General features: G+C 42.8%; 2 protein-coding genes, 19 non-coding genes and 1 pseudogene across 21 annotated transcripts; 5 read left to right on the top strand and 17 right to left on the bottom strand.

Annotated features, from left to right (window-relative positions):
• Positions 1–3,981: 3,981 nt before the first annotated feature.
• Trnac-gca lies at positions 3,982–4,053 on the top strand. The gene has a single exon. It is a non-coding gene; the product is annotated as a tRNA-Cys (tRNA).
• A 72-nt stretch (positions 4,054–4,125) lies between these two features.
• Positions 4,126–4,791, bottom strand: LOC116903866 (nucleoside diphosphate kinase B-like). The gene has a single exon (XM_032906614.1). It carries the CDS (start codon positions 4,707–4,709, stop codon positions 4,251–4,253), a length of 459 nt encoding a protein of 152 aa, XP_032762505.1. The 5' UTR covers positions 4,710–4,791; the 3' UTR covers positions 4,126–4,250.
• Positions 4,792–6,710: 1,919 nt separating this feature from the next.
• Positions 6,711–6,782, top strand: Trnac-gca. The gene has a single exon. It is a non-coding gene; the product is annotated as a tRNA-Cys (tRNA).
• A 2,513-nt stretch (positions 6,783–9,295) lies between these two features.
• Positions 9,296–9,367, bottom strand: Trnac-gca. Its single transcript has one exon. It is a non-coding gene; the product is annotated as a tRNA-Cys (tRNA).
• Positions 9,368–16,709: 7,342 nt separating this feature from the next.
• Positions 16,710–16,781, bottom strand: Trnac-gca. The gene has a single exon. It is a non-coding gene; the product is annotated as a tRNA-Cys (tRNA).
• Positions 16,782–28,392: 11,611 nt separating this feature from the next.
• Trnac-gca lies at positions 28,393–28,464 on the bottom strand. Its single transcript has one exon. It is a non-coding gene; the product is annotated as a tRNA-Cys (tRNA).
• Positions 28,465–29,950: 1,486 nt separating this feature from the next.
• Trnac-gca lies at positions 29,951–30,022 on the bottom strand. Its single transcript has one exon. It is a non-coding gene; the product is annotated as a tRNA-Cys (tRNA).
• A 5,816-nt stretch (positions 30,023–35,838) lies between these two features.
• On the bottom strand, positions 35,839–35,910 carry Trnac-gca. The gene has a single exon. It is a non-coding gene; the product is annotated as a tRNA-Cys (tRNA).
• Positions 35,911–57,006: 21,096 nt separating this feature from the next.
• On the bottom strand, positions 57,007–57,078 carry Trnac-gca. Its single transcript has one exon. It is a non-coding gene; the product is annotated as a tRNA-Cys (tRNA).
• Positions 57,079–58,021: 943 nt separating this feature from the next.
• Positions 58,022–58,093, bottom strand: Trnac-gca. Its single transcript has one exon. It is a non-coding gene; the product is annotated as a tRNA-Cys (tRNA).
• Positions 58,094–64,146: 6,053 nt separating this feature from the next.
• Positions 64,147–64,833, top strand: LOC116902844 (39S ribosomal protein L17, mitochondrial-like). Its single transcript, XM_032905174.1, is given in 1 exon segment — positions 64,147–64,833. A coding segment is annotated over 1 exon segment (531 nt). The 3' UTR covers positions 64,678–64,833.
• Positions 64,834–70,174: 5,341 nt separating this feature from the next.
• Positions 70,175–70,246, bottom strand: Trnac-gca. The gene has a single exon. It is a non-coding gene; the product is annotated as a tRNA-Cys (tRNA).
• A 948-nt stretch (positions 70,247–71,194) lies between these two features.
• On the bottom strand, positions 71,195–71,266 carry Trnac-gca. The gene has a single exon. It is a non-coding gene; the product is annotated as a tRNA-Cys (tRNA).
• Positions 71,267–77,255: 5,989 nt separating this feature from the next.
• On the bottom strand, positions 77,256–77,327 carry Trnac-gca. The gene has a single exon. It is a non-coding gene; the product is annotated as a tRNA-Cys (tRNA).
• A 937-nt stretch (positions 77,328–78,264) lies between these two features.
• On the bottom strand, positions 78,265–78,336 carry Trnac-gca. The gene has a single exon. It is a non-coding gene; the product is annotated as a tRNA-Cys (tRNA).
• Positions 78,337–81,103: 2,767 nt separating this feature from the next.
• Trnac-gca lies at positions 81,104–81,175 on the bottom strand. Its single transcript has one exon. It is a non-coding gene; the product is annotated as a tRNA-Cys (tRNA).
• Positions 81,176–84,275: 3,100 nt separating this feature from the next.
• On the bottom strand, positions 84,276–86,623 carry LOC116904386 (annotated as a pseudogene).
• Positions 86,624–87,548: 925 nt separating this feature from the next.
• On the bottom strand, positions 87,549–87,620 carry Trnac-gca. The gene has a single exon. It is a non-coding gene; the product is annotated as a tRNA-Cys (tRNA).
• Positions 87,621–88,665: 1,045 nt separating this feature from the next.
• Trnac-gca lies at positions 88,666–88,737 on the bottom strand. The gene has a single exon. It is a non-coding gene; the product is annotated as a tRNA-Cys (tRNA).
• An 8,340-nt stretch (positions 88,738–97,077) lies between these two features.
• Positions 97,078–97,149, top strand: Trnac-gca. Its single transcript has one exon. It is a non-coding gene; the product is annotated as a tRNA-Cys (tRNA).
• A 906-nt stretch (positions 97,150–98,055) lies between these two features.
• Trnac-gca lies at positions 98,056–98,127 on the top strand. Its single transcript has one exon. It is a non-coding gene; the product is annotated as a tRNA-Cys (tRNA).
• A 12,740-nt stretch (positions 98,128–110,867) lies between these two features.
• Trnac-gca lies at positions 110,868–110,939 on the bottom strand. Its single transcript has one exon. It is a non-coding gene; the product is annotated as a tRNA-Cys (tRNA).
• Positions 110,940–144,179: the final 33,240 nt, after the last annotated feature.

Here is a 144,179-nt window from a genome sequence, read left to right as displayed (position 1 = left end):
TATAAGCCAAATTCCTTCCACCCAGAGACATGAGTCTTTCCTTCTGGGTTTAGAAATTGTATGGGAGGCCTACTCACATTACGGAGGGTAAGTAGTTTTGCTCAAAGTCTACTGATTGAAACATGGCTCACCAACAAAATGTGCACTCACAGCTAACATGAATGTGTTTGGCTAAGATATTTAGCACCATGATCTCATCATGAGAGTGTGACTGATTACCAGGGTTCTCTCGGGAACTGGTTCAGTCTCTTTATTTTTACCACAACATGGTCTCACAAACTTAGCCAGCACAGAAGCTATCATATTTTTTCATTTGTTTGCTTGTTTGTTTGTTTTTTTAAGACATGGTTTCTCTGCATAACCCTGGCTATTGGAGAACTCCCTCTATAGCCCAGGCTGGCCTCAAACTCAGAGCTCTGCCTACCTCTGCCTCCCAAGTGCTTGGATCGAAGGTATGTGCCACCATCACCCAGGAAAGGGTATCATCTTAACCTTGGTCAATGCCATGCTCTTGAGTAGGCCTGTGAATACTGGGTAAATCACACAGAGAGACAAGAATCATCCTGGAAGTGACACAGGTCCAGCAATACTAGAGAGCTAGAAGCTGAGGCCAATAATCACTGTGATGTTCTTGATTTGGCTGGTTGAAGTCCTGGCCTGTGGCTTCTCTTGGAGGCTTGTTGTTTCATGAACCTGGATGGGCTCTCATGCTTCTCTGCTGTGCCTTGACTTCCTCACATTCCTGCCAAATGCTGCCTCTGTATTTCCATTAGCCCAAGGTACCTGAATTAGTGATGGGATCACCAGGCTTCTACACCAGGAGAATCTTTGGTTTCTGTGATTTCCTTGCTTAAAACAGGTGAACGGCTAAGAAAGAATACAAATGCAGGAGTGGGTTGATGAGAGCACTGAGGCACTTAGGTCTTAACCACATTAATAGCTCTGTACGATCTCCCCTGTTCACCAAGTGTATCCATTATTTTTCTGTTTCTGTGATAAAATACTGTGACCAAAACCAAGTTATGGGAAAGAGTTTATTCAGCTTATGGTTTTAGAGGCAGAGTCCATCATGATAGGGAAAGATGGCAGTAAGTTTAATTCTGTGATCTGGTCTTGGGTCTGCTTTTTGTATATTTATTCCAGGATCCCTGGTTGGCATGGCAGCTGCAACAGGGAGCTGAGAGTTCACATCATCAACCACAAGCATGGAGCAGACAGAAATGGCGTGAGGCTATTGAAGCATCCTCCATGCTGCAGCATTATCTCACCTGCCCCAAACAGTGCCACCAAGTGGAGACCAAGTGTTCAAATGCTCAAGACTATGGGTGATAATTCTCATTCAATTCACTATCTCAAGCTACTCCTTTTTGTCCAAAGGGAACCTGAAATGAACACACAAGAAGCAAACTCAAGACCAGATCATTGAGTTAAGCCAAAGAGAGGAAGACTCAAGTCTTGAGGCAGAAATTTCTAATACTAGCCTACACCAGCTTCTGGGTGCTCCTAGTGCTGAGCTGTAAGCAGGAGAATAAATGTGTGCTGTTGATGCAGCTGAAGTTGGGGTGACTTTTGTGGAAGTGCTGGCTACTGCAACCATGATTCTTACACCTGGTACCCAATTGGGTGCATCAGGGACTGACTATGGGGAAGAGGAGATTTTAGTTGATCCAAAGAATTCAGAATATGTATACAGAGTATAAGTGAAATTCTCAGACATAGGAGGGACCACTGGGGCATAGGATAGCAAACTCTAAGTTGGAAATAGCATGTTCTATCAATCCCTGTTCTATTGCTGTGAAGAGACACCACACCCAAAGCAACTCCTATGAAAGCAAGTATTTAATTGGGGGCTGGCTTCCCATTTCAGAGGGTTGGTTGGTCCATTATCATAATGGCAGGGAACATAGCAGCTCACAGGCAGGCATGGCCCTAGAGAAGTAGTTGAGGGTTATAACTTGATTGATTGAGAGAGAGAGAGAGAGAGAGAGAGAGAGAGAGAGAGAGAGAGAGAGAGACAGAGAGGTCTGGGTTTTCAAAACCTCAAAGTTCACCTCCAGTGCCACACCTCCTCCAACAAGGTCACACCCCCTAGTCCTTCCAGTTCATTAGCTGTGGGCTAAACATGCAAATGTATGAGCCTGTGGGGGCCATTCTCGTTCAAACCACTGCACGTGTCTAAACGGCTGGAATTGGTTGATCGATTTTTATAGTGTAAGAATGAGAAAACATATAGTACATTAGAGAGTCAAGAATAGACATAGACAAAAAAATCCCTAAGGATGTGTGACACCAGAGTGAGTCAGAGAACAGTAGAACTTTTAAAGTAGACAAGACTCTAGGAAGAAAGGAGAGAGCAGGCTTTAGCTCTGAACAGTAGTTCTCCAAACCAAGGCTCCACAAAGTCCTGAGGAGGAGGCCAGGAAGCTGGCTAGGAACTACCTCTATAAATGTAACCGTCTTCCAGACCTTCTATGGTGATAGAACCCTTCAGGCCATAAAATTCAGCATGCAGACAGCACCCCCCTACCAAAACAAAACCAAAGGTCTAACCCATCAAAGCCCACAGTTATGGAAAAGAATGTGTGGTGGTTCCAATATGTTGGCCCAGAGAGTGGTACTATTAGGAGGCACAGCCTTGTTGGAGTAGGTGTGGCCTTGTTGGAGGAAGTGTGTCACTGTGGGGGTGAGCTTTGAGACCCTCCTCCAAGCCACACGGGAGACAGTCTGTTTCTGGCTTCTTTTCGATGATGCTATAGAACTCTCAGCTCCTCCCACACCCATACCTTCCATGCTCCTGCCTTGATGATAATGGACTGAACCTCTGAACATAAAAGACAGCCCCAATTAAATGTTTTCCTTATAAGAGTTGTCTTGGTGATGATGTCTGTTTACAGCAGTAAAACCCTAACTAAAACTCTAAATGTACTAAGCTTGCTTGTTGGCTTCTATAGTTCTGCTTCTGGCCAACTGTTCTTGTTAACTAAAGTATGTCAACCTAGGACATGTTTTTTGTGCTTAAAAGCTCACCTTGAGAGAGACTTGGGGCCATACTGAGATCCTGTACATCCAGTGGCTAATAAAGACTTCTATTGCCTTAAACCAATATTCAATATGTTTTGGATGTCCCAAAACATAAGAGCTGGGATGGGTCTATGGAAAGGACAGTGTAAGTTCAAGGTTAAATAAAGGCCTATCATAAAGAGGTCAGTCCACTGTGAGTATCTGACTAAAAGTGAGGAAGCTTCACAATGCATGTGAGTCCTTGTGTGTTCAAAGCACAGCACAGTGATGTGAATCCCAACAATTAAAACAGGTAGAGTGTGAGTCAGATGAGAGTGTCTGAAGCTTTCTGAAAATGGAAAATAAGAGAGGAAGAAGGAGAGAGGAAGGAAGCCAGGGATCCTCTGCCCTGGGCCGTTTGGGGGCAAAGGTTCTTTACCATAAATGTGGATTCTGTGTGTGTTCTGGTCACTAATCAGGTGTTTTGTTTGGGCATGATTATAACAATTGCCATTTTCCCTACATGTGCACAACAGAAGGAAACAGATTTAATTACTAGTTGCAAACTGTCAATGAGTCAGAGGCATCCACTGAGCTTGTCTAAGATACAGGTCATCCTCCTAGAGAGTCTTGTTTAGTTCTTAGGTAGGAGTTAAGACATGAGTTTTCTCTAACCCTGCCCCCATTTATCTCCAGATTTCAGTTGAGTATCCAAACCTCTACATCTGAGTCTTATAGGGGAGTCTGAAAGATAGGTCTAGCACAGACCTCAGGACTTAATGCCCCTGTCTGAACTGGGAACTAGGTCAGGATGATGATTGCCAGGAGGAAGTGGCAGTTAGATGGACAAAGACAGCCCAGGGTTGGGCATCCTAGGAGGAAGCAGATAATGGCAAAAGACTGGCAAGTATGAATGCCAGATGGTGAGTCAGGGAGTGGTTGTGAAGGTTTAGAATGTTTATTAGACCTATATAAGCAGGTGGGGGTATAGCTCAGGGGTAGAGCATTTGACTGCAGATCAAGAGGTCCCCGGTTCAAATCCGGGTGCCCCCTACTTTTTTCCCCATGAATACTGAGTGGGTTGTATGCTTTTCAGGAGAGTCCCAGTCTTTCGAAACTTAGTCATTTTTTTTTCCCAGTTCCAAAGTCTTTATTGTTTTAGAAAAGATGGTCCATCCAGTCAGTGGGATGAAGAGCTGTGTCCAGGAACCCCATCAGTAGTGCTGAAAAGGACTCTGGTTTCTCCGCGTCTACTCATACACCCAGTCATGGGCACAAGACTTATAGTCAATCAGTTCTTCGGGCTTAAACCATAGACCGATCTCTTTCTCGGAGCTCTCCACTGAATCACTGCCGTGGATGATGTTCCTGCCAACTTGAATGCAGAAATCCCCATGAATGGTGCCTGGCTTCGAATCAGCTGGATTGGTCTCCCCCAGCATCACTCGGCCTGTTTTCACCACATTGAGCCCCTCCCAGACCATGGCCACCACAGGCCCTGAGTTCATGTACTTCACCAGCCCTGGGAAGAAAGGACGGTCTTTCAGGTCAATATAGTGCTGCTTCAGGTGTTCCTCAGAAGCCCGAAGGAACTTCATGGCCACCAGGCGGAACCCCTTCTGCTCGAATCGCTTGATGATCTCGCCCACCAGGCCGCGCTGCACGCCATCTGGCTTGATGGCAATGAAGGTACGCTCGAGGTTGGCCATGGTCCGAAAGCTGGTGGGTCGGCTGGTGCCAGCGGAGAGCGGAGAGCAGAAACTAGAACGACCACCAGCCGGCGCGCGGAGAGGAGGGCAACTTAGTCATTTTTGTAGGGCTAAGGCTAGTTTTCATTGGCTCAATTCTGGTGGAGGCAGTCTTGCCTCTGGTTAAGGAAGACAACAGTGACAGATGTTTGAACTGGGCACATTGATCATGACTGAACAGAGAAAACAGAATTGACAGTGTGTGAATTGTGAACTTTGTATGCTTACACAGAGACATACTGAGAAATGCTTGTGCAGTTTTGGGGTAGAAAAGGGAAGAATACAGGCTAGAGACTTGGAAGAGGCAACATGGTAGGCAGAATCCGAGGAATGTGTGAAGTCAAATTTCCTCCTCCTTGCAGACATCACTCTTTCTTCCCAAGCCTTTCTTTACCGGATACAGGAGGTGCATCTGCTTTACAGTGGCAAATGGACCTTGCTTAAAGTCTTCCAATGGAAAGTCGGGTACCAACAAAAACCTGCCTTCACAACACTATCTGCATTGGCATATTATGGCCTCAATGACTGGCAGCATGATTTATTTAGCACAATGGATAGTACCCAAGCTTCTCAGTGATGTGCCTTGAAATAAGGCTGTGAGTGTTGAGTAAGCTACACAAAGAGGTGGAGTGATCTGGAGACATCCTGGAGTTGGCTGACCCAGGCACCAGGCTAGATGCTGAAGCCAGTGTTTATGGTATCATTCTGATGGGGAATAAGGCTGGCTGATGTTTCCTTAGGTCTTGTTTCTCTTCCTGCATCATCTTGAGGTCTCTGTCATCCTTCCAATGATGATCTTCCATGTTACCTATCCACAGATAGGCTTTTATTTAAACAAAGGGCTGCTGCTGGAATCGTTTGGTAACAAGAACGATTCTCAGAAAAGTACATGAAGTGAGGCTGGTCGACCTCATGGGACCCAAAGATCATAAAGATCCATATGTTACAAGGTACATTTACTCCAAAAAGGCCCTGCTTCCTAAAGCTTCCCAAACAGTTCCACTAACTGGGGACCAAGCATTCAAATGTATAAGGCTTATTCTTTTTCAAACCACCACAATTCAGTAGACTCCAGGGGTGGAATGAACACTCCCAGATCTTCCAGAACACAGTGAATGACACTAGCCCTCAGTTTCCATAGACCACTATGCAGTTTCCAGAGAGTACTGCCAGTGCCTGCAGATTCAGTACAGATATGCTCGAATGTCACATTGCATGCCCTGGGCCAAAATGTGAAGACTCGCTGGCCTCCAGTTACTACAGATGAGAAGCAGCCAAAAGATAGAGCAAAGGCTGATCTCAGCTAGCTGGCTTCTATGTCAGTGGTATCTATAATTTCCCTGGTTTTCTTGCTGAAAATAGGTTAGTAGTTAAGAAAGAATTGAACTTGAGGGATGGCAATGTGGATCTACGAGAGCACTGGGACAACATAGATATTAATCACATCAATAGCTCTACATAACCTATCAGCCAATCATGGTTAAGTCTTGTCCTCATCAGTCTGAAGACTGACTCCTTTAGTCATTTACCTGGAAAATCGATCCTGAGCAAAGGAAATGTCTTCCTTGTCCCTGTATTCACAGCATTGTCCAAGACTAACACGTGACAAGCTCCATGTTTGCCCAGTGAATGAATGACCAAGTGAAATAGGAACACCTTCTCAAAGCCTTGGAGTTTGGACACAGCTCTTCTGTGTTCAGTGTCAAGTTACCTTGAAGACCAGGATAAACTGCTCTTGTCCTGACCAGTGTGTGACTTTAAGGACTCTTACAGTGAGGTATCTTTTCCAGGTGCAAGGCTAGTGCCCCCACCAGACTCTGAAGTATGGGACACTGAGTGGGACAGGTTAAAGTTGAAAAAAAGGGAAGGCAAGCTGTAGTGGAGAATGAGGCCACAGTGGAATATAAACCCATGGTGCAGTGCCATGGTTAAAGAGATACTAACAAGAAGTTATATATAAGTGGGGGTATAGCTCAGGGGTAGAGCATTTGACTGCAGATCAAGAGGTCCCTGGTTCAAATCCAGGTGCCCCCTACCTTTTGTCACTGAATTGTTTTCCTTGTAGGTCAGGAGCCCTGGAAAAGAATGATGAAGCACATCAAACTCTAATCCACAGTAGAAGCACAGACCTGATGTCACTCAGGTGACTTAATGCACCTGTTAGAGGTTGTAAGACATGGATCCTTGCTTCTGCTAGCCCTCAGATTTTACTCTGGGGTTGTTGAAAAGCTCCTCCAAAATGCTGGTGATCCATAGATGAGGCTGGTCATCTCTTCTCCTGCCTCCTAAGCTGGAGCATCATGTCCCTTGCAATGGAGTGGCTCCCAGGTTTCTAATTCCACCATGCCAGGCTGTAGGTCAGAGGCCCTGGACCTTGGGTCTGTATCCTAAGTCTGGCGCTCCTTCCCTGGGCTGCTGCAGATTACTAGCCACATGCACTTATGCCTTGCCTTATCCAGATCTGGGAATAGGGGAAGAACAGGATTCTAGGAGGCTCTCTAGGACAAAAGCCCAGAGTGGGGTAGTGATGGAAGTCACTTAGGGGTTCTTAGAGGATTGACCTGAACTTCTTGGTCTCTTCTCTACACTCTATATGATAACAGGTTAAGAATCATGGGCAAAGGGGTTGGGGATTTAGCTCAGTGGTAGAGCACTTGCCTAGCAAGCGCAAGGCCCTGGGTTCGGTCCCCAGCTCCGGAAAAAGAAAAAAAAAAAAAGAATCATGGGCAAGAAAAGGAAACCTGAGTCATACCCTCAGATCAATAGCTAGAAACAAGAAGACCTGAATTAAAGTATGATCTGTCTTTAAATGCTCATCTCATTATCTAATGACAACCTAAGGACTCTGCTAATGCCTTGTGTTCTCGATATGCAGTAATCCACAGCCTCAGACATTATGGGAGCATCTGCAGACTTGCAGATGAATGTGAGGCATGGCTGTTCTACTGGGACATCATCATAGTTTCAAATTAGGGAGATTCTGATCACAGAGGGCATACCTGTGTGGGAATAAAGATTGACAGGCCCCATCTCATAGCTCCAGCATCTGAGATGGGGCAAGAACTTTTTGGTGGTGGTGGTTTTTCTGTTTTGTTTTTAAAAAGATCTTTCCATGATCCCAGTGAAACTGGGAGCCTCCAAGTTTGTTTGATGCCCCATTGTATAGACTTCAAAAAGGGTCGTGATTATGAGACATGTTGAAACATACACACCCTATTAAAAGCAGGGTTGGGAATGAATCCCAGTTTGGGCTCTCTCCACCAACCCAGCCTAGAACCTCAATACGACCTGCTGGCTACTACATCTGCTCTTCAGTCTCTAAAGCTTATTGAGCTGGGTCTTATGAAATGGTCCTAAAGACTGAGCTTATTTAATACTAGCCCCATTATACCTCAAAGGAGACAGACAGGCAGGCAGCAGGCAGGCAGACACACGCGCACGTGCGTGTGCACACACACACACACACACACACACACACACACACACACACACACACACACACACACACACGCAGAGCCCTGGACTTGTATTATGAACCTCCTGACCTGTAGTTAATGTTCCTTCATCAAGCTGAGGCCCACTTCAAGCAAGTTCTGTCATTGGTGCTGTTTAACCACTGTGGGCTTCTTCTGGGAACCTTTAGTTCAGTTTATTGTTGGTTAGAGCCCATGTTGTGACCTACCCTCTGCATGCAAACCGCTCCTCTTCCAGTCACCAGCTGCCTCCTGACCATTCAGTTGGACAGGGGAGGCCTCCTGTGCCCTGCCTAGCGTATACTCTTCCTGTATCCAGCAGGGAGCAGTACACTAGCTTTGGAGTCATCTCCTGTTAGCATGGCATGACTTCCCTGCTGTTCCCATCCTGGACTCTTTTCACTCCACTGTCACCTTTTAAACTAGTGGCTGGAATTTTACTCTTTTATCCATTTTCTAGTTTTTTTTTTTCTTTATACCAAGGCCAGATTCTTGGCACTGGTCTTCCTGGGCTGAACTTATGAGGAACCTGAGGCCAAGCCTGGTAACCAATCTCAGGAGGTCTCATTTTAGCAAGTCAGCACACTTGGAAGGATAGAGATTGGGTTGCCTTAGGATCCAAATGAAATTCCCAAGGGGTTTTCAACTGAGAAGAAGAACCCGCCTCTGCTGCTAAATGGTTGCCTAGACCCCTCAAACCACAGGTTTAATATGTATCTTACCCTCAAGGTGTACCTGGAGGTTACCACGGCCTCACTGTTGCAAAATTCCAAGGTCAAGTTCAAACTCATATAACAGAGGTCCTGATGTTTTAGAAAGTCACACATCAGTCTTGGCACTGGTAGGTGGAAGAGAGATGCTGGCCATTTTGTAAGAGGTTCGGCTTGCTGGATAGTCCTATAGAACATCAAGCCCTGGCCACAAGACAGGGAGGAACACAGGGACAAATATAAAACAAGGCCCTTCTGGGTCTGTTCCTTACTGAGCTATTCTTGCCTACCTCTTGTCTCTGAGAATTAGAATGTTGGGGGTAGCGGGGAGAGCTGACTCAGGGGCTAAAAAGACACAATTACTAGGGGGCACCTGGATTTGAACCAGGGACCTCTTGATCTGCAGTCAAATGCTCTACCCCTGAGCTATACCCCCTTCCTGCCATACCTTGGGATTAGCACTAATAACCAGGTAGCCCTCTAACTTAGACTATTAAGTACTGTAGTTCCTATTTGGTCTTAGGCTCCCTTTGGTCTCTGGTAGACTTCTTTATTTGGCTGCAAGTTCCTCCTTCTCTGATCTTTCAGGAGATTCTCCCCAAATCTCCTTTTATCTTATTTCATGTTTTTCTTCCTTAGTACTGTCTGATATTCCCATAGAGAACCAGTAAATGGAGTTTCAGATTTTTTTTAATCGGTCTTCTTACCCCATCCTATGGCTAATTTGTGGCCTTAGCTGAATTTCCACAGACCCACTCAACATCAGAACAGGTATTTGGCCAGAAAGGGGCCAGAAAGACTGGTCCCTTTCAAGAGGACATCACCATCCTTGGCTGTAAAGAACAAGCTGTATGGCCCCTGAGATACAGTACTCTTGTGAGTACTCTTCTGGCAAAACTCTGGCTCCATAGCAGGACAAAAATTGCTGGAAGATCTGTGCCTGCACCAAGCAGACATAGAATGACAATATGTCTGACCTCCTCTGTGTTGATGATAGTCCTTCGGTCCAGTGTTTCTGTGCTGTCCTCCTGTGTCTTCTTTTAGGAATGGGAATGTTTACTCTGTGCCATGGTATGGCAGAAGTACATAATGTATATTTGATTTACAGCTAAGAGTTTGTCTTGGTCTCAGAAGTGACTTTGGACTTGTTGGGCCTGTTAAGATTGCGAGGACTCTTGCTGTTGGACTGAATGTTCTTTATATTATTACCTGACCACAAGCCCAAGGGAGGCAGGGGAAGAAATTCAGGGTTCTGTGGGTACAGCATAGGTTTTAACACTTGGTCCTCAGATGGCGGACCTGTTCTGGAAGTTTGTGAGACTTGGATACGCATGCCCTAGATGGCAGTCACAGGCCACCAGATGGTGGCTTGAAGGTTAGAGTCTGTCCCCACCGTTAAGTCCACTCTTTATGCTTTCTGCTTCTGGATTTTTTTTCTGATGTTCCTGCTGCCATCAACTCTACCATGACTTCCTCAGTGTGATGGACCAAAACAATGGGCCCAAATAAATCTCTCCTTCCTAAGTTGTATTTTGTCACAGTACTAAGGAAAACATTGAACAAGCATTCATTATAATTACGCCCACCATTTGCTGGTTCTAGAAAAGTCTATAATGTTTATCATGGTAGCTACTAAAAAGGAGAACTTGAAATTCACATTTTTTTTAAAGAAGAGAAAACCTAGGGTTGGGGATTTAGCTCAGCGGTAGAGCGCTTGCCTAGCGAGCGCAAGGCCCTGGGTTCGGTCCCCAGCTCCGAAAAAAAGAAAAAAAGAAAAAAGAAAAAAAAAAAAGAAGAGAAAACCTAGATACAAATAGGGGACTTGTGGCTTTGAACCAGCTACATCTTGATGTGCAGACAAATGCTCTGCCCATGATCCACACACCCACCCGCTACTATAAAGTTTAATTAATATATTTCACTTCTAAAACCACTCTCAGTTCCTTTGTAAACAGTACTGCCACTTTAAGATAGTTGCTTTGCAAAGCTTCCAGGCCTGAGTCAGGAGAAACTCATTAGCCTGTTCCCAGAAGCCTTGCCATCTGTAGCCTTCAGTCATTAGGGACAGGGAGCAGCCTAGAGAACAGCTGCTAAAAGGCCCTGGGTCAGGACTGAACCATAGAAATTCAGACAGTGAAGCCTACCCAGGAATTCACACATGGGAACAAATGACTCCTCTCACCATTTGCATTACCCTCTAATGAGGAATTTATCTATTTTCTTTTACCATGTGCTGAAATTTTAAGTAAAATTTTAAATTAAAAAGTGACGAACTAATTCAGTTGGTGGAGGAAATCAAAAGACCAAGTAGCATTCAGTTAGTGGCCCAGTTAATGCCAACTGCTATTAACCAGATTTAGGCTAAACTGCAGAGTGTAAGATGAGATAGACAAAGCAACCATGCTCATTAAAGAGGTTAGCATCACTGAAAAGAAGGCAGACTGTCAAGGCAACCAACCACTTCCTGATTGGATGTACAGCCTGCTCCACAGGAGGGAATTCTGGTACTTAAAACTTGACCAAGAGTCCCTGGCTGAGGGTGTCATAGGTCCTAGGGGTGAACCTACCATGGGGTTGTGCTGTCAAGTTGCCTTCTAAATACTTATGTCTATACTTTGGTTGCAGAAGACCTTTGCCTTTTTCCACCCTGCAGTGGGCACCCATTATTGCAGATATCCATACTGGTTGAAGTGCTGAGAATAAGAATTTAGAGTTCTTGGCCCTAAGTGGTACATCTACCTCAGCATCACACTCCCCAGGGCTCAGGGAGCATTATGGAAGAGGGGACAGACAGGACGTAAGAGCTGGAGGATGGGAGGATGCTGAGATGTGCTGTCTTCTGGGTATGACATAGCCATTGCACTCAGGAACACACAGCAGCTGAGGGTAACTGCACAAGCTAGAATCCCAGCACGGACCAGGAAGGGGCTGGTAAAGCCCACCCCTAGCTGGAGGGCTGTTGGCAGTTGATGGAAATTATGGAAATGAGGGAGGGTCGCTTTTCCTTTTTGCTGTGGTCACGGGTAGGTTAGCCATTTCCTGGTAGGTGATCACACACCCATTTGCACCCAGAGAACACTAACTAGACTATGTGTTACTGTGAAAACAAAGAAGAGGACATGGGGTTGGGAAAGGGATGTGTGGGGTGGTCTTGGGGGAGTTAAAAATGGGTAGATATGATCAGAACACATTCTAAGCATGCATAAACTTCTCAAAGCATAAGTGAAATGGTCTTATGTAAAACGGAAAGCAGTATTGAAACTGCAGGAAAGGTGACTGCAAGGCAAGACCCTGCTGCTCACGGCTTCCAAGGTATAAAACCCTTTGGGAAGCCTTTTCCTTTGAACAGAGAAAGCCGACGTGGTCCTGCTGGTAAGAAACTGCCTACTGAAGAGCTTTCCTGACTCAGCTGAGTAGACTCAGAAGATTCTAGTCCTAGAGGGGCACAGCTGCTACTCCAGCTAGCAGCAGAACTTGACCTCATCCATGGTTCTAAGTTTTCAAGCATGCAGAAGAAGGTCAGGGCTATGGGGTTGTGGAAATTTGTGCCCATTAAAATATGGAAAGATGAATCCTGCTTTTGAGAATAGACAATATTTAGCCTGGTCAGATCTTTGAAGGGATCCTCTGAGAAGCCGACCTGTGAAGCTGTGAAGATAAAGTCTGAGCTGCAATGGAGACATTAGGATATTACAATCATTGGATATCTGCCAAGGAAGCCTGCAGACACAGAGTAGAGCTGGCCTGAGAGACAGAGGCCATGCATGCTATAAAAAAACAAGGTTGTGCTTGGGAAGAGAAACCTATTTGAACCTATGCTCTGATGTTGCTAACATGTGCCCTAGATGCTGGATAAGGAGCCATGGTATTTACCACTGGCCCTGTGCAATTTGGGGCTTCCTGCCCTTCTCCTGTTTGAAATGACAGTACTTTGTGCAATTGTGTATTAGAAACACACACACACACACACACACACACACACACACACGTTAGTTTTGCCAGATAAAAATAGTTACAATGATACAAAAGTAACTTACAGCATAGAGATGATACCAAATATCAACAATGCCCTAAAATAATATGTTAAAATAATAATAATAATAATAATAATAATAATAATAATAATACATATTATTCTATGGAGACTCACAGCTGTGATATTGCACCTGGACTTGGACTCTTGAGTGAAATTAGAGTCATTAAGACTTAAGGAGTCTTGAACTTGGAAAAGGCACTTTGCATTATACAATGACCCTGAAACTCTGGGGACCAGGGTTGAATGTTATGGTTGGAATCCTAATTGTCCTCCATGAGCTCATTATTTGAATACTTGGTCAACAGCTGGTGGCACTGTTTTTAGGACGCTGAAGCCAGTGTTTATTGTATCATTCTGATGGGCAATAAGGCTGGCTGAAGTCCTGGTCCCATGTTTCCTTAGGTCTTATTTCTTTTCCTGCATCATCTTGAGGTCTCTGTCATCCTTCCAATGATGATCTTCCATGTTACCTATCCACCGATAGGCTTTTATTTAGGACTTTTAAGAGATGGGGTCTTGTTGACAGAAGTAGGTCCCTAGAGATGAACCTTTGAAGTTTATACCTGTTCTGGATCTTCCTTGCTGTCTGCTTTCTGCTCCACCCTGCTGTGAAGGGTCTGTCATGTGTTCCTGTTTGCATGAACTCTGCAATGCCTTCCCCACCATGAAGAACTGAATCCATGAAACCAAATAAGTACTCCATCTCATAAATAGTTACAGTGACACAAAAGGAACTAATACAGCATAGAAATGATACTCAATATCAACAGACAATACCTTAAAATCTGCTTGCTAGGGCAATACCCACCATCCCAGTAGAACATGGACAGCTCCTGAGCTTGCACTACCACATATCAGAGGTAGGAAACAAGGATAAGCTGTAACATCAAGGTTACCAGACAAAGTAACTGTCTCAGGCTGTGTGTTGCTCAAGGAATGATATGCACTCACAGAAGAAGGAATTCACTACATTGGATCACTACCAAAGTGATGGTATCTCCATCTGTCAGAGACTCATTAACTCCACAGGAACAGAAAACTCAAAAGCAACATCCCAAAGTAGTCAACGTAGTCTCTCAACTCCTCTTTCAGAGGGGTGTTAAGACAGAAAATGCAGAATGCTGTGTTTTCTTACAGGATGTTCTAAGGTTCCTCAAAGCACCAGACCTCTAGAAGTTTCACCGAGGTACTAAGCTCTCTCTAATCATCCCAATACAATGTAGGCATCTCCAGGACAGAGTTGTCAGGTAAATGGCTGAAGAAGGCTTTGAGGGATTCTGATGGAAAAATCTAAAACTCTATAGCACATGGCTGGATATCACAATTGTTCTTTTTTTAATCCTTCAGTCATTGAGGAGCAGTCTTTAAAAACATTCAAGTATGGAGCTGAAGGGAATTACTACTGTTGATTAGATGAGCAAGGCACAATCACCAATCTATCCTGGCTTTCAGTCTAAGGATTCATTCTACACTATGCTAGGAAATCCCTCATATCTGAGCTACATTTGAATTGACCTCCTGTGAATGCAGGTCTGAACAACAGGTTTTTAAATTGTTCCAGATGTGACATTTTAAATATGAGGGCGATTGGGTATAACCATAAAATCTCATCACACATTTAAATGTATAGTCTTCTAACTTCATAAAATTTGTAAAAAATGCCCCATCTACACATGCTCGCTATAATTTGCTGCTGTCAATTAACTGGTTTAAATGGTTTTGGAATATCTGCAGCTCACAGAAGTTGGAGAAGACTGCATCTGGAATAGAGTCATCTGAGCTCTGGTTGTGGTCTCCAAGTGCGAGGGTAGTGGCAATCTCCCACTGCAGAGCAAGTCCCCAGTCCATCAGGCTGGCTTCCACACAGAAGAGGCTGGCTTGTCTGACAGAGATTACATAGAGCTGGTGATTTGGTTAAGACTTGTGCTGTCTTAACCAGTTAAGACACTGTTCTCATAAGTCCACACTGCCTTCCCTGAAGTTCCATGCTTCTTAACCATTGCTTTTTCAGCAAGGAAATGAAAACCATGGAAAGTACAGATGTCCTCACCATAGGGAACTGATGGCCTAGATTCACGAAGTTTGTAGGACTCAAGGGAAGCAGGGCGTCAACAAGCCACTGGAGCTGCTCAATAAATACCCGCCTCAGCCTCTGGCCTTTGTTATTGCTTGAGCTCTGCCTCCTTGGGTGACACCAAAACCACCCACCTCTGTATGACTTACTCAGTGCTCAGAGTCTGATTTAGGAGTGCATGGTGGGAAGAGTTTAAGTCAATTACTTATTGCACTAGATAATTTTATACGGTCCTCTAGGAGTGGACACAATGCATAGCTGTTTGGTCCAACACAACTGAGTTGTCTGTCAAAGTATGTTTTGTTGTGAGCCATATTTTAATCAGTAGACTTTGAGTCAACCCTACCACTGTCTGTAAGGTGGGTAGGTCACCTGCACCAGCTGATGTCTTAGGAGGAAAGACTCAAGTCTCTGGAGAAGGAGGAGATCAGCCGACTGGCTTTCATGTCCCCTTCCTAGTCTCCATACCATGGAACATGAGACTTGTCCTTTCTAGTGAGCTGCTTATTAAAATTCCTCTCTGTAAGACACAAAACCACTCTTATTTGTGCCCTTTCAGTTCTGTCTGCTCTGGACAGCCATGAGTAACACACCTATTCAGGACATCTGCCACTATTGTCTTTCTTAACCAGATGCAGGATCTTGTCTCCACCCATACTAAACCAATGAAGAAATAGTTCCTGGATCACTGGGCGTATCTCCAACTCAAGACATTTTGTACACTAAGGGAAAAAAAGGGCTACCTGAACTTGAACCAGGGACCTGTTGATCTGTGGACAACTGCTCTACTGCTGAGCTACACCCCCACTTTGGTGTGGTCTCTCATTATCACCTATCCATCCATGACACCACCCCAGACTACTGTGTACTTAAACTCTGCTGGCGTCTTTGCAGGTTCTGAGGACTGGAAAGTTCTCTGTACAGCAGTCTGTTCTCCCCTCCTCAACCTTACCTAGAGATCATGATCCCTCTACCTCAGGGTGTGCTGAGGGCATCACCTTTCATTTGGGAAGTTGCCCTACTATGATTTTTTTCCTCCAAGTCCCCATGCAGCAGTCAGGACAAGAGCTGTTGGATTAGGTCTACAGTGAACCTCTTACACTGCCTAGATACTCCACAGCCTCAGGAGGTCCTCCTTAATTCATACCATCATTCATTCACTCACACCGAGGAGCCTCTCAGGCACTGGTTTCTACTATCTAGGACACAGAAATAGAAATAATAAAACATTGTTCTTGTTCTTCAGAGTTTTAGCACAAATAGGGGACAAAGTCATGGACATGCTTCCATAGAGTCCACTGAAAGCTGAGAGTAAGAAACACCCTGTAGTAAGCTGAGGATGAGCTTTTTGGGGGAATGATAAGAAAGAATTAACAAAAGCAGGTCAACTTCTAGGCTGGACTAGCCACAGTGAGTGAACCCCATGATTACTAACTTAAAGGGCAGTTGTGCCACGTGTGAGTGCATGTGACCCAGATGGCCTCACAATCCTTTGTTAGCTTCTACCAGAGGTAAGGACACAGGTGAGGCCTGAGAAGAATTTAGAACACAAGGGGAACACAGTTCAGTGAGGCACACTGGGAAGTTTAGGCAATGAAAGCCATATATTTGACTGTTATTGTCTACTTCAGGAGTTTTGCTCTCTGGCATCCAAAATAGAATCTGGCAAGGGGGCACCTGGATTTGAACCAGGGACCTCTTGATCTGCAGTCAAATGCTCTACCCCTGAGCTATACCCCCACCTTCTTGCTTATGCCTCATAGGTATTCTAAACCTGCATGACAACTTCCTGACTGACACAGCTGTGACACATGCACTTGCATCATCAGCTTCTTCCTATGATACCCAGCCCTGAGCCACCTTGGCACATCTGACTGCCACCTTCTCAGAACCAGTAGCCACTTCCCCTCTGTGGGGGTTTGAATGAGAATGGTCCACATGGGTTATATATCTGAATACTTGGTCCCCAGTTGGAGGAATTATTTGGGAAAGATTAGGAGGTTCCACCTTGCTGAAGGAGATGTGTCACTGGGGCCTAGCTTAAGGTTTCAAAAGACTCAGGCTATGACTCTCTGCCTCATGGTTGTAGATTAAGATGTGAGCTCTCAGCTGTTTTGTTACAGCACTAGAATGTAACTAAATAACCTTCATTTTCAGCTGAGGCAGGGTCTACAGCTAGAACACTTTCAGACCCACCTGGAAAAGCCAAACTCAGAGTGTTGGATACTAAGCAGACCATTTATACATAGCAGAGATAGGGCGGGACAAAGGCAATTTTCCTATCAGTACCTAACGGTTAAACTAGACTCTCTGAGAAGGGGACCAAGGGACACAATTTAAAACCTCTAAAGACAATTCTGACTCACAAACTATGTGGAGATACTGATTTAATCTATGTCCCCACCCCACCACCATGGTGTAGATGTGGAAAACGACAGTGGGTAAAATCATAAAATAAACACACCTGATTAGTGTGGGCAAACCATCCACAGAAGGTGATAGGGAAGCTCTGCCTCAAACACCCGGGACTGGGAATGGCCTCACCTTTGCGTCTCCTTCCTTTCTTATTTCCTATTTGCAGAACCTTTCATGTGTCAAACAGAAGTATTCTGAGGAAAAGATCTAGAAGTAAGAGCCTACAGATGGCAGTCTTGATCCGGGAACTGCTGGCTTGCAATCAAATGTTTTCCTCCCCCAACACCTGCTTCACTGTTCAGATTTTCACACTTGTCTGTGTGTGGTCACATGTGGGGACCCCTGGGTATTGTTGTTTCCTTGTTTCTAGTGAACTTGCAGCCATGGTTACTTCTTTCAAACAGACCTAGGTTTACCCTGAACTTGTCCTTCCCATAGACCTATCACAGGACTTCTACAGATCTTGGCTGCCCAGCATCTGCGACCTCCTACTTGTGGTGCCTCAGTGTTGAGAGCTGGAGTCTTGTCTTGTCTAAGAGCCTGGCTTTGTGAGTCTTTGTCTGCCTCACTCTCACCCTCTGCTGCTTCCATCTTCTTTGGGATTCATTTGTTACTCTCTGTTCTCCTTCACAGTTTCTTATTTTCTAGCTCTGGGCTTGAAAGCCAGGCACCTTTCCAGAGAGGTTTCCACCCCTCACTGGTCCCAAGCCATCAACTCAGCACAGCTGGAAGAGTGGAGGCCAGGTGGACAGAATGGCTTTCTGTGTACCCAGGGTGCACTGAAGTGGGTTCTGGGAACTCTTCTTGTTGGCTCTTCCCTTGAGAACTACCAGGTCAGTGGACAACAGCTATCTTGAAAATGCAAGAAAGGACCAATATCCTGAGGTCTGAGCCTGTCCCAAGAGAAGTCTGGGAGGTTAAAGCCTTAAATCCTTGTGATCTGTGAGAGATGGTCAGGTAAAAGTGTTTTCTTCCTGAGCAATAATTGATTTGATTGTATTGATTAGTTGGGAAAAATGGTTCTGGTATAATAGCGTGTCTCTACCCAGGTGCCTCTAACTGGCTGTGAGAGATGCAGATGCAGAGTTACAGCATTTTACACCCTGATTTTCACAACTGAGAGGTTCAGAACAGACAAAGAGATAAAGCTGTTCCTCTACTCTGGCCTCCAACCCTTCAGGGAAAGTCATTTCTCCTCACACCACTGTCATCCTCTAAATGTGGACAGAGGACACATACTGGGGATAAAAAAAGAAAAATTGAAAACTATAAGAGAACCACTCTGCCAAGAAAATGAAATAGGAGTGAACAGGTCTGAAGGGTTAGAGTGGGGGGCACATGGATGACAGAATAATGGGGAGGGGGTTCAGCCTGACCATTACTGAGCTACTGCTTACCTCAGATAGAGGACATGAGAACCAAAGCAATGATCCCCTCAGATGGGGTTACTTACAGGGTGACTCCCAGGCATCTACTTCACCAGTCACCCCAGCATGGCTGACTGCTCCTGAGATCTACATCACTGGAATCCCATGAGCACCTTGCAGGCAGTTGCACCACTGAAGACCTCCCCTCCCTCTTATAGGACCTGGGGGGTGGGGTTGGTATGTTGTGGGTCTTGTGACTTTCATGAGCCTTGGAAGTCTCCTCCCTTCTTCTTCCAGAGACTATTTCAATCCAGGGGACAACTACACACCCATTTACCCTCTCCCCAACCCTTGTAGGAAGATTCAGCATTCAGGCCCTCAGGAGGCAGAGAGAGATCCATTCCTAATACCAATAGATGTGCGGGATGCGGGAACCTAAATCCGGGGCCGTGATTTGCCAAGTGCTCACTCAGTACTGTGATGAGCCTGCTTCAACTCGGAGCTTAGTGCATATGGCCTGCCCCACGGATCAGTGCTGGAGCCCCTCCACTTGGTCACCCTTTCCCTGTGGCTTCAGTTCACTTTTCAGGCATTTCCCACAGTTACACACCTCCATGATACCTGCCATTGTCTATGACTAAGCCCCACATGACATCCTCAGTCATGGGTGGACTTGAGAACCTATGATGTTCACCACAATGCCATTTAGCATCATAGCATCACAAAGGTGCATAAATTCCAGCGAAATTCACCTGCCAGTTACTCGCCGGATATCAAGAGGGAATTTTGACCCCTGTATTAAAGTTCCACTTGCTCTTGCCTGCTATTAATCAGAAGTAAATGTGCTAGTCAGAAAACTTGAAGCAGAATAAAGTTGTCTGATATCTCTCTCTCTCTCTCTCTCTCTCTCTCTCTCTCTCTCTCTCTCTCTCTCTCTCTCTCTCTGTCTCCCTGTGGCTAGCTAGTTTCTGTCAACTTGATGCAAGCTCCTCAGAGAGGAGGGAAACCTCAGTTGAGAAGATGCCTCCATAAGGTCAGGCTCAAGCCTGTAAGGCATTTTCTTAATTACTGACTGATGTGGAAAGGCCCAGCCAATTGTGGGTGGGGTCACAGTTGGGCTGATGGTCTTACTTGCTGTAAGAAAACAGGCTGAGCAAGCCAGCTTGCAGCACCCTTCCATGGCCTCCACACCAGCTCTTGCTGTCATGTCCCTGGCCCCAACCCCAGTTGAGTTTCTGTCCTGACTTCCTTGATGGTGAGCGGTAATAGTAAGCATAGCCAACCCCTTTCTCCCAAGGTTGCTTTGGTAATGGTATTTCACCACAGCAATAATAACTCTAAGACAGAAATTGGTACCAGGTTAGCAGGGTATTGCTGTGACAGACCTGACCATGTTGATTTGGGGAAAGTTGTAGAAGGACTTTGGAAACTTGTGCAAGAAAAGACATTGAACGTTCAAAGCTTTGTGGCCTGTTCTGTGGGAGCTTGGGAAAAGAGTGTTGAAAGAATTCCTAATGCTGTGACCCTTTAATACAGTTCCTCATGTTGTGGCCTCAAACCATAAAATTATTTCCATTGCTATTTTATAACAGTAATTTTTCTACTGTTGTGAATTGTAATGTAAATATCTGATATGCAGGATATCTAATATGCTACCCCTGTGAAAGGGTTGTTTGACCCCCCCCCCCGCCAAAGGGTTGTGATTCATCTGGAGCTAAAGAATCAGCTGTGATTAGCACAAGACAAAAACCATCAAAGAAAAACCTTTCTTTCCTGGGACAGTTGATGATGGTTAACTAGAGCTGAGAAACTAGTGGTGACTAAGAAGGGACCAGCCTCAGTGGGGTGAAATCTTTTGGGAAGTGTTTCCTCCAAGTAAACACACGGTAACTATGTTCCAGAGGCACCCCAGGTTGTGCCTTGTGCTGACAGCCCAGACTTGATAATGTGTAAGAGTCTCCTAGGTGATACTGGCTTTGAATGCATGAAGGGGTCATGGAGAGCAGCTGAGGCAGCAGCTGAGGCTTGGCACTGTGAGAAGCCAGGAGAGGCCATTGGTAAAGGTGCAGCCTCAGTGGCAGTTGAAGGCCCAGGATTAAAGGGGTCATGCAGAGAAGTTGAGGCTTGGCATCATGAAGAGAGCCCATGGGAGACTCTTGGTGAAAATGCAGCCCACTGCATCAGAGATCCCATCATTTTGGAGATGCCATGGAATGACCGTCAAGAACAGCAGCTGTTGGGGGTGGTGTGGAGTCAGACGGAGCCTAAGACCGCTGAGTAGGCTGTGGAGGACGGAGACTGAGACGTGACCCAAGACTCTTGGAGGAACTCAGAAGACCCTGAGCGAACCCCAGACACCGGACAGCGAGTTGTTGCTATTGGAGTTTGGCTCTGTTTTGGCAACTGTGCCCTGGTTCTTCCTTCTTGAAGTAAGAAAGTATTTCATTTATTTTTGGTTTTATAGGAGTCAACACCTGGGAGAGTCTAAACTTTTGAAAAGGAGATTTTGGAGTTTTAGAGAGACTTTGGATTTTAAGAGACTGGATACTTTTAAAGAGAAAACTTTTAAAATATTTTAATTTATAAGGCTCTGGCGGACATTTTACACTTTTGAAATATTTTATATTGTGATGTTTTTATTAATATGTGACCTTGGGGATGAAGACAGGAAAGGTGGCTTAACAGTGATGGTTTGTGTGTCAAGTTGACAAGAAGTCACTTGTGTTGTCCAGTTTTATAACAATTTGACACAAGCTGAAGTCACCAGTGAGGAGATAACCTCAACTGAGAAAATCCCACTGAAAGATTGGGCTCTAGGCAAGCCCATAGGGCATATTCTAATTAGTGATTGGTGTGGGAGGGCCCAGACCATTGTGGGTAGGGCCACCCAGGTTGGTGATCTTAGGTTCTGTAAGAAAGCAGGTTGTACAGCCAGTTAGCAGCACCCTTCCATGGCCTTTGCACCAGCGTCTGCTTCCAGGTTACTGGCCTGTTTTAGTTCTTGTCCCAGCTTCCTTCAATAATGGGCTATGATGTGGAAGTATAAAGCAAATAAACTCTTCCAAACTTGCTTGGTCATCACGTTTCATCATAGCAATAGTAACTATAACTGAGACAAGGACCCTGTGTCAAACTAGTGATGTCACTAAGAACATTAGAGCAAGTTCTAGACAGAGTGGCGATCAGAGGGAGGCATTCATAGTACTACACCTTTAATCCCAGCAGACAGGAGGCAGAGGCAAGTGAATTTCTGTGAGTCTGAAGCCAGCCTAGTCTAGATAAAGAGTTCTAAGCCAGCCAGGGCTATATCATGAGATCTATCTAAAAAAAAGAGCACTGAAGAGATGGCTCAGCAGTTAAGAGCTCTTACAAAGGACCTTGGTTAGGTTTTCAACACACACATGGCAGCTAATGGCTGTCTGTACATCCAGTTCCAGGATCTGAACCCTCTTCTGGTCCCTGGCAGCACTACACACATGTGGTGCACAGACATCCATGCAAACAAAACACCCATACATATAAAATGAAGAGAATAAATCTTTACAAACTACAGATTTGTAAAATTGTGCTGGTCAGCGGGACTAGAAAGTAGAACACTTGATCAAAAAAGATCATTTTAGGGGTGGGGATGGAGCTCAGGGGAGTGTGCTTTGTCTAGCATGACCAGGCTCCAGGTACAATCTTCAGCACCACCATGGGGGATAATTGGAGAGCAAGTAGACCAGGAGGGTGGTCCTGGATTTGATCCAGTAGAGTTATAACCCTTTCCATGACTGGAGTTCCTCCTCCGCATATCTCACCACCTTCTCAGTCATCTGTGCGTTGCTGTGACAGACACCTGAAAGAAAAGATGTAAAATGAGGGTACATTTGTTGGTCCAAGTTCCGGCCGGATACAGGGCATGGCCTCCTGGGAGGAGAGACCCAGAGAGTTTGACTGTGCTTATCCCACATCTGCAGCCCGCACAGGGCAGATGCTGGGCCCCAGGGAAGTGCTAAGACACCACTGTGGGGATGGGAAAACACAGTCAGATGCAAGAAAGCCAAGGCTGGTATTTCCTGGCCTCTGAGCTACCAGTCACTGCTGGAGAACACACAGAGAAGTCAGGAATGAAGTGTCGTGGGTTCCCGGGCCTATGACAAGGCCAGAACCAGGCAGTCCCAAACTCCTGGACTTTCAGGCACTGCTGAGTCTCCAGGAGTTGAGAGCATAGTCAGGGACCAGGCATTTAGCTTGGGGTTGAGGGAAAGGCAAGCTCTGGCTTAGCTCAGTGGTGATTGTCCTTAACTTGGCTGCAGTTGTGGCTGGAAGCACAGAGAGGCCTTCTGCAGGAGGATTAGCCTGCAGCTCGATAGTCGAAAACCCCTTCCATGTTCCCCACAATGATTCTTGATGGAGGAGACAGCCCATGGTTCTAAACTGTTTATTGACTGTTCATCACGGAAAATGAATGCATAGTGTACCTACTTTTCAGGGTGGGTCGGAAATTGAATACCTTTGTCGGAGAAGGGAAGCTTATTGGCTAACCCTTAGGGCCTCTAGGTACCTCTTTGGCATGGAGAACTCTGTTCTGGGCCTACATGAGCACAGGTCATGTTTCCTTATGTGGGAAGTATGACGTGTGTTCCAGGCCAGGAATTTGGCAGGGAGCAGGGAGCAGGGAGGCACCTACCATCTTCAGTATGAGTTTCCAGGGTCTCAACCCACTCTACCCACCAACCTTCTTGGCATGGTTTGCCGTCCCATATACGTTTACTTGTTTTATAGTTTTCAGAGGTTTTAGTGCATGGTCACTTAACCCCATTGATGTGGTTCTGTGGTGAGATAATGCATAGGGGAGAAAGGACGTGATGGAGGAGAGTGGCCCACCCTACCAGCCAGGGAACAGGGAAAGAAGAGACTGGAAGAGGCAGGACACAGGATTATCTTTCTGTGCCACTTTCCAATGGTCTGCTTCCTCTGTGAAGCTCATCTCCTAATCCCCATCCTCCTCAATAATACATGAGAGTGCGACTCTGTATCGGTGGATCAGCCATGGGCGCAGTGTGACTCTTTATTGGTTGATCAGCCATGGGCGCAGTGAGGCTCCTCACAATGGAGTCACTATCCCAAAGATCCACCTCTGAGCCTCGCTGTGTTGGAATTGTTTTCTACACTTTTTATTTCCTCTTTAGGTGTCTGCAAGTGTATTTATGTGAATTTATGTGCACCACTTATGTGCAGTTCCCACAGAGGCCAAAATAGGGTTGGGTTCCCTGGAACTGGAGAGTTAGAGATCTTTGTTTCTACCTTGTGGGGGCTAGAATTTCTAGAACTAGAGCCAGCTCTCCAGCCTCCAACACATAAGCCTTTTAGGAAATACTCTTATCCAAACCATAGTACCAATGTTATCACAAAAAGAATCCCACAAGGGACAATAAACCTTACTCACTGATAGGCTAGGGAAACTGGCAACCCACCAGCAGCTGCCTAGATGCTCAACTTCCATGAGTTCACCACTACATTTCTGAGAGTTCTCTCACTTATCTAAACACCTTTGCTATTCCATCCACACATCCTGAATCCAACACATTTATGTTTTTCCTCTTCTCAGTCAACACTTGATGGGTGTTGGGAAGGGGCAGGTGTGGGAGCTATGACTGAGGTAGCCAGCCACTGCCACAGCAATGCTAGCCAACTCCCCATTCCACAGTTGAGACCCATGCAGTGGGAAACATCCCTTTATTCTCGTCGTTCAGTAGGTTGGACGCCCATCAGTGAGTGGGTCTAGGCTGGGCCTCAAGCTGTGGGCCCATCTGTATTCTTCTCTCTGTGCTTGGGGCTCAGCCAGCTTCATGTTCATGCTGGAGAAGTGGCAGCTGGCAAAGGGACACTTTCATAGCAGTGACAGAAACACAAATGAGGAAGTCTGACTAGGTGAACAGGTTTCCAGACTCGGCTGGGCACTCCCTACCATCTCATGCCAAGTACATTAGAAGATCAAGGACCAGGAAGTATGTCCCATCTCTCTCTGTTCAGGACTGAACTGGGGCTCAGAGCTTGATTGACCATGCTCTCCTCTTGGTGAGTCCTACATGTACAATACACTAACCTCCACCCACTGCTTCCAACCAATCTTCCAAACTCAGCCCAGGACCTTGTGTTCCACAATAAACCCTGCTGAGTTGGATGGTTAATCTCAATGGTCATCCTGAGGGGGTGCAGAACCACAGTGGAGACAATGCTGGGCAGGTCTGTGAGCAGTTTCCTAGATCAATTTAATAAGAGAGGAAAGCTACCCTTACTGTGGGTGATTCACTAGAAGGTCTGGGACTCTGCATGAACTATGATAAATAGTCCCTCAAAATTCCACCTACCTTCTAAGTCTCTGCAAACGGTACCATTACTTATCAATTGCTCAAGACAGAAGTTTATGGTTCACTTTTACTGAAGTAAAAGAGAAAGCTAGCTGTAGACAATGTCTATTTTCACTCTGACTGTAAATATGATCTGAACAGCTGCCTCCCATTCAGATTGCAAATGTCTTCTCACCATGCTGGGCTTCTAAACCGAAGGCCAAAACAAACCCTTTCTCTTAAGCTGCCTTTGTCAAGGTCTTTTGTCCTAGCAACAATTTGGAGGCTTCTTTTATTCATGAACTTAAATAGATAAGATTCTGACACAAACACCCACCCACCCCATTCCAAATTCAGAGGAGTAGACTTTTAGCATCACAATTATACTCAAATACTAAAAAAAACAAAACAAAACAAAAACCAATACAAGTACATGATATTAGAAACTGACTTTAACAAAAAAAGAAAAGAAATTCTCAAGTATGTGGTTGGGAATGTAGACCCATTGGTAGAGTGCCTGCCTAGATGCATGAGGACTTAAGTTGGTACCCCAGTAACACATAAGCCAGAAGATGTAGGGATTGCCTAAAATTTCAATTATTGGTAGGTGGAGATAAGGGTATCAGAAGTTCAAGGTCATCTTTGGTTACAAATCGAGTTCTGGGTCAAAGACAAAAAGAAAACTAAGATTCAGACACAGGTGAAATACTGTGCTTCTCTATCACAGTTACCTGTGTCCCTGTCTACAAGCCAATGTGAGCACCTCCAGACTGTTCCCTCTCACTCGACCAATTACCCCCAAAGTAACAAGCACACCCCATGATTAGAAGTTTTCTTTCATTAGATCTTGCTCTGCCACACAGGACTACTTCTCATCATTGTTCTATATGACTTTTGGATTTTCCAACTGAGAACTTACCTTTTCCACTATCCTATAAATCTGAAAAGATTACTGGAAATATGTCATTTCTGAGTAGTTACCATGCCTGACTCTCCAGTGTGCAATGACTGGTACAGTGGTCCTTCTTAATGCCTTTGTGTAATTTGTTCACACTACTTTGTGTAATTTGAACACAGCCTGTGATAGTGGATCTTAATAGTGACCTTGAAGGGATGGAGAAAACACCAAGAGATGTCAGGAGGCAGTTCCTAGGATTCATTAGATCATGGTAGCTCTGACCCAAGGTAGGATCAATCTTTCCATGGATTCACTATGCATAGGATGGAGTTATTGCTGAAACACCGGTGGCAGGACCTCACGGAAAGAAGTAGGTCACAGGACATGTCCTGGGCATTGTCATTTGCCCTGGCGCCTTCCTGTGTTCCTGTCCTCTGCCCACCACAGTATCTGCTCTGCCCATGCTTTCCACCCCTGCCACAGTAGCAGAAAATCACAAGCAAAATAAACATTTCCTCCTTTAAAATGCTTCCCTCAGATATTTGGACACAGCAACACAGAAGCCTGGCTAATACAAGCCCTCAAGAAAATCATGGGTTGCTTATGAAATTGGTTTCATTCTGAACAGCGATCTCCACACTCCTTTTTGATTTTGCTTTTCTCTGGCTTGGTTGTAAATTTTGGGCACATCAGGTTCCTGTGGGACCACACCCTTCATCTTCCAAGGAACACTTATTGCCAACAAGAGTTATTTAGCTGGCACCACCTTGGTGATATCAGTGGTTCTGGTAAAAGGACTTTTAAGCCACATGGTCGAGTTGGCTTTTCCCCTGAGGTTGTGTCTATAAAAGGCATTGAATTTCCTTCTTCTTAAACTGGTATCATAGTCTCAGACAGATCAATCTTACTTTCCCAACTCTGCAATTTCTGAGTAATCCACACCACCTTTAAATGCTGCTTATAAAGCTAGGCAGTTCTCATCTGAACTCAGGTCAGATGCAGCCTACAGCAAGGAGCTCACACACTGAACATTTACCCACCATCCCTCCCCTGCTCTGCGCCATCAAGGACACTTCCTGCTTCCCAGGCTTTCCCAGGCTGCTGTCTCCCTGCCCTCGGCAGTGGCTCCCACCATCCCTGCAGCTGACAGAACAGATTGCTTGCTACACACAGAGACCATGGATTTGGGATCCGTCCCAGCAAGAACCCCTCCAAATACCCATTTCAGCACTGGGAAGTCTTACTCACAGTGATGTTGCGTAACAAGCCACAGAAAGTCTAGTGTCACAAAATACAGCCATCTGTCACAGTGCCTGTGAGCCTGCAGTTGGAATGTGAATTGAATGGTGTAGACTAGGCTTTTTGTCAACCAAAAATGGTGACATGGAGAGAGGCTCTACAGAGAAATGAGTTTGTTCAGGAACACAAGAGAAATCAGAATCCAGGACACACAGGCTCTGAGAACCATAGGCACACCCAGATGAGCAGGAGAAAATGAGATTCCGTGTACTGTTTGAGACAATTACCCAAGGATCAGGGGTGGCAATGGGGTGGTGTCTGTCCACCGTTCAACAATAGACACTGGACAGGCATCCACCCAGAGGAATTTCCTGTGTAAGGTTTCAGTGGGCTTTATACAGATGTGAAGATTTAGAGGAGAACCTTTGTCACACTTCTAGTCACCGGCAGTGTGTGTGTGTGTGTGTGTGTGTGTGTGTGTGTGTGGTAAGTGGAGTCAAGGAACACATAAGATAAAAAGGACTTGGGAGTCATTTGGGAATGAAAGGGAACTGAGTGGGAAGAGGGATGGAGGTGGGGAAGGGAACAAGTGAGGACGATGTGTAATGATACATAGGTATGAAGACACCACACTGTGGTGACACAAAGTGCTTTCTACACTAACTCAAAGCATTAAACAAAAGTAAACAAAAACTTCTCCAGGAGGCTAAACCTTTACTTGGACCCCTGCTGTTCTCATTTGATCTTGCTTGGGTCTCTCACTACAAAGAACTACGTACACACAGTTGTCCTCATGTCTTTATACTGTCTTTGTAGTGTAACTCTTTTACTGGCCTTCTGTCTCCTGCTTGACTGTGACTGGTAGAACTCACTAGTTTAGAGGATGTGAAAGTTTCTGGCTATCAAAATCAGGTGCAAGTGTCTATAAGACTCAAGGTATGGACACAGAGAGATGAGGTATCAGGTGGAGGTGTAGATTGCTATTCCTCTGTGTGGCAGAGGGAGGAAGCTCGGGCTGACATAAGGGAGGCTAAAAATGTCTGAAAATATTTCTAGTGAGGATAGCACTAAATTAGGGAGGCAAAAGAGATACCTAAAGGGGGCACCTGGATTTGAACCAGGGACCTCTTGATCTGCAGTCAAATGCTCTACCCCTGAGCTATACCCCCTTGCCCTTGCCTGAGAGGTAATATAATTAATAGCCTTTACAAGGCAGTCCTGCAAGTTAGATGTTGCTGCAAGCCCTCTCTGAGTTCCACTTCCTTCTGTTCTGTAGTACTTCTCATACGTGACTGAGGATAGCCCTCTGACTTGTTGGGGCATATACCTGAGGATTCCCTTAAACCAGCCAGAGAATTATCTTTGACAATGGCAACCATGGAGTACTGACTTATTGTCAGCTGCCCTGGGTTGGGAGCTTGTCACTGGATTACAGTATCTTCCCTTGCATGGAACAGAATTTCAGAGCCCTTGGCTTGATGTTTATTTCATAAAAGACTAAGGTTCCTGATAATTTGTCAAGTGTGTAGGCAAAGTACAAAATGCATGTGGGTGGAATCATGGAGATTTGAGCTTTTAACAATGTAGTGTTGTCATGTGGCCCATACATATACAGCCACCAAACTGATAAGATGGATGAAGCAAAGAAGTGCAGGCTGACAGGAACCGGATGTAGATCTCTCCTGAGAGACACAGCCAGAATACAGCAAATACATAGGCGAATGCCAGCAGCAAACCACTGAACTGAGAACAGGACACCCGTTGAAGGAATCAGAGAAAGGTCTGGAAGAGCTTGAAGGGGCTTGAGACCCCATATGAACAACAATGCCAACCAACCAGAGCTTCCAGGACTAAGCCACTACCCAAAAACTATATATGGACTGACCCTGGGCTCCTACCTCATAGGTAGCAATGAATATCCTAGTAAGATCACCAGTGGAAGGGGAAGCCCTGGGTCCTGCCAAGACTGAACCCCCCAGTGAACGTGATTGTTGGGGGGAGGGGGAGCCTATATAGAAGGAGAGGAGGAGGGATTAAGGGTATGTTGGCCCGGAAACCGAGAAGGGGAATAACAATCGAAATGTAAATAAGAAATACTCAAGTTAATAAAGATTAAAAAAAAAAACAATGTAGTGTTGTTTATATTTTAACTGTTAATATCAACCATATTGCTTGTGTTAAAAAATAAAAGTTAGCTATGTGTGGTGGAGATCACAGCACTCCAAAGGCTGAGGCGGGGTTGAGGTTGAGGAGTTAGACATCTTGCTGAATCTCTGTTAGTTATTTTTCTTTTTTCTTTTAAGTTCCTAGAGAAAAAAAAATGATCCCATTTTCCTTCAGCAGTGCTCACATAGTTGTACTCAGATACAGAGATTTATTGGTTCCCGATTTTAGTCAATAAAGAACTGGAGCTGTGAGCATGTGCATCAGAGATTATGCACACATCCATGGGATGGAATATGATATACCCATAAAAGATAAAATGGTCCCAGGGCACTCTCCAAAAAATACATCTCAGTGAGAGCATCCCACAAGGAAAGGACATTGCTGCTATATGTAATGTGGTTTGTTCTTTGTCTTTTTTAAAAACTTGGTTTATTTTGGACTTTTGAGACAGGATCTCAGAAGCATTGTGTTCAATGAGTAAAAAAGGGAAGGGGGCACCCGGATTTGAACCAGGGACCTCTTGATCTGCAGTCAAATGCTCTACCCCTGAGCTATGCCCCCACCTGTTTATATATGTATAATACATAACGTATAATACATGATTCTAAACCCACATGGCCACTCCCTGGCTGTTAACATCTGACATGTGCACTTACCAGTGCTCTGCCATTATCTGCTTCCTCCTCTGAGGCCCAGGCCTGAGCTGTCTCTGCACATCTGACAACCACATTCTCATGAACAGCAGCCTCCTGCCCTAGTTCCCAGTTGAGGCAGGCACATTAAAAATTTTGGAGTCAAGGGCTGGAGAATTGGCTCAGTGGTTAAGAACATTTGTTGTTATTGCAGAGAACTCAGGTTCAAGTCATCCCAGCACCCAGCAGCTCACAACCATCTGTAACTCCAGTCCTGGGGGACCTAACCCCCTTTTCTGACCTTGGCAGATGTCACATGGTGCAAACATTTATTCAGGTAAAATAGCTATACATATAACATAATAAAAATTATGTCTCAAAACTCTACAGCTCCACATACAAGAGAACAACCCAGAAAATAGCTGTTAAACAGATCTTCTGGAGGTGTGAGAAAAAGCAAAACTTCTTGATATTAAAAAAATCATGTAGAAAAATCTGAAAAAGAATGTAGACTCGTAGGGAAGGGAACTAGGGATGATGTGTGTTGCTATCAAGCTTAATGAAGATTCACACTCACACTCAGATTGAAGATGTTGATTTAATCTGTGACTCCATATTGTAGATATGGAAAAAAAAACACTGTCATTAAATTCACTTCCAAATACAACATACCTGATTAGTGACCATGCCACAACCAGAGTCCACATTTACACTTAAGTAGCCTCTTTGCACAGTGTTCAGGGGCAATAGATGAACTTGCTTTGTTTCTCTCCATCCTTCTTCTTCCCCATTTGCAGACAGAAATTATCTGAGGAGAGGATCTGGTCCACAGAGGGGTTGTTGGCTCTCAGCTTGATGGGGTTGTGTTGCTGTAAAATTATGAAAAAGGCTGTCTTTTAACCCCTCCTAGATCTGGCATTGCAGTGCCCCAAGATATCTGGTAGCTACCTTGCCAGAAACACATATCCCAACTCCGTGGTGGCCCCGTGTCTCTCTGCCACCACACGGTCTCCCAAAGTCAAATCGCCACAAGAAAGAACACACAACACAATAACCTCTGATCCAATTGATAAGATATAATTGCCCACCTAAACATGCAAAGCCCTGTCCACATCCATCCCTTAAGAACATTCACAACAACCTGTGAACAGAATGGGGTCTTTACATCAGCCTCCGTGTTCTTTTGGCGGCGGCTTCTCTGCAGCCTCCCCCAGTCTCCCATCCTTTCCATCCCAGTCTTCTCCTCCTCCCTCAAACTTTTCTCCCGCTCATCCTTCCCTCTTGTCCAATGATGGCCTCATTCTATTTGTACCTGCCTCCCCTGTATGACATCATCCCACAGGGTTGCCAGGATGTCACCACACCAGGAAGGGCCACCAGGTAGCTGCCTCAAAACAGGAGAAGCTTCATGTGCAGACAAGGGCTTTCTCCCTGGTCGGTGCTGCTTTTCCTAGTGACTCCTGCATCGCCCATGTTGGCTCACCCAGTAGCCCATGATAGAGTGTGACTTCTCAAGTCTTGTGCACTCATGGGTTGTGACTGGGCACACAGGCCTTCACCTGCCCTTTCTCACAGACTCATCTCTAAACATGTAGAAACCTTCCCTACCCAGAGTCCTTTGGCCTCCTCCTCAGGTCCCATAGGGTACTTTTCTGGAGAATCGAGCCCACTCTCCCTTTCCCTCTAATATCTTCTTTTATATCCCCCTGCCATAGGCGTCTCTCTCCACCTCATTCTCACCACTGCACATTCAGGTACAACTTGTTTGCTGATTTCTATTGTCAGCTTTTCTCATGTTCTGGTCCTGGATTTCAAAGGGAGAAACTTTACTGTAGAGTTTATGACCTGTCACTTCAACCTTTCAGTGAGAACAGGAAGCAGCATAAAAACAGGCTTTACAACACCCAAGGCCTCAAGGTGCGCTGAAGTGGAGCCAGGACTCTCTTCCACGTGGGCCCTTCTGACCCAACAGATTGCATGACGCACAGTGAGAATTGTCTTCCAAAGGGGTCTCATTCATGGAGACAATTATTTTGGGAAAGGGGTGAACTCAACAATGAATCATGATCCACAAGAGACACTCAGGCAAGCAGCAGTGTTTTATTCTTTGGGTAATGAGTTATTTGATTATTTCAACTAGCTAGGAAATGTGCCTTCAGGTATAAATAATATATGTTCTTTGGGTCTCTCTAATGTGCCTCATAGGACTGAAGAATTCTAAGTGAAGCTGTTGACTTTGCATATTGGATATGCACATGTAATGTGAGTCAGGGGAACCTGGCTGGGTAGAGGGGGGAGAGGCTGTTGTCTACTCTATTGTGGGGCTGCAAGTAGTCATTTCTTCGCAGAGAGCCACCACTGGAGATTCTTAATTGTTGACAGGCTTCACAGGTTTGGAACAATATAAGAATGGAAAATCACATGAGGGATTTTTGTCTACCCAAGAAAAGTAAGATATGACTGGATAGGACTGAAGATAGGCTGTGGGTATGTCATTTGGAGTAGAAATATGGTGGATGGGGGGGGGTGAGACAAACTCACTCGGCCCTTCATCCCTCCTTACAAGAAGACCCAGCATTTAGAACCCAGAAAAAGAAAACTTTCCTAATGTTCCATGGACAAACATGTGTAGCTAGAGAACATACAAATTGGAATTAGAAATTTATGATCATCAGTACAGAAAAGTGATTCTCAAAAAGCAGGAAGGAGGGGTTGGGGATTTAGCTCAGTGGTAGAGTGCTTGCTTAGCAAGCGCAAGGCCCTGGGTTTGGTCCTCAGCTCCTAAAAAAAGAAAAGAGAAAAAAAAAAGCAGGAAGAAGGCCAACCAGTATCTTTTCAGCATCAGAAGGAGGGAATTTCAATTCTGAGTGTTAAAGCCCAGAGCCGTGTTCTCATAGCAAGCTACCACTCCAAGAATAATGTGCTTCTCCACTCGGTCACTTTTCAGCCACACCCACAGTTTCCAGGCCTTCTCCATAGTCAGCTCTGCACACCTGGTCTTTATCTGTCCCAAGCTGAACATCCTATACCCTTCAGGCATGGCTGAAGTTACTAGTTGGGGTGGCACATGATATTCAACACAGCCATGACATTTTGTATTGCATGTTGTTCTAAGTTCCAGTCCATGCTACCTGCTACTCGAAGTCACTGGATGCTGGGATGGACGTTGGCAGGAGATTATACTCCCTAAAGGTAAAAGAGTGATCTATTTTTTATTAAGGTTGGAGTCCCCATTGCACCCCAACTTCTCTGACAGGCCCCTTTCCAGCCTGTATTGAAAATCAGAAACCCTTCAACAAACTATCTCCTTCTTATAGACAAAGTCTCCAAGGGACTAAATATGACAAGGCCCTGTCATACATGGTCATTTATCTGCCATTCAATATAGAAACCAAGACATTCTTGCACCCCAAATGGCTTTACAAGAACTCATTTTGACCATACAAGATGCAAACTCCTGATTTTTATACAAATCCAGTGAATCATGGAATATGTTCTAGGTACTTATTTTTTATTAACAAAATATTTTTATTGATTATTTGGAAGTTTCACATAATGCACCCTTATCACATTTATTTCCCAGGTCCTCCTCCACCCTTGTGAGCTCCCCCAAAACAAAAGAAAAAAAGGAGAAAAATTACAAAGTCCAATTTGTGTTGCCCATATACTCACTGGAGCATAGTCAAACTCCCAGTGGCCAGTTTAAAGAGTTGTCTTCAATGGCTTCCTGTTTTTTTGGGGGGTGGGGGTGGGGGAAATATCAGAGGATGGGGAAGAGAGGTTTCCCAGAGGCCTTCTATGTCTCTCATTCTCAGCTGTGAGTTTGCAGTCATCAATACCACACCAAGAAAAGCTTTCCTGCCCTTTATAGTCAGTGTAGTATGGATCACAGACTTCCACACAACCTCCGGCCACAGCAGGAACCATGAACATTGCCATGGATTCAGGTGCAGCACAAACCATGGACATCCCTATGGCCTTCAGTGGCATCTAGGATTTCTATTGCTGTGAAGAGACACCATGACAACAGCAACTCTTATGAAGGAAAACATTTAATCAGGGCTGACTTACAGTCCAGAGATTTAGTCCATTATCACCATAGCAGGAACATGGTGGCATGTAGTCAGACATGGTGCTAGAGAAGGAGCTGAGAGTTCTACATCTTGATCCACAGTCAGGAGGAAGGACTAGACCAAGCTTGAGCTTCTGAGACCTCAAAGCCCACCCTCAGTGACACTCTTCCTTGGGCAAGGCCATACCTACTCCAATAAGGCCACACCTCTTAGTAGTGCCACTCCCTCTGGGCCAAACATTCAAACACATAAGTCTATAGAGCCCATTCCTATTCAAACTACCACTGGCAGTACACTTACTACAGATATCAACACGGCCTTCAGCTGCAGCATGGACCACAGACACCAGCATGGCTCCTGGCAGCACCATGGGCCATTGACATCAACATGGCCATAGCCAGATCACAGAGACCAACATGGCCTTTGGCAGCAACCCGGTCCATGGACATCAACATGGCTTCAGGTGGCAGCACAGACCACAGATATCTCCATGGCTTTTAGTGGTAACAAAGGCCATTGACATTGGCATGGCCTCTGTCTGCAGCAGGGTCACAGACACCAACATGGCCTTTGGTGGTCACAGGGACTACAGACATAGGCCACATATATTAACATGGCCTCCAGTGGCAACACAGACCATGGACACTGACGTGGCCTGCAGCAGCAGTAGCATCAGGAACCACAGGCATCAGCATGGTTTCAGGTGGCATCACAGACAGTGAAAATTCCCACGGCCTTCAGTGGTGATGCGGGCCATAGATATCATCATGCTGGGAACTTTTTTAAAGGCTATAAAAGATGTTTCATGTGAGGGATGGTAAAAGCCGTAAGTGGAACTTCTGAAGTATATTCTCCAATCTGTACCCACAATGGGTTCTGAGAGTTTCTACCAAAAAGCTGTTTGTTCTTCAAAATATGAAAAGTAATATGATTTTAGTTTTGAGACAGTTTATATTTTGTACAGCTTTTTTTCCAAAGTATGAATAACACAGTTACCCTTGTGTGTTGCACTAACTAAACACATCTTAAAACATCTTACCCACGAAGTTGCTATCTCACTCTCTGAAACCCCTGCCCCCAAACATCCCCCCTCTCTGTTCTGGACTTAGAGAGCTATCTTACTGAGCCACAGATCTTAGTAGCTGTGATCAGAAGACCAATTTCATCTCTTCCTGGGGAGAATTCTTGGACAGACAAGAGAAAAAGATTAAGAAATTAAGAAGCACAGAAAAGGGATGATCTGTCTCTGAAAGGTGCAGTCCAGTCCAGTTTTAGACATTTTACATATTAATATGTCACACACAAATGCTTGTGGATATGAGTGAAGGTCCAGACAGACAGAGCTGTGCAGACAGAGCTGAGTTGAGGCAGCCAGGGCTGAGGCAGCTTTCAGGAAACTCTATAAGGCTGGTTCCCATCTCAGAGGGTTCTAGAAACCACAGGGAAGCTTTTATGAGGCCTTAGCTCCACCCAGGGTATTCTAGCTGTTTGAGGTGAGGCCTGGGAAAGGGATCTTTTATAGACTCTTTGATTAATCATAATTTATTTTGGGTGGCAATACCATCATAAAAGCCTTAATAGTTGCTGTTTCTAAAAAATATTTTTAACTCTGTTGTCTAATAAGGAACTAGAACTTAAAATTCAAATATCTATGTAGAAAAAAATTATGAGTAGGGGGCACCTGGATTTGAACCAGGGACCTCTTGATCTGCAGTCAAATGCTCTACCCCTGAGCTATACCCCCTTTACTAATATAAGGCTTAATTAATATCCTTCACTTCCAGAGTTACACCCACATCACTTGTACCCTATGCATCATCATTTGAGAACTTCAGGCTGAGTCAGAGAAAGCACATCACTCTCCTGCATAAAAAGTCACAGGCCCCTTCTGAAATGAAAATGTAAGGATTCTTTGGAAAGTCAGTTGAATGGTGTTTTGCTGGGGTAAACACATGAAAGTGGACATAGATGTGAAAGGCTCAGGCAGACTTGAAAGGGAGCATTTCACTGAAGCAGACACAGGAGAGAGCCTTTCTGCTAAGGCAAGCACGTCTAAGGATACACAATGAAGGATTCTTTGCTAACAACATGCATGTATTGGTCTGCCTTACATTGTATAGTTGAGGTCCATTTTCTGGACTCTGCAGACTTGGGCTGATTGGATGCACATGCTGAGGCAAAACCCATGGAGGACATGTGAGGTTTGGAGGGTATAAATAGGACTCCACGGAGTGATGGAGAGCTTGGCTTGCTGGTATAGCTAGCTGTGCAATGCTTGTGCTTGTGGGTCTTCACTGTTCTTCACTTCCCTGAGAGAGGCACAATCAAGAACTCCTGGTATTCCTGTTGGTCCCCCCTGCTCACTAAAGCTGAGGCCTGGCTGTCTCTGTTGGGCATTGCCACTACTGCTGATTCGTGTTTGCTATCCCAACTCTACCAAACTGGACTGCTGGTGTATCCGTGATGTGTTTGTGAATTCAAGCTGCTGCCTTCTGACCTATGAACTAAGTACAGCCAGGTTGTTGCTCCAAAGAACCTTTCTAAACAGGTCTACTTCCCCCCATCCTTTCTTTTCCACTACCTCTGGTGGGTGATGGGCTACAAGGAAGGTTAAAGCTTTTAAGAACCATGAATAAAAATTGGATTTGAGCACTTCCAGTTTCTGACTGTGGCCAGAAATACTCTGATCCTGGCCCACAGCTCCCTGTTCTCAAATCCTGTGGGAGAGAGAGCTGAACACCCAGAAGTGCAGGCAATCCTGAGACTACAGGACAGACTGCCACTTCTGTCCACCTTTGCCTACATTCTTGGCCCAAAAAGAAACTGCATAGTGCCTTTGGATGCAGAAATATAGGAGCAGTCAGCTGCAGGAGCCCCGCAGTCCAGATCTGTGCCCAGATCAGAGCTGAACTGGTCAAACAGCTCCCTGTGCCCAAATCCCATGGTGGGTGGGGAGAGCTAGACCCTCAGAGGTGCAGACACTCCTGAGAACTCAGAGGAGATTACTCTCTGCTCACATTCCTGACTCAAGAGGAAAATGCCTAGTGCCATCTGTGCCCCCTGTACACAAGGACCTAGGAGCAGTAGGGGCAGGACCCTCCCAATTGCTGCCCTTACCAAGAGCTGAAAAGCCAGCCATTAGGAGCAACTACATGCCTGAGAGAAAAACACTCTGTTCCCATAACTGGCTGAAAGAAAAAAGGAAAACAGGAGTTTTCCAGGAGTGCTGACACACAGGCCCACAGGAGGGTCAAGCCACCATCAGAAACAGCAAGACAAGCTAACAAGCTAACACCAGAGACAACCTGATGGCAAGAAGAAAGCGCAGGAACCCAAGCATCATTAGAGCCCAGTTCTCCTACCAAAGCAAACACTGGATATCCAAACACACCAGAAAAGCAAGATTTAGATTTCAAATCACATTTTATCATGATGATGGAGGACTTTAAGAAGGTCATAAATAACTCCCTTAAGGAAATACAGGACAACACAAGTAAACAAGTAGAAGTCCTTAAAGAGGAAACACAAAAATCCCTTAAAGAACTATAAAAAAAACAAAAACAAAAACAAAAAAAAAACCCAAAAAACCCCACAACCAAACAGGAGAAGGAAATGAACAAAACCATACAGGAGTTAAAATGGAAATAGAAACAATAAAGAAAGCACAAAGGGAGACAAGCCTGGAGATAGAAAACCTAGGTAAGAGATCAGGAGTCATAGATGTGAGCATCACCAACAGAATACAAGGGATAGAAAAGAGAATCTCAGGAGCAGAAGATACCATAGAAAACATCGACACAACTGTCAAAGATAATGTAAAACGGAAAAAGCTCCTAGCCCAAAACAAGCAGGAAATCCAGGACAAAATGAGAAGATCAAACCTAAGGATAATAGGTATAGAAGAGAGTGAAGACTCCCAACTTAAAGGGCCAGTAAATATATTCAACAAAATCTTAGAAGAAAACTTCCCTAACCTAAAGAAAAAGATGCCCATAAACATAAAAGAAGCCTACAGAACTCCAAATAGATTGGACCAGAAAAGAAATTCCTCCCATCACAAAATAGCCAAAACATCAAATGCACAGAACAAAGAAAGAATATTAAAATCAGTAAGGGGAGAAGGTCAAGTAACATATAAAGGCAGACCTATCAGAATTACACCAGACTTCTCACCAGAGACTATCAAAGTCAGAAAATCCTGGACAGATGTCATACAGAGCCAAAGAGAACACAAATGCCAGCCCAGGCTAATATATCCAGCAAAACTATCAATTAACATTGAGGGAGAAACCAAGATATTCCATGACAAAACCAAATTTACACAATATCTTTCTAAAACTCCAGCCCTACAAAGAATAATAAATGGAAAAGCACAACACAAGGAGGGAAACTACACCCTAAAAAAAGCAAGAATATAATCTCCTTGCAACAAAACCAAAAGAGAAGCACACAAACATAATCCTCTAAATACAAAAATAACAGGAAGCAATAATCACTATTCCTTAATATTGCTCAACATCAATGGACTCAATTCCCCAATAAAAAGACACAGATTAACAGACTGGATATGTAAAGAGGACCCAGCATTTTGCTGCCTACAGGAAACACACCACAGAGACAAAGACAGACACTACCTCATAGTAAAAGACTGAAAAACAACTTTCCAATCAAATGGTCTGAAGAAACAAGCTGGAGTAGCCATTCTACTATCATATAAAATCGACTTTCAACCAAAAAGTCATCAAAAAAGATAAGGAAGGACACTTCATATTCATCAAAGGAAAAATCCACCAAGATGAACTCTCAATCTTAAATGTCTATGCCCCAAATACAGGGGCACCTACAATCATAAAAGAAACCTTACTAAAGCTCAAGCACACATTGCACCTCACACAATAATAGTAGGAGATTTCAACACTCCACTATCATTAATGGACAGATCATGGAAACAGAAATTAAACAGAGACATAGAGAGACTAACAGAAGTTATGAACCAAATGGGCTACACAAATACTTATAGAACATTCTACCAAAAAACAAAAGGATATACCTTCTTCTCAACACCTCATGGTATCTTTTCCAAAATTGACAATATAATTGGTCACAAAACAGGCCTCAACAGATACAGAAAGATAGAAATAATCCCATGCATCCTATAAGATCACCACGGACTAAGGCTTGTCTTCAATTACAACAATAAGGAAAGAATGCCCACATATACATGGAAATTGAACAATGCTCTACTCAACAATAACTTGGTCAAAAGAAATACAGAAAGAAATTAAAGACCTCTTAGAATTTAATAAAAATGAAGCTACAACATACCCCAACTTATGGGACACAATGAAAGCTGTGCTAAGAGGAAAACTCATAGCGCTGAGTGCCTGCAGAAAGAAACAGGAAACAGGAGAGAGCATACACTAGCAGCTTGACAGCACACCTAAAAGCTCTAGAACAAAAAGAGGCAAATACACCCAGGAGGAGTAGAAGGCAGGAAATAATCAAACTCAGAGCTGAAATCAACCAAGTAGAAGCAAAAAGGACTATACACAGAACTTTTGGTTCTTTGAGAAAATCAACAAGATAGATTAAACCCTTAGCCAGCATAACTAGAGGGCACAGTGTGTACAAATTAACAAAATCAGAAATGAAAAGGGAGACATAACAACAGAATCTGAGGAAATTAAAAAATCATTAGATCCTAATACAAAAGCATATAGTCAACAAAACTTCAAAATCTGGAGGAAATGGACAATTTCCTAGGAACCAAAGTTAAATCAGGAATAGATAAACCATCTAAACAACCCCATAACTCCTAAAGAAATAGAAGCAGTCAGTAAAAGTTTCCCAACCAAAAAGAGCCCAGGTCCAGACGGGTTTAGTGCAGAATTCTATCCGACCTTCATAGAAGAGCTCATACCAATACTATCCAAACTATTCCACAAAATAGAAGCAGATGGAGCACTACTGAATTCCTTCTATGAAGTCACAATTACTCTTATACCTAATCCACACAAAGACCCAACAAAGAAAGAGAACTTCAGACCAATTTCCCTTATGAATATCGATGCAAAAATATTCAATAAAATTCTTGCAAACCAAATCCAAGAACACATCAAAACAATCATCCATCATGATAAAGTAGGCTTCATCCCAGGTATGCAGGGATGGTTTAATATGCGAAAATCCATCAATGTAATCCACTATATAAACTAACTCAAAGATAAGAACCACATGATCATCTCATTAGATGATACAAAACATTCGACAAAATTCAACAACCCTTCATGATAAAAGTCCTGGAAAGAACAGGAATTCAAGGCCTAAACCTAAACATAGTAAAAGCCATATACAGCAAAGCAGTAGCTAACATTAAACTAAATGGAGAGAAACTTGAAGCAATCCCACTAAAATCAGGGACTAGACAAGACTGCCCACTATCCCCCTACTTATTCAATATAGTTCTCAAAGTCCTAGCCAGAGCAATCAGGCAGCAAAAGGAGGTCAAAGGGATACAAATTGGAAAGAAAGAAGTCAAAATATCACTATTTGCAGATGATATGATAATATACTTAAGTGACTCCAAAAGTTCCACCAGAGAATTACTTTATCTGATAAACAACTTCAGCAAAGTGGCTGGGTATAAAATTAACTCAAACAAATTAGTAGCCTTCCTCTAAACAAAAGATAAACAGGTTGAGAAAGAAATTAGGGAAACAACACCCTTCATAATAGTCCCAAATAATGTAAAATATCTCACTGTGATTTTAGCCAAGCAAGTGAAAGATGTGTATGATAAGAACTTCAAGTCTCTGAAGAAATAAATTGAAGAAGATCTCAGAAGATGGACAGATCTTCAATGCTCATGGATTGGCAGTTAATAGTTTATAATAAAATGTGCATTTTATCAAAAAACAATCTACAGATTCAATGCAATCCCCATCAAAATTCCAATTCAATTCTTCATAGAGTTAGAAAGAAAAATTTGCAAATTCATTTGGATAACGAAAAACCCAGGATAGCTAAAACTATCCTCAACAATAAAAGGACTTCTGGGGGAATCACCGTCCCTGACCTCAAGCAGTACTACAGAGGAATAGTGATAAAGACTGTATGGTATTGGTACAGAGACAGGCAAAGAGATCAGTGGAACAGAATTAAAGACACAGAAATGAACCCACATACCTATAGCCACTTGATCTTTGACAAAGGAGCCAAAACCATCCAATGGAAAAAAGATAGCATTTTCACCAAATGGTGCTGGTTCAACTGGAGGTCAGCATGTGGAAGAATGCAGATTGATCCATTCTTATCACCATGTACAATGTTTAAGACCAAATGGATCAAGGATCTTCACATCAAGCCAGATAAACTCAAACTAATAGAAGAAAAAGTGGGGAAGAGTCTTGAACACATGGGCACTGGGGAAAATTTCCTGAACAAAACACCAATGGCTTATGCCCTAAGAACAAGAATCGCCAAATGGTACCTCATAAAACTGCAAAGCTTCTGTAAGGCAAAGGACAAAACAGCAACCAACAGATTGGGAAAAGATCGTTACCAATCCTACATCCGATAGAGGGCCAATATCCAATATATACAAAGAACTCAAGAAGTTAGACTCCAGAGAGCCAAATAACCCTATTAAAAATGGGGTACAGAGCTAAACAAAGAATTCACAGCTGAGGAATATTGATTGACACAGAAGCACCTAAAGAAATGTTCAACTTCCTTAGTCATAAGGGAAATGCAAATCAAAACAACCCTGAGATTCCACCTCACACCAGTCAGAATGGCTAAGATCAAAAGCTCAGGCGACAGCAGATGCTGGTGAGGATGTGGAGAAAGAGGAACACACCTCCATTGTTGGTGGGATTGCAAACTGGGACAACCACTCTGGAAATCAGTCTGGAGGTTCCTCAGAAAATTGGACATTGAACTACCTGAGGACCCAGCTATACCTCTCTTGGGCATATACCCAAAAGATGCTCCAACATACAACAAAGACACATGCTCCACTATGTTCATAGCAGCCTTATTTATAATAACCAGAAGCTGGAAACAACCCACATGTCCTTCAACAGAGGAATGGATACAGAAAATGTGGTACATCTACACCATAGAGTACTTTACAACTATCAAAAACAATGACTTCATGAAATTCATAGGCAAATGGATGGAACTAGAAAATATCATCCTGAGTGGGGTAACCCAATCACAGAAAAATACACATGGTATGCACTCACTGATAAGCAGATATTAGCTCAAATGCTCTAATTACCCAAGATGCAATGCATGGACTACATGAAACTCAAGAAGGATGACCAAAATGTGGATGCTTCACTCTTTCTTTAAAGGGGGAACAAAAATATCTATAGAAGGTGATAGGGAGGCAAAGTTTAGAGCAGAGACCAAAGGAACGGCTATTCAGAGCCTGCCCCACATGTAGCCCATATATATATATATATATATATATATATATATATATAGCCACAAAAACTAGAGAAGATTAATGAAGCTAAGAAGTACATGCTGACAGGAACCTGACATAGATCTCTCCTGAGAGACACAGCCAGAACATGTCAAATACAGAGGCGAATGCTAGCAGCAAACCACTGAACAGAGAGTGCGACTCCCTTTGGAGGAATTAGAGAAAGGACTGAAGGAGCTGAAGGAACTTGAGACCCCATATGAACAATGCCAACCAACCAGAGCTTCCAGGGACTAAACCATTACCCAACGACTATACATGGACTGACCCTGGGCTCCAACTGCATAGGTAGCAGTGAATAGCCTTGTTGGGGCATGAGTGGGAGGGGAAGCCCTTGGTCCTGCCAAGGGTGGACCTCCAGTGTAGGGGATTGTTGTGGGGGCAGTAGTGGGGGGTAGATGGGGAGGGGAAAACCTGAATGGGTGAGGGGGAAGTGTTAAGGGGCTGATGGACAGGAAACTGGGAAAGGGAATAACATTTGAAATGTAAAGAAGAAATACCCAATTTAATAAAAATGGGAAAAAAGATTATTAGACAAGGGGGACTGTATATTTTGCATGATGTCAAAGCAGTACATATATAGTATCATACATTTTCTAAAACGCATGAAATCTTACAGCAGAAATCATGAAACATAAGACAGTAAAAAACAACAAAAATGTTTAGTTGTTAAAGGGAACCTGCAAAGAACACAAAATATGGCACGATAAGGAATTAATTGTTTTCCACAGTATGAAATTTTATATGACAGGGCCAAAGCACTGACATAATCAGAATAATTGTTGAAATGACTGCTATTATTAAGATGGCCAAAACTACACAAGATTATTGTGTTCTAGTTGAAACAATTGTTTGGAGTGGATATAAATGTTGACAATCCTATACATGTATACTGAAATTATACATTTAAAATGTATATGGTGTATTACAACCCATTTTCTCATATCTCTAATGGGACTTTATTGATAAGTAAGGGAAAGAAAGAAGTAATAAAATATGCTGTAGACTTTTAAAAAACCACTAAAAAATTGAATTTGAAAAAAATTAAAGTTACACCTTTCCCTAGAAATTCTGCAGCATGTTCTCCAGCCTTCAGACCCAAGGATTAGACAATCCTGGAGTGGCACTGATACTGGCTGCTAGAATGGTTGTCAGAGTCAAGCTTTGAATCTACCGTGGTGTGATTTACACACATAAATTCCACACAACTGGGGTGTTGATCTTGTCAAATGTGATGACAAATTCATGCCTGCCCCTCCTGGACTAATCTTACGTTCAGGGAACTTGCTGCAGAACTCCAGGCTAGGATGAAATATGGTCACTTCTCACTCAGTGAATATAGACAGAGAATGAGGAAGAATAAACTTCTCCAATAAATAGTTGAAAGTGGGCTTCTGAATCTCCTAAACCATTAATGGACCAACAGTCATAAAAATCTAGGAGCAAGAAATATTATCAGACTAACCTATATGGCCTGAAGTTGGTGGTGGACAAAGCCCCATTCTATCTGGAAACCAGTCTTGCTTGGTTAAAGTCACACCAAGATATTTTATGTAATTTGTGACTATTGTGAAAGGTGTCATTTCCTTAATTTCTTTCTCAGCCTGTTTATCCCTGAGTAGAGGAAGGCTACTGATTTATTTGAGTTAATTTTAATACCCTGACACTTTGCTGACATTATTTATCAGGTTAAGTAGTTCTCTGGTGGAACTTTTGGGGTTGCTTAAATACACTATCATATCATCTACAAATAGTGATATTTTGATTTCTTCCCTTCCAATTTGTATCCCTTTGACCTCCTTTTGCTGTCTGATTGCTCTGGCTAGGACTTCGAGTACTATATTGAATAAGTAGGGAGAGAGTGGGCAGTCTTGTCAAGTCCCTGATTTTAGTGAGATCATTTCAAGTTTCTTTCCATTTAGTTTGATGTTAGCTACTGGTTTGCTGTATATTGCTTTTACTATGTTTAGATATGGGCTTGAATTCCTGATCTTTACAGGACTTTTATCATGAAGGGGTTGAATTTTGTCAAATGCTCTCTCAGCATCGAATGAAATGACCATGTGGTTCTTATCTTTGAGTTTGTTTATATAGTGGATTATGTTGATGATTTTCCATATATTAAACCATCACTGCATACCTGAAATGAACCCTACTTGATCATGATTGATGATTGTTTTGATGTGTTCTTGGATTCGGTCTGCAAGAATTTTATTGAGTATTTTTGCGTCGATATTCATATCTGAAGTACTCTTTCTTTGTTGGTTCTTTTTGTGGTTTGGTATAAGAGTAATTGTGACTTCATAAAAAGAATTTGGTAGTGCTCGTCTGCTTCAATTTTGTGGAGTAGTTTGGACAGTATTGGTATGAGGTCTTCTAAGAAGGTCTGATAGAATTCTGCACTGAACCCATCTGGACCTGGGCTCTTTTTGGCTGGGAGACTTTTAATAACTGCTTCTATTTCTTTAGGAGTTATGGGGTTGTTTAGATGATTTATTTATTGCTGATTTAACCTTGGTACCAGGTATCTGTCTAGAAAATTGTCCATTTCCTCCAGATTTTCCAGTTTTGTTGAATATAGGCTTCTGTAGTAGGATCTGATGATTTTTTTTAGTTTTTTTTAGATTCTGTTGTTATGTCTCCCTTTTCATTTCTTATTTTCTTAATTTGGATATACTCTCTGTCACCTCTGGTTGGTCTGGCTAAGGGTTTATCTATCTTGTTAATTTTCTCAAAGAACCAGCTCCTGCTTTTGTTGTTTCTTTGTACTACAGTACTTCTCTTTTCTATTTGGTTGGTTTCAGCTCTGAGTTTGCTTATTTCCTGCCTTCTACTCCTCTTGGGTTTATTTATTTCTTTTTGTTCTAGAGCTTTAAGGTGTGCTCTCAAGCTGCTGACATATGCTCTCTCCTGTTTCCTTTTGCAGGTACTCAGAGCTATGAGTTTTCCTCTAGTACCACCTTCCTTGTGTCCCATAAGTTTGGGAATGTTGTATCTTCATTTTCATTAAATTTTAAGAAGTCTTTAATTTCTTTCTTTATTTCTTCTTTGACCAAGTTGGCATTGAGTAGAGCATTGTTCAACTTCCATGTACATGTGGGCTTTCTGTCATTATTAATGTTGTTATTGAAGACCAGTTTTAGTTCATGGTGATCTGATAGGATACATGGGAGTATTTCTATCTTCCTGTATCTGTTGAGGCCTATTTTGTGGCTGATTATATGGTCAATTTTGGAGAAGGTTCCATGAAGTGCTGAGAACAAAGTCTATCCTTTTGTTTTAGGATGGAATGTTCCGTAAATATATGTTAAATCCAATTGTTTCATAACTTCTGTTAGTTTCTCTATGTCTCTGTTTAATTTCTGTTTCCATGATCTGTCCAGTGATGAGAGTGGGGTGTTGAAATCTCCTACTATTATCGTGTTAGGTCCAATGTGTGCTTTGAGCTTTAGTAAGTTTTCTTTTATGAATGTAGGTGCACTTGTATTTGGAGCATAGATATTTAGAATTGAGAATTCATCTTGGTGGATTTTTCCTTTGATGAATATCAAGTGTCCTTCCTTATCTTTTTTAATGACTCTTGGTTGAAAGTCAATTTTATATGATATTAGAATGGCAACTCCAGCTTGTTTCTTCGAGCCATTTGCTTGGAAAATGGTTTTCTAGCCATTTACTCTGAGGTAGTGTCTATCTTTGTCACTGAGGTCTGTTTCCTGCATGCAGCAAAATGCTGGGTCCTCTTTATGTATCCAGTCTGTTAGTCTATGTCTTTTTATTGAGTAATTGAGTCCGTTGATGTTGAGAGGTATTAAGGAATAGTGCTTGTCACTTCCTGTTATTAGAGGTGGAATTATGTTTCTTTGTCTCTCTTTTGGTTTCATTGCAAGGAAATTATGTTCTTGCTTTCTGTACGGTTAGTTTCTCTCCTTTTGTTGGAGTTTTCCATTTATTATCCTTTGTAGGACTGGATTTGTAGAAAGATATTGCATAAATTTGGTTTTGTCATGGAATATCTTGGTTTATCCATCTATGTTAATTGAAAATTTTGCTGGATACAGTAACCTGGGCTGGCATTTGTGTTCTCTTGGGGTCTGTATGACATCTGTCCAGGATCTTCTGGCTTTCATATCTCTGGTGAGAAGGTGAGAAGTCTGGTGTATTTCTTTTAGGTCTACCTTTATATGTCACTTTACCTTTTTCCCTTACTGCTTTTAATATTCTTTTTTTGTTTTGTGCATTTGCTCTTTTAACTATTATGTGACAGGAGGAATTTCTCTTCTAGTCCAATCTATTTGGAGTTCTGTAGGCTTCTTGTATGTTTATGGGCATCTCTTTCTTTAGGTTAGGGAAGTTTTCTTCTATAATTTTGTTGAATATATTTACTAGCCCCTTAAGTTGGGAGTCTTTACTTTCTTCTATACCTATTATTCTTAGGTTTCATTTTCTCATTGTTCCCTGGATTTCCTGTATGTTTTGGGCTAGGTGCTTTTTCTGTTTTATCTTTGACAGTTGTGTCGATGTTTTCTATGGTATCTTCTGCCCCTGAGATTCTCTCTTCTATCTCTTGTATTCTGTTGGTGATGTTTTTGTCTATGGCTCCTTGTCTCTTCCTTTGGTTTTCTATATCTAGGGTTGTCTCCCTTTGTGCTTTCTTTATTGTTTCTATTTCCATTTTCAATTCTTTCACCTGTTTGTTTGTCTCTTCCTGTAATTCTTTCAGTGATTTTTGTGTTTCCTCTCTAAGGGCTTCTACTTGTTTATTTGTGCTTTCCTGCATTTCTCTAAGGGAGTTCTTTATGTCTTTCTTAAAGTCCTCCATCATTATCAAAAAATGTGATTTCAAATCTAAATCTTGCTTTTCTGGTGTGTTTGGATACCCAGTATTTTCTTTGGTGGGAGAACTACGCTCTGATGATGCCAAGTAGTCTTGGTTCCTTTTGATTAGGTTCCTGTGCTTGCCTCTAGCCATTGGGTTGCCTCTGGTGTTTGCTTGTCTTGCTGTTTCTGGGAGTGACTTGGCCCTGCCTTAGGCCTCTGTGTCAGCACTCCTGTAGAACTGTTTTCCTGTTTTCTTTCAGTCTTTCCTGAGTACAGGTGCTCTGCTCTCAGCTGTGGCAGTGCTCCTGGAGACTGTCTTCCAGCTCTAGGCATGAGCAGGAATCAAAGGTTCCTGGCCCTGATTGCTCGTGTAGGTCCTTACACCCAGTGGGCACAGTTTGTACTATGCAATTCCCTCTTGGATCTGGACTGTGGGCAGAGGGTATTCTCCTCTGACTTCTCAGGGGTATTCACACTTCTGAGGTTGCAGCTCTCTCCCCCACGGAATTTGGGTGCAGGGAAGCTGTTGGGCAGGATCAGTTCAGTCTTGGGCGAAGACCAGGACTGAGGGTACCAGCGGCTGCCTGTTCCTATATCCCTCTGTCCAGAGGCACTGTGCAGTTTCCCCTTGGACCAGCAAGGTGTGCAGAGGTGGCACTCTGTCCTGTGGCCTCAGGATGTCTACACTCCTGGGTGGTCTGCTCTCTTCCCCATGGGATTTGGGTGCGGGGAACTCAAAACCAGAATTTCAAAGCAAGTAGTTTGTTTTGTAGAAAAAATATCTAGGAAAAACTGGTAGAGCATGGATAAGTAGGGTGGAGACGGGAAGAAAGGCAAGTGTAGATGGGAGATGAAGCACTCATTGATCACATGCAACTAGGGCTTTACACCAAGGCTGAACACATATAGGTCACCTCAAGTCACCCTCCCTCGAAGGACAAGGGAGCTGAGATGTTTAACTGACACCTCTAGGCAGTATTTTCCAAGGCTCTTCTTGGCCAGAGCTCTGTTTCTCTAATGTTTTTAGCATGTTGCATGTTTACAACATGAATATACTTCAGTCATAAAGTACAATGCTGAAGTTGACATTGGCATGCATGCCCAGAAATGTGCTGAGGGCCTGACTGTGTGCATCACAGCAGAGCTGTCTAAAGTGAAGCCAATCTTGCACTCCTCAAATGATGTCAATTTGGTTATTCCTTGTTACTCATTTATTTTGCTACAATACTGACTTTGATTTATTAAGGCCTTTGTTTAACAATCTATGTTGAATAAATTAGATTGGCCTGTTGTCTTGTTTTCTCTTATAATCTTTGAAAATTTTCACAGCATCTTTAAATTAGACTTACAAAGTGAATGGGGGTAACCCTCTTTTAAAAAATGTCCAAGAATTGTTTGTATGAAATTTTTCCTTCCAGCACCAGTGGAAGGGGAAGCCCTGGGTCCTGCTAAGACTGAACCCCCAGTGAACTAGATTGTTGGGGGGAGGGCGGCAAGGGGGTGAGGATGGGGAGGGGAATACCCATAAAGAAGGGGAGGGGGGAGGGGGATGTTTGCCCGGAAACCGGGAAAGGGAATAACACTCGAAATGTATATAAGAAATACTCAAGTTAATAAAAAATTTTTTTTTCTTTCCTGAAACTTTTGATATATATAACAACAACTTATTTTATTATATTTTAATGTCCTCAATAATTATACATGATTTTTATTTATTTTTATTTGAAAACTAATGTCAGTATCATAGTCTTGGTTTTTTGGGGGTTTTTTTGGGTTTTTGTTTTTTTGTTTTTTTTTTTTTTATAATTCCAAACCCTTGTCTGTAATGTATCCTGAGAAATCACAGAAGAATGGCCTCCCTGATTCTCCTGTGCAGCTTTCAGGACTGCATGAGACCCCCAAAGAAAGTCTGTGCCCCAGGCCACCTCTTGGGAAGACACCTGATCATCTAACTTATCGTCTACCTCTGACCCTCAGGGGCATTCCACTTATTTCATACACACACGGAATGAGGCACAGAGAGACAGACAGACAGATGACAGACAGACAGACTCTCTCTCTCTCTCTCTCTCTCTCTCTCTCTCTCTCTCTCAAACACATGTAGAGACACAGGCACACCTTTGAAGTCTAGGAAGCACAAACTATTTTTTTTCCACTGTCTGTCAGGTGGAACCTTCCTGCATGCCACCTACACACTCACTTTAAAAAAAGAATCATTTATTTGTTCATATATGTAAGCAATATGCCTTAATCAACGCACCCCAAAAGCTCCCACACACCCTTCTCCTAACTTCTGCGTCCTCTCCTTTCTTTTGTTAATAACCTGCCGAGTCCGGTTAGTGCTGCTGCGGACAGATCTTGAAGACTTCATTTTATGCGGGTTAACCAAGGCTGCAGTGAGTTCATGGGCACAACTGCCCTGTGTGTGCAGAAGACAGAGTCTCTCAGCACTCCTCCCATCCTCCAGCTCTGCCTTCTTTTCCCTGCGCATCCTCTAAGGTCTTCCTTGAGCCTTGGAGAGAGGAGTTTTGAGGAGCCACACAAACCTAAGGCTTTGTCAGAGGTCCTGATGAAAGGGCAAAGAGGATACCAGTTCTGTGTCCTTGCCCAGGGGCAGACTTGGCAAGGCCTGCCCTGGGGCTGGGGCTGGGGCTGGGGCTGGGGCTGGGGCTGGGGCTGGGGCTGGGGCTGGGGCTGGGGCTGGGGATGGGGATGGGGATGGGGATGGGGATGGGGATGGGGATGGGGCCAGAGCCTTGAAGGAGTTAGGGTTTCATCTCCTGGGAACCCAGATTTCCCTTCTTGAGGGCTGTGGTTATCAGCCCTAACACAGCTGTGTCTGCCCTATTCCCTACTCTCTTTGGCAACATTGTTTGATTTAGCTTTCTGCTGACCTCAGTGCAGTTTCCTCCTGAAAACAGTGTGTACAATAAGGCACTTCTTAATAAACTTGCTTGGTGTAAAACAGGTTGTGCAAGACCTCCTGATCCCACCTTTTCTATCGTCTTCATCTCATCTCCTGGCCTTCCACGTAGGAGTCTGTCACTGAAGAGTGACCTGTTGACTTAGGTCAGGAGTTGATGTAGATGTCCAGTTTAAGTCAATAGTCCCACGTACTCACCACTTTGACCAGTTTCGAGATTACCCTTGTGGAGTGAAACTTCTTTGGCATGGTTGAGGGCAGCATCAATCTAGCAGTGTAAACAATTTAAAGGAAAGTTTGACAACATGCCATTTAGCAGTACAATGGTAGTAGGTTCTTCCCTAGGGCCCATGACCTCCCAAGTCACGGGCTTTTTTTTTTTTTTTTTTTTTTACCTTTTTTTTTTATTAACTTGAGTATTTCTTATTTACATTTCGAGTGTTATTCCCTTTCCCGGTTTCCGGGCAACATCCCCTCCCCTCCCCTTCCTTATGGGTGTTCCCCCCAACCCCCCCCCGTTGCCGCCCTCCCACCAACAGTCTAGTTCACTGGGGGTTCAGTCTTAGCAGGACCCAGGGCTTCCCCTTCCACTGGTGCTCTTACTAGGATATTCATTGCTACCTGTGAGTTCAGAGTCCAGGGTCAGTCCATGTATAGTCTTTAGGTAGTGGCTTAGTCCCTGGAAGCTCTGGTTGCTTGGCATTGTTGTTCATAAGGGGTCTCGAGCCCTTCCAGTTCTTTCTCTGATTCCTTCAACGGGGTCCTATTCTCAGTTCAGTGGTTTGCTGCTGGCATTCGCCTCTGTATTTGCTGTATTCTGGCTGTGTCTCTCAGGAGCGATCTACATCCGGCTCCTGTCGGTCTGCACTTCTTTTTGCTTCATCCATCTTGTCTAATTGGGTGGCTGTATATGTATGGGGCCACATGTGGGGCAGGCTCTGAATGGGTGTTCCTTCTGTGTCTGTTTTAATCTTTTGCCTCTCTCTTCCCTGCCAAGGGTATTCTTGTTCCCCTTTTAAAGAAGGAGTGAAGTATTCACATTTTGATCATCCGTCTTGAGTTTCATTTGTTCTAGGCATCTAGGGTAATTCAAGTATTTGGGCTAATAGCCACTTATCAATGAGTGCATACCATGTATGTCTTTCTGTGATTGGGTTAGCTCACTCAGGATGATATTTTCCAGTTCCAACCATTTGCCTACGAATTTCATAAAGTCATTGTTTTTGATAGCTGAGTAATATTCCATTGTGTAGATGTACCACATATTCTGTATCCATTCCTCTGTTGAAGGGCATCTGGGTTCTTTCCAGCTTCTGGCTATTATAAATAAGGCTGCTATGAACATAGTGGAGCACGTGTCTTTTTTATATGTTGGGGCATCTTTTGGGTATATGCCCAAGAGAGGTATAGCTGGGTCCTCAGGTAGTTCAATGTCCAATTTTCTGAGGAACCTCCAGACTGATTTCCAGAGTGGTTGTACCAGTTTGCAATCCCACCAACAATGGAGGAGTGTTCCTCTTTCTCCGCATCCTCGCCAGCATTTGCTGTCACCTGAGTTTTTGATCTTAGCCATTCTCACTGATGTGAGGTGAAATCTCAGGGTTGTTTTGATTTGCATTTCCCTTATGACTAAAGATGTTGAACATTTCTTTAGGTGTTTCTCAGCCATTCGGCATTCCTCAGCTGTGAATTCTTTGTTTAGCTCTGAACCCCATTTTTTAATAGGGTTATTTGTCTCCCTGTGGTCTAACTTCTTGAGTTCTTTGTATATTTTGGATATAAGGCCTCTATCTGTTGTAGGATTGGTAAAGATCTTTTCCCAATCTGTTGGTTGCCATTTTGTCCTAACCACAGTGTCCTTTGCCTTACAGAAGCTTTTCAGTTTTATGAGATCCCATTTGTCGATTCTCGATCTTAGAGCATAAGCCATTGGTGTTTTGTGCAGGAAATTTTTTCAAGTGCCCAGGTGTTGCTGATGCTTCCCTAGTTTTTTCTTCTATTAGTTTGAGTGTGTCTGGTTTGATGTGGAGGTCCTTGATCCACTTGGACTTAAGCTTTGTACAGGGTGATAAGCATGGATCGATCTGCATTCTTCTACATGTTGACCTCCAGTTGAACCAGCACCATTTGCTGAAAATGCTATCTTTTTTTCCATTGGATGGTTTTGGCTCCTTTGTCAAAAATCAAGTGACCCTAGGTGTGTGGGTTCATTTCTGGGTCTTCAATTCTATTCCATTGGTCTATCTGTCTGTCTCTGTACCAATACCATGCAGTTTTTATCACTATTGCTCTGTAATACTGCTTGAGTTCAGGGATAGTGATTCCTCCTGAAGTCCTTTTTATTGTTGAGGATAGTTTTAGCTATCCTGGGTTTTTTGTTATTCCAGATGAATTTGCAAATTGTTCTGTCTAACTCTTTGAAGAATTGGATTGGTATTTTGATGGGGATTGCATTGAATCTGTAGATCGCTTTTTTGGTAAAATGGCCATTTTTACTATATTAATCCTGCCAATCCATGAGCATGGGAGATCTTTCCATCTTCTGAGGTCTTCTTCAATTTCTTTCTTCAGTGTCTTGAAGTTCTTATTGTACAGATCTTTTACTTGCTTGGTTAAAGTCACACCGAGGTACTTTTATATTATTTGGATCTATTATGAAGGGTGTCGTTTCCCTAATTTCTTTCTCGGCTTGTTTCTCTTTTGTGTAGAGGAAGGCTACTGATTTATTTGAGTTAATTTTATACCCAGCCACTTTGCTGAAGTTGTTTATCAGCTTTAGTAGTTCTCTGGTGGAACTTTTGGGATCACTTAAATATACTATCATATCATCTGCAAATAGTGATATTTTGACTTCTTCTTTTCCGATCTGTATCCCCTTGACCTCCTTTTGTTGTCTGATTGCTCTGGCTAGAACTTCAAGAACTATATTGAATAAGTAGGGAGAGAGTGGGCAGCCTTGTCTAGTCCCTGATTTTAGTGGGATTGCTTCAAGTTTCTCTCCATTTAGTTTATTGTTAGCAACTGGTTTGCTGTATATGGCTTTTACTATGTTTAGGTATGGGCCTTGAATTCCTATTCTTTCCAGGACTTTTATTATGAAGGGGTGTTGAATTTTGTCAAATGCTTTCTCAGCATCTAATGAAATGATCATGTGGTTTTGTTCTTTCCGTTTGTTTATATAATGGATCGCGTTGATGGTTTTCCGTATATTAAACCATCCCTGCATGCCTGGGATGAAGCCTACTTGATCATGGTGGATGATTGTTTTGATGTGCTCTTGGATTCGGTTTGCCAGAATTTTATTGAGTATTTTGCGTCGATATTCATAAGGGAAATTGGTCTGAAGTTCTCTTTCTTTGTTGGGTCTTTGTGTGGTTTAGGTATAAGAGTAATTGTGGCTTCATAGAAGGAATTCGGTAGTGCTCCATCTGTTTCAATTTTGTGGAATAGTTTGGCTAATATTGGTATGAGGTCTTCTATGAAGGTCGGATAGAATTCTGCACTAAACCCGTCTGGACCTGGGCTCTTTTTGGTTGGGAGACCTTTAATGACTGCTTCTTTTTCCTTAGGAGTTATGGGGTTGTTTAACTGGTTTATCTGTTCCTGATTTAACTTCGGTACCTGGTATCTGTCTAGGAAATTGTCCATTTCCTGTAGATTTTCAAATTTTGTTGAATATAGGCTTTTATAGTAAGATCTGATGATTTTTTGAATTTCCTCTGAATTTGTAGTTATGGCTTTTGACCGGGTCTACAGCAGCACTCCTGAATTCCTTCCTCTGGACAGGCCTCAAATCTAACCCAAAGCAGTTGGACACACCCATAAACTTCATTCCAAGGAGCACAGCTGGCCTGGCAGGTCAGGACTGTAGCGTGCTGTGCTGGCTGCAGCGATACTGTTAAAGGCTTTTTGACTTCGGCAGCTTGAGTCACTTTCAGTCCTATAAAACTAGTCACCAAAGACGAAGTTGTCAGCTAAGTTCTATCTTGTTTGTCTATGTCACTCTACAAAAGTGTCAGCAATACTGTGTTCGCACTAATCCAGCACACTTGCATCGTGAAGACTCCACTAATCCTCACTGTCCCTGCCAGGTTGTGACTCGGCTGGTATCAGGGACCAGCCTGGCTCTGGGCCACTCTCCTTCCCATTACACCCAATGACCCTTTGTGATGCGCATCACTCCTTGGACCACAGGTCTCTAAGACGGGAGAAGGATGGAGTGTTGTGACCAGATTTCCTTAGTCCAGCTCCCTGTCTCAGACACCTGACATTAACTGAGGGGCCGAGTGCAGTGTTTATAATTCCACAGCTCTCCAGGGTTCATTTCCTGTTACACTCGGAGAGATGAAAGAGGGAGGTGGCAGGCTTCAGTATTTAAGGATACCAGGCAGAGGGTGGAGAGAAGTGTGCAACAGGAGCCGAGACTGGCGTCCTGTCCACGAGGGAGGCTGCACACAACACATCAGCTTACTTCCTTACTTGGGAAGGTGATGTTACAGTGTGGGTTTTTTTTTTTTTTGCATTGAAAATAAACTAATTAAAAAACCCCTATTTATTTATTGGCTGTCAGGTAGGTAAGAGCTGGAATCTAAGCATCAGATGCAGACTGAGAATTTTCTGGTTCAAATCTCCACACTCACCACCTAGTCTGAAATTGCTTCATTAAAGTGTAGCTCAATGCCCCCCAAAAAGTGGGAAGGGTGTTGGAGATCACAAACCTTCTGGAACAAATATAGGTTCCTGCCATGGCTCTTGACTGATGTGGTAGCCCATAGTGCCAAGTTGGCTTTGGGGTACCCTAGTCCTGGTCCTGTAGGTTGGCTTCAGTCTGGCTTGCCTGCCCTTCCACAGGCAGTCACACTAAGGATGTAGGAGAAGCCAGTCCAGAGCTCATTATTAACTTCATAGCCTCAGCCTTTCCCACCAAAGAGCCTCCCAGACAGAAATCGAGAATTCAGAATATACCTCATCTCTTGGTGGCCAATAAAAGCAGACCAACCATGATTCCTCTGTGATAATGAACACAGGGCAGAGGTGAGGAGTGGAGTGGGAAGTGAACTCACGTGTGGAAGACACTGTACACTGAGCACCTGATGTACTAACGTGAGGAATTGGAAGCCTTTGAGAGCTTGAGTGACAGTAGTGGGTTGTGGAGCTAAGGCACTGTGATAGTTTGAATATGCCTGGCCCAAGCACTAGCACTGTTAGGAGGTGTGGCCCTGCTGGAATAGGTGTATCACTGTGGGTATGGTCTTTAAGACCCTAGTCCTGGTTGCCTAGAAGCTAGTCTTCTAGCTGCTTTCAGAGCAAGATGTAGAACTCTTAGCTCCTCAAGCCCCATGTCTGCCAGGACACTGCCATGCTCCCACATTGATGATAATGGACTGAACCTCCGAACTGTAAGCTAGTCCCAATTAAATGATGTCCTTTATAAGACTTGCCTTGGTCATAGTGTCTGTTCATAGCAGCAAAACCCTAACTAAGACAGGTACAAACACCCTAAGCTATGTAGCCCAGAATGGAAGATTTGAGTTTATATGGCTAATTCTAACTAGTCCACCAAGGCCTCACCTAAGGGAAATATGGTAAGTTAACTACCAGAGTCATATTTAAGCAATGGGGCACCTGGATTTGAACCAGGGATTCTTGATCTGTAGTTAAATGCTCTGCCCCTGCCTATACCCCCACTTTAAAGGTAAGGTAGCCTCTGATCAACACTTCAACCTTGGAGCCACACTCAAGCTGTTATACGTCCATGATCTATGGCTTCTGCTACTGATCTTGAACCTGGCAGAATTTTTCCATTTGGTTTGTCCTCTACCCTTCTTCTTTCCAACCAACTATCCCATCAGCTATCCTCTCTCTCTCTCTCTCTCTCTCTCTCTCTCTCTCTCTCTCTCTCTCTCTCTCTGGAAGTAGAAAAGACACTTGTCCATGAATTTTCCTTAAGTTCACACTAAGTGAACAAGTCAAGAGCTGTGGGTTCTGGACCTTCATAGGCCCAACCTGCAGCACAGAGAGAAGTTTTTCCTCCAGGACATCAGGAGGGTATGCATTACTTCCCTCCATCATTAATTCACTCAATAACATGTACAGAGCTCATTAGCTTCTGGTCACTGATCAACCACATTGAGTACACAAAGAAAGATCAATCATTTCCCTTTTTGCTCACATCCTAGTATAAATAGGGAAACAAATTCGTGAATCAAACATGTTTCATAGTAGTGGCAGGAGCTGAAGTACAGGTTGGGAGTAGCTGGGAGTGAGGAGGACACTAGGAGCCCAGGAGAGGCTTCTTGAGAGATGAAAGACAAAGGCTTCCAGGAGGTAGTTCTGTTCCAAGCCTCTAAGCTTAATTTCCAGTGATGAGTAACCCACAGGGTCACAGACTTAGAGGACAATCAATGCACAAGTGACTGTGACCTGGATAGGCTTCAGAGAGCAGTGGGTAGAGGGGCTTGAGTAAATCTACTGCACAGGTGAACACAGATCAGTGCATAATGGGACACCATCCAGGACAAGGAACAATGAGGTAATAGAGGTCTTATTTGGGAGTTTTGGGCTACTGAAAGCATTTTACTATCTAACATCTAAAAGAAAACGTGGGAAGGGGGCACCTGGATTTGAACCAGGGACCTCTTGATCTGCAGTCAAATGCTCTACCCCTGAGCTATACCCCCACTGTACCAGTGTACACAGTTAATAATTGTCATCTAAGTGGTGATCTAGTAGGACTGACTATAAAGTTAAATTGCAGATGCTCACAGGCCTATATCCCAGAAGCTGCCAGACCTGACAGGTGAGATGCCTCCCTCAGCTCTGCAGCTTTCCAGACCCGTCCTTGAATAGCATCATCAGCCAAGGAAATGGAGAGGAGCAGCCTGCAGATGCTGAGATTGCTTCACACTGCCGTCCTGGGTTAGCTCCTGAGCTGGCCAACTGCCTGAGCCCCCGAACACCCAGATCTTCTTTATCTGAAGACAGATTGGTTCTCACAGTGTCCTAGCTGGCACTGTCAGCAGAAACACTGCAGGATCCCTCTTTGCCTGGGACAGGAGCTCAGCCAGTCTTTAGCCTCTGAGGGTGAAGCAAGAGAGCAGTGAGCTCTGGAAGGGGGAGAGAAGCTCACATGGGAAATGTCCACCCTACACAGACAGCACAATTCTATGACTTGCCTCCTTAGCTCTGACTACAGATTCACCAGATAGCCCCAGAGGCACATACTTTTATGGTTAGACTTCCTTATTGGTCCCTGAACACTGGCTGTCAATATAACTGCTGTGCCTAGAAAGTCCTTAATTGTCCCTTACAGTTCTTGTCTTCTATTAAACATCACATCTGCATATGCACAAGTCAACAGAACCAGAGCAACTAGGTATATGCAAGAACAGGGTAGACAGGTAATAAGAATGGGAGGGACAGTCAGCATGTAGGAAGAGATAGGAGACAGCCATCTATCCACATGACAGGCTGGACTGTAGCTCCTAGGTCTTGTGAGGTCCATGACTGGAATCATAAGACTCAGTGTGTGTGTGTGTGCGTGTGTGTGTGTGTGTGTGTGTGTGTGTGTGTGTGTGTGTGTGTGTATGTGATATCTCCATGAGTAAAAACCAAATGTGTGGTAGGGGGCACCTGGATTTGAACCAGGGACCTCTTGATCTGCAGTCAAATGCTCTACCCCTGAGCTATACCCCCACCTGTTTATTAATGTCTCACAGGCACTCAAAACCTGTATGGCCACTCCCTGGCTGTTAACATATGGCATGGGCACTTGCCAGTGCTCTATCATCACCTGCTTCCTCCTATGAGGCCCAGCCCTGAGCTTCCTGTGCACATCTGATGGCCATGTTGACTCATAAATTTATGGAGTGGGATTTTTTTTCAACAATGGGATACTCAATATTCCTGCAACCCCAGAGAGATAGCTCATGATGAAATTAGCAGGGGGGATGGTAGATGTTCTTGGGGAAGGCATTGATATATATCAACACAACCACAGGTTGCGCCCATTGTCCAAACACAGAAAATTACAGGGATTGAGTTTCCAAATTGGAAAGGGGCCACTGCTGACATACCTTAAAGCCTTACCTTAAAACGGTTAACTGAGAACCCTGTGTGGAAGGCAACAACCAAGGGAAGATTGCAGGCACTTGAACAGCTGGTATACAGAAGAAATTCACCAGCCCATGGAATTCCCCTGTGTTTGTTAAAAAGAAAACACGAAAATGGAGGATGTTAACAGATTTAAGACTGGTGAATAGAGTAATTCAAACAATGAGTCCTTTACAGTCAAGAATTCCTTTCCCTTCTTTATTACCTAAGGCTTTTTCATAATCCTCTTGCATGAGCATGATAGGGAAAGGTTTGCTTTCTCAGTGCCTACTAGGAGTAATAATGGTCCACTAAAGAGACATCATTGGAAAGATCTTCCACAGGAACGTTAAATAGTCCAACTGTATGTCAAGATTTTGTGTGACTATTGCCAGAAATAATTTGTAGGCAATTTCCTCAATTTATTATCATTACATGAATGATATTTTATTGCCTGATTCTGACACACATACTTAAGAGAAAATGTTTAAGGAGGCACAAAGAATTCTGCCATGTTGGGGGTTATAAATTGTTCCTGAAAAACTATAGAGAAGAGATTCTATTAACTATTTGGGCTATAAAATAAGTAAAAAATTAACCACAAAAGGTACAGATCCATAGATCAGTTGCAAACACTTATTGATTTTCAAAAATTAATGGTGACAGCCTACAATTGGATTAACTATTCATGAATTAAGTAATTTGTTTCAAAAGTTACAAGGAGATTGGGACTTAAACAGTCCAAGATGGTTGAAAGCTGAAGCAGAGAGAGAGAGAGAGAGAGAGAGAGAGAGAGAGAGAGAGAGAGAGAGAGAGAGAGAGAGAGAACTCTCTTAGAATAGAAACTGCAAGATGCATATTTGGATCGAATTGACCCTAAACTTAATTGTGTTTTTATTATTTTGTATTTCAACTCATTCTACTACTGGACTCTTGCAAAGGAATGACAATATTATGGCATGAATTTTCTTAGCACATAAACAAAATAAAAAAATGAAGGCATATAGAAAAGGTTTCTGGATTAATCATAAAAAAATAGAACAAGTTATTTGTCAGGAACAGACCTGACCAGAATTATAGTGCCTTTTACTAATGCTGAGATTATGTCATCACAGCTAATCAATGAAGATTATCAACTGGCTTGTAGCAACTATTTGGGAGAAATTAATGAATATCCAAAAAACAAAAAACAAAAAACAAAAACCAGGCATCTGCAAATTGTACAAAGAACGAATTGAACTCTCCAACATATTGTAAAGGAAATGCCAAATCCCAAAGCACCCACATTTTATACTGATACAAATATGTTGGGAAGGACAGGCTCTAAGTCAGACAAAATAAGCAAAATAATTCAAGCTCCTAACTTCAGTTAAAAAATCAGAGTTGTATGCAATCCTTATGATATCAGATTTTCTTGAGCCTCTTAATACAATTACTGACTCTCAATATGCAGAAAGAATTGTTCTATATATAGAAACTGTTTAATTTGTTCTTGATAATTCAGAATTAACTTTGTTGTTTATGTAACTGCAACAAGCAATCAGAAATAGAATCTGTGCATTATATATTACTCATATTGGTCTCATACAGGTTTTCCAGGTCACAAGGCGATGAGGAAATTAATCAATTATTAGTAGGAAATGTGTTAGAAGCCTCAAATTTTCATGTAAAAAAAAAAACCCTACCATGTTCATTGTTAGGGCATAGGTAAAATGTTAAGGCCTAGGTAATAGTTACTTGGCTGCCATTATGAAGAAACTTTCTCATACGTTCTGCTGTCACTAGGAAACTTTCTAATACCAGATTGATTATATATTTTTATGTTCTGTGCCCTTGGAAACCAAATATGATAAAAGTCAATAGAATTGTTTTGTATAGTTACCCACAATAAGCTTGGACCCAAACCAACTACCCAACAGCCCCTCCCCCCTGCACCTGTGTATAAGTGTTTATAGTATAAGCTGGCCCTGGGATAGACCCTAACACAAGAGAGACACACCTGTCCCAATGTAAGAAACTGTTTGGAATATTTCCATTTTGAGTAGGGCTTAAATAAAGTTTAAGTTCCCAAAACCTCCCTGGGAACTGATATCCTACTTGGCACAAAGAGCCATGAGTAACTGACATCCTGGTTGGCAGGTGAAGACATAAATGTTAGACAAGGCCCATCCTGATAGACAAGTTAGAGCATAAATATTAGACAGGGCAAGTCCCCTGTCACAGTTGAACACCCCAACAAATGGGATAAATGTACAACAAAGACATGTTCCTAGGGACATCCCCTATCCTTGAATCCTGATGGATGAAATAGCGTGGCACAGATGTCTGTGGATTTTGGGCTTAAAAACCCTGTAGGATCTTAACTTGGATTCGTGGTTCAGTTCCTGAATGTGGACCATGGCCTGGTTGACCAGTCCTGGGGTGTTTGCTCAATAAACAATCCCTGTCTGAATGAGATCAGTGTTTGTGTAGTTTGTGAGGCAATTCCTGACTCCAACATTAGCAGTAAAAGTTTAATGAGAAATTTTCTATCACTTGACAACATGCCATAGAAATTATAGGAAAATGTCCTATGTGTTGTCTGAATAACCAAACTCTATCACCTGCTGGAAGTAACCCCAAGGGGCAACAAAAGAAATGAAATGTGTCAAAGGGATGTGTTTCATTTTACAGAATTTGGAAAAGTAAAGTTTGCACACTATACCATTGATATATAGTCAGAGTTCCAATGGGCAACTGCTTTGAGCTCTGAAAAAGCTGATTCTGGATTTATTGGAAATAATGGCAGTTATGGGGCTGACACGGCCTCCATATGTCAACATTAAGGTGAAGCAACTCTCTGCATATTACAATAGAAAGCACATTGCAGGCACACCACACAATCGTACAGGACAAGCAAGTGTAGAACTATCATACCTTAAAGGAAATGCTTATAATACAAAAAGGAAGAATAAAGACAGCCCGACTCCAGGGACAAAATGCATAGTATTTTGTTAACCCTAAATATTCTTAATGTTAGTGAAAAAGGAACAACAGTAGCTGAGAGACAATGGATTATAGAAAAACTGGAATTAAATCAGCCCATATATTATAAGGATATGCTAACACCAGAATAGGAGCCTGCAATAGTTTTGTGTTGGAAATGTGGTTTTGTTTATGTTTTGACAAAATATAGAAATATATTGATACCAATCAAACTTATAATGATTAGATTTTTCCAGAGAGGACATCCTGTGAGATGAGACATGACTATTTCTGCAGACCCAATGAATCTTTTTGACTATCTGATCTTCATGATTTATTACATGCCAACCTTTCATATGGTATGGATGGGGTTTGGTTATGTGGTCCAAATGGACTTATAAAGTTGACAGATGTCTTTCACCTGCTCAAATAAAAAACAAAATCATTTTTAGCTGAGTTGTGCACATTGTACATTCCATACATAATGCTAATGCAGAAATGTACCTGTACTATTTATTACCTTCAGAAGTTTGTGTGTTTTCAGAGCAAAAAGGTCAGACATCAATGGAGACAATTCACGTAGCCCAGGGCACCCAGCCTCAGACTTCCTGAACTGCTGCTACCTCAAAACATGGATCCAGGACTACTTCAAAGCCGCTAGCTCAGATGGTCCAGACTTACAGACTGTTTCAGCCAGGACTTCAGTTAAGCTCTATACTTTTCTTTCACACAGAGAATAAATACAGGTAGCTCTCCCAGGACTTCGCCAATATCCCAATTTTCTTAGGATCCCCAAAAGATGTCTTCACCTCCAGACAAAAGGAAGCAATTTTAAAGACATGATGCCCCTATGAGAGGTGGAGTGAGTGGTTACCGGTCACTCCTTGGGTTATAGATGTTTGTTACAAGTTGTTATCGGTCTTGATCAGGGAGAAAACAAGGTAAAGGAGGTTGAAATCAGGGATCTCTTTCTGTCTTTTCTCATTCTTGACTATCCTTCTTTCTCTCCTATCTAGTATTAGAGGAAAGGACAGGAAAAGGGGATAAAAGGAGAAAGGAGAGGATATAGGAAAACAAGGAAAAGAAAAGTAGATTATTGTATCTACTTTTAAACTGAAAAGCAACAAGTCTCAAGTAGTTTATGTTGGTATGGATTTTTTATATGGACAGAAATGTAAGCCTATGTCTGTTATAATAAACTGAACATTTAACTCTTGCTTAGGGTATTGTGCAACTCATTTTAAAAGTAAAGTTCTATACTTATGAAGGTTACTAGTTTCAACTGTTCAGAATAATTGAGAAATGAAGTTAGTAGTCAGCCACCTATAAACAAACCTGTAGTCATGTTAGGTACTAGTTAATTACAGAAATAAGCTTGGGGTTGGAGATTTAGCTCAGTGGGAGAGCACTTGCCTAGGAAGGGCAAGGCCCTGGGTTCGGTCCCCAGCTCCAAAAAGAAGAACCAAAAAAAAAAAAAAAGAAAGAAAGAAAGAAAGAAAGAAAGAAGCTTTATTTAGCCCCCTGCATGTGTTTTCAAAGTTAAGCAGAAAGTAAATATATAGAAACAAGCAACGGTGTCTACTCAGATACACTTTAGAAAAATGCTCCTCAAATACTTCAGAGAGCTGCAGGAATAATTAAAGGTTTTTCAGACAGACAGATACATGAGCTTTGGACAGCAGCCCCATTCACCCTCAAATCAGAAAATACACCTGAAGAACTGCCAACAGCAGTTTGCTTAAATTGTGGCAAAAAGAGCAAAGTGAACTACTTGTAGGAAAGTGCGGTTGTATTATTAGAAATACAAACATGCAGTTGTCCAATAGCACAGTGGAGGAGGGTGGGGTCTGCATGTTTAGTCTGTGTCTACCCCAGAGGGACAGGCAGAGAAGCTGTCCATGGTATGAATCACAGACCCAGGATGTTCAGGCTCTGCTTGACCCTTCACACAGAACTGTAGCAACAGCTGTCAAGAAAGTCAGGAACTTTGTTGGGAAATTTATTCCAACAGGTATCACTTAATATAGGGACACATGCTCCAGTCTCCATCTGCACCAACAGCCAAGGCTGTCATCCATCATGCCTGGAGAGAGCTGGTCTCCCAGAAGTGCTCTCACCCGTAGGCCCACAGGTGAGACCCACTTTCACTCCAATAACTGTCCAAAGAGGGACCCTCCAGGAGCACACAGGGCACAGGAACTGTGGAGCAGCCTAGACAGGATCCTTCCCGTCTCCATCTGCACCCAGAGCTAAGACTGTCCACAACCCTCCAGACACAAACCTTTCCAGGAGAGAGCTAGTCTCCAAGGATACGCTCACTCCTAAGATCACAGGCCCAAAGGCCCACAAGAGGGACAAGCTTTACTCAGATACAGAAAGACCAAGTAACATTAGAGATAATCAGATGGCAAGAGGCAAGCACAAGAACCTAAGCAACAGAAACCAAGGATACTTGGCATCATCAGAACCCAGTTCTCCCACAACAGCAAGCTGGGATACCCCAGCACACTAGAAAAGCAAGATTTGGATTTAAAATCACACCTCATAATGATGACATAGGAGTTTAAGAAGGACATAAATAACTCTGTTAAAGAAATACAGGAGAACAAAAGTAAACAAGTAGAAACCCTAGAAGAGGAAACACAAAAATCCATTAAAGAATTACAGGAGAGAGGTGGGGTCAAGGTGGGAGCATGAGGTTGTCCCTAGCTGCCGCTATCTCCCATGGCCACGTCTACCGCCGCCTGGGCCTCGGTCCTGAGTCCCGGATCCACCTGCTACGGAACTTGCTCACAGGCCTAGTTCACCACGAACGCATCGAGGCGACATGGGCACGAGTGGACGAGATGAGGGGCTACGCGGAGAAGCTCATTGACTATGGAAAGCTGGGAGACACCAACGAATGAGCCATGCGTATGGCTGACTTCTGGCTCACTGAGAAGGACTTAATCCCAAAGCAGTTTAAAGTGCTAGCGCCTCGGTTCCAAGGTCAGAATGGCAACTACACAAGAATGCTACAGATCCCAAATCGAAAGGAACAAGATCGGGCCAAGATGGCAGTGATAGAATATAAAGGGAACTGCCTTCCTCCCCTGCCTCTGCCTCACAGAGATAGCAACCTTACTCTCCTAAACCAGCTACTCCTGGGACTGCAGCAGGACCTGCACCACAACCAGGAAGCAAGCCTCCACAGCTCCCATACGGTTCAAACACCAAAGACTTAACTGGAGCTGGAGAGTGCATAGGTGCGGTGCCTGTGTTGGTGGGTCTTAGAGCTCTTGTAGTGTGTGAGACTTGGAAGTAGCATTGTGGAGCCCCCTCATAGTGAGGCCCAGACCTCCCTGCTGACTAGAATTGATCCTCTATGCACAGTAGATAAAATCCTTGATATGAAAAAAAAAAAAAGAATTACAGGAAAACTCAACCAAATAAGTAAAGGAATTGAACAAAACCACCCAGGATCTAAAAAAAGAAATAGAAACAATAAAGAAATCACAAAGAGAGACAACCCTGGAGATAGAAAACCTAGGAAAGAGATCAGGAGTCATAGATGCAAGCAACAAGTGATAGAAGAGAGAATCTCAGGGGCAGAAGATACCATAGAAAACATTGACACAATGGTCAAATAAAATGCAAAGTACAAAAAGCTCCTAGCCCAAAACATACAGGAAATTCAGGACACAATGAGAAGATTAAACCTAATGATAATAGGTATAAAAGAGAATGAAGACTCCCAACTTAAAGGGCCAGTAAATAGCTTCAACAAAATTATAGAAGAAAACTTCCCTAACCTAAAGAAAGAGATGCCCATGAACATACAAGAAGCATACAGAACCCCAAATAGATTTGACCAGAAAAGAAATTACTCACGTCACATAATAGTGAAAACTCCAAACTCACTAAACAAAGAAAGAATATTAAAAGCAGTAAGAAAAAAAGGTCAAGTAACATATAAAGGCAGACCTATCAGAATTGCACCAGACTTCTTCTCACCAGAGACTATAAAAGCTATAAGAACATGGGCAGATGTCATACAGACCCTAAGAGAACACAAATGTCAGCCCAGGTTACTGTATCCAGCAAAACTCTCAATTAACATAGATGGAGAAACGAAGATATTCCATGACAAAAACAAATTTGCACAATATCTTTACACCAATTTAGTTCTACAAAGGATAATAGATGGAAAACTCCAACATGAGGAGAAAAACCACAACGTAGAAAAAGCAATGAAGCAATCTTCTTTCAAAAAACCCAAAAAAGATAGCCACACATATTCCACCTTTAACACCAAAAATAACAAGAAACAACAATCACTATCCCTTAGTATCTTTTAATGTCAATGGACTCAATTCCCCAATAAAAAGACATAGACTAACAGACTAGGTACATAAAAAAGACCTAGCATTTTGCCGCATACAGAAAATGCATCTCAGTGACAAAGACAGACACTACTACCTCAGAGTAAAAGGGTGGAAATTTTTTTCCAAGAAAATGGTCCAAAAAACCAAGCTGGAGTAGCCATTCTAATATCGAATAAAATCAACATTTAACCAAAAGTTATCAAAAAAGATAAGGACATTCATACTCATCAAAAAAGAACTACCAAGATAAACTCTCACTTCTGAGCATCAATGCTTCAAATGCAAGGGCACTCACATTCATAAAAGAAACCTTACGAAAGCTCAAAGCACACATTGCACCTCACACAGTAATAGTGGGAGATTTCAACACCCCAATCTCATCAATGGACAGATCATGGAAACAGAAACTAAACATAGACATAGAAAGACTAACAGAAGTTATGAACCAAATGGATTTAACAGATATCTCTAGAACATCTCATCCAAACCAAAAGAATATACCCTCCTCTCAGCACCTCATGGTACCTTATCCAAAATTGACCATATACTCAGTCACAAAACAGGCCTTAACAGATACAAGAAGATTGAAATAATCCCATGCATCCTATCAGACCACCACAGACTAAGGCTAGTCTTCAATAACAACAAAAACGACAGAAAGCCCATGTATACATGGAAGTTGACAGCCAGAGCATGTGGTATACAGAGGTGAATGCTAGCAGCAAACCAGTGAACTGAGAATTCGACTCCTGTTGGAAGAATTAGAGAAAGGATAGAAAGCCCACATATACATGGAAGCTGAACAATGCTCTACTCAACTTGGTCAAGGAAAAATAAGGAAAAAAAATAAAGACTTTTTAGAATTTAATGAAAATGAAGGCACCGCACACCCAAACTTATGGGACACAACAAAAGCAGCACTAAGAGGAAAACACATAGCTCCGACGGCCTCCAAAAGAAAGGAGAGCATACACTAACCTCTTGTCAGCACATCTGAAAGCTCTAGAACAAAAAGAAGCAAATACATCCAAAAGGAATAGAAGGCAGGAAACAATCAAACTCAGAGTTGAAATCAACTAAGTAGAAAAAAAAAGAACTATATAAAGAATCAGTAAAAATAAAAAAAATCTAGCCAGAGCAATCACACAATGAAAAGAGGTCAAAGGTATACATATTGGAAAGGAAGAAGTGAAAATATCACTATTTACAGATGATATGACAGTATAATTAAATGACTCCAAAATTCAGGTGTCACTCCTAAACATGATACACAACTTCAGCAAGATGGCTGGACATAAAACTAACTCTACTCAAGCCATCCTCTACTTAAAGGATAAACAGGCTGAGAAAGAAATTAAGGAAATGACACCCTCCATAATAGTCCCAAATAATATAAAGTACCTCGGTGTGACTTTAACCAAGCAAGTGAAAGATCTGATGACAAGAACTTCAAGATTCTGAAGAAAGAAATTGAAGAAGACCTCAGAAGATGGAAAGATCTCCCATGCTCATGGGTTGGCAGGATTAATATAGTACAAATGGCCATTTTGCCAAAAGCAATCTACAGATTCAATGCAGTCCCCATCAAAATTCCAACTCAATTCTTCATAGAGTTAGAAAGAGCAATTTACAAATTCATTTGGAATTTAAAAACCCAGGATATTGAAAACTATCCTCAACAATAAAAACAAAAGACAAAAACAAAAAAACAAAAAAAGTTCTAGGGGAATCACCATCCTGACCTCAAGCTGTATTACAGAGCAATCATGATAAAAACTGCATGGTATTGGTACAGAGACAGGCAGATAGACAACAGGCAGATAGACAGGGGAATAAAATTGAAGACCCAGGAATGAACCCACACACCTGTGGTCACTTGATCTTTGGCAAAGGAGCTAAAACCATCTGGTGGAAAAAAGACAGCATTTTCAACAAATAGTGCTGGTTCAACTTGTGGTCATCATGTAGAAGAATGCAAATCGATCAATTCTTATCTACCTGTACAAAGCTCAAGTCCAAGTGGATCATGTACCTCCACATAAAACCAGATAAGATGAAACTCATAGAAGAGAAAGTGGGGAAGAGCCTGGAACACATGGTCATAGGGCAAATTTTCCTGAACAGAACACCGGATCAAGAATTGATAAATGGAACCTCATAAAATTGCAAAGGCAAAATTGTAAGGCAAAGGACACTGTTGTTAGGACAAAATGGCAACCACCAGATTGGGAAAAGATCTTTACCAATCGTACATCTGATAGAGGGCGAATATCCAATATATACAAAGAACTCAAGAAGTTAGGCTCCAGAGATCCATATAACCCTATTAAAAAATGAGATACAGAGCGAAACAATGAGTTATCAACTGAGGATTATTGAATGGTTAGAAGAAGCTAAAGAAATGTTCAATATCCTTAGTCATCAGGAAAATACAAATCAAAACAACCCTGAAATTCCACCTTACACCAGTTAGAATGACTAAGATAAAAAACTCAGGTGACAGCAGATGCTGGCCAGGATGTGGAGAACGTAGAACACTCCTCCATTCTTGCTGGGATGGCAAACTGGTACAAACACTCTGGAAATCAATCTGGAGGTTCCTCAGAAAATTAGACATAGTATTACCTGAGGACCCAGCTATACCACTCCTATGCATATACCCAAAAGATGCTCCAACATATAACAAGGACACATGCTCCGCTATGTTCATAGCAGCCTTATTTATAATAGCCAGAAGCTGAAAACAACCCAGATGCCCTTCAACAGAGAAATGGATACAGAAATTGTGGTACATCTACACAATGGAGTACAACTCAGCTATCAAAAACAATGACTTCATGAAATTCATAGGCAAATGGATAGAACTAGAAAATATTATCCTGAGTGAGGTAACCCAATCTCTCTCTCTCTCTCTCTCTCTCTCTCTCTCTCTCTCTCTCACACACACACACACACACACACACACACACACACAAAAAGAACAAAACCACACATAGTATGTGCTCACTGATAAGTAGATATTAGCCCAAAGCTTGGAATACCCAAGATACAACCCACAGACCATATGAAACTCAAGAAGGAAGACCAAAATGGGGATTCTTCAGTCCTTTGTAGAAGGGGGAAGGAAATATTCATGGGAGGGATTAAAGGGATAAAGAGTAGAGCAGAGACTGAAGAAAAGGCCATCCAGAGACTGCCCCACCTGGGAATCCATCCATATGCAGCCACCAAACCCAGTCACTATTGCTGATGCCAAGAAGTGCTTGCTGACAAGAGCCAGATATGGGTGTCTCCTGAGAGTCTCTGCCAAAGCCTGATGAATACATATGAGAATGAGTGTAACTAACAATCAGACTGAGTACAAGGTCCCCAATGCAGGAGTTAGAGAAAGGACCAAAGGAGCTGAAGGGGATTACAACCCTATAAGAAGAACAACAATATCAACAAACCACACCCCACCAGAGCTCCCAGGAACTAAACCATCAACCAAAGAGTACACATGGAGGGACCCATGTCTCCAGCCACATATGTAGCAGAGGATAGCACTGTCAGCATCAACAGAAGAAGAAGTCCTTGTCCTGTGAAGGCTTGGTGAAGAATCATTTCCCCAGTGTAGAAGAATGCCTGGGTGTTGAGGTGGGAGTGGGTCTGTGGAAGGGGGAGCATCCTCATAGAAGAAGGCAGAGGAGTTACGGAAGAGTGGGGAACCAGGAAATTGGATAACATTTGAAATGTAAATATATAAAATATCCAATAAAAATAAAAATAATTATTTTCAATAATCCATATTATATTTATATTTTAAAAATAGGGACACATGGCTGCCACAGCACAGATGCTGAGCCACTAGGACAGATGTCAGCCATGAGTCAGCAATGGATATACACCAGGCCCATGAGCAGCTTAGGAACCCTGTGATCTATGAGATCCACATAATCTTATGCTCCCCTCCCCTCTGAGACCCAGGTTTCCCACATTCCCAGCTCTGATGAACCAACTGAACATCTCCCACTCTAGTGTGTTTCCAGTATCCCCTACTCCATTTTCTTGATGGTCCTATGCTGATGCCCAATGAATCCATGTGTTGAATCCCATATGCTGAGAAACACTGATGGTTTCTCTAGTAAAACCTAGCTTTTATAGGTTTAAAAAACTCACTATACATTCTACCATCTCTGAAGATTGGCTCACATGAAAGATTTGAGATTCAGTAAACACCCAGAGCCACCTGTCACGTGAAGGATCTGATGGGTAAGAACACAGCTGTAGCATCCATGGGTTGAATCTCCAGCCATGAGCAAAAGAGAGATAATGCATCTATACCATGAATGTGGACAGTTTCCAAAATCACAGGAAAAGGGGGCACCTGGATTTGAACCAGGGACCTCTTGATCTGCAGTCAAATGCTCTACCCCTGAGCTATACCCCCACTGGTACCAGTGTACACAGTTAATAATTTATATCTCTGTGGTGATACACTAGGACTGACTATAAAGTTAAATTACAGATGCTCACACAGACCTATATCCGAGAAGCTGCCCAACCTGACAAGTGAGATGGCTTCCTTAGCTCAGAGTTTCCAAATACCCATATAAACTAGGTATATATGCCTTCTCAGGCCCATTCTTGAACATCATCATCAGCCAAGGAAATGGGGAGGAGAAGCTTTCAGACCCTGAGCCCACTTCACACTGCTGTCCTGGGTCAGCTCCTGAGCTGGCCAACTGCCTTCACCTGGGCCCCCAAACTCCCAGCTCTTCTTTATCTGAAGACAGATGGGCTGTCACTCAGAGTTCTCACAGGGACCTAGATGGCACTGTCAGTAGCAACACTAAAGGATTCCTCTCTGCCTGGGACAGGAGCTCAGCCAGGCTTTAGTCTCAGGATGTGAAGTGAGGGAGCGGTGGGCTCTGGAAGGGGCAGACAAGCTCACAGGGGAGACGTCCACCCTACACAGACAGCCAGATTCTGGGACTGACCGCCTTAGCTCTGACTACAGATCCACCAGATAGCCCCGGAGGCACAGACTTTTATGGTTAGCTTCCTTCTTGGTCCCTAGACACTGGCTGTCACTGTAACTGCTGAGCCTAGAAAGTCCCTAATTCTCCATTATAGCTCTTGTCTTCTATTTAACATCCTATCTACATATCCGCAAGACAACAGAACCAGAGAACCTAGGTCTATGGAGGAACAGGGGAGACGGGTAATAAGAATGGGAGGGACAGTCAGCATGTAGGAAGAGATGGGAGGCAGCCATCTATCCACATGACAGGCTGGACGGTAGCTCCCAGGTCTGGTGAGGTCCATGACTGGAATGAATAGAATAAATAGGACTGAGTGTCTGTGATATCTCCATGAGTAAAAACAAACTTTTGTTAGGGGGCACCTGGATTTGAACCAGGGACCTCTTGATCTGCAGTCAAATGCTCTACCCCTGAGCTATACCCCCACCTGTTTATTAATGTCTCATATGTAACTCAGAACCTGCATGGCCACTCCCTGGCTGTTAACATCTGGCATGTGCACTTGCCAGTGCTCTGCCATTATCTGCTTCCTCCTATGAGGCCCAGCCCTGAGCTGCCTCTGCACATCTGACTGCCATGTGTTTATGAATGACTAGCACTCTCCTGCCTTAGAACCTAGGTGAGGCAGAGGCAGTAAATTCATGAGGCTTCGGCTGGTGCTACTTCAACTTTCAACCCAACTAAAATAGCCAAATGGAAACCCAAAGGCTGACCTTTGGAGTCGAGTGGGAGGCAGGGGTGGACAGAATGGGATGTTGTCTGCTGCAGAGAACTCCTTGGTCAGATTCTCTAGGAGTGACAAAGAAAACACTCCTGCTTAACAACCAAGGGAAAGCAGTCTACAAATAAGTTTACGGACTTCTGGGGAACATGGTCACTGAAATACAGCACAGGACATAGTTGTTAACAAATGATCAGCGGGTGACAGAGTCTTGGAGCAGGGTCAGATTGAGACAAAGTTCCTGTGTCTTGCTCTTGTAAACTGCCAAATTTTTCATTAGCACAGCTCACCTGCACTGCCTCACCTAAGGATGTAGTGTGCAAAGTGGTGGTTAATCTCAGTGTGCTAGAGGACCTGACCCACCTCCTACCGACTGGACTCTGCCAGGCTTGCATTCACCATGTCCTCCCTCATACCAAAGGACACCCAGAATCCCTCCATGCCCAGCACTCCAGCCTTTGCCGGTCAGCATCTGTGGGTTCTCAATTGGAGAATTAGTGTGCAGGGCTGGGGTCCTCCTCTGCTTCCCTCCTGTCTGTGGCTTTGCCTTCAAATTCCCCACCCACTATTTCACTTGCCACTCAACTCTAACCTTCAGCACATTTGTGTATTGGGATCTTCTCTGTGATTTTTCACCCTCTGGTCTCCTGCCTTACTATTTTCTGGTCCTAAATCTGAATGAAAATCTCCAAATTTGAGAGAGAGTTAACCACATGCTGACCCCAAACCATCAGCTCAGCATCAGCACTCACCAGGTACTTGGAACAGTCAGAGCATAGCCTACAGGAGGTTGGCTTAGGTTTTTCACAACCTACTTTAAATAGTATTCTTACACACTTCTCTGTGCTTTCCATCCCACCTACCAGAGGTGGGGAAAAATGAGAGTTAATAGAAAATAGAGGTTGTAGACCTGATTAGAAGTGGTTCTTTGATAGGAATTCAAGGCCCATACCTAAACATAGTAAAAGCCATATACAGCAAACCAGTCACTAACATTAAACTAAATGGAGAGAAACTTGAAGCAATCCCACTAAAATCAGGGACTAGACAAGGCTGCCCACTTTCTCCCTACTTATTCAATATAGTTCCTGAAGTTCTAGCCAGAGCAATCAGACAACAAAAGGAGATCAAGGGGATACAGATTGGAAAAGAAGAAGTCAAAACATCACTATTTGCAGATGATATGATAGTATATTTAAGTGATCCCAAAAGTTCCACTAGAGAACTACTAAAGCTGATAAACAACTTCAGCAAAGTGGCTGGGTATAAAATTAACTCAACTAAATCAGTAACTTTCCTCTATACAAAAGAGAAACAAGCTGAGAAAGAAATTAGGGAAACGACACCCTCCATAATAGTCCCAAATAATATAAAATACCTCGGTGTGATTTTAACCAAGCAAGTAAAAGATCTGTACAATAAGAACTTCAAGCCTCTGAAGAAAGAAATTGAAGAAGACCTCAGAAGATGGAAAGATCTCCCATGCTCATGGGTTGGCAGGATTAATATAGTAAAAATGGCCATTTTACCAAAAGCAATCTACAGATTCAATGCAATCCTCATGAAAATACCAATCCAATTCTTCAAAGAGTTAGACAGAACAATTTGCAAATTCATCTGGAATAACAAAAAACCCAGGATAGCTAAAACTATCCTCAACAATAAAAGGACTTCAGGGGGAATCACTACCCCTGAACTCAAGCAGTATTACAGAGCAATAGTGATAAAAACTGCATGGTAATGGTACAGAGACAGGCAGGTAGATCAGTGGGACAGAATTAAAGACCCAGAAATGAGCCCACACACCTATAGCCACTTGATCTTTGACAAAGGAGCTAAAACCATCCAATGGAAGAAAGACAGCATTTTCAACAAATGGTGCTGGTTCAACTGGAGGTCTGCATGTAGAAGAATGCAAATCGATCCATACTTGTCACCATGTACAAAGCTTCAGTCCAAGTGGATCAAGGACCTCCACATCTAACCAGATACACTCAAACTACTAGAAGAAAAACTAGGGCAGCATCTCGAACACATGGGCACTGGAAAAAATTTCCTAAACAAAACACCAATGGCTTATGCTCTAAGATCAAGAATCGACAAATGGGATCTCATAAAACTGAAAAGCTTCTGTAAGGCAAAGGACACTGTGGTTAGGACAAAACGGCAACCAACAGATTGGGAAAAGATCTTTACCAATCCTACAACAGATAGAGGGCTTATATCCAAAATATACAAAGAATTCAAGAAGTTAGACCGCAGGAAGACAAATAACCTTATTAAAAAATGGGGTTCAGAGCTAAACAAAGAATTCACAGCTGAGGAATGCCGAATGGCTGAGAAACACCTAAAGAAATGTTCAACATCTTTAGTCATAAGGGAAATGCAAATCAAAACAACCCTGAGATTTCACCTCACACCAGTCAGAATGGCTAAGATCAAAAACTCAGGTGACAGCAGATGCTGATGAGGATGTGGAGAAAGAGGAACACTCCTCCATTGTTGGTGGGATTGCAGACTGGTACAACCATTCTGGAAATCAGTCTGGAGGTTCCTCAGAAAATTGAACATTGAACTGCCTGAGGATCCAGCTATACCTCTCTTGGGCATATACCCAAAAGATGCCCCAACATACAAAAAAGACACGTGCTCCACTATGTTCATAGCAGCCTTATTTATAATGGCCAGAAGCTGGAAAGAACCCAGATGCCCTTCAACAGAGGAATGGATACAGAATATGTGGTACATCTACGCAATGGAATACTACTCAGCTATCAAAAACAATGACTTTATGAAATTCGTAGGCAAATGGATAGAACTGGAAACTATCGTCCTGAGTGAGGTAAACCAGTCACAGAAAAACACACATGGTATGCACTTATTGATAAGTGGCTATTAGCCCAAATGCTTGAATTACCCTAGATGCACAGAACACATGAAACTCAAGAAGGATGATCAAAATGTGAATGCTTCACTCCTTCTTTAAAAGGGGAACAAGAATACCCTTGGCAGGGAATAGGGAGGCAAAGTATAGAACAGGGGCAGAAGTAACACCCATCCAGAGCCTGTCCCACATGTGGCCCATACATATACAGCCACCCAATTAGATAAGATGGATGAAGCAAAGAAGTGCAGGCTGACAGGAACCAGATGTAGACCTCTCCTGAGAGACACAGCCAGAATACAGCAAATACATAGGCAAATGTCAGCAGCAAGCTACTGAACTGAGAACGGGGACCCCTGTTGAAGGAATCAGAGAAAGGACTGGAAGAGCTTGAAGGGGCTCGAGACCCCATATGAACAACAATGCCAAGCAACCAGAGCTTCCAGGGACTAAGCCACTACCCAAAGACTATACATGGACTAACCCTGGGCTCCAACCTCATAGGTACCAATGAATAGCCTAGTAAGAGCACCAGTGGAAGGGGAAGCCCTTGGTCCTGCCAAGACTGAACCCCCAGTGAACGTGATTGTTGGGGGGAGGGTGGTAATGGGGGGAGGATGGGGAGGGGAGCACCCATATAGAAGGGGAAGGGGAGAGGTTAGGGGGATGTTGGCCTGGAAACCGGGAAAGGGAATAACAATCAAAATGTAAATAAGACATACTCAAGTTAATAAAGATAAAAAAAATAAAAAAAAAGAAGTGGTTCTTGGGGACAATTTTCACCTTCATTGTCAGCAGTCCAGTGCACTCAGAAAATCCAAACTACACACCAGCACTGGCAGTTTGGTCCAAAAAGAAAAAAAAACAAAACAAAAACAAAAAAAACACACAAAAAACCTGAAGGACGTTGCCAAATCGAGATGTGTCTGTGGAAGCATCAAGAAGCAGCTGAAATATCACGAGAAGTTACTCTGTGTGAAGTCCCGACAAGCGAAGATCAGAAACACGGTGCATGGTGAACCAAAGCAAAATCCTCGTCACACTGTCTGTGGGTCATATTGCTATTCCTTCTAACTGGCATGCATTCTTCAGCAGAGCATCTGCACAGCTGTCTGTCTCAGCAAGGCATCATGTGACCTAACTCAGTCCCCAGGAAATTTCAGTTTCACAGGAACTTCTGTCATGGTTTCTCCTGGAAACCGTCACAAAGCCACACAAATAACAAAGATGTAAGAGAAGATCATAGATGAGGATGTGGTCTGTGGAGACAGAGAACAAGGGGAGGATTCAGGGATGCCCCAGCACAACTTTTGTGATTTGCATGAGCTGCTGAGGGAAATCACACAATTCTTCTTCTTGAGAACTTTTCATTCCAACTTTATCTAGTAAATATACTTCCACTGAATACTTTACTTATAGAACAAGGACTTTGCAAAGTAGTTAAACCATCACACACTAAAAGAACAAGTAGAGAAGCCTCACCGGTACGTTCTTACATATACACAAGCCAATAACACAAGGCTCACACAGGCCTGGCAGAGACAGAGCAGCAGTCATTATCGCTCAACTCACCACAAAATTAAGCACGAACTTAATATCCAGTTTGAGAGAAAACTGGAGTGTGTATGTGTGTGTGTGTGTGTGTGTGTGTGTGTGTGTGTGTGTGTGTGTGTGTGTGTGTGCCTGGAGGGGGGATGTTCAAATGACCTACTTTTAGAAGAATGTGGTTGTAGTATTAGAAATATAAAATCGGTATTCATGACTACTAGCCACCAATCCACTACAGGGTTTCTGATGAATATTTGAGAAGATCCTTGGATTCAACATTGGCTCTTCCTAACTTCTGTTACTTGTAACAGGGAAACATGTCAATAAAGACTCCTGTGACTCACGGAACTTTTTTCTCAAGTTTGGGGAAGGGCCAGTATCCTCCAAAACATCACTGATGTGACAATACACACCAGAGAGAGAGACACTGTGACCCCAGCACTGTGCTGCTTTCAGTCTGTGTTTGGTTTTTCTCTGTCACTGTAGAAGGAGTTGAGGACCTCAGAACAATGTAGGATGGTGGGGGTCTGCATGCTCCCTGTGTCTTCAGTAACAAGGACAGGCAGAGGAGCTGTCCATGGTATGAGGCAGAGCTCCAGCATGGTCAGGCTCTCCTTGGCCCTTCACACTGAACCATAGCGACAGATGCCAGGACAGTCACGATGGCCATGGGAAACACATTCTCAGGAGGAACACTTAACACATGAGACATGATTACCACAGCTTGGATGCTGAGCCTGTAGAGCAGACGTCAGCGATGAGCCACACTAGATACAAACCAGGCCCGTGAGCCTTTGGGAGTGCTGGGATCTGTGCAATGTGGGGCTCTTATTCTCCCCTCCCCTGAGAGCCTGGAATCCCACATTTCCAGCTCTGATACACTTATCCCATGTCTCCAATTATGATGAAATACCATCCCAGCATCCTCTACATCATTTACTTTACAATACTTTGATGCGGCCCAATGTAGTTGTGTGTTGAAATCTATGTTCTACGAACCACTGGTGGTTCTTTCTAAAAAAAAAAACAAAACCCTAGCTTTTCTAGGTTTCAGTAACTCCATATATATTCTAAAAATATTAGAGATTTGCTCACCAGAAAGACTTGAGAACATGTGAAGATACAAAGCCACCTGTCACAAAGGTATCTGATGTGTGACAACAGCACTGTGCTCTCACTGAAGTGAATGTCAAGCATTCTTAGTCAAAAGAGAAACTAGTACCTATGAATGTTATCAGATAGTTTCCAAAATCACATGAGAAGGGGGCACCTGGATTTGAACCAGGGACCTCTTGATCTGCAGTCAAATGCTCTACCCCTGAGCTATACCCCCACAGGTACCAGTGTACAGAGTTAATAATGTGCATTTCACTGGCAATATATTAGGACTGACTAACGTTAAATTATAGATACTCATAAACCCACTTTGCAGAAGCTGTCTGACCTGACTGGTGAGATGCCTTCCTCAGCTAAAGTTTCCCTACACCCATATAAACTAGGTATATACACCTTCTCAGCCCATTCTTGAATAGCATCATCAGCCAAGGATATGGAGAAGAGCAGCCTGCATGCAGACCCTGAGCACACATAAAACTGCTGTCCTGGGTCAGCTCCTGAGCTGGCCAACTGCCTTCACCTGGGCCCCCAAACTCCCAGCTCTTCTTTATCTGAAGACAGATGGGCTGTCACTCAGAGTTCTCACAGGGACCTAGATGGCACTGTCAGTAGCAAAACTAAAGGATTCCTCTCTGCCTGGGACAGGAGCTCAGCCAGGCTTTAGTCTCAGGATGTGAAGTGAGGGAGCGGTGGGCTCTGGAAGGGGCAGACAAGCTCACAGGGGAGACGTCCACCCTACACAGACAGCCAGATTCTGGGACTGACCGCCTTAGCTCTGACTGCAGATCCACCAGATAGCCCCGGAGGCACAGACTTTTATGGTTAGGCTTCCTTCTTGGTCCCTAGAAGCTAGCTGTCACTGTAACTGTTGTGCCTAGAAAGTCCCTAATTCTCCCTTATAGTTCTTGTCTTTTACTTAACATCATATCTACATATCCACAAGTCACAAGAACCACAGAAACTAGATACAGGAGACAAGTAATAAGAATGGGAGGGACAGTCAGCATGTAGGAAGAGATGGGAGGCAGCCATCTATCCACATGACAGCCTGGACTGTAGCTCCCAGGTCTGGTGAGGTCCATGACTGGAATGAATGGAATAAATATAAGACTGAGTGTCTGTGATATCTCCATGAGTAAAAACAAACTTTTGTTAGGGGGCACCTGGATTTGAACCAGGGACCTCTTGATCTGCAGTCAAATGCTCTACCCCTGAGCTATACCCCCACCTGTTTATTAATGTCTCATATGTAACTCAGAACCTGCATGGCCACTCCCTGGCTATTAACATCTGGCATGTGCACTTGCCAGTGCTCTGCCATCATCTGCTTCCTCCTATGAGGCCCAGCCCTGAGCCGCCTCTGCACATCTGACAGCCATGTCCTCATGAGTGACTAGCACTCTCCTGCTCAGGACCTAGCTGGTGGGTATTCAAACCTCAACTCAACTCAAACCCAAATGCTACACAGTAGCTTCTTGGCTTACTTACTTTGGAGGAGCTGCATCAGCAGAGCAGGGACAGAGAATGCTGACACTATGGCCTCTACCTGAACATTCAAACATATCAGGATTACACCAACTTGGTAACACATACTTTTTATTGAATATTTTCTTTACTTATATTTCAAATGTTATCCCCTTTCCCCATTTCCCCTCTGGAATCCTCCTATCACTTCCCCACTTCCCCTGCCTCTATGAGAGTGTTCATCCACCCACTCGCTCCCTCCCATGTCTCTGCCCTGAATTTCTCCTTCACAGGGGCAGTGAGCCTTGACAGGGCCAAGGGCCTGTCCTCTCACTGATGCCTGATAAGACCATCCTCTGCTACATGTGTGGCTCCATTCCTGTATAATCCTTGGTTGATGGTTTCGTCTCCGGGAGCTGTGTGTGTGTGTGTGTGTGTGTGTGTGTGTGTGTGTGTGTGTGTGTGTGTTTCTGGTTTTTTGATATTGTTTTTCTTCCTATTGGGTTGAAAACCCCTTCACCTGCTTTTTTTTTTGTGGATTATTTTTTATTTACATTTCAAATGGTATCGCCTTTCTCGGTTCCCCTTACATAAAGCCCCGATCTCATCCCCACTCACCCTTCTTCTATGAGGGTATACCCCTCTCCAACCACTCCCCTTCCCACCTACCTGCCCTTACATCCCCTACAGTTGGGGGGTCCAACCTTGGCAGGATCAAAGACTTCTCCCCCCACTGGTGCCCAACAAGGGGACCCTGCTACCTATGAAGCTACAGCCATGGGTCTGTCCAAGTGTACTCTTTGGGTAGTAGTTTAGTCCCTGGGAGCTCTGGTTTGTTGGTACGGTTGGTCTTATGGGGTTGCAAGCCCTTTCAGCTCCTTCAATCCTTTTTCTAACTCCTCCAATTGGGATCCTGTTCTCAGTTTAATGGTTTGCTGCTAGCATTCCCTTCTGTATTTGTCAGGCTCTGTCAGAGCCTCTCAGGAGACAGTTACATCAGGCTCCTGTCAGATGCACTTCTTGGCATCAGCAATATTATCTGGTGGCTGTATGTATATGGGCTGGATCCTGAGGTGGGGCAGGCTCTGAATGGCCAATCCTTCAGTCCCTGCTCCAAACTTTGTCTCCATATCTCCTCCTATGAATATTTTTGTTCCCCCTTTTAAGAAGAATTGAAAGATCCATAGTTTGGTCATCCTTCTTCTTCAGCTTCATGTGTTCTGTGGATTGTATCTTGGCTATTTTGTGCTTTTGGGCTAATATCCACTTATCAGTGAGTACATATCAAGTGTGGTTTTTGTGATTGGGTTATTTCACTAAGGATATTTTCTAGTTCCATCCATTTGCCTATGCATTTATGTAGTCATTGTTTCTGATAGCTGAGTAGTACTCCATTGTGTAGATGTACTACATTTTCTGCATCCATTCCTCTGTTGAGGGACATCTGGGTTCTTTCCATCTTCTTGCTATTATAAATAAGGCTGCTATGAGCATAGTGGAACAAGTGTCCTTTTTATATGTTGGAGCATCTTCTGGGTATATGCCCAGAAGTAGTATAGTTTGGTCCTCAGGTAGTACTATATTCAATATTCTGAGGAATCTCCAGTTGATTTCCAGAGTGGTTGTACCAGTCTCCAATCCCAGCAACAATGGAGGAGTGTTCCTCTTTCTCCACATCCGCGCCAACAACTGTTGTCATTTGTTTTTGATCTCAGCCATTCTGACTGGTGTGAGGTAAAATCTCAGGGTTGTTTTGATTTGCATTTCCCTGAGGACTAAGGAGGCTGAACATTGCTTTAGGTGCTTCTCAGCCATTCGATATTCCTCAGCTGAGAATTCTTTGTCTAGCTCTGTATGCCATTTATGATTAGGATTATTTGATTCTCTGGAGTCTAACATCTTGAGTTCTTTGTATATATTGGATATTAGCCCTCTGTCAGATGCAGGCCTGTAAAGATCTGTCTGAATCTGTTGGTTGCTGTTTTGTCCTATTGAGGGTGTCCTTTGCCTTACAATAGCTTTGCAATTTTATGAGGGCCCATTGGTCGATTCTTGATTTTTAGAACATAAGCCACTGGAGTTCTGTTCAGAAAATTTTCCAGGGGTTGGGGATTTAGCTCAGTGGTAGAGCGCTTGCCTAGGAAGCGCAAGGCCCTGGGTTCGGTCCCCAGCTCCGGAAAAAAAAAAAAAAAAAAAAAAAAAAAAAAAAGAAAATTTTCCCCAGTTCCCATGTGTTAGAGGCTCTTCCCTACTTTTTCTTCTAGTAGTTTAATCTAAGCTTAACCTCGTACACTGAGTGACCCAAGAGGTCACTGCCTTAGAGGACAATCCATGCAATAGCATAAGTGACTTTGATCTGAATTAGTTTCAGAAAACATCACGGAGACTGAGCCTGAGTAAAATCCACTGCACAGGTGGGTACAGACCAGGACACCACACAGGGCAAGGGACAATGAGATAATAGGGATTTTATTTGGCTGTTTTTGACTACTTACAACATTTGATTAACATCTAAAAGAAACCTTAGGAAGGGGGCACCTGGATTTGAACCAGGGACCTCTTGATCTGCAGTCAAATGCTCTACCCCTGAGCTATACCCCCACCTGTTTATTAATGCCTCATATGTAACTCAGAACCTGCATGGCCACTCCCTGGCTGTAAACATGTGGCATGTGCACCTGCCAGTGCTCTGCCATCATCTGCTTCCTCCTATGAAGCTCAGTCCTGAACTGCCTGGGCACATCTGACAGCCATGTCCTCATGAGTGACTAGCATTCTCCTGCCTTAGCCCCTAGGTGAGGCAGGGACATTAAACTCAGGAGGCCTCAGCTGATGCTGTTTGACCTCCTTCAGTATAACTGAAGGAGCCATAAGCAAACACACTGGCTGCTGAGCTGACCTTTGCAGGTGAGTGGGAGGCAGGAGCAGACAGAGGGGAAAGTTCTCTATCCACTGAGAAATCCTTGGCCAGAGGGTATATGAGGGACAAATCAAACACTCCTGCTAAATAACCAAGTAATGGAGAGACTGCAGATATGATGAAGGACGTCTGGAGACCATAGTGAGTGAAGCATGATGCAGGACAGTGGCTGATAAGGTGATCAGCAGGTGACAGTCCTGGAGCAGGGTGCGATTGAGATTAATGTCCTGTGTTGCTCTTTCTCAGACTTTGTAGACCCCCTCATTAGCACAGGTCACCTGCACTGCCTCACCCGAGGATGTAGAACACATGGTGACATCTGCAGTGGCTAGAGGACCTGACCCACCTCCTTCAGACCGGACTCTATCAGGCTTGGATTCACCATGTCCTTCCCCATAGGCCAACCCCTTAGAGTCCCTCCATGCTCAGCACACTGCAGCCTAAGCTGCTCAGCATCTGTGGAGGCTCAATTGGAGAACCAGTGTGCAGGGTCGGAGTCCTGCTCTCTTCCCCCCTGAGATTTTGCCTGCAAATTCCTCCCATTTATTCTCTCCCCACCCAACTCTGACCCTCAGCACATGCTTACACTGGGAATCTTTTCTGTGACTTTTTTCAGCCTCTGCTCTCCTGAGCCTTATCATTTCCTGGCCCTAAATTTGAAATACAATCCCTAAATCTGAGAACAATTTAACCTCATGCTGGTCCCAAACCATTAGCTCAACATCAGCAGGGACCAGGTACAAAGACTGGCTATTTTATCAGTCAGAGCTCAGCCTACAGAATCAACCAAAGTGGGGCCAGAAATCTCTGCTGTGTGGACCCATCCCCAACAGAGATGCCAGGGATGTAGTCTGTGGAGACAGAGAACAAGGGGAGGATTCAGGGAGGCCCTGGCACAGTGTTTGTGATTTGCATAAGCTGCTGAGGGAAACCACAAAATGTTTCTTTTTTGGAAAATATTCATTCATAATTTACCTAGTAAATATACTTTTGTTGTATATTTTACTCATAGAACAAGACTTATGCAAAGTAGTTAAAACATTACACCAAAACCAGGTTTAGGAGCCACATTGGTGAATTCTTACAGAGTTAAGAGCAAATAACACAAGGTTCACACAAGCATTGCAGAGACAGAGCAGGAAGTTACCATGGAGCAACCCACTATAGAGTCAGCAGAGGCTTAGTATCCAGTTTTGAGAGAAATCGTGTGTGTGTGTGTGTGTGTGTGTGTGTGTGTGTATATGTGTGCAGGTGTGTGATATGTGTGTGTGTATATGTGTGCACGTGTGTGTGTGTGGGTGTGCATGTGTGTGTTTGTGTACATGTGTGTATGTGTGTGTGTATGTGTATGTGTATAAATGAACTTTTTAAGGAAAATGTGGTTGTGTTGTTTGAAATATAAACATACAGGCTTGCAGTTGGTATACGGTGACTACTACCCATCAACCCAACCCAGGGTTTCTGATGAATATTCAAGAAGATCCTGGATCCTACATTGGATTTTCCTAGGCTCTGCCACTTGTGACAGAAAAATATCCCAACGAAGGCTCAAGGGAGACATGGACCTTCTCTTTCATGTTGGAGCCAATATCCTCCAAAACTCTAGTGGATTTTGTCCACTCGTGGCAACACACATGGGAGAAGGGGGCATTGTGACCCAGTGCTGTGCTAATTTGATTCTGTGTTTGGTTGTATGGAATCTCTGTCACTCTGTAGAAAGAGCTGAAGCCATCAGCACATCAGTGGGGAGGTTGCATGTTCCCTCTGTGTCTTCAGTGAAAAGACAGGAAGAGGCGCTATCTGGGGTCCAATAGGGAGCTCCAGCGTGGTCAGGATCTGCTTGTTCCTTCACACTGAGCTGTAGCAACAGCTGCCAAAATGTCAGGATCATTGTTGGGATTTTTTTTTTAAATGAAGCAGCAGCAATTTTTATTGAGGGACCTAAACTGAAAATAGGTTTAAAACATAATTTAAAAAAAAATAAAACAGCAAAAGTGCCAAAAAATATATGACCTTTTAAAAAATACTTTCCTTTTTTTTTGTTTGTTTGTTTTTAATATGTAGCAAGTGATGCCTCGGGTCCAGCCACCAGGAGCGTCTCACTTGATGGGTGAATCTCTAGTAACGACCCTTTTAGAAAGACATGTAAATATATACTCAGATTTATACACTTTGTGTTTTCTCCATAGCTATGTACAGAGCACCCAAGTCTAGGGCTCAGCCCCAGGGCACATCCCTGCTCCCAATCTCTGACTCCCTGTCTTCTGGTACCAGGTATTTGGTCAGCAAAGCAAATTATATTGGAATTAAGAAGCTACTGGTACCGTCCATCTGGAGCAGAGGTTGTCGCCTTTGGTTAAGGCCTAAACAGAAACCTCGCTGCTTCAGGAGCCCCAAGGCCCCTGCCACCAGAACACAAGGGACTGATGGATCAACAAGAACATCCAGGAAGCTCTTGCCTGCACACGTATGCCACTTGCTTCCACTCCAGAGACCTCCCAGCAGTGCCAGGCAGCAGGGTGGGTCTTGGTCCAACACTTGGGAAGGAGGAAGTGGCCACCAGCAAGTACCTGCCTCTTGGCTCCTCTCTCACACAGCAGGCTAAGAAGAGGAAGAGAGGGGTCTTGTGGGTGATGGAGGGGTAGGCTACACAGGAAGGCCTCAGTCAGGCACTGGTTCTTGCCAGCCACAAAGGAGAAGGAGACAGTGTTTACAACGGGGAGTTGCAGGTGATGGGCATGGGTGATGACAGAATGGGGGAAGGCTAGGGACGGTTGGTCATCAGTGCCATTTGAGTCCACCATTCACAAGCTGGGTGGGGTGTCAGGGCAGACAGGGCTCCTCAGGTAATGGCTCATGAGAGAAGAGAGAGTCCTCCCCTGAAGAGTAGGTAGAGCTCTGTGTGTCGGGGAAGCTGGGTGAGTACTGATCCAGCAGCATGAGCAGGTCCAGATACTCCTGGTTGGAGGTCAAGGCCACAATGCGGTCCAGGTCTTCCACCAGCTGCTTGAAAGTAGGTCTCTGAGAGGGTACTGCATGCCAGCAGTCCCGCACCGTCATGTACAGCTCATTGGTACAGTTACTGGGCTTGTCCATTCGATGGCCCTCCTTCAGCAGTTTGAAAAGTTCTTCCACAGGTACACTGGGGTATGGGAAGATCTCCCACAAGAGCACCCCAAAAGACCACCCATCCTTCTGGGGTGTAGATCCGGTCAAACAATACCTCAGGTGCCATCCACTTCACAGGCAGCCACATTGGTGGTTTCCTTATAGTAGTCGATATGGTGAATGTCTCGAGCTAGGCCAAAGTCTGCGATCATCAAGACCTTATCCTCTGTCACCAGGACATTCCTAGCAGCCAGGTCTCAGTGTATAAACTTCTTTGAGGCAAGATACTCCATGCCCCGGGCCACTTGATAGGCACAGGACACCAGATCTTTGGAAGACAGCTGTTCCTCGGGGTTGTGGCTGGGGTTGTAGCAATACTCCAGCCCAGGAGGCCTCCGGGTCTGCAGATACTCCCAAAGATTGCCTTTGGGGGCATACTCCACGATGACATAGAGGGGATCATCCTGGGTGCACACCCCCAGCAGATTGATGATATTCTTGTGCTTCCTGACCATTTTCATCATCTCCATCTCTGAGATCAGTTCCGACAGGTCCTTCTCTGTTTCATCAGACTTCAACATCTTCACAGCCACTTTGGTCACGCGGTTGGGTTTGTCCTTATCCAGACCGATGGCTTCGGCCAATACCACCTGCCCGGAGCCCTTGCCAAGTGGTTTTCCTAAGACCAGTCTGTCTCAGGGCAGCTCCCAGCGGGGATCTTCAGGGAGGTCATATTTAGAGACACCAGCTAGCATGGGGGTCCCGCTGGAGGAGAGTTATGAAGGCTAAACCAGGTGAACCCCAGAGTTCATGGATACACTAGAGTCAGCTAACATTGTTACCTGTCTGCACAGAAGGGTGCTCTTAGCCAGTTTATGCACAGCCATCTGGCTATGGAAGTCGCTCTTCTTGGTGCCACTCTTCATCTTGTAGATGACGACGGAGCCCACCATACAGGAGATCAGGAAGGCCCCGGTGCAATAGATAATGATTTCCAGGTACAGAGGTGAGGTCATCACGACTGGTCTCTCTTCCAGGGCTTCCCAACGGTCAACCATGTAGAGTGATGGGAGAGTCCAATAGAGTTACCTGCCAAGCAGTATACCCTCCTGCATCCTCAAAGGAGACATTCCGTAGATGAAGCACCTCATTTCCTTGTCGGTGGTATTAACTCCAGCAGTCTTCAGGATCTGGACATATGGCAAGCTGTCTGGACCAATCTTACTCCCGTCACCTTGATGTGCTTCAGCCACTGGATGTGAGGCTGTGGGTCGCTGTACACCTTACACATGAACTCCACGGTGCTGCCCGGGGCCACGGTCTTGTTGGCAGGTAGCCCTGCCTGAAGGATGGGCCGGTGAGGGGATCGCTCCACAACATCTAGCTGGTAGGTGTGGTTAATGCTCCCATACTCATTCTCCATGATGCAGGTGTAGTTGCCCTTGTTGAAAGGCACCACAGAGTCCACTACGATGCTCCAAGTGGCATAACGAACCTTGTAGCCTGCAATTCGGTGGTCAGGTTTGAATTCTTTGCCATTCTTCAAGCAGCGCAAAGTGGGGCTGGGTGTCCCGCTCGATGGGCATTTGAACTTCACCGTCTTGGCAGCTGGCACTGCATGCAGTTTCCTCTCCATTTTTTCTGGGGATGTCCAGTATGGCGCTACAGGCCTATGGTTTGGTTTGGTGGTGTCTGTCTCTTTCTCCTCTGAGGAGGAATCATCATCATCGTCATCCTCCAAGGATGGCCGTGCATCTGAGACATTGGCAGAGAAGTAGGTGGTATCGCTACCAGAGGGGCTGCTGGTCACATAAGCGTAGAGGGCAGAGTCAGCGGGGATGGAATCCCACACTCCCACCTCCTCCCCTGTGATGTGGGTGCGATTGCTCTCCACCAGCTGCACCCACAGCGAGTTGATGCTCTGCACATCATTGCGCAGCTGACAGTGAAGCTGTAGCAGGCCATGGGTGGACCAGGAGAGACTCCACTTCCACAGGGACTCCCCAGGGTTGAGCTTTCATCCCAGGCAGATCTCTTCTGAGGTCGAGGCTAGCCTGGTCTACAGAGTGAACTCCAGAACAGCCAGGGCTACACAGAGAAACTGTGTGTCAAACAAACAAACAAACAAACAAACAACAACAACAGCAACAAAACAGGTAAAAAGGTCATAGGTCCTCTAGCTTCAGTCTCCATTACTGCCTCAGCCAGAATTTTTTAATTAATTACATTTCAAATTTACATTTATTTATATTTCAAATGTTGTCTCCTACCCATTCCCTAACACCCCACTCATCCCCTCTCTCCTTTGCCTCTAAGAGGTGCTCCCCCACCCACCCACCTACTCCCACTTCACCCCCTAGCATCCCCAGGGACTTTATTCCAAGGAGTAACAGTTAGAATACAGACACATGGCTCCTACAGTACGAATGCTGAACCTGTAGAAGAGATGCCAGTCATGAGCCACCACTGAATAACAATCAGGCCCTTGAGCATCTTGGGAAACTTGTGATCTATGGAATCCTCATGGTCTTATGCTCCCCCTTCTGAGAGCCAGAACTCCCATATTCCCAGCTCTGATGAATCACTTGGATGTCCTCAACTGTGGTGAATTACCAGCTCAGTATGCATAACTCCATCTTCTTTAGGATCCACAGCTACTGCCCAATTCGTCTGTGTTAATTCCATAATCTGAGGACCATTGATGGTTCTTTCGAATAAAACCCAGCTTTTTGGGTTTATGAAATTTACTCTACATTCAATAACTGTAGAAGATTTTCTCACCTAAAAGACTTGAGAGCCAATGAACACATGGTCAGCTATGTGTGAGGGATCTGATGAACAATAACACAGCTGTGCCCTCTACTGGGGTGAATCTCGTCATGAGTCAAGAGAGAGAGTAGGTCTATACTATGAATATGGACAGTTAGTTTCCAAAATCAGACAAAAAGGGGGCACCTGGATTTGAACCAGGGACCTCTTGATCTGCAGTCAAATGCTCTACCCCTGAGCTATACCCCCATTGGTACCAGTGTACACACATAATTGTCACATCTGAGTGGTGATCCATTAGTACTGACTATAAAGTTAAATTACAGGGGGTTGGGGATTTAGCTCAGTGGTAGAGCACTTGCCTAGGAAGCGCAAGGCCCTGGGTTCGGTCCCCAGCTCCGAAAAAAAAAAAGAACCAAAAAAAAAAAAAAAAAAGTTAAATTACAGATGCTCACAAACCTATATCTCAGAAGCTGTCCGACCTGACAGACAAGATGCCTTCCTCAGCTAAAGTTTCCCTGTACCCATATAAACTAGGTATATATGCCTTCTCAGGCCATCCTTGAATAGCATCATCAGCAAAGGAAATGGAGAAGAGCAGCCTGCAGACCCTGAGCCCACTTCAAACTGCTGTCCTGGGTTAGCTCCTTAGCTGGCCAACTGCCTTCCACCTTGACCCCCAGACACCTTTCTCTTCCTTCCCTGAAGACAGATGAGCTGTAACTCAAAGTTTTCACAGGGCCATAGCTGGCACTGTCAGTAGCAACACTGTAGCATCCTTCTCTGCCTGGTACAGCAGCTCAACAGTCTTTAGCCTCTGAGGGTGAAGTAAGTGAAGAGTGGGCTCTGGAAAGTGGAGAGGAGCACACAGGGGAAGTATTCACCCTATATACACAGCCTGGTTTTGTGATTTGTCTCCTTAGTTCTAACCACAGATTCACCTGATAGGCCAAGAGGATTATAGGTTTATGGGTAGGCTTTCCTTTCTGGTCCCTGGGCATTGGCTGTCACTATAACTGCTGGGCCTAGAAAATCCTTAAGTTCTCCTTCATAATCCTTGCCTTCTATTTATAAAGTAATAGAACCAAAGAAACTAGGTCTATGGAGAAACAGGGGAGACAGATATTAAGAATGGGAGGGACAGTCAGCATGTAGGAAGAGATGGAAGGCAGCCATTTATCCACATGACAGGCTGGTCTGTAACTCTGGTCAGGTCCATGACTGGAATGAATGGAAGAAACATAGGACTGAGTGTGTGTGTGATATCTCCATGAGTAAAAATTAAATGTGTGGTAGGGGGCACCTGGATTTGAACCAGGGACCTCTTGATCTGCAGTCAAATGCTCTACCCCTGAGCTATACCCCCACCTGTTTATTAATGTCTCACAGGCACTCAAAACCTGCATGGTCACTCCCTGGCTGTTAACATCCGGCATATGCACCTGCCAATGCTCTGCCATCATCAGCTTCCTCCTATGAGGCCCAGCCCTGAGCTGCCTCTGCACATCTGATGGCCATGTCCTCAGGAGTGACTAGCATTCTCCTGCTCAAGACCTAGCTGAGGCAGGAGGCTTCAGCTGGAGCTGTTTCAACCCTCAACTCAACTAAAACCCACATGCAGCACAATGATTCCTTGGTGGCCTTTGGAGGAGCTGCATCAGCAGAGCAGGGACAGAGAATGCTGACACTATGGCCTCTACCTGAGCCTTCAAACCTATCACCTCTAAACAAACTTGTTTGTATATATCTTTTATTGAATATTTTCTTTACTTACATTTCAAATGTTATCCCTTTCCTGATTTCATCCTTTCCTCCCTCCCCCTGCCTCTATGAGAGTCTTCCCCAACCTACCTACTCCCTCAGATCTCCTTGCCCTGCTATTCCTCTACAGCAGACATTGAACCTTCACAGGGTCAAAGGGCTCTCCTCTCATTGATGCCTAATCAGTCCACCTCTACGGCATATGTGGCTGGAGCCATTGGTCCATCCATGTGTACTCTTTGGTTGGTGGTTTAGTCTCTGGGACCTCTGGAGGATCTGGTTTGTTGCTATTGTTGTTCTTCCTATGGGTTGGAAACCCCTTCAGCTGTTCAGTCCTTTTTTTATTGCATATGTTTTACTTACATTTAAAATGGTGTCCCCTTTCCTGGTTTTCCTTTCATAAAGTCCCAATCCCCTTCCCACCTCCCAGCCCTGACATTCCCCTGCACCGGGGGGGGGGGGTCCAGCCTTGGCAGGATCAAGGATTTCTCCTCCCATTGGTGCCCAACAAGGCCATCCTCTGCTACATATGCAGCTGGAGCCATGGGTCTATCCGTGTGTTCTCCTTGGATGGTGGTTTAGTCCCTGGGAGCTCTGGTTGGTTGGTATTGTTGTTCTTATGGGGTGGCAAGCCCCTTCAACTCCTTCAACCTTTTCTCTAACTTCTCCAATGGAGACCTCATTCTCAGTTCAATAGTTGGCTGCTAGCATTTGCCTCTGTATTTGTCATGCTCTGGCAGAGCCCCTCAGGACAGCTATAACAGGCTCCTGTCAGCATGCATTTTTTAGCAACAGCAATATTGTCTGGGTTTGGTGGCTGTATGTATATGGGCTAAATTCCCAGGTAAGGCAGGCTCTGAACAATAATTTCTTCTGTCTCTACTCCAAACTTTGTCTCCATATCCCTATGAATATTTTTGCCCCCCTTTTAAGAATAACTGAAGCATCTGTACTTTGGTTTTCCTTCTTCTTGAGCTTCATGTGGTCTGTGGATTGTATCTTGGGTAATCTGAGCTTTTGGGCTAATATCTACTCATCAGTGAGTGCATACCATGTGTGTTCTTTTGTGACTGTGTTATTTCACTCAGGATATTTTCTAGTTCCATCCATTTGCCTATGAATTTCAAGAATTCATTTTTTTGATAGCTGATTAGTCTACATTGTGTAGATGTACCACATTTTCTGTATCCATTCCTCTGTTGAAGGGCATCTGGGTTCTTTCCAGCTTCTGGCTATTATAAATAAGGCTGTTATGAACATAGTAGAGCATGTGTCTTTGTTATATGTTGGAGCATCTTTTGGGTATATGCCCAGGAGTGGTACAGCTGGGTCCTCAGGTAGTAGTAAGTCCAATTTTCTGAGGAACCTCCAGACTGATTTCCAGAGTGGTTGTACCAGCTCCCACCAACAATGGAGGAGTGTTCCTCTTTCTCCACATCCTCACCAGCATCTGTTGTCACCTGAAATTTTGATCTTAGCCATTCTGACTGGTATGAGGTAGAATCTCAGGGTTGTTTTGATTTGCATTTCCTAAATGACTAAGGATGTTGAACATTTCTTTAGGTACTTCTCAGCCATTTGATATTCCTCAGCTGAGAATTCTATGTTTAGCTCTGTACTCCATTTTTAATAGGGTTTTTTAACTCTCTGAAATCTAACTTCATTAGTTTTTTGTATATATTGGATATTAGCCCTCTATGGGATATAGGATTGGTAAATATCTTTTCCCAATCTGTTGGTTGCCATTTTGTCCTAACGACAGTGTCTTTTGCCTTACAGGAGCTTTGCAATTTATGAAGTCCCATTTGTGCATTCTACATCTTAGAACATAAGCCATTGGTGTTCTCTTCAGGAAAATTTCCCTAGTGCCCATGTGATTGAGGTTCTTCCCCACTTTTTCTTCTATTAGTTTCAGTGTATCTGGTTTTATGTAGAGGTTCTTGATCCACTTTTGACTTAAACTTTGCACAGCATGGTAAGAATGGATTAATTTGTATTCTTCTACATGCTGACCTCCAGTTGAACCAACACCATTTGTTAAAAATGCTGTCTTTTTTTCCATTGGATGGTTTTAGCACCTTTGTTAAAGATTACGTGACCACAGGTGTGTTGGTTCATTTCTGAGTCTTCAATTCTATTCCATTGATCTACCTGCCTGTCTCTGTACCAATACCATGCAGTTTTTATGATGATTGCTCTGTAATATAGCTTGAGGTCAGAGATGGTGATCCCCTGCAGAAGTTCTTTTATTGTTGAGAATAGTTTTCGCTATCCTGGGTTTTTTGTTATTCCAAATAAATTTGAAAATTGCTTTTTCTAACTCTATGAAGAATTGAGTTGGAATTTTGGTGGGGATTGCATTGAATCTATAGATTGCTTTTGGCAAAATGGAGCATGGGGCATCTTTTCATCTTCTGAGATCTTCAATTTCCGTAAGAATTTTTACGTTCTTGTCATACAGATCTTTCACATGCTTGGTTAGAGTCACACTGAGGTATTTCATATTATTTTTGACTATTGTGAAGGGTGCCATTTCCCTAATTTCTTTCTCAGCCTGTTTATCCTTTGAGTAGAGGAAGGCTACTGATTTGTTTGAGATAATTTTATATCCAGCCAAATAACTTTGTTGAAGTTGTTTATCAGGCTTAGTAGTTCTCTGATGAACCTTTTAGGTTCACTTAAGTATACTATCATATCATCTGCAAATAGTGATATTTTGACTTCTTCCTTTTCAATCTGTATCCCTTTGACCTCCTTATCTCATTGTTCTGGCTAGGAATTCAAGTACTTTATTGTATAAGTGGGGAAAGAGTGGGCCGCTTTGTCTAATCCCTGATTTTTGTGGAATTACTTCAAATTTCTCTCTCTTTCAAATTTCTTTCATTTTGGCTACTGGTTTGCTGTATTTTGCTTTTACTATGTTTAGGTATGGGCCTTGAATTCCTGATCTTTCCAAGATTTTTAAAATGAAGGGGTGTTGAATTTTGTCAAATGCTTTCTCAGCATCTAATGAGATGATCATGTCTTTTTTCATTTCTTGGAGTTTGTTTATATAGTGTATTATGTTGATGGATTTCCGGATACTGAACCATCCCTGCATACCTGGGATGAAGCCCACTTGATAATGATGGATAATGGTTTTGATGTGTTCTTGAATTTGGTTTGCAAATTTGGTTTGTTGAGTATTTTTGCATTGATATTCATAAGGGAAATTGGTCTGAATTTCTTTTTCTTTGTTGCATCTTTGTGTGGTTTAGGTATAAGTGTAATTGTGGCTTCATAGAAGCAATTGGGTAGTGTTCCTTCTGTTTGTATTCTGTGGAATAGTTTGTACAGTATTGGTGTGAGCTCTCTATGAAGGTCTGATAGAATTCTCCACTGGGCTTTTTTTTTTTTTTTTTTTGGTTGGAACACTTAATAACTGCTTCTATTTCTTTAGGAGTTATTGGACTGTTTAGATGGTTTATCTGATTCTGATTTAACTTTGGTATCTGATATCTGTGTAGAAAATTGCCCATTTCATCCAGATTTTCTGGTTTTGTTGAACATAGGCTTTAGCAGTAGGATCTAGTGATTTTTTTTTAATTTTCTCAGATTCTGTTTTTATGTCTCCCTTTTCATTTCTGATTTTGTTAATTTGGATACTCTTTCTGTGCCTTCTAGTTAGTCTGGCTAAGTGCTTATCTATTTTGTTGATTTTATCAAAGACCCAGCTCCTGGTTTTGTTGATTCTTTATATAATTCCTTTTGTTTCTACTTGGCTGATTTCAGTCCTGAGTTTGATTATTTCCTGCTGTCTACTCCTCTTGGTGTGTTTGGACTTTTATTGTTCTAGAGCTTTTAGGTGCGCTGTCAAACTGCTGACATATGCTCTCTCTAGTTTCTTTTTGTAGGCTCTCAGAGCTATGAGTTTTCCTCTTAGCACTGCTTTCATTGTGTCCTATAAGTTTGGGTATGTTGTGCCTTCATTTACATTAAATTCTAAAAAGTCTTTAATTTCTTTATTTCTTTGTTCACCAAGTTATCATTGAGTAGAGTGTTGTTCAACTTCCAGAATATGTAGACTTTCTGTCATTTTTGTTGTTATTGAAAACTAGCCTTAGTCTGTTGTGATTGGATAAGATGCATAGAAAAATTTCAATCTTCTTTTATTGGTTGAGGCCTGTTTTGTGACTGATTATATGGTCAATTTTGGAGAAGGTACCATGAGGTGCTGATAGAAAGGTATATTCTTTTGTTCTAGGATGGAATGTTCTATAACTATCTGTTAAATCTATTTGGTTCATAACTTCTGTTAGTTTCTTTATGTTTCTGTTTAGTTTCTGTTTTCATGATCTATTGATGAGAGTGGGGTGTTGAAGTCTCCCACTAGTATGTGTGCTTTGAGCTTTAGTAAGGTTTCTTTTATGAATGTAGCTGCCCTTACATTTGGAGCATATTCAGGATTGAGAATTCATCTTGGTGGGTTTTTCCTTTGACGAATATGAAGTGTCCTTCCTTACCTTTTTTGATAACTTTTGGTTGAAAATTGATTTTATGCGATTTGAGAAAGGCTACTCCAGCTTGTTTGAACCATTTGTTTGGAAAATTGTTTTCCAGCCATTTACTCTGAGGTAGTGTCTGTCTTTGTCACTGAGGTGTGTTTCCTATATGCACCAAAATGCTGTGTCCTCTTTATGTATCCAGTCTCTTAGTCTATGTCTTTGTATTGGGGAATTGAGTGCACTGATGTTAAGAGATATTAAGAAATAGTGATTTTTGTTACCTGTTATTTTGGTGGTTAGAGGTGGGATTATGTTGGTATGTTTCTCTTCTTTGGGGCTTGTTGCAAGAAGATTATTTTCTTGCTTTTTCTATGGTGTACTTTCCCTCCTTGTGTTGGAGTCTTCCATCTATTATCCTTCGTTGGGCTGGATTGCTGTAAAGATATTATGTAACTTTGGTTTTGTCATGGAATATCTTGGTTTCTCATCTATGTTAATTGAGAGTTTTGCTGGATATAGTAGCCTGAGATGGCATTTGTGTTCTCTTAGGGTCTGTATGACATCTGTCCAGGATTTTCTGGCTTTCATAGTCTCTGGTAAGAAGTCTTGTATAATTCTGATAGGTCTGCCTTTATATGTTACTTGACATTTTTTTTCAGAGCTGGGAACCGAACCCAGGGCCTTGGGCTTGCTAGGCAAGTGCTTTACCATTGAGTTAAATCCCCAACCCCTGACATTTTTTTCTTAGTGCTTTTAATATTCTTTGTTTTGTGCATTTGATGTTTTAACTATTAAGTGACAGGAGGAATTTATTTTCTGGTCCAACCTATTTGGGGTTCTGTAGGCTTCTTGTATGTTTATGGACATCTCTTTCTTTAGGTTAGGGACGTTTTCTTCTATAATTTTGTTGAAGACATTTACTGGCCCTTTAAGTTGTGAGTCTTAGCTCTGTTCTTTACCTATTATCTGCAGGTTTGACCCTCTTGCTGTGTTCTGGATTTCCTGGATGCTTTGGGTTAGGAGCTTTTTGCATTTTACATTTTCTTTGACTATTGTGTCAATGTTTTTATGGTTATCTTCTGCTCCTAAGATTCTCTATCTCTTCTATTCTGTTGGTGAGGCTTGTGTCTATAGCTCCTGATCTCTTTCCTAGGTTTTCTATCTCCAGGGTTGTCTCCCTTTGTTATTTCTTTATTGTTTCTATTTCCATTTTTAGATCCTGGATGGTTTTGTCCAATTCCTTTACCTGTTTGGTTGTGTTTTCCTGTAAGTCTTGAAGGGATTTTTGTGTTTCCTCTTTAAGGATCTCTACATGTTTACCTATGTTGTCTTGTATTTCTTTAAGGAAATTATTTATGTCCCTCTTAAAGTCCTCTATCATCATGAAATGAGACTTTAAATCCAAATCTTGCTTTTCTGGTGTGTTGGGATATCCAGAATTTGCTTTGGTGGGAGAACTGGGCTCTGATGATGGTAAGTAGTCTTGGTTTCTGTTGCTTAGGCTCTTGTGCTTGTGTCTTGTCATCTGGTTGTCTCTGTTGTTAGCTGGTCTTGCTGTCTCTGACAGTGGCCTGACCCTCCTGTAATCCTGTGAGTAGCACTCTTGGAGACTGGTTTTCTCCCAGTGGGATCTGTGTACAAAGAACTGTGGGACCAGGTCAGCTCTGGACGAAGGCAGAAACTGGAAGGGTCCTGTCCCAGACTGCTCCTGGGTTTGTGTGTTCTGAGGGCTCCAGGCAGGTCCCTCGGAGTAGAAGTGTTGGTCTTACCTCTGCTCTCAGGTGTGTCAGTACTCCTGGTGACTGGCTTTCTGCTCTGGGCACAGGCAGAGAAGGGAAGTATCCTCTCCCTGACTACTCCTAGGCTCCTGTGTCCAGAGGACTCTAGACAAGTTCTTCTTGGGGCCAGGAATGTGAGCAGAAGTAGTGGTCTTCCCAGAGCTCTCAGGATTGTCCACATTTCTGAGAGTCCAGCTCTATCTTCCACAGGATTTGGGTACAGAGAAGTATGGGACCAGGTCAGCTTCTGGTGCAGAGTAAGGAGGAAGCAGCCCTGTCCATCTCAGGATGAGACTTGTAGGGTCTGGACACATCTCAACCTGACTATTGCTGTAGACTACCTCCCATAGTTGCACAGCTTTCTGGCCCCACATCTACCCTTTTTTGTTGAATAAGGGAGGAGGTGTCATCATAGTCATCAGCTTCTATGTTGGTAAGGGTTTGGTATTGAACCAGGAAGTGATTGGGAGTGATTTTTGCAATGCTACTTATCTGCCATTTTAGAAATTGGATGAAGCAGGATGCCAGGAGGAATACAGCCCTAATTGCTAATACAGAAACAAGGAGGGGAAAAGCTATCAGAGTGTTTAAGTACCATGGAGTCGGGGTGTTGGGCACATAGCATGCTCTGAAGATCTTGCAGGAGATCTTTGGGCATTCGTATGTTTTCTTCTACCAGCACAGATTCATTAACAAAGAAACAGTGTTCCTCCCACAACACCAGGCAAGTCACTCCCTGTTCGGCAGTCATTAAGGCCAGAATTCTCTGGTTTTATAAAACAACTTCTGCCAGAGAGATGATCTGTCTCAGGAGGGACACAGACTGTCCATGGTGGAATCCATACCCTGGTCAAGCTTATCCTGGAAGTCAAAGGTCACATGGTGTGTTTAGACTGCCTCTAGCAGCTCCCATCACATCCAGAGAGATGGTGAGACCCAGTTAGATGAGCAGAGGGATGAAGATCTCCCTTTTCTTTGGTCCCTTCCCAGCTGTAAAGTGAGTTCTTCAGGCTAGACCCAAGTTCATGACCATGTTAGTAGAATTAGAAATGAGTACCATCTAATGGAGTGGACCTTGCTGCCAATGTTTTTAAAAGTTATGCCCATGACATTGTATATTGGTTTTTCTCCACAACCTGGCGGTAAGAACCTATTGCTGAAGAAAAATATATTTTAAAATACTTTCATTAATTTCATTAATTACTTACATTAATTAATTCGTATTTGGATCCTATTCACCTTCACCTAGGTCCTTTAACTCCTCCTCACAGAGCCATCGACCTCTATACCCCAGGATTTGTTCCTCCAATTTGTGAAGTCCACATGCTTCTGGGTCCCAAGTGTTCCACTGCACTAGGATTGACTTACCAAGAGCCACTCCTTTAAATAAAACAGTCCTCTCTCCCTCAAAAGCTATCAACTGCTTAAACCAGCCCTTTGAGTATGGCTTGTATAAGTGGGTCTGCAGGATGAGATGAATGCAGATTTCCAGCTGATTGTGTTCTGTCTCGGCTGTGAAATAGGATAGGAGGGTGCTGGTCATGAGTTGACAGACAGGTGTACAGAGTTGGATTAAGGCTGGGCCTCACAGGAGAAAGGAGATATTTTAGAGTACTGGGAAGCACACATTAGGAAGTGGCCATATGACTTCAGATATTTTTATGATATATACATAAAGCAGAAGGGGGTATAGCTCAGGGGTAGAGCATTTGACTGCAGATCAAGAGGTCCCTGGTTCAAATCCAGGTGCCCCCTTCTTATTGTCACCTTTATTTACAAGGGATCAGATATGAAGTATTGGTTAACACAGAGTGCATAACATACTGTACTTCCCTGTGCTCTGTATTCTGCTCAAGCCTGATCTCTGTTCTCTTCTCTGACAGGAAATAGTAAGAAACCCATTGTGAGACCCATGCAAGTTACATGTTGTGGCACAGGGCTGCATTCCAAGGCGCTGTAAGGCTCACTCAGTGCAGAAGGTCATAGCAGAGTCCTGTGAAGCTTAGGAGTAGATTCTTCCTCTGGAAACTTTCCATAGATGTCCTTTCAGGAAGTCCCTTCAGAGCTCCCTATAGGGTGCTCCTCAGTTCCACTTCCCCCTAGCTTGTACTTTGGCTCCTGCTCCTTCTGAGGAAAGATTTTGATCCATGAATTTGATACCTATTTATACTAAGACGCTGAGGAAAAAGGGGAAATGATTTATCTTTCTTTGTGTCTTCACCATGGCTGATAAGTGACCAGAGCTAATGAACTCCATGAATATTATTGAGTGAATAAATGATGGAGTGAAGTAATGAGCACTGTCCTGATGTCCTAGAGGATAAAGTTCCCTCTGGACTGAAGGTTGGCTAATGAAGACCCAGAACCCACAGCTCTTGATTTGGCCATTTTAGAAGTTAATCATGAACTGAAGGAAAACACCACAGTTATGTGTCTTTCTAGACCTGAGAGAGATCGACCTGCAGCACACTCAGAGAGAGGGGTGCATTTAGGTGGGCTAATCAAACTTGAGAGGAGAAGGGAGAAGGGCAAACTCAAATAGAAAATTACTGGCAGGTTCAAGATCAGTAGAGGAAGCAGTAGATCATAAAAACATAGCAAGCCTGGGTGTGGTGCCATGCTTGAAGAGGTGCTAATGAGAGGCTACCTTACCTACAAAGTGGGGGTATAGCTCAGGGGTAGAGCATTTGACTGCAGATCAAGAGGTCCCTGGTTCAAATCCAGGTGCCCCCTTGCTTTAATATGATTTTGGTACTGAACTTATGAAATCCACCTTAATTGGGTCTTCAATGAATCCATGATATATTCATTAGTTGAAGTTTCTTGAATGAACTGTATAGCCTCCCTCTCTGGGCTGCATAATACAAGGTAAATTGATGTCTTCAATGAGTATGACTTAGCCTTAAGAGAACTTAACAGAACTCCCAAACAAAGGGACAAACTTTTAAGACTGAATCTCCGCACCCTGACCCCACATTTGCACAATGATCAGAAACAGAAAATGATGGAAGGACAAAATACAAGAAAATTTCTCACAAAGAAAGATGTGGGCTTCCATCCTAACTTTCTGCAAGTACTCATCAAAATGAATGAACTCCACAGGGAGTATCAAAGAATTTTAACACCAAAGGGAAGATCTTAAAACCCTAGGCTACAAAGTACAGATGATATATACATCATCATGGTAGTTAACTTTTCAACAGACATACTTGAAACTAGGAGATAAGAAGAAATGTTTGTGGCTCCAGGACACCGCTGACTAACAACTGAAAGAGATGCATCCCTTACCTGGCACTGGGATGTCTTATTTGACAATTTATGGCTTCTTGAAGAGCCTAATCCCTGAGTAGGGCAATTCCAATTGCCCTGGTGATTCTGAGATCCCCAGGACATTATAGGGTACTGCCATTGCTCTCAGATGCCTACCAGCACACACTCACTAAATGCTACTGGTGAAGACACCAGACATATCAGGCACGGGACATGGGGAACCAAGAAGGTACTGACCAGGAAGCTTCCTCCTTGTCAGCTGGCTTGGGTGGAACTAGAGAGTCCTTTGTGAAGTCATCAACAGCTGTGGACTCTGTGAATTGCAATAATGACCTGCATGGCCAGTTATGAAGCTGAAACCCCCTTTTATTGGGTTCAAAACATATGGCAAGTGGGATAAGGTAGGTGAGAAGCAAATGTCCTTAGTCCCTACTCAATAAAACCTAAACCAGATCCTCTGTGAACAATACCTTAGGATGACATACCTGTATCTCTTAAAAAGCTCTAGGGATGTTTCAGATACACTTCCTTATACCTATTAATTTTATATAAGCAACTCCATGCTACAGATGTGAAAAAACATTGGTTAAATCAGAGCCAAGAAAGACACAACTCATAATGACCAAGCCATAGCACAGTTTACATTAATGATTCATGAACTCTTGTGCCAGCCTTCCTGAGCAAGGATTGAGTAGCTTTAATTGTCTCCCATCTTCCTCCCTCTTGGTCTCCATTTGCCAATCCATCGATGTATCAGAAGAAATAACATGAAGAATGGCTTCCACTCTCGGAATTGTGGAGAAGTAAGAACCAGAGAGTGGATGGTCTCAGGAGCATGACATGGCCAGCAGTGTGGCCAACAGGGTACAGTCTTGAGTCAGAAATTGCATGAACTGTAAGCAATTGTTCTACTAGTGACTTATGCCCTTGTACCTGTGTAGACTCTCCTCATTAGCACCTGATCCATGTACTGCCTCACCAGGGATACACTGTGACTTCTGATCCCCAGTGCCCGAGGGAACCTGACTCACCACTAATGAAAATTAGTATTCAAGAGAGATAGGGGCGGTGGGGAAGAGAGTGGAAAACCCAGGAGTACAGACATCCTGAGGCTGCAGGACATACTGCCACCTCTGCACACCTTGACCAACAATCCTGATCCAAGGGGAAACTGCATAGTGCCTCTGGACAGAGGGATATAGGAACAGAGAGCTGCTGGTAACCACAGTTCTGGTCTGTGCCTAGGACTGAACTGATTCCGCCAAACATCTCCCTTAGAGAGGAAACCCTTAGAGAGGAAACAAAAATCACTGAAAGAATTACAGGAAAAGACAACCAAACAGGTGAAAGAATTGAAAATGGAAATAGAAACAATAAAGAAAGCACAAAGGGAGACAACCCTGGATATAGAAAACCAAAGGAAGAGACAAGGAGCCGTAGACACAAGCATCACCAACAGAATACAAGAGATAGAAGAGAGAATCTCAGGGGCAGAAGATACCATAGAAAACATTGACATAACTGTCAAAGATAATGTAAAATGCAAAAAGCTCCTAGCCCAAAACATACAGGAAATCTAGGACACAATGAGAAGATCAAAGCTAAGGATAATAGGTATAGAAGAAAGTGAAGACTCTCAACTTAAGGGGCCAGTAAATATATTCAACAAAATTATAGAAGAAAACTTCCCTAACCTAAAGAAAGAGATGCCCAAAAACATACAAGAAGCCTACAGAATTCCAAATAGATTGGACCAGAAGAGAAAATCCTCCCATCACATAATAGTTAAAACGCCAAATGCACAAAACAAAGAATATTAAAAGCAGTAAGGAAAAGTAAGCATATAAGGGCAGGTCAAAAAGAATTAACCAGACTTCTCACTGGAGACTATGAAAGCCAGAAGATCCTGGACAAATGTCATACGGACCCTAAGAGAACACAAATGACAGCCCAAGTTACTGTATCCAGCAAAACTTTCAATTAACATAGAAGGAGAAACCAAAATATTCCATGACAAACCAAATTTATGCAATATCTTTCTACAAGTCCAGCCCTACAAAGGATAATAAATGGAAAACTCCAACACAAGGAGAGAAACTATACCATACAGAAAGCAAGAACATAATTTCTTTGCAATGAAGCCAAAAAGAGACAAACAAACATAATTCCACCTCTAAAAATGAAAATAACAGGAAGCGACAATCGCTATTACTTAATATCTCTCAACATCAACAGACTCAATTCCCCAATAAAAAGACATAGACTAACAGACTGGATACATAAAAAGGACCCAGCATTTTGCTGCATGCAGGAAACACACCTCAGTGACAAAGACAGATACTACCTCAGAGTAAACAGCTAGAAAACAATTTTCCAAGCAAATGGCCTGAAGAAACAAGCTGGAGTTGCCATTCTAATATCAAATAAAATTGACTTTCAACCAAGAGTCATTAAAAAAGATAAGAAAGGACATTTCATATTCATCAAAGGAAAAATCCACCAAGATGAACTCTCAATCCTAAATATCTATGCTCCAAATACAAGTGCACCTACATTCATAAAAGAAAACTTACTAAAGCTCAAAGCACACATTGCACCTCACATGATAATAGTAGGAGATTTCAACACCCTACTCTCATCACTTGACCAATCATGGAAACAAAAATTAAACAGAGACATAGAAAAACTAACAAGTTAAGAATCAATTGGATTGAACAGATATTTACAGGACATTCCATCCTAAAAGAAAAGGCTATACCTTCTTCTCAGCACCTCATGGAACCTTTTCCAAAATTGACCATATAATCAGCCACAAAACAGCCCCCAACAGATACAGGAATATAGAAATAATCTCATGCATCCTATCAGATCACCATGCACTAAGACTGGTCTTCAATAACAACAATAATAATGACAGAAAGCCCACAAATACATGGAAGTTGAACAATGCTCTACTCAATGACAACTTGTGTTGTAATAATATAAAAATAAAATAGGTATTGTTGTCTATTACCCCGCTAGGTCCGCATCTCGGTGTTACAAGATATCTACTAGATATCTTGGCGGAAACACATCCCAGCTGCGCACTTTCCTACATTCAAACCCTCACATAAAAGAACACACAACACAATAATCTTTGACCCAATTGATAAGATATAATTGCCCACTGAAACATACAAAGCCCGGTACCATCCATCCCTTGAGAACATTAATAACAACCTGTAAATACACAGAGCAGAATCTTAACATCACCTGCCATCTTGTCCTGCCATGGTTTCTCTGCCCCTCGCTCCCTCCTGTCTCTTCCTTTCTCCCTCATCTCCTCCTCTTCCTTCAAACTTCTCTCCTACCCATCCTTCCTTCTCCTCCAATGACAGGCCTCCTTCTATCCTGTACCTGCCCCTCACCTGTACTTTACAAATTCAATGGGGAGGTGGTTCTGGTGAAGTCACCTGAGTTCTGAGTCCCTGACTAGGCAGCTGTCCTAGGGGCAATCTAATTAGCATCAAAATACAGATTACTTCAGGGCAAACCACAACAAAATTGGTCAAGGAAGAAATAAGGAAATTAAAGACTTCTTAGAATTTAATGAAAATGAAGATACAACATTCCCAAAGTTATGGGACACAAGGAAAGTGGACCTAAGAGGAAAACTCATAGCTCTGAGTGCCTGCAAAAAGAAACAGAAGAGCGCATATGTCAGCAGCTTGACAGCACACCTTAAAGCTCTAGAACAAAAAAGAAATAAACCCAAGAGGAGTAGAAGGCAGGAAATAATCAAACTCAGAACTGAAATCAACCGAGTAGACACAAAAAGGACTATACAAAGAATCAACAAAAGGAGGACCTGGTTCTTTGAGAAAATCAACAAGATAGATAGCCCTTGGCCAGACTAACCAGAGGGCACAGAGAGTGTATCCAAATTAAGAAAATCAGAAATGAAAAGGGAGACATAAGAACAGAATCTGAAGAAATTAAAAAAATCATCAGATCCTACTACAAAAGCCTATATTCAACAAAACTGGAAAATCTAGAGGAAATGGACAATTTTCTAGACAGATACCAGGTAGCAAAGTTAAATCAAGAAGAGATAAACCATCTAAACAACCCCATAACTCCTAAAGAAATAGAAGCAGTTAGTAAAAGTCTCCCAACCAAAAAGAGCCCAGGTCCAGATGGTTTCAGTGCAGAATTTTATCAAACCTCCATAGAAGACCTCATACCAATACTGTCCAAACTATTCCACAAAATTGAAACAGACGCAGCACTACCGAATTCCTTCTATGAAGCCACAATTACTCTTATACCAAAACCACACAAAGACCCAACAAAGAAAGAGAACTTCAGACCAATTTCCCTTATGAATATGGATGCAAAAAATAGTCAATAATATTCTTGCAAACCGAATCCAAAAGCACATCAAAAAAGTCATTCACTATGATCAAGTAGGCTTCATCCCAGGCATGCTGGGATGGTTTAATATATGAAAATCCATCAATGTAATTCACTACATAAACAAACTCAAAGATAAGAACCACATGGTTCTTTATCTTATTTCATTAGATGCTGAGAAAGCATTTGACAAATTCAACACCCCTTCATGATAAAAGTCCTGGAAAGAACAGGAATTCAAGGCCCATACCTAAACATACTAAACGCCATATACAGCAAACCAGTAGCTAACATTAAACTTAATGTAGAGAAACTTGAAACAATCCAACTAAAATCAAGGACTAGACAAGGCTGCCCACTCTCTCCCTACTTATTCAATATAGTACTTGAAGTCCTAGTCAGAGCTATCATATAGCAAAAGGAGATCAAAGGGATACAAATTGGAAGGGAAGAAATCAAAATATCACTATTTGCAGATGATATGATAGTTCTTAAGCAACCCCAAAAGTTCCACCAGAGAACTACTTAACCTGATAAACAACTTCAGCAAAGTGTCGGGGTATAAAATTAACTCAAATGAATCAGTAGCCTTCCTCTACTTAAAGGGTAAACAGGCTGAGAAAGAAATTAGGGAAATGACACCCTTCACAATAGTCCCTAATAACATAAATTATCTTGGTGTGACTTTAATCAAGCAAGTGAAAGATCTGCATGACAAGAACTTCAAATCTCTGAAGAAAGAAATTGAGGAAGATCATCCATGCTCATGGCTTGGCAGGATTAATGTAGTAAAGATGGTCATTTTGCCAAAAGCAATCCTCAAATTCAATGCAATCCCCATCAAAATTCCTACTCAATTCTTTATAGAGATAGAAAGAGCAATTTGCAAATTCATTTGGAATAACAAAAAACCCAGGATAGCGAAAACTATAATCAACAATAAAAGAACTTCTGGGGGAATCACCATCCCTGACTTCAAGCAGTATTACAGAGCAATAGTGTTAAAAAAACTGTATGGTAATGGTACAGAGGCAGGCAGGTAGATCAGTGGGACAGAATTAAAGACCCAGAAATGAGCCCACACACCTATAGCCACTTGATCTTTGACAAAGGAGCTAAAACCATCCAATGGAAGAAAGACAGCATTTTCAACAAATGGTGCTGGTTCAACTGGAGGTCTGCATGTAGAAGAATGCAAATCGATCCATACTTGTCACCATGTACAAAGCTTCAGTCCAAGTGGATCAAGGACCTCCACATCTAACCAGATACACTCAAACTACTAGAAGAAAAAGTGGGGAAGAGTCTTGAACACATGGGCACTGGGGAAATTTTCCTGAACAAAATACCAATGGCTCATGCTCTAAGATCAAGACTTGACAAATGGGACCTCATAAAACTGCAAAGCTTTTGTAAAGCAAAAGACACTGTCATTAGGACAAAACGGCAACCAACAGATTGGGAAAAGATCTTTACCAATCCTACATCTGATAGAGAGCTAATTTCCAAAATACACAATGAATTCAAGAAGTTAGACTCTAGAGAGACAAATCAGCCTATTAAAAAATGGGGTAAAGAGCTAAACAAAACATTCTCAGCTGAGGATAATCGAATGGCCAAAGAGCACCTAAAGAAATGTTCAACATCCTTAGTCATCAGGGAAATGCAAATCAAAACAACCCTGAGATTCCACTTCACACCAGTCAGAATGGCTAAGATCAAATACTCAGATGACAGCAGATGCTGGTGAGGATGTGGAGAAAGAGGAACACACCTCCATTGTTGGTGGGATTTCAAACTAGTACAACCACTCTGGAAATCAGTCTGGAGGTTCCTCAGAAAATTGGACATTGCACTACCTGAGGACCCAGCTATACCACTCCTGGGCATATACCCAAAAGATGCTCCAACATACAACAAAGACACATGCTCCACTATGTTCATAGCAGTCTTATTTATAATAGCCAGAAGCTGAAAAGAACCCAGATGCCCTTCAACTGAGGAATGGATACAGAAAATGTGGTACATCTACACAATGGAGTACTACTCAGCTATCAAAAACAATGACTTAATGAAATTCATAGGCAAATGGAATGAACTAGAAAATATCATCCTGAGTGAAGTAACCCAATCTCAGAAAAACACACTTGGTATGCACTCATTAATAAGTGGATATTAGCCCAAAAGCTCAAATTACCCAAGATGCAATCTACAGACCACAGGAAGCTCAAGAAGAAGGATGACCAAAATGCAGATGTTCCCACTCCTTCTTAAAAGGGGGAAAATATTCATAGGAGGGGGTATGGAAGCAAAGTTTAGAGCAGTGACTCAAGGAATTCAGAGCCTGACACACATGTGGCCCATATCTATACAGACACCAAAACTAGATAAGATAAGAAGCTAAAATACACATGCGGAAAGAGACTGGATATAGATCTCTCCTGAGAGACATATCCAGAGCACGTCTAATCCAGAGGTCAATTCTAGTAGCAAATCATTGAACTGAGAACAGGACCCCCTTGGGGGGAATTAGAGGAAGTATTGAAAGAGTTGAAGGAGCTTGCAACCCCATAAAAACAACAATGCCAACCAACCAGAGCTTCCAGGGACTAAACCACTACCTAAAGACTATATATGGACTGACCCAGGGCTCCAACTGCTTATGTAGCAGAGAATAGCCTTGTTGGGGCACCAGTGGAAGGGAAAGCCCTTGGTGATGCCAAGGTTGGACCCCCAGTGCAAGGGAATATGGGGGGGGAGGGCAATAAGGGAATGTATAGGGGGAATACCGGTATGGGGGAGGAGGAGGGGAGGGAATGGAGGCTTATCTACAGGAAACCGGCAAGGGGAATAACCTTTGACATGTAAGTAAAGAAATATATAATAAAAATTTTTGAAAAAAAAGAGAGAGATAGGGGCATTGAAAATTCCCAACACTGGTGATGTGTGTGCGTGCTTACAATTGCATGTGTGTGTAGGGATGAGTGTGCATGTATATGTGTGTATGCGTGGATATCTCTGTGGGTGTGCAAGTATCATGTGTTTGTGAGGGCATGTGCTTACCATGGAGCACGTGGGGAGGTCAGAGGAAAGTCAGAGGTGTGAGCTCTCACCTTCCGCTTTATTTGAAGCAGAGTCTCTCTTATTGCTTGAGACACGGATACATACTCCAGGCTAACTCTTCATGATCTTCCAGAAGGATTCTCCTGTGAACGCCCATCTTCCTGTGTGACTGCTTGGATCACATCTATGTTCCTACATGTCTGTCCTTTTCATGTGGGAAAGAAAAATACACATACGACACATAGCCACCTTAGATTCTCAGGCTCGTGCAGCAAGTGCTGATGTCTGCTGAGCCAGCACACTAGACAGCATTATGATAATTTGATTATTGTTTTCAGTTTCAGTTTTATGCAACCTATCCACCCTGCAGAAATAGCTGAGGCCACTACACAGTGGAGGGGTCTGCATTCTCTCTGTGTGTCTTCAGCAAAGCCAGCTGACTGTGGAGCTGTCCATGGTGCTCGATGGAGCTCCAGCCCTGTCAGGCTCTTAGCTTTTCACAGCACTATAGCAAAGGCTGCCTGTGAAAAGTTCAGGTCTTTTGTGGGAATAAATATTGTTCTGTGCAGTGAAACTTCAAACACTAAAGCACAACTGCCACCACACAGATCCTGACCGTTTAGAGCAGGTGTCAGCCAACACCCACCATTGGATGCCAATGAGCAGCCTGGAATCCTGGTGGCTTGTGTGCTTCACCCCCACAGCTGGGATTCACAATCCCCAGCTCTGGATGATCCACTGGAGTCCTCCAGTTGATGCAGAAGTCAGCTCACTCTTTATCCCCTTGCCTTAGGGACTTTACCTGCTGCCCACTCCACAGGCTGTGCTGGCTTCTTTCCATACACGGTTCTAATGCAGAAACCCTTTCTTTCCACTGAAGTTGCCATGGCCTAGGATTAGGGACCTCATGTCCCCTTCTAAATATGATGAAGACTTGGTCCACTGAAAGATCAGAGATCTAAGGAACACACACACACGCACACACGCACGCACGCACGCACGCACGCATGCACGCACGCACACACACACACACACACCAGCTGGGATGCACCTTACACTGCTGACCAAGCAGATGGGTGATGACAGATCTCCTCCCTCTGCATGGTGAATCCCAAGCACTGGGGTGTCTTCTCATACACAAACTGTATGTGGTGTGAGGGGAACCTGGTAGGGCACAAGTGACCAGGACAAGGTAAACACGGCCCTTATCCTGATGTCTGAGGCTGTAAGCAGTCATTTTGTCAGAGAGTCACCTCACTGTGAACTTTAAACTCTGAACAGAGGAATCATAGGCTGAAGAACAAAGTAAGAAGAAAGGGAACCAATGTAAGAGAATTGTCCCCCAAGAAAACAGAGACTGGAGGGTGGAAACCTGAGACAGGGCTGTGGGGCTGGAGCCTGGGGCCATGCTTGATGCTTTAGACCTCATGTTGCTTTGTAGAAGGCACAGGTTTGATTCCTAGCACACACTTGGCATCTCTCAACAATCTGTAAGTCCAGTTCCAGAAGGTCTGAAATGCTTTTCTGGTTACCTTGGGCACCAGGAAACCACATGTTTTACAGACAAACATGCAGACAAAACAGCCAAACTCATAAAATGTAAAAAATAAAAAGACTGAAGGACAGGGTTTGCTGCCACACAATGGGGAGAGTGAGTCACTGACTTAGCCTCAGAATAGCTCAGCAGCCTCAGATTCAGGCTATCCCTCCACAATGGAAGGTTTATGGAACAACTAATTAAGACCTTCTGAAATAGACACAGATAATTAGACATTGATGGGACTCTCACTTATGATTGATAACTGATGTTTGCAAAGCACAGCTATAGGGTTCTAGGAGAGACAGTGTTGGAGGTGACTGGAAAGAAGAACACTGAAGAGAGGAGACAATCATAGGCTTGTAATGAAGAGACGCATCAGCAGGAGTCTGCTGGATTTGAACTGAGAACCCAAGTCTGTAGTCCAATAGTCTAACCTGAGCTACACCCTTGTGGCGTGAGGTTTCCCTGGTGCATCTCACCTGTGAGACCCTGATTGGATCCCATAATATATATGTCACTGAACCAGAACCATCACCAGCTGACCAGACTATTTCCTGTTCAGCTCCCAGAGGCCATTCATTCATTTCACAGTTTCTTTTCCACCACGAATCACAATCTGAATTCCTACAATAAGCCAGAGCCTCTGCCTTCTCCTCAGTCAGGACCTGTGGATGTTGGGAGCAGGTCAAGGAACCAAGGCTTGTCAGCAGAGCTCCCACATCATAAGGTTCCAGTGATGTGACTCCATTTGTCACAATGCAGCTCAGTGACACATATATGGACCCATTGGGCTTCTGTGGGACAGGCTTCATTCTTCCTGGATGCTCTTTTCCATAAAGAGAATTTACCAGGCATCACTTCAGTCAAATCAGTCTTCATAAGGGGCATCCAACTACATTGCCAAGATGTAGCTAACGGGAAGGCTCTGGGTTCTCTACTTCTGTGAACTGATTTAGTCAAGGCCTCCTGCCATGGAGAAAGATCTCTTTCCCTTTTTCCAACAGCAAAGTTCTATCTGCATTGTCTCTGAAATCTCCTTCTGAACCACTCAGTTCTCATGGGACGTCAAACCTTCTCATAGAATGCATGGCAAGAACAGCCTGTCACAAATAGTCACACCGTCATTGCTTTACTCTGAAGTTTAGCCTTTCAGCTCTGCAAGTTCATATATATGTCCTACTGGGTCATCATGACAGCCATGTTATATACTTTCATTACTATTCCCTACATTTCCAGCAGTGAGCATCCTATAGGTCCTGTACTTTGGAATCAAACCAGTCAACCCAATGGATGTTTCAGTCACATTCTAATGTACCAATCTTACAAAAGGAACAAACCATCTTCCTAAGCAGAAAGAGCCCTCCTCTGGCATCTCCTCAACAGCTGACATTAGCGAGTTAGTGGCTTTAAAAGTTCAGCAATCCTCTGCTGATGCCTTCTGCCTCCTACGAGTCTTTGACTTCAGGTAGTATTTCTCCATGCAGGCACGGCCTCAGACTCTGTCCACTCTCATCTTAGCCTGCCAGAGTCTTGAAATTCAGAATGCAGTTCATCGTTCAATGGGCACCTAGACCACACTGGACCATTGCTCACTGAGTGGGGAGGCAGGGGTTACTGGAAGAAGGTATGTCATACTTTCATTTCTGCTGCTGTGATAAAATGCCCTGAAAGGAGGCAAGTGAGGGTGAACAGGCTTAAAGTTAACTCACAATTTCGGGCCCTTATTTCAGGAAAGTCAAAGCAACAGGAATGATAAGCAGTTGGTCATATCACTTCTATGGCTAAGATCAAAGAAAAATGAATGCACGCATGCTTGTCATGGCTAAGCTCACTTTCTGCACTCACACAGTCCAGCATACCTGCCTAGGGAACAGTGCTGGGTCTTCATAATCCATTGCCTTAGTCATCAACACAATCCCCTCCAGACATGCCCATAGGCCAACCTAATCCAGACACTGTATCCTTCATTGACTGCATTTCCAAGGTGAGTCTACATTGTGTCAAATTGACAATTAAAACTAACTATCCAGTGAGGATGAGGGAAAGAATACAGATGGAGAGGTAAAAGGGGAAAAAAGGTAGACAGAACTCAGCAGAGGTTGCAGTATACTAACAATGTATCTTGGGGGTTCATCCTTTGAGCCAGTGGATGCTTATCAGTGTAACCAATCGCAGTGAATAAGCATCCACTGGCTCAAAGGCTGGTATTGGGTCGAGGAAAAGGACTGAAGTCCCGAGGGCCAGCAGAAAGAATGGAAACAGGTGACCTCAGGAGGAAAGAGGTAGGGAAGACCCTCTATAATGTACCACAGACCTGGGGAATGAGACCCTAAATGAACGGGGAGAGGGAACTTATTGAATCTACCTCCAGCAGAAAGACAGGGCATCAAGTGAGAAATGGGTTTGCTATCCCACAGCCAAGGTCTGACCCATAACTCTTCCTGTCTGAAAGAAATGCGGGGATGGAAATGGAGAAGAGTGTGAGGAAACGAAGGTCCAGCGACAGCCCAAAGTGGGTTCCAGCTCAAGGGAAGGTCCCAAGATCTGACACCATTACTGAAGCTATGGGGTATTCACAAAAAGGGCCTACCATGACTGTTCTCCAAAAGTCCCAACAAGCAGCTGAAAGAGACAGATGCAGATATGTACACCCAACCAACTAACAGAAGCTGCTGACCCCTCTGGTTGAATTAGGGAAAAGCTGGAGGAAGCTAAGGAGGAGGGCAACCCTGTAGGAAAACCAGCAGTCTCAATTACCCTGGACCCTTGAGATCTCTCACACTGAATCACAAACCAAGCAGCATACACCAGCTGAGATGAGGCCTCCAACACATATACAGCAGAGGACTCTAGGTCTGCATTCAGTCAGTGAGGATGCGCCTAACCCTCAAGAGACTGGAGGCCCTAGAAAGTTTAGAGGTTTGGTGGGGTGAGTGGGGTGGATACATCCTTGTGGAGATGGGGTGGGGAGTAGAGAAGAAAGGGAGTGCCAGGGGGTAGCGCAGGGAGGAGGTATAGGATGTGGAGACCCTTGCAGAGTGAACCAGGAGGAGAATAAAATCTGGAGTGTAAAAAACAAACAAATAATCAATGGCAGTAACTGGGAGCATAATAGCATTGATTCTAGAGGCCTCAGCTAATGAAGACTTTCTAACATCATGGGTGGCCTGCCTAAGAGGAATGGTAAGTCAGTAACCAGACATAAATAAGGGGGCACCTGGATTTGAACCAGGGACCTCTTGATCTGCAGTCAAATGCTCTACCCCTGAGCTATACCCCCACTGGTACCAGTGTACACAGTTAATAATTGTCATCTAAGTGGTGATCTAGTAGGACTGACTATAAAGTTAAATTACAGATGCTCACAGGCCTATATCCCAGAAGCTGCCAGACCTGACAGGTGAGATGCCTCCCTTAGCTCTGCAGCTTTCCAGACCTGTCCTTGAATAGCATCATCAGCCAAGGAAATGGAGAGGAGCAGCCTGCAGATGCTGAGATTGCTTCACACTGCTGTCCTGGGTTAGCTCCTGAGCTGGCCAACTGCCTTCACCTGGGTACCAGATGCCCCTGACAGATGGGCTGTCACTCAAGAGTTTGATCAGGGCCATAGTTGACACTGTCAGCAGCCACACTGCAGGATCCCTCTCTGCCTCATATAGCAGCTGAGTAGTCTTTAGCCTCTGAGCATGAAGGAAGTGAGCAGTGGGCTCTGGAAGGGGGAGACAAACACACAGAGGAAATGTCCACCTGACACAGACCTCCTGGTTTTCTGATTGTCTCCATAGTCTTGACCACAGGTTTACCAGATAGTCATGGAGAGAGATACTTTTATAGTTGGGTTTTCCTTTCTGGTCCTCGGACATTGTCTCCCTCTATAACTGCTTTGCCTGGAAAACTGCAGAAGAATTTTCTGTCGTAGTCTTTGTCTTGTTTTTATGAACTCACGAGAACCAAAGAAGCTAGATATATGCCAGAATAGGGGAGACAGATATTAATAACAAGAAGGACACCCAGCCTGCAGGAAGAGAACAGAAGAGACTATCCATCATATGACAGGTATTCAACGGCTGGCCTGGAGCTCCAAGCTCTGCTGAAGAATGAAAGAAAGAAACATAGAACTGAGTGTGTGTGATATAAATATATGGTAGGGGTCACCATGATTTGAACCAGGGACCTCTTGATTTGAAGTCAAATATTCTACCTCAGAGCTATATCCCTTCCCTCTCAGACATGTGTAGTAAGTATCTTTCACTTTCTACATTCCTAAAGCTTAAGTTTTTTGTTGTCTCACCAGACTTGGTAAGACCAGTACTCCTGCCACCACAAAAAACCCAGAGAGGTTCCTGTCCTGCCCACAGTGTCTCCAACTCTGCCCCTGTTGTCATGTGAGCACTCTCCCACATCTTGGCCTGTTCAAACAGCACAGTTGGAGGAGGCATGAGGACACAAGCTAATACAAAGGTCTTTAGAGTTATATGTCTGACTTCCTCAGTAAAGCAACAAGCACTTGGTATGAAGAGACCCTGGTATATTTTGGGCCACAAATGGGAGGTACCTGCATGTGAAAACATCTCTCTAGCCCATGTATGGTTTGTGTGTTAGACTCTGAGGTTGGTTTCTGGATAGTTCTTAAAAATGTCTCTTCAGGACTGAGTGGTTCACTGATGAGCTCTGAGGAGTATCAGGAAGATAGCAGATAAAGAGGGCCTCTGGTTTAAAACTAAGTAATGCTGAAGCTATGGGTCCCATCTTGACCTGCAGATCTACCCCAAAAGCATGGATGGTTTTAATCTGACACGTGAGTGCTGATTTGAGTAAGAATTGCCCCATAGGCTCAAATGCTTGCATTCTTGGTCCCCAGTTATTCGAATTGTTTGGGGAGAATTAGAAGGTATTGAATTTTTTTTATATTTTTTTTATTAACTTGAGTATTTCTTATATACATTTTGAGTGTTATTCCCTTTCCCGGTTTCCGGGCAAACATCCCCCTCTCCCCTCCCCTTCTTTATGGGTATTGAATTTTTGAGGTAAGAGTGTTACTGGGGTTAGGTTTTGAGGTTTCAAAGGCTGATGAAGGTGCAGGTTTGTGGATCCTGTAAGCTCTCAGCACCATGCCTGCCTGCCAGTCATCCCACTCCCTACAGTGATGATCATGAATTAACCCTCTGAAAATTTAAGTAAGCACCCAATTAAATGTTTCCTTTTATGTGATGCCTTCATTGTGGTGTCTTTTCACAGAAATAAAACAGTAACTAAGACAATGTTTTTTGTTTTTTTTTCAAAGAATCTTGTACAATTGTATTTAGAAGTGAAATGTTTTTAAAGTTTACCAAGAAAAATATCCTCCTCCTTTTGGTATATCTTTCCTGTTTCTAAGATGGATTCATTCTGGCTCTACCTTCTAGTGTGTCTGTGTGTCCTTAAATAAATTCACTATTCTACAGTGTGTCTAATTTAATCCAATCTTGAAATCAGTAACAGACCAGCTTTTGTAGATAAGGATTATAAGTCATGTGCCTCTTGCTATATTCATTTTTCACATATATTTCTATCTCAACTTTTGTTTAAATTATCTTCTATGTTTCTATCATGCTGATTAGGTAATTGTATTCAGGGATTATCTATACGGTGCTAATGGGGCTATGATTCTGGGTAGAAGCTTTGCTTTAATAGAAGCTAGTGACATTATACTTTAATCACTTTCATAAATACACCTAGATTTGTGTTTCAATGTTGGTTTTAAATCTAACCTAGCTGACAAGGAAGATTAAGTAACACCATTGCACCCTCTGTAGAACACGATGGCATCACTGGTGGTAAGCAGGATGAGGGCAAAGCTAAGGTCTTAAGGAAGGGGTAATTGGGAACCCAGAGAAAGAAAACCAGTCTAGGACCTACAGCCTCCCTGGCTGAAAGGTTTAGGCCCTGTGTTTGCATCTTTGCAACTCCAGGAGCTCAGAAGGGAGCTCACTCTGCTGTTCACTATTCAATCATTCAATTATATTGAAATGATATGTGAACACTCAAGGAGCTTGTCCCATCCTGGACATCCATTTAAACACAGAGAGAGAGCATGGACATTGTTCTAATTCTTCAAAGAGACTTCTTTCAAATAGACAACCAATCCAGGAGTCATATTACCATAGAAGCGGCAGGAGGCAGAGGACAGAGTACCCAAGCTGGGGATGTGATGCAGATCCCTAGAGAGATGAGAAGTGTTGCTTGAGGAAGAAGCCAGCTCCTCAACCCCTGCCTTAGTCTTTGTTCTATTGCTGTGAAGAAACACCATGATCTGAAGTAGAAATTTCTGGTTTCTTTGAAGACTCAGTTGTGTTATGTGATGTTTCTCTAGAAACTGTCTTCTGAGAGGATTTTTTACTAAAGCAGACACATGAAAAGATATTTTGCTAAGAACAGATATATAGTGTTTTTCTGGGAGCAGCCTGGAAAAAAAGGCATGTGACGTTTTCCTAGAGCTGATGCCTGAGAGAAGAAGTGATGATTGGAAAGGATATAAATATAGCACAACAAACACTGGATGCTGCTGGATGGTATTGGTGTGCCTTGCTTTGTTGGTCACTGTTGGGCTTTGCTGATGCTGGTCTTTGCTGATGATGCTGAGTGTGGTGTTGGTATGCCTTACCATTCTTTGTTGGTCATTGTTTGTCGTAACTTCATAGAAAGAAACACACCAAAAACTTCTAGTGGTGTTCTGGCAGCGTCTTGCTGCTTCCACTGACTTGGACCAATTGTCAGAGCCTTGCAGTTTCTTCTGGATCAACCTGTCATTGCTGATTCGTGAATGGTGTTTGTGAGTGGATCAAGCTGCAGATTCTGATTCCTGTGAACTGAACTGCTGATATCCTAACAAGCAGATTGGATTTGTTCCAAAGAAATATTTCTTAACAGGCCCACATCTTTCTTTGCTCTATTAACCTTTCCTTTCTACTACCTCTAGTGGGTGGTAGGCTAGAAGGGAGGTTAAGACATTTAAGAAACCTTATTAAGTTGGTTTTGAAAAATTCTAAGCCTACAGTGATCTACAATCAAGGCAACTTGTAGAAAGTTTAGTTGGGGCCTTATTTACAGTTTAGAGGCTTAGCCCATTGGTAGTTAGTATGGCAGCACACATGGTGCTAGAGCCATAGCTGACAGCCACATCTTGATCCTCAGGCAAACAGGCAGCGGGGTGGGAAGATTGGATTTAAAATCCCAAAGCCTACCCCCAATGACATGCTTCCTCCAACAAGGCCATACCCAGTCCATCAGGTCACAACTCCCAATCTTTCTCAAATAGTGCCATACCCTGGTGACTATGCTTCCAAATATATAAGCCTATGGGGGAGACATTCTTATTCAAACCACATCAACCATTCAGGCTTCTTCAGACTGGATTTCCTGCACTGAGTGAGCCTCAGGGTCACTTCCTGGATGACTACCTGGATCATAGTAGAGTGACTATGACCTGGATGGACTTCACAGTGAGCCCTCTGTTGGCTCTTTCCTAGAATGCAGGTTCTTTCTATAACTATCAGCTCAGCCTTCGAAAGGTCCAGAAGAATTGGATAAATGGAAGAAAAGCAGAAATGAGTATGAGCAACAGCTTCTCTGGGGAGAAAAACTCACTTATCAGGAAGCACCCAGACTTGAACCAGAACCTCACTGGTCAGAAGTCAAATGACCTGAAGCAGATGCTCTACCCCTTGAGCTATACCCTCTGCTCTATGAGAGTGGTCTAATAATTTCCTTTTATATTCACATATATAGCATTCCTACAATATACAGGAAGTTTATACTTATTTCTAGAGAGTTTATAAGACTAGCACTGATTCTTCAGCAAATTCAACCTAGAGAGCACCTTGTCCAGTCCTAGCTTTACCCTGCTCACATCCTTCCCCCTTTCTTCAGGCTGTGGAAGCAACAGACACACACACACTATAACATATATATATATATATACACATATATATTCATACATACATGCATGCATGCATACATACATACATACAAATAATACTACAGGGACTCTAGGATTTACACGCTATGCTTTATGTTATAAATCACAAAGCTTCAGGGAAAGGTACTGTGCCTAAGTTTTGAGACACCCAAGTGCTTATACCTGAATACATCTCTTCAGCCCAAGGACCTGTATTAGATCCTAAGGTTGTGGACAGGAGAAGGTTGTGAACTTCCCAGGTCTTGAGTGGACAATGAAGGAGTTCTGCGAACCATCATGAGGACAACATAGAATGAAGATCATAAAGGGCCTCTATGGAGACAGCTCTACAGTGACCTTTATCCCACTACATGAATGTGTCCACTGTTGCATATTTGTTCTTATATCAAAGTATCTTCCACAATTATTTTTCAGTCAAACATTGCTTTAAGGGTTATCATAAATCCTGCCAATTTTTTTGCAGTCTTCCTGTGCAGGCACCACTTTCCACAGTTTTGGTTGTTTATTCTGGTACCGTGGGATTAAGTGAGTATAGCTAAGTTGAACGTAATTAAGTTATTAGCATCCTTTTATAAAAAAAGTATGTCACTTTTAATCATTTGTGTTGTTTTGGAGAATGTGCAATAGTACGAATGTCATGCTTAAGTAGGTCTAAGAATTTGTGTTCGACTGTTCCATTTTCTGGGGATAATAACGATATTTCTTTCCTTCTTTTTGCTTTGTTTGGTTTTGGTTTTGGTTTTGGTCAAGACAGGGTTTCTCTGTGTAGCCCTGGCTGTCCTGGAACTTGTTCTGTAGACCAGGATGACCTCAAAAGTCACAAAAATCCACTTGCCTCTGCCTCCTGAGTGCTGAGATTAAAGGTGTAACCATAACTGCCCAACTGCTTTATTTCCTTTAAGTATACTTTATCTATACTTTTTTTTACAAACTTTGATTTTTCTCTAAAATGTCTTTCAAAATAAATTTCCACATGTGGGTCATCAAATATTGAACATTTCTCTTTTACTTTTCTTTTTTCTTTTTTCAATAGATCCCAGACTACCTGCTTCACCAGGACATTCTTTGTTTCTTTTTCTCTCCTGTGTGAAATTCTCTCTTTTCTGCATTTCTTGTCTTGAATCTCTCTCTCTCTCTCTCTCTCTCTCTCTCTCTCTCTCTCTCTGTGTGTGTGTGTGTGTGTGTGTGTGTGCGCGCGTGTGTAAAGAACACCTGATGTTTCCCTCTGTCCTCTGCACACACAAACACATACACCAAAGAAAGAAAGAAAAAGGCAGGAATGACAATGTGGAAATGACGAGTAAACCCAGGTGAGTGGTGTGGGACGTGTGCAGAGAACACTCACTAATCAGAAGGGGACTCCAAGAGCTCTGAGAGCAGAACGTTGTTACTATTTCTGAAACCACAGTAAGGTTACAGAAGCCCTGCACTAAAGTCTGAGTAGCTGAACTCCTAAGCAATGACATCAGTAGAGGCTGGCAGGCTTCAGTCATGGCTTTCACAGACTCAGCAATATCCCCGTTTTTAGGCCTCACATTTCCATACTCTTTGAATTCTCTCCCTGTGTTAGTTACTTTTTCTTCACTATGACAAACTACCTGACAGAAGCAAGTTAAAGAAGGAAGGGTTTGTTCTGGCTTGCAGCCTAGGAGGAGACTATCTTGATGCTGGGGAAGACAAGGCAGAGGAAACATGAGGAAGCTGGTCATATTATCTCCACAAACAGGAAGTAGAGAGAAATGCATGTTGATGTTCTCTTCACTATGGTGTGGCCCATACTCAAGACCAGTCTTCCCACCTCAGTTAAACCCCCTAACACACTGCTGTGAGAGGATGGGGAAAAGGGAGCGTGCCATTGTAAAGTTCAACTTTTCCAGCCCCAGCTCAGACCTAACAATTCAGAATGTCTGCAGATGAGATCAAGGATTAAGCATGTTGGGCCCTACCTTGGTGTTCCCCCCCCCCTCGCTGAGCCTCTTAGCCTGCTATAGCAAGAAAATGTTTACACCCTCGGCAGCTGCTCTTAGCCCCTGCTTTGGGGCTGGGATTTTCCATGGCACCCTTCCTCCCCACCGAACCTTCCTGCTTGTTGTTAAGAAGTTGTTTATACCCCTGATTGGGCCAGAACTTTCACCACACAGATTTTTCCTGTTTTCCTGGTTGGGGATTTTCACCTGCCTTGTTGTTTTTCCACGGCTTTTGCCTCAGGTATATAAGGAGATCTCAGTAAAGCCTTGGTGGCACTTGCTGAAAACGGGTGATCCGTGTACGTGTTTTCTTTCAATCCTGCAGATCTACGCCCGATATTTACACACTGGTGGCACAGGTGCGACATAAGCACATGTCATCACACCCCAAGACCATTCTGGAATTCACACACATTTAACAACTTTCATTTTTAGTCTGCACTTCCATGTTGTATACTTGAAGAAAAGACTAGAAGAGAAAGCCTTCCTTAGTCTACACTATGCTTAGCACATGATGTTGGCCAGACATGGTGGCACTTGTCTTTAACCCCAGCGTGTGGGAAGCAGAGGCAGCTGGATCTTTATGATTTCTCCAAAGTGTTCTACATAGTGGGCTTCAGGACAGCCATAGCTACATAGGGAAACACAAAACATGACCACGTCCTAAAACCATATTTCTTGTTCTGAAACATTCCACTGCCCCAGTTAAGAAGATAGGCTAGACTCCGTCCGGACTGTCTCTTCTGCCTTGGTTTCCCTCCCATGGCTCTCTGAAGGGCCCCTCTGTTGGGGGTTGGTCTTGCATACTGTATATTCAGATGATTTTTGTGCCCAGACATCTGGTTACAGTACAGATAATGGTCTGGTCAAGCATCTCCAGTCTCAATGTTATGTAAAAATTGTTTTCCCTCAGCTCTGATTGATTGGTAATAAAGAGCTGATCAGCCTATGATTGGGCAGGAGAGGACACTAGAGGTGGAACATCAGATCCCAGTGAGAGGGTCCTGGCTAGAGAGAGGAGCAGGAAGAGAAGAAAGGTGTGGAGAGACACGTGGAGCCACCAGGAGGATTCACTGTGAGGTCAGGAAGAGAGAGCACATAGAGCAGAGTGAGCCAAGGCGAGACTGAGATGGCAAGTGACAGGGCATGTGCCTGGTATTGATAGCCTTAGAGGGTTACAGTCGCTCAGAAGCTGCCCAGCAGAGTGCCAGGAGCATGTTAATAAAAGTACCAGGTCTCTGTGTCTTTTATTTGGGATCTACATGAGTTACGTGGATGTAGAAACTGCCTGCAGTTATTTGGGAGCAAAAGAGGGCACTGAGAAATACTTCTACACCCCTCAACCTGAAAGATACAATGAATCAAGCTGACGACACACTGGAATTTACCACAGGACACCAGTACTAAAGTTCCTCAGAGGGTGCCTGGGGCTGAACCAGGGACCTTTTCCCAGTAGTCAAATGTTTTGTCTGTGAGAGTGCCCCTTGTCACTCTGGAACCAATTGCTAAATGCCTTTTGAGTCATATTGCAAAACCACACTCGGAATCCATACCCACTGGATTGAAATTTGTTTCAGAAAGTGCTAATTTTATAAAAATTTTGTGACACAAAAAATAGCATCTTTGGTCTTTTTCCTCTGTATGGACCTGGCCCTTTCACTGGCCCTCAGGAGCCTTATTTACACAATCTCATCTGGGTTGGCTTTTATTTTGTTTCGGGTTTTGGTTTTTGTCTGTTTTTTTTTTTTTTTTGTCACAGTCGAGATTTATTTCAATAAAAACACTCAGATTAATCAAGATAGTCCTGTAATTTCTTATAATACATAAACATATAACGTAAAATCTTGAAAGCTAGAAACCTAACCTCTAAGAAACATTTCTCCAAAGTGATGGCCATTTAACAACACTCAAGGGAACATTATCTGTGAACTGCCTTAATCTTAATAAGAACTTAATTACCAGAAAGCTACTCAGACAAAACAAACTTGTATCTGTCTTTACTCACTTCTAGGTAGCAAGAGCTGTCAACTCTGCCCAGCACAAAGTTACCTTGAGGAGTCTCAAGTAGGAGAGTGCATCAATCACACTGGCATTTGGGAATGCCTGCCGGGTATTTTCTTGATTGCTAACTGATACAGGAAGGCATCTAATTGTCTTAGCATTCCATTAAAAGTCTTTACCAATGCTACTGGCAACCTCTAGAACCTGATGATAAAGCCCTATTGCTGTAGACACCACATACTTAGTTACAGAACATGAAAAAAATCAACCTGGTAGTCACTTGGTAGCTTATTCCTATTGGATATTAGAAGGTCTCTACAGGCTGCTGGAAGAGGAAGGTAATGTGAACTACAATAATAACAGCCTGAGGAGGCATGCCCACTGGTGCACTAGTGGCATGACATCATGGGAAATCAACCACTTTCTCCTCGAATGTAAGTCCCATTCCACAAGATGAACCCTGTAACTGGTGCCATTACTGGTCCAACCACCTTTAGCTAGACAGGTTGTAGGCCTAGAGGAGAACCTACTACTATTATACTGCTAAATAGATTCAGTATTAAACCAACTTCTAATGACTTCTAATACCTATAAATACATCAAGTTTTTAAAGTATTGGAATTTTTAAAGACTCTGGGACTCTTAAAGTTGTACTGTATTTTATATCATGATATTAATATGAAATAATGCAGATAAATAAAGGAAAGGTGATGTGTTTATGTATCAGGTCGCCAAGGTGTGAAGTCTCCTTAGCTTCAGCTGTCAACTTGACACAGCCTAGAGTTTTCTGAGGCAATTTTGACTGGGAAGTAACTCAACCAGATTAGCCTGTGGGGAATTGTCTTGACTGCTCATTGATGTAGGAAGGCCAGTTCCACTGTTGAGGGGGTACCCATCCCTAGGCAGAAAGTTCTGGGCTATATTAGAAAGCTAGTTGAGCAGGAGCAGGAGAGCGAGGCAGTATGCAGTCTTCCCCCATGGCTTCTATTTCAGTTCCTGCTTGATTTCCTTCATGAATGTAGGTGCAATACCTCTCCATCAATGGTTATTTTAGTCAGAGCGTTTTATCACAGCAACAGAGAGAAAACTAGGACACACGTTTTCCTTGTTTGTTTCTAACTTTGTATCATAAAGCCACTGATAATTAAGGCTTCTTTCAACTGTAGAGTTTCTAACATTAAAAATGTTTCCAACATAAAAAAATATTTAAGGTTTCTAACATTTAAAATGTTAGAAATGTATTTTCTTGGAAGTGGCTATAGCTTAGTGGGAGAGCACTTGGCCCACAATCAAAAGGCCCTGGGTTCCATTCCCAGCATCCTACATACTCTCATAAAATACACATATTAATGCATATTTATGCATATGTGAATGCATGTTTATGTGTTCCTGTGCACATGTCTTTAAATCTACCTTCTATGCATTAGAACATAGACCCTCTGGAAATCCATTGCTCTCAGGTGAACAATGATTCCATGTGCTGGTTGATGGGTCACAAAACAGTCCATGACTCAGTTTCCTAACTACTTCGTTTTAATTTTCTGAAACCTGTCACCAAGCTTCAAGGCCTCATCAGATTAGCATTACACTTACATCCACCTAGCTGTGCTCACTGGTCCACACTGCTTTAGATTAGCTCTAGAACATGTGACCATATTTGTTTTAAAGCTCTAGCTTTGTATTGCTGGCTTGCCTGGATCTCACTATGTAGATCAGGCTGGCCTCAAGCTCATACAGTTCTGTCTGTCTCTGCTTCCCAAGTGCTGAGATTTAAGGAATTCACCATGCCTGAGCAGGTTCACACTTTTAAAAACGTATTTCTGGGGCTGGAGAGATGACTCAGCTGTTTAATAGCACTTGCTGCTCTTACAGAGGACACAGGTAGCATTCCACATGGTGGCTCACATCTGCCTTTAACTCCAGTTCCAGGGGATCTGACACACTTTTCCGACCAATCTGGGCACCAGGCACAATACATATATAGACATGCAAGCAAATGCTCCTATACTTAAAATAAAATAAATACATATTTTTAAACCTTACTTCTTAATTTAGTTGGTTACTAAGTAGTTTCTCTATACATGTGTTGGTGTTCTGTAAGAAACAGGTATATGCAAATGAATGTATACATGTTTATTCGTTTGTGTGCCAAGGAAGACAATGGGTAAAGTGCATTGTGTTGTTTTCTAAAAGTGCAATGCAGATATGCTCTTACACACCATCCACTCAGCAGTGGAGTGGATGTCACATAAGCTCTGACATGGACAACTACAGGTATTCCCAATGGGAATAACCGAGGTAGTTGCTTAAAGAAAAAAGAACTAAAGACAAGAAAAATGTTAAAGACCAAAACAGTATACAGCACAAAATAAAACTTTTTACATTTTGGGAAAAAAACTAACAGGAAGAGAGAATCCAGGTCACTTCAAATTGAGTATCAGGAGACCAATTCCACTCCTCAGCGAGAATTACTAGGGAGACAAGAAGAATCAAGAAAACTTAAGAGTGTTGAGAAAGCAGTTGTCGGTGGAAGATGCTGGTGTAGTCTGGCTATACATGTTGTACACGTATGTACAGATGCTCCCAACGTAAGCAGAGGTTAAAAACACAGGTGCTGGGTGAAATGGGCTGACGGAGACCCTGGGAAACTCCACAGTGATGCTTCTCACCTTTGTGGTCCACAGATCACTGGGATGCTTTTATGGTGTGAGGACCCCACCCAAGACATTCTGATTTATTTGGTCTAGATGAGGCCTGGGAAAGGAAATTTTTATAGATTCTTGCTCCTAATGTACATTTGGGGTTCAAAACCATCACAACAAAGCCTCACCATGTGCTGGATCTGGAAAAAGAAAATGTATCCTAGTTTCTACTAAGAAAGAACTTGAAATTCCAGCATCTACTTCAGAGTGAGTGGTTAGAACTAACGGTAGGACTGTGAAGCACTTGCCCTTTGGGCACTAACATCTGAGCCCAAATCTACAAGCCCCCATGCAAAAACAGAAAAACAAAAAACAAAAAAGCAAAACAAAAAAACATGACGAGGTATAGCAGGCCTACAATCCCAGTGCAGGAGAACAGGCAAAGGAGGACAAGGATGAGAGACGAAGAAGCTAGGAGGGTTGGGAGCAGCTTGCTAGCCACCTAGTCTAGTGACGGTGCAAGAAAGGAGGATGAGGGGCCATTTACAGCCAACCGATAAACTCAGGTGCAGTGGGAGAACATGTCTCAAAACTCAAAGTGGATGCCCACCCTGACAGACACAAAAGCAAATATAAGAGTGAGTAGGGGAAACCTATTTGAACCAGAGACCTCTTGCTCTGCAGTCAAATGCCAAATGCTCTACTCCTGACCGATACACACACACACACACACTTATATGGAGTTTAGTTAACACCTTTTACTTCTAGAGCCATACCCATATCCCTTGTAACCTTATTTACTGACACTACAGGATGGAGATCTCAGGAGCACCAAGCCTGACTCAAAGAAAATCTATCTTCTGCTGTGTACCTAAAGACTGGGTCGCTTTCCTGGAAGTCCTACAGCTGTGTCCTCTCCACAACCGCCCCCCCAGGCCAACTAGTGCCTAAAGTAGCTTTGAGTTGTTTGCTAAACTGGTCTTTAGAGCCAAAGCCAGGGCCCATCATGATGGAGACTTACAAATAGAAAGCGCATAGGAATGAGGTTTCTGTTATGACTCACATGATGACAAAGCCAAGCCTGACCCACCTGGGCCAATTCAGAGAGTTCATAGCCCTTCCTCCATAACTACAGACTAGGACATAGGAGGGCAGCTCCAATTTTCTCTTCAGTTAATGTAGGTAAGTATGATGGACAATGAGCTCCTCAAAGAAACAGTCAAAGGCAGATTTGGAATTTCCCAGAGTATAAAAGGACAGATACCAACATAGATCACAGCCAGGAAACACTACCAGCAATGAATCCTATTTAATTCAGATCTGCCAGGCAGTGGGCAAAGCCCTACCCCATCTAAAAAACGTTGCCTTAGTACTATGCTATCCCCTCAGTCTACCAAGGCCTGTCAGAGTTGTCGAAGAGACTCTCAAAACAATGTAGACAATTGTTGTAGCCCTTGATTTCTCCTCAAGAAGTAGAAAGTGTGTCCTTCAAAATTCAACACCCCTTCATGATAAACATCCTGGAAAGAATAGGAATTCAAGGCCCATACCTAAACATAGTAAAAGCCATATACAGCAAACCAGTAGCTAACATTAAACTAAATGGAGAGAAACTTGAAGCAATCCCACTAAAATCAGGGACTAGACAGGCTGCCCACTCTTTCCCTACTTATTCAATACAGTTCTTGAAGTTCTAGCCAGAGCAATCAGACAACAAAAGGAGATCAATGGGATACAGATTGGAAAAGAAGTCAGAATATCACTATTTGCAGATGATATGATATTATATTTAAGTGATCCCAAAAGTTCCACCAGAGAACTACTAAACCTGATAAACACCTTCAGCAAAGTGGCTGGGTATAAAATTAACTCAAATAAATCAGTAGCCTTCCTCTATACAAAAGAGAAACAAGCTGAGAAAGAAATTGGGGAAATGACACCCTTCAGAATAGTTCCAAATAATATAAAATACCCTGGTGTGACTTTAACCAAGCAAGTGAAAGATCTGTATGATAAGAACTTCAAGCCTCTGAAGAAAGAAATTGAAGAAGATCTCAGAAGATGGAAAGATCTCCCATGCTCATGGATTGGCAGGATTAATATAGTAAAGATGGCCATTTTACCAAAAGCGATCTACAGATTTAATGCAATCCCCATCAAAATACCAATCCAATTCTTCAGAGAGTTAGACAGAACAATTTGAAAATTCATCTGGAGTAACAGAAAACCCAGGATAGTTAAAACTATCCTCAACAATAAAAGGACTTCCGGGGGAATCACTATCCCTGAACTCAAGCAGTATTACTGAGCAATAGTGATAAAAACTGCATGGTATTGGTACGGAGACAGACAGATAGACCAGTGAAATAGAATTGAAGACCCAGAAATGAACCCACACATATGGTCACTTGATTTTTGACAAAGGAACCAAAACCATCCAATGGAAAAAAGATAGCATTTTCAGCAAATGGTGCTGGTTCAACTGGAGGTCAGCATGTAGAAGAATGCAGATCGATCCATGCTTATCACCCTGTACAAAGCTTAAGTCCAAGTGGATCAAGGACCTCCACATCAAACCAGATACACTCAAACTAATAGAAGAAAAAGTGGGGAAGCATCTCGAACACATGGGCACTGGAGAAAATTTCCTGAACAAAACACCAATAGCTTATGCTCTAAGATCAAGAATCGACAAATGGGATCTCATAAAACTGAAAAGCTTCTGTAAGGCAAAGGACACTCTTGTTAGGACAAAACGGCAACCAGCAGATTGGGAAAAGATCTTTACCAATCCTACAACTGATAGAGGGCTTATATCCAAAATATACAAAGAATTCAAGAAGTTAGACTGCAGGGAGACAAATAACCCTATTAAAAAATGGAGTTCAGAGCTAAACAAAGAATTCACAGCTGAGGAATGCCAAATGGCTGAGAAACATCTAAAGAAATGTTCAACATCTTTAGTCATAAGGGAAATGCAAATCAAAACAACCCTGAGATTTCACCTCACACCAGTCAGAATGGCTAAGATCAAAAACTCTGGCGACAGCAGATGCTGGCGAGGATGTGGAGAAAGAGGAACACTCCTCCATAGTTGGTGGGATTGCAGACTGGTACAACCATTCTGGAAATCAGTCTGGAGGTTCCTCAGAAAATTGGACATTGAACTACCTGAGGACCCAGCTATACCTCTCTTGGGCATATACCCAAAAGATGTCCCAACATATAACAAAGACATGTGCTCCACTACGTTCATAGCAGCCTTATTTATAATAGCCAGAAGTTGGAAAGAACCCAGATGCCCTTCAACAGAGGAATGGATACAGAAAATGTGGTACATCTACACAATGGAATATTACTCAGCTATCAAAAACAATGACTTTATGAAATTCATAGGCAAATGGATGGAACTGGAAAATATCATCCTGAGTGAGGTAACCCAATCACAGAAAAACATACATGGTATGCACTCATTGATAAGTGGATATTAGCTCAAATGCTTGAATTACCCTAGATGTACAGAACACATGAAACTCAAGAAGGATGACTAAATGCAAATGTTTCACTCCTTCTTTAAAAGGGGAACAAGAATACCCTTGGAGGGAATAGGGAGGCAAAGTTTAGAACAGAGGCAGAAGGAACACCCATTCAGAGTCTGCCCCACATGTGGCCCATACATATACAGCCACCAAACTAGATAAGATGGATGAAGCAAAGAAGTGCAGGCTGACAGGAACCGGATGTAGATCTCTCCTGAGAGACACAGCCAGAATACAGCAAATACATAGGCAAATGCCAGCAGCAAGCCACTGAACTGAGAACGGGACCCCTGTTGAAGGAATCAAAGAAAGGACTGGAAGAGCTTGAAGGGGCTCGAGACCCCATATGAACAACAATGCCAAGCAACCAGAGCTTCCAGGGACTAAGCCACTACCCAAAGACTATACAGACCCTGGACTCCAACTGCATAGGTAGCAATGAATAGCCTAGTAAGAGCACCAGTGGAAGGGGAAGCCCTTGGTCCTGCCAAGACTGAACCCCCAGTGAACGTGATTGTTGGGGGGAGGGCAGTAATGGGGGGAGCATGGAGAGGGAAACACCCATATAGAAGGGGAGGGGGAGGGGTTAGCGGGATGTTGGCCCGGAAACTGGGAAAGGGAATAACAATCAAAATGTAAATAAGAAATACCCAAATTAATAAAGATGAAAAAAAAAAAAAAGAAAGTGTGTACTTATTGCCAAAGACACCATTCATTTCAGATACAGGAGCAAGAAGACCTGAGCTTCTTTCCTGAGAACTTACATGGTTGGTAACCAGAAGACATCATACAAGCTTCCAGTTGATGGAAGCAACCAATAGTCCTACCTACCAATAGCATCTATGGGCCACAACATTGACCAGCACAGCACAATAACTCTAGAAGTACAACAGCAGCAGTAACCAACAGCTCTAATTAGACTTGGGCCTGCTCAACAAAAGGGAAATCATGCATGTCATTGGAAACCTGGGGCTAGAGGAATCATGGATCTTGTAGGAAAAGCTATAAATGTTACTTTACCAAACTACCATAACACCTAGCTACAGTCTAAATATTTATCCGCATACCCACAAGTAAGTGTAGTTCTCATCCCTCATCAAGAAAACTTCTATTTGTAACAGATAGAGGCCATTACAGGAAACCACAACTGATCAAAATGCAAAGAACAAGAGCTCGTCAGCCCAGTCCCAGTTGATAGCTCTACAGCACAGCTCTTGCACCTAGGGCTCAGAAGAGCAAGATGTTTGATGTGAGACTGTGTCTCCTAGAAATGTCAGTGGAGCTACACCCATGAAGGCTCATCAAGCTCACCAAGGCTGCCTAAACACAACCAAGGACAACACCAATAGATCTGTAACATGGAGGAGAGAAAGCTCACATAACCTAAGTCATACACAAAGAACTATAAGCAACTAAGGAATGACACGAGCAGAAGAGATAGCCTTCCTTAGGGAGGAGCGCACTAATTGCTTATTCAATACCAAATGGTCAGCCCTGAAATCATATACATAAATAATATTATATGGGCTGAGTACCTTATATTTAGAATGTGTGTGTGTGTGTGTGTGTGTGTGTGTGTGTGTGTGTGTGTGTGTGAACAACTACAGAAAAAGAGGCCATAATTTGAGAGATAGCAAGGGGGTACATAGGAGGTGTTAAAAGGAGAAAAGGGAAAGGGAAAATGTTTTAATTACATTATAATTCCAAAATTAAAAAATATTTACAAAAACACTACTGTAACTTACTTCCTCCAGCTAGGCCCCACCTCTTAAAGTTTGTACTGCCTCCCAACATAGATCCACCAGTTAGAGGGGAGAAGGGACCAAGTCTCCAACACATTAATTAGCCCTTGGGGGCATTTCCCTTTCAAACCATACCAAGAGGATTCTTCCTACCAGGTCTAGCCTGGGCCTTTGAATTTCTGCCCATCTTTGGAGAGAACCATGTTCCCTTTCTTTCTCTTGAAAGAGCTTTGAGCTCTAGTTCAACACATCCTTCTATATGTCATGCAAGTCCTAACTGGTTTTGGCTAATGTACTTATATGTTTTTTAGGAACTATTTGTACAAATAAACACATACAAACAAACATAATTCCAGCTTCTACTTACTTATAATTTCTTACTAACTTGCATCTATGGTTTAGACAAAGGCAGGGAGAATTCACATATTTCTGATAACTAGGTTTCCAACCCACAAGTCATCTGTCTTCTCGGTATTTTGGTTCATTAGTTTTTTCCCAGCGACTTTTGTAGTTGCAGAAATTTTGTGTAATTTTTGCTCATCTGTGGTTAGGAGGAATGACAGTTAATCTTATCAATTTGACTAGATTTAAAATCACCATGGAAACAGATCACTGGATATTCATGCAAGTGATCCAGAAAGGTTTAAATGGGGAAGGAAGACCCAGCCTGAATAGGTCCTGGACTAAGTGAAAGTAGACAGGGAATGGAGAAGCAGCATCCATCTCCTTCTGCTTCCTGACAGTGGAAACAATGTGACCAGCCATTTATGCTTCTGCCACCAAGCCTTCCTGACCACAGCAGACCATATCCCTCTTAAAACTAGAGGAAAATATAAATCCTTCCTGAAGGTGTATTTGCCAGGTGTCTTTCACAACAATAAGAAAATTAACTCATACAGAAGGTTAAGATTTTATGTTATTCTAAATGGAATTTTTGTCTTTTTCCAGTTTCTGGCTGGTACACTGAAATATAATCATTGATATAATGATTTCAACTTTGAATCCAGAAACACTGCTGGAACAGTTAATAATCCTAATTAGTGTGCCTCTGATGTCTTTTTAAGTTTTACATGTACAATCACACTGAAGTGACTTGTCCTGACACCATTTTGTGTCCTGCTTAGACACTTTTCAGCTCTCTATGACCCCAACAACCATGTCTGCCTTGGAAGCACATTTGGCATTTCTAAGATTCTGATCATGGCCCAGATGTATTAGCCAAAAGAATGCTATACAAACCAAACATAGCTAAAGTAAATGAAAAGGTTGTAAAACACAAGCAATTGTCATGTTGTGTCTGAAATAACTGTTATGTTTTACTAAAAGAACTGTAACAGTAACTGTGACCTTTGCCTAAGATAGATGTAATTGTGGGTTTTAACTTTAAAAATGTTGTACCCCGGTTGGGGATTTAGCTCAGTGGTAGAGCGCTTGCCTAGGAAGCACAAGGCCCTGGGTTCGATCCCCAGCTCCGAAAAAAAAAACGAACCAAAAAAAAAAAATGTTGTACCCCTAGGCTTTAGCACCAAAAGTCTGAGGCACTATCCCACTGCTGGTTATTAACCAAGGGTAAAGGATGGACTCTAATTTGACCTTGTGTATATGGTGGTCTACAACATTCTCACCTATACTATTTTCCCCTTAAAAGCATACATCTTGTTTATTTTTTATCAACTCCTTTCTCCCTGGCTAAGACCTTCATTTATCAAAGATTATATGTAGTCACAATAAATATTTTTATCTTATTTTGAGTTTCAATGGAAAACCTTCAGTATCCTACAATTAATAGGATTTATTTGGTTTAGAGAAATTCATTGGAGCACGCTTGTCCTAATTGACTAAAAACAGCCAAAACCATGAATATGTGTTCACTCTTCTGTTTTAATGGTATGTGATTTTTCCTCCTTTAAACTGGTGTCCTACTTTAGGTTGTTCCAAAAATAGATCTTGTCACTTGAAGTAGTTAGTGAGATGAATACAGGAACCACTTTTCTGGAGTGGGTGAGTCACAGGTTCAGAGAAGGCATCATTTTGAAAATAGCATTATTCTCCAGAAGTTAAAGACATCATTTGTCTCTGAGATGTTTGACATTACAAGTGGTGAAACTATGTGCAATAGGGCTTTGATGCATGTGTCACTGAAGCCCCTTCATTTTCTGAGTCTGGATAACCCATTTTTCAAAGAGAGAGGGGTCCTGGTGTCACTCACTGTTGTTGTGTCACAACTTATCCAACTCATTATGCCTGGTAGTGTTAGTTATATGAAATCAGGAGCATCAGCATCTGGGGTACATATTCCTGTGATTATATCCATGTGACAGATTGTTTCTTAATATATAGTGCTTCTTTGTCTCTTTCTATTTGAGCTCAAATATATGTATTCCAGGTGCTTTCCATGTCTGCTTGCTTGTAACATTTTCTGTCCATTCACTTTCAATCTGTCTGGGCCTTTGCTGGTGTGTTTCCTGCAAACAAAAACTGGGTGGCTCTAGTTTTTAATCAATTTAGTTAGTCTGCATTTTTTTTTAAACCAAAGGAGATTTAAGATCATTTACAGTTAGGATTGCCATTGAGCATTATGATTCCTGAAATTTTGTTGGATTATTTCCTGGTTGAGACAAGCACTGTTTGTTGATTTGTTTGTTTGTTTGTTTGTTTGTTTGCTCCCTTGTTCAGTGAAGGAGTGTCATGCATTACTGAGTAGAACATATTTGGTTACTTCCTAATTTATTCTTGTTTCTAGCCAGTTTTCTTTCCTGACCTTAAATGCTTGCCACTGTCTTTCTTTCTCACTTCTGTGTAGAATTCTTTGAAGTATCTTTTACTGTACAGGTTACTGGTCATGAACTGTCTTAGTTTGTGCTTATCTTAAAAGTCTTTTCCCTCTGTCCTTTTATTTCTCGGTGTATTTGTATTCTTATGTTTAGATTTGTCTCTCAGAAACAAAAATACGTAGTTGGCTGACTTTATTTTTAATCCAGCAGCATATTTGTCTTTTAATTTGGCAATTTTGGTTAATAATTGGTTAATTTTCGTAACACTTAAATTTAATGTTGAAAATTAGCTATATTTTATACCTTCTTTATCCTGTAAGATCTCATTTATTTTTATTGCTTTATTGCATTATTTGTTTTGGAGACTATAGAAAGAGAATTTCAGAATTTTGAGGTATAATTTACATCCTGGAATAGAGTGAGTAAAAACTCACAGGTTGGTCCTAAAGAGATGGCTCTGGGATTAAGACCATTTGTTGCTGTGATAGAGAAGCAGGTTTCCCAGCACCCACATAAAAATTCAGGAAATACAACACTTTCTTCCAACAAAGCACGCATGTACTGCACATATATACGTACATGCAGGTAATGCATTCAAAGACATAAAATTAAGTAATTAAATCTATTTTTAAAAAACCTCAGTTGTCCATGGATCACATTAATTTCACTGCCCAGAAGGATCACCTGGCACACTCTGCACCTGTGATATATGGTGACAGAAACTAGAGATAGAGTTTACACAAGGAAACCACAACGCTACTATACTCTTGATAATAACCTGTACGTCCTAGACCAGCAAATGCATGGGATAGAAAAGAAAGAGCCAAATAACAAAGCAGTCTCCCTGGGCTGAGCTGAGACTGGTGCACAGTAGATACTGGATGATAGGGAGACAAATAAAGACAAACCCTTTGGGTTGGGGATTTAGCTCAGTGGTAGAGCGCTTGCCTAGGAAGCGCAAGGCTCTGGGTTCGGTCCCCAGCTCCGAAAAAAAGAACCAAAAAAAAAAAAAAAAGAAAAGAAAAATCCTTTATTGCTCTCCTATTTTCTGAAGTAGAAGACAAAGTCAGGTCCTGTTTCCCTGGAGGAAGAGTTTGGTGAAAGGTGAGGAGGAGAAAAGGGAAACAGACTGATGGGTGTCCTTTCCCTGCTAGGAAAGACCACAATGATTTCACTTTCTATAGGAAGATTGAAGTGAAACAGGTGGATAGAGGCTCCTACAAGGCAATACTGTGTGCCACGTATGCGACTAGCCCTTCAACTGTAATTTCCCACATAATTTCCATCACAGCCCAGCAAATCAGGCTCATTTGAAATGAGTTTCAAAAGTGCCAGCTCAGTGACACAAGCTGTTATTAGTAAGAGATCACTCAACTTTGACCAGAGTCTACATCTTTATTTCATAGCACGCTATGGCCCACCCCAAACCAGCAACTCCACCACTCCACAGCAACCTCCTGCCTTCATAAGTGTTTCCTCCTAGCTGTGTGGGGTTCATTTTATTGCCCTAGAGGTCAATTCCTCTTCTATTTCCTGGGGATAATATCTTATAATCTCCTTCTTCCTAAAATAAATAAGGAAGGAGTCTGGGGTGTCCACGCTGAGGGATAACGAATGGTGTGGCTCAGGGTGAGATGCTCCGTTTCTTTAAGTAAGACAAGACACTTAGCTGAGTGTTGCAGCCTCCATGACTGAGGTAAGCACTCTCCCTACTGGTAGTGCTTTACCCAAACCTGGGGAAATGAGGATCAAAGACAGGAGGTCTGACAGGACCAGAGGCCATGTCACACAACTGGAAGGTGAACTGGCATCTAAATAAAATTATTTCATGGCTCTAAAGCAAACAGTTTGGAATAAAGCCATTGATCAACAGGGCCTTCCACCTCCTGGTGGATGCTGGCAGTCTTCGGCCCACCTCATCTTGTGAACACACCACTCCTGTCTTTATTCCACAACCTTCTTTCCCGTGTGTGTCTTCTCTCCTCTTCCTATATAAACACCAACCATACTGGATCAGAGCCATCCTACCCAAGCATTACTCAACTGGATTATAACTGAGCAGCCCTAATTCTAGCTAGGTCACGTTCACCAGGAATATGGATGCATTTTACACAGATTCAAGATACAACTTCATCCACACTCAAGGCCTCCTTTGACATGCAGGAGTCACTATGAGTTACTGGAGTCTTCAACTGCTGCCAAGAGTTAAGAGTGCCAATCAGTGCATGTTTTAATACACTGGGATTAGAATTAGGGCAGCATTTAGCTGAAGTCAAGAGGTCTCTGGTTCAAAGACACATCCACCTTCCTTACTTTAGGGTTTTGTTTTGCTCTTGTTGTTCCACAAATGGAGTTTGTAAAAGTAATGTTCAATTCAGGGGTTAACAGTGAATTATCAGCAAAAATGAAATTAAAGTGTCAAGTTACCATTCAAAGTTATCTGTAGTGTGAGTTCTGGAATTTTAGTTTCTTAAAACCACAGAAATATTATAAGAGTATGGTTTGGCTTAATCTCAGGTGTGGGGATACAGGGTTGACCATGAACCAAGGGTGGGGCATGGAGAGGGTATAAAGAGTAGGAAAAAGAAGAACCCACAAAGAGGCAAAGACCAATTACAAGTGGAATCTCAACATGGGCATGAAAGTTAAGGATAAAAACAGGAAGACTGATTTCAAATGCTGCAGAAGAAACAGCAGAGATGAAGGAATGGTTATTCTTTTCAAGATGCAAAAAGAAATTTATTGCAGCTGTTACTGCTGGGATCTACTCCTCCTCCTCCTCCTCCTCCTCCTTCTCCTCCTCCTCTTCCTCCTCCTCCTCTTTCTCCTCCTCCTCCTTCACCACCACCACCACCACCAACACCACCACCACCACCACCACCACCACTACCACCACCAACACCACCACCAACACCACCACCACCAACACCCTGCTTTGCTCCCAGAGGGGATTTTCTGATTTTCCCTTTTCTTCTTTCTATATTCTGTTCCAAAAAAAGGTTGGAAGAATGGCCAGCAAAAATTGCAGGTGGAAATGGAGGGGCTTGAGGAACAAAAAATGACTAGAATGGGAAAACAAAAGGGTTTGCTCTGCTCTCTCATTTCTGAAATGGTTACAGAGTTGGCTGTGCAACTGGAAAAGTTGCGGGTGGAAGAGCACCAAAAAAGAGAGAAGAAAAAGTTCAGTCCCAATGACTGAGCAAGAGAGCAGGAGTTTCCCTGCAGAAAGAGGGGAAGAAACTATGCTGGAGAGTGGTAGAGTCAGAGAAAATCTGAAAAAATTGGATGGCAATCTGATGAAACAGCCCACAAGAAAGAAAGGATTAATCTCTAACCAACTGCACCAGGGTTTGAGAAAGGGTGGCTCAGGGTCACAAGACCACCATCAGCTTCCCCATACATTTGTACAGCATATGTCTGATAATGGTGTGGAAGAAGATTGTGATGAGATAGGATGGCATCCTAAAGAAATGATAGATCTAAGACATTTTAAAGAAGCCATGATTTCATATAGGATGCATTCACCTTGTGTGAAACAAATCGACATAAATGACTGGCTACTCAAAACAGAATTATTCCCCAAGACTGGAAAGGATTGGTGACAGCTATTCTGCAGTCTGGTCCACAGTTGCAATGGTTAACACGGTGAAGAGGCAAAGCCATGAATACTGAACAGCACAATAGAGTAAGGGGAATGAATACAGTAAAAGACCAGTTGCTGGGTGAAGGGCAGTACTCTGATATACAGGAACAGATTGAATTTGATGATGTTACTAGTGGCTAGTGATGATGTGACTAGTGATAATGTCACATAGTGGCTTTAAGAGCTTGGAACAAGGGGTTGGGGATTTAGCTCAATGGTAGAGCACTTGCCTAGCAAGTGCAAGGCCCTGGGTTCAGTCCTCAGCTCCCGGGGAAAAAAAAAAAAAAGAGCTTGGGACAAAGTTGAGGACCCTGGGAAGAAGTCCACCTCATTTACAAAGATTATACAAGGTTCTAGAGAGGCCTTCACTGATTTTTTTCTTTTAACAAAGATTAGTCTCAGCTAAAACTTCAACATAAAATTCTTGTTACTCAAAAATAAAAGTTTACAAGCCCAGTGGCTTTTTCTTCTTTCTGCTGCTAACAGACTCAGATATAGAACTCCCAGCTACTTCTCCAGCACCAGCCCTGCCTGTGTGCCGCCTCAATAGTAGTGGGCTAGACCTATGAGTTTGTAAGCAAGCCCCAATGAGATGCTTTCTTTTATTATGGTTGCCATGGTCAAGATGCCTCTTCGCAGTAATAGAATAATAACAAAGACAGAATGATGTCTATAAACTTCAGTATTTTAAGTTTAATGGTAACGTATATGTATAGATTTTAGAAATTTTAAGTAAATAATTTGGTATCTCAACCAATCACATTTATGCTTCTCTTAACAAAGGAAGGAGCATGTAGCTGTGGTGGTTTGAATGACATTGGCCCCATCGGCTCATACATTTGAATACTTGGTTCCCAGCTGGTGGAACTGTTTGAGAAGGATGAGGTGTGACCCCATTAGAAGACACCATGTCACTGAGGGCTTCAAGGTATCAAAGACTCCTGCCATCCCCAGTGTACTTTCTCTTCCTCCTGCCAGAGAACAAATTGTGAGCTCTCAACTATTCCTGCTTCCATGCCCTCACTCTAACATCATGGACTCTAACTCTCTGAAGCTATTAAGCGCTTTCTTCTAAGTTCCCTTGGTCATGATTTTGTCACAATGAATAGAAAAGTAACTAATACAGTAGGCAATCAAAAAGTTGGCTAGACAGCTAAATCAGGCTCCTGTCAGCATGCACTTCTTGACATCTGCAATATTGTCTGGGTTTGGTGTCTGAGGCTGTCTCTTGAGAGGCTCTACCAGAGCCTGGCAAATACAGAGGCAGATGCTTGCAGCAAACCTTTGAACTGAGAATGGGGTCCCCAGTGGAAGAGTTAGAGAAAGGACTGAAGGAGCTGAAGGATTTGCAACCCCATAAGAAGAACAACAATATCAACCAACCAGACCCCTGCAAAGCTCCCAGGAACTGAACCACCATCCCAAGAGTACAAAAGGATAGGCCTATGGTTCCAGCCACATATGTAGCGGAGAATGGTCTTGCCAGGCATCAGTGGGAGAAGAGGCCCCTGATCCTGTCAAGGATCAATATCCCAATGTAGGGGAATGTTAGGGTGGGAAAGTGGGGGTGGAGGGAGCACCCTCATAGAAGCAGGGAGAGGGGATGGGAGAGTGGGATTCCAGAGGGGAAATCGGGAAAGCGAATAACATTTGCAATGTAAATAAAAATATTCAATAAAAGGAAAGAAAGTTGGTCAAAGAAAAAAAATAAAAGTTTATTGATAACTATCCTTCAGTGGGGTGGGCCAAACACTGTGTTGTAAACGAAGACTTGAATTAAAACAAATGCTGTCTATTAAAATATTCAAAATGAGTCTGTAAAAGCAAAACTGATGATTGCTATAAAAGAATGTACTTTCCCTTTATAAGTTAAAAAAATTCACACGTAGGAACTAAATTTTAGAGCCCTTTTCTTTAATACTAGAAATCTAATAATTTAAATTGTTATATTTTTTAAATATTTGTGAACTTGGTTTTCCATATTCTTTTCCTTTCTTTTTATATTTTTAAGTTTATATCCTAAAAAATTCAAAGATTTTTTTTCCTAAATCAAAATGAGAAATGTAGTTTTAGTGACATTTAATGCATAAACATCAAGAATTCTACCAATAATATGGATTATACCAAAGTGAATCACACTGTAATTTATAGGGAAAATGTCTGAGGAAGAAATAAACTAGGCTTTTTTAAACTATCTACTTGCAAGAACAGGATAAGGAATGGTTTGCTTTCACAGTACCTACTTATAAAAATGCTCAACTTGTTTAAAGGTATCAGTGGAAAGATCTTCAACTGGCAATGTTAAACAGTCCAGATTTATGTCAATATTTTGTACAACCACTGCTAGAAATAATTCATAGGCAATTGTCATTACATGGATGATATTTATAACCGCAGGCTTTTCCACCTGTGCACAAGTTCCCCAAAATAATGACTCTAAGACTTAATATTTCTGAATAAATACATAGGCCAAAAGCTTTAGCTTGTTCCCTGACTAGCTCATAACTTAATTACTCATCTATTCTATTCTATGTCCCACCATGTGATTGATTTTGATTACCTCTCCTTGGTTTCATGCAGCCGCAGCCATCTCTTTCAGCATTGGGGTGAATCTCTCCTATACCTGAGTCTACCCCAGAAATATTCTCTGTACTGAATTTCCACTTCCCTATTTCCTGCCTAAGTTAATGGGACACAGCATTTTATTGACAGACGATGATTCTTTCTATGTACATTTTGTTAGTTGATTCTGACACACATATTTTAGAGAAAAAGTTTAAGGAAACACAAAGAATTCTATCATGCTGGGGGTTACAGATTGCTTCTGGAAAACTACAGAGAAGAGATTCTATTTGGGTTCTAAAATAAGTCAACACAAAATTCAATAACATAAGGTACAAGTCAGAGATCATTTGAAATCTCTTATTGATTTTCAAAAATTAATGGAACATATAAATTGGCTTTGGCCTACCATTGGACTATCTACTCATGGGCTTTTTTTCAAACAATACAAGGAGTTTCAGACCTAAGCAGTCCAAGATGGACTCTGGGAGAGTTAACTTTGGTAGAAGAGAGACTGCGAAATGCGTATGTGGATCACATAAATCCCAAACTTGATTGTACTTTGATTATTCTGCCTTCAACTCATTTTCCTGCTGGGCTTATTATGCAAAGAAAATATAGTATGGATGAGTTCTCCTAGCACATAAACAAATTTTAAAAATTAAAGACTTACATAGAAAAAGCTTCTGATTTAGTCTTCGAAAAGTAAAATAAGACCATGTCACTTTTAGGAATGGACCCAACAGAAGTTGTAGTATGTTATACTAATGCTGAGATTATGTCATTATGGGTGATCAATGAAGATTGGCAACAAGCTTGTAGCAAGTACTTTGGAGAAATTAACAGCTAATATCCTAAAAGCAAGCACTTTCAGTTTATAAAAGGAATGCCAATTCCTGAAGTACCTACATTCTATACTGATACAAATAAGTTGGAAATGGCAGGCTCTAAGTCAGGAAAAAAATGAGCAAAGTAATTCAAAGCTCACATGCTTTAACTAAAAAATCAGAGCTGTGTGCAATTCTTATGGTATTATTAGATTTTCCTGAATCTCTTAATGTAATTACTGCCTCTCAATCTGCACATTACAGGTATAGAACACAAACCTACAGTCAAGTAATTGCAGAAAGATCTAATCACAACATAAAGGATATGTTTATAAAACAAAAGGAAGAATAAAGACCTCCAGGGGCCAATTAAATAGTACTTTGTTAATTTGGAATTAAATCAGTCTATATACTACTATAAGGATGTAGAAACCAGTGAGGGTGTGATTTTATTTCTGTGTCCACAGGAAATGGGAAAGTTTTATAAAGATTAGAATTGAGCAGGAGAGGTCTTTTAAAGACTTTGGCCACTGACCCAATAGCACTCAAAATAAACTTGAAAATGTTTGTTTATAACTTCCCACTAAACACAGTGAAAGACCACCAGGATGAGGAAGACCCCACTCAAATCTCGAGATGATGTAACCCCCCAAGAACTCATGAGAAACCGTTCTTGATGTAATGAACAAGAGGTGTATTTGAGGAGCCAGAGCTCTGGGGACGACACGTATCTCACACAGGAGACAGAGGAGTCGACCCTGAGCCCAATTAGGGGAAGGTATTTATAGGGAAAATTACATAGGCAGTTGGCAACAGTTATACAAAGCAATTTTAGTGGTTTGTAACTTGGGCTCAGTTTAACTCTAGGCCATCCTGTTTTTGGGACAAGTTGACCCTAATTTTTGTTTTTTTTTAGGACTGTTGAGTCAGGCCTTATCGAGGCCAGATGTTTTGTGGTGGCTATAGTCAGCCTATATCTCTAAAACATGTTATGTTATTTTTTGTTGTGAGGTGTATTTGTCCTCACAGCAGGGTCAGTGAGGGATAGTTTAAAATCTTTATTTTTTCAACAGCATGATTAATGAATTAAAACAGAAAGGGGGAGATGTAGTGAGAATTCTGGAATTTTGGGTTCCTCCAAAAAGACAGAAATATTATAAGAACATGTTTTAATTTTAATCCCAGGTGTGAGGAGATGGGGCTGCTTCCCAGCAGCTATAACTTGCCTCCTGCTCCAGCAGAGGCATGTTTTATTCAGCTGCAGAGAGTTTCTGAAATTGTGTGTCATGTGGAATTCTGGGAACTTTTTAGAAAGTGTATGAATGCCAGGGCCCCAACAGGTGGGGCTAGTGGTTGTTGGTCATTCAGGGTTGTTGTTTGTAGTTTGCTATTAGTCATCTTCAAAGAAGAAAGAAACTAGATTTGGGGATCTCTCTCTCTCTCTCTCTCTCTCTCTCTCTCTCTCTCTCTCTGTGTGTGTGTGTGTCTGTCTGTCTGTCTGTCTGTCTGTCTATGTGTGTCTATCTGTGTCTGTCTCTCTGTCTCTCTCTATCCTTCTTTCTCTCCTATTTAGTGATAGGGGTTGAAACTGTCGGGGACAGGATAAAGGGTGGGAAAAAGAAGAACCCACAAAGTAGTAAAGACCAACTCTATGTATTTCTTCCAAAGATACCCCAAGGCTCCAGGGTATCAAAACAATCCCTTTGAGAAGCAATGTTATTTACTGAGAAACTTCATCTTCCAAAGGTAGACTACCAGCACTTCCAGTTTCCTCAGTAAGAGTGCCACAATCCATTTAAAATTAATAGCTAAAAGCATAGCAAATTTATCTTCTTATAGGCCTGGAGGACTGACATTCAGAATCTGCATCACTGTGTGTGAACCAGAGTGTGAACAGGTTGAAGCTCTCTTCTGAAGGCTCCAAGGGAAAACAGCATTCATTTGTCTGGAGGACCAAAGTCAATGTGGCACAGAGCTCGCCTGTTCCACCCACAAGCAAAGCTTCAGGCAAGGGGTCTCTGCCTGCAGCACTTCGTGCAGATTTTACATTTATAGTGACCAAGGGCCCAAAAGCCCAGATCCAGGTGTAGCACACATCTGAGGTGGATTTGTTTCTGTGCTGTGTGACACTTCCCAAGGACACCAGTCAGACCCCTGGAGTAAGTCGTTCCTCAGCTCTCACATCTCCATGGTCACAAGGTCCTGCCTGCAGACGCAGGGCTAGCAACCCTGCCAGCACCTCCCTTCTAGTACTGGCATCCCTTACTGGCATGCTCTCCTTCCCACTGGGCCTACTCTATAAGCCGTAGTTTCTGGTACCCTGATGCACCCTGAAATTAGTAGCTGCTAGTTTATAGAATATTTTAGAACATTTGGCAAGATCCTTATCTAAGTCCTGTGCCAGCATAGGATGATACTATAAAATGCCTAAGCTGGATTCTTCTTACATGCCCATGTCTTCTTGCAGATAGCAGACAGCAGATCTAGACCTAGGGCAGTCCTTCCAGCAGCTCCTGACATTGCATCCAAAAGCAAGGTCCCTAGATGATTCCTAGCACAAAAATCTGTGGACTGGCCCGGGTGCATATCAGCACCTGTTCAAATCCTCAAGGTTCCCATCAGCCAATCCTTGAGTTGTAAAGGATGCTCCTCCCCCCTCAAATCTGTGTTCCAATCCCCCAGCACCTTATGAGTGTATAAATCTAGTCACACATAGTTCCTGATATGGACTGAGGAAAGGGAAAGATGGTTTATTAAAGGATCCTAAACCCAAGCAGGAGGAATCAACTTAACTCCTAATGTTGTGTGTGCCTGAGAAGTATGTTAATTTTGACTCTGTTGGCAGATGCCTACAATGAAAGGCATACCAGATGACTGACTCTCTAAACCCTTTTGGCCATCAGTGGCAGTATCAGTCCTGTCCCTGAAAGTGCAAGAAAAGGTTTGGGAGAGGAAACTGTTTTTTTGTTTTATATCATAGAGATAAATTTGTAGTTATGCAAGCTTGGTGGTTTCTAGGACCTGTGGTTAAATAAATACCCATAGCAACATTTTATAGACATGTTAGGCATGGTTATACAGGTATAAGGCACTAATTAGAATCTAGTCATCATCAGGGGATATAGCTCAAGGGTAGAACATTTGACTGCAGATCAAGAGGTCCCTGGTTCAAATCTAGCTGCCCCCTACTGCTCTATTAGTATTTTTATCACTGCTATATTATTTTGATTATTATTATGACAAATCCAGGTGTCCCATACTGTTCTGCTATTATTGTTATTATTTTGATTACTAAGGCTGGATACTGAAAATCCATTCTATTCTCTAATCCTAAGTCTCAGGATACTGAGCTTCCTAAAAATCTCAGAGACAATTGGGAGTGATTTAGAACCATGCCATTGAATATACCAGGCCCCAAACTGCAAGTCCCTCCAATCCAAGCTTTTTATTTCACTTATCAAATTTTTTTTTTTTGGTTCTTTTTTCGGAGCTGGGGACCGAACCCAGGGCCTTGCGCTTCCTAGGCAAGCGCTCTACCACTGAGCTAAATCCCCAACCCCTTCACTTATCAAATTTAAATGGAAAGTTTTCTTTTACCTTTTAAAGTGTGTGCATCTATATTGGGCAAGGTTGTATCATACTACGTGTGTGAAGGTCATAGGACAACCTCAGGTATCTTTTTTCAGTGTCATTCACTTTGCTGTTGTTGGTGTAGGATTTCTTACTGGAACTCACCACGCATGCTAGGTGGGCTGATCGGTGATCCTAGGACCTGCTTGTCTCTGTGTCCCCAGTGCTGACATTGGGTATGTGCTACCATACCCAGCTTTGCCATGTGGGTTCTGGAGATCAAACTAGGCACTAAATCCTTCCATAGCCTCGGGGACTTTACCTCACTGGGCATCCACAGAATGAAGACAAGACAAACACAGTGTCTTAGTTAATTTTCTATTAGTGTAATGAAACAGCATGGCCAAAGTAATTTATAGCAGAAACCGTTTAATTTGGCTTACAGTTGCACATGCTGAGAGTCCACAATGGCAGAGTGAAGAAATAGCCAAGACCCCACTATTGATCCACAGCCTCGAAGGAGAGACATAGTAGGGTGGGAGTCTTTTAAAACCTCAAAGCCAACTCCCCCAGTGACAGACTTCCTCCAACAAAGTAACAGCCCCTGGTGCTTTCTAAACAAGTCCACCAACTAGGACCAAGTATTCAAATATTCGACTATTGGGGCCATTCTTATTCAAACCACGTCACCCAGCAATCTCGCTATCAGATAAAAGAGATCATAGACAAAATGTGTTGTTGGAAATAGTGTTACTTCCTAAAATAAAAAGAACAATTCTCTAGGAAAATACTACTGTAAGGAGAATCTCTTGTAAGTATCACCTGTCAATAAAAAAACCAATGGCCGATGAGCTGAGGCAGGAAATAGGAGGGAGGAAAAGGGAGGATTCTGGGAAATAGAGAGAGGCTCTGGAAGATATAACGAGATGGATACATAGTACCTGAGCACAGGTAACCAGTCATGTGACAGAATGTAGGTTAGAATATATGGGTTATTTTAAGTTATGATCTAGACATAACAGAGCCTAATTATATGGTCAAGGTATTTCTAAATATATTTTGAGTCTAAGTCATATTTCTGGCAGCACATGGCTGGGAGGAAGAACCAGACCAAACTTCTACATACTACAATTCTAAATTTCTATGCACAGCACCAAATACAAAAAGGGAGACATAGACAAGTGCATAATCGTGAGATTTTAAACACAGTTCAATAACCAAAAGGTAAATAAATGATAACATGTAAAAGGCACATATAACATGGTCAATACGATTTAATCTCTAACTAGATCATTACAACCCACATTAGAATATGAACACTCTTCTGAAGAAAACATGAAACATTAAATGTTTCTTGTTTTACTGGTCGGAAAATGAGTCTCAGAAAATTCTAGCAGGCGTGTGCAACCACTGGCCCTCAACAGCCATGGATGCTACTAAATACAAGACGACAGGCTTACGTAAAACCTTATGAGATTTTCTTTCTGGGATTCTTTATAACTCAACTGTTTGGTAAACCGGCACGGTGTCAAGTTCAGATACAATCATTACAATCTGACTATAGAGCAAAATTAAAAAAATAAACTCCTCTATAAAATCTTCATCATGGGAAATTCCAAAGTCTTTTTAGGTGACCTCATAGATGGAAAAAGAAAACCGTGATGAAAATCAGAAAGTTCCAGCTATTTTTCAGATGGGGAAAAAGACAGCACAGTTTATTGCAGACAGAAACTAGCTGAACAAGACAGCTGGTCGTCCATTAGAAGCCAATTCGTTGAATGGCCAGGTAACCAAATGGCAAATAAGTAGAAAGTTAAGCCCCCAGAACAGCAATGTACTGAACAACCAATTGGAATTGCTGAGTTTTTTAATGTATTCCATTTCTATTCCATCCTTGAACTCACGTGCAGTTCTTGGGATCAAACTAGAGCTACTCTGTTAAACCGACAGAATCACTAGCCAACCACTGACAGAAAATGTCAAGAAGCCCTAGTGATAAGGGTGGAGATTTCTTCACACATATTTGCAGATAACAAGAACGATTACAAAAGACTGCCAAGAACACAACCTCACACAAATGCTATAGCAACCCTGTAGGGGGGGAAAGCACTTCTACAAGGATGCCCATCCAGCAAGAGCCTGCTTGGAGTTGGACTGACCCCTTTGTTACTGATCCTTATAGCCAAGGACTATCAGTTCAAAACAACTCTGCCACCTTCTTTACTTGTGAATCCTAGCACTTGGGATGCAGACCCCGGCGGACCTCTGTGGGTTCCAGACCAGACTGGTCTACAAAGCCAGTCTGGTTAGTATAACAGCCAGGGCTGGTTACACTGAGAAACCCTGCCTCAAAAAACGAAAACATAAAAAAATCCTTTCCCTTCTCTGAACACAATCATTGTTGTCACAGTACCATATCCCAGATCACAACCCCTGTCATCTGGAGTAAAATTTTTAACGCTGAGATTATAAGGGCTCGTGTAGAGGCAAAAACAGTCAAAGGGATAATGAATGTGCAGCAGGTTTTCCCATTAGCTTTAACTGGCCATTCAGCAAGTTTGATGGTGTAAGCTCTTCTTAGTGACAGACGGCCCAAATCTCCAAATGCTACACCAAACCCAGACAGGAGGATGACACTTAAAGCAAGATAGCGTCAAGACACTTCACATGCTGTAAATTGTGTCTTCCTTTTTTGAAAGGTTTTGAGAGGATTTTGTGCCTTAGGGATCATGGGTCCCTGGCTTGAGGCCTAGGACTTACCCTGAGATGTTTACTAGAGATGAGATTGACCTTTCAGTTTGCTTTTTCTATGTTCCGGTCCTGTCCTTGGAGTATGAAGGAGGAAATTCACTCAGCTGTGCTGGGCAGTAATAGTTAGTGGTCTCTGCTCAATCATGAGTTCTGGCATGTCGTGAGACAAAGCCAGCGGAGCCCCACGTAGACCAGAGTCACTAAAGAACTATACTGAGGTGGCTAGGAGAAAAATCATCCTTCTTCGGAATATCGCTGATTAGGAGACTCTCCTGTAGACATTTTAGGAGTGGAGAGCAGAAAAGAGCAAATCCTGGGTAGGGTGCCTTCAGCTCTGGCTCCAAGCACCTGTTTCAAAGAGCAGTTGAAGCTCCACAAACTTCTCTTTTTGAGTTTTTCCCGTATAATGAAGGAAGAGTGAGGGCTCCAGAAAGGAAAATGAGCCTCACAGTGCAGCCTGAGGACTATGTCTGCACCACACAGAGACAGCAGCACAAATTAATCCAAGGATGGTGGGACCCACACTTAGTCCATACATCATACAT

This window comes from Rattus rattus, chromosome 6 (assembly GCF_011064425.1).
Source record: "Rattus rattus isolate New Zealand chromosome 6, Rrattus_CSIRO_v1, whole genome shotgun sequence".
Lineage (NCBI taxonomy): Eukaryota > Metazoa > Chordata > Mammalia > Rodentia > Muridae > Rattus > Rattus rattus.
Note: the sequence above shows the minus strand (reverse complement) of the source record. Positions and strands in the feature narration are given on the sequence as shown.

What these genes read in the sequence shown, in the direction of transcription:
- LOC116903866 (XM_032906614.1), bottom strand. Translation starts at nt 4,709, where the DNA reads ATGGCCAACCTCGAGCGTACCTTCATTGCCATCAAGCCAGATGGCGTG.